This window comes from Marmota flaviventris, chromosome X, assembly GCF_047511675.1.
Source record: "Marmota flaviventris isolate mMarFla1 chromosome X, mMarFla1.hap1, whole genome shotgun sequence".
NCBI classification, from domain to species: domain Eukaryota; kingdom Metazoa; phylum Chordata; class Mammalia; order Rodentia; family Sciuridae; genus Marmota; species Marmota flaviventris.
This window is the reverse complement of record NC_092518.1, coordinates 132,461,185-132,605,363: the sequence shown is the minus strand read 5'-3', so window position 1 is coordinate 132,605,363 and position 144,179 is coordinate 132,461,185. Positions and strand designations below refer to the sequence as shown.

At 44.9% G+C, this 144,179-nt stretch overlaps 3 protein-coding genes, 1 non-coding gene and 2 pseudogenes across 5 annotated transcripts; 3 read left to right on the top strand and 3 right to left on the bottom strand.

The window, feature by feature from the left end:
• Nucleotides 1-1,512: 1,512 nt before the first annotated feature.
• On the top strand, nt 1,513-1,619 carry LOC114107181 (U6 spliceosomal RNA). Its single transcript, XR_003585299.2, has one exon. It is a non-coding gene; the product is annotated as a U6 spliceosomal RNA (small nuclear RNA).
• A 26,624-nt stretch (nt 1,620-28,243) lies between these two features.
• On the bottom strand, nt 28,244-30,498 carry LOC114107168 (paraneoplastic antigen Ma6E-like). Its single transcript, XM_027954514.2, has one exon. The coding sequence runs from the start codon at nt 30,296-30,298 to the stop codon at nt 28,244-28,246; it is 2,055 nt and encodes a 684-aa protein (XP_027810315.2). The 5' UTR covers nt 30,299-30,498.
• An 8,710-nt stretch (nt 30,499-39,208) lies between these two features.
• LOC114107177 (histone H2A.V-like) lies at nt 39,209-39,604 on the bottom strand (annotated as a pseudogene).
• Nucleotides 39,605-41,339: 1,735 nt separating this feature from the next.
• On the top strand, nt 41,340-42,282 carry LOC114107169 (oxidoreductase HTATIP2-like; annotated as a pseudogene).
• An 18,623-nt stretch (nt 42,283-60,905) lies between these two features.
• On the top strand, nt 60,906-62,233 carry Pnma5 (PNMA family member 5). Its single transcript, XM_027954484.2, is given in 2 exon segments — nt 60,906-61,278; nt 61,281-62,233. Coding segments are annotated over 2 exon segments (1,326 nt in total).
• A 10,555-nt stretch (nt 62,234-72,788) lies between these two features.
• Znf185 (zinc finger protein 185 with LIM domain) lies at nt 72,789-136,987 on the bottom strand. Of its 2 annotated transcripts, XM_071606400.1 has the most exons (23): nt 136,882-136,987; nt 123,595-123,673; nt 123,300-123,423; nt 122,848-122,913; nt 121,120-121,158; nt 120,964-121,041; nt 120,315-120,404; nt 119,514-119,600; nt 118,450-118,533; nt 118,065-118,106; nt 116,566-116,649; nt 111,166-111,252; nt 109,428-109,529; nt 105,857-105,952; nt 105,014-105,103; nt 99,994-100,191; nt 87,828-88,025; nt 83,799-83,909; nt 82,559-82,639; nt 80,480-80,551; nt 78,272-78,374; nt 75,756-75,854; nt 72,789-74,994 (listed from the first exon to the last, which is right to left on the bottom strand). In XM_071606400.1, exons 2-22 carry the CDS (start codon nt 123,626-123,628, stop codon nt 75,756-75,758), a joined length of 1,965 nt encoding a protein of 654 aa, XP_071462501.1. In that variant the 5' UTR covers nt 123,629-123,673; nt 136,882-136,987; the 3' UTR covers nt 72,789-74,994. The 2 variants fall into 2 exon arrangements, with proteins under 2 accessions (XP_071462501.1, XP_071462502.1); XM_071606401.1 differs by lacking the exon at nt 99,994-100,191.
• Nucleotides 136,988-144,179: the final 7,192 nt, after the last annotated feature.

The window sequence follows — 144,179 nt, the reverse complement described above, 5'->3', positions numbered from 1 at the left end:
TCTTCTATTCTTTCTTTCTTTTTGCTTATTCTTTTCTTTCTTTCTTCTTACTTTCTTTCTTCCCTTTTTCTTCCTTTGCACAATTATATAATGCAACAGTAAATTTACTGACTTTGATAATTAATTTCTCATCCTCTTCCAGAACATTTCTACAATTTTATACTTGGATTAGAGGAAATGTGGAGAACAATATCAACAAGTTTTCATATTTCCTAAGACTAATTAGTACAAGGCTTTGCTCTGAAATGATTATACTTAATACGGTTCAGTGTCTTCTTTCAAGGTGGTGCTGATATGGGGAAGAGCAGAAGACACACATCAAGTGAAAGTATCAATACCTGGATATTCACCCAGCCAAGAACTTTTTTTCTTTCTTTCTTTTTTTTTTTTTTTTTTTTTTTTTTTGGTACTAAGGATTGAACCCAGGGGTGCATTATACTGAGCCATATCCCCAGCGCATTTTTAATTTTTATTTTGAGACAGGGACATGTTGAGTTGCTTAGAGCCTTCATAAGTTGCTGAGACTGGCCTTAAACTTGTTATCCTCCTGGGTCAGCCTCCTGAGCTGCTAGGATTACAGGTGTCCACCGCCACATAACTAGCCCAGGACTCTTAAGAGAAAAGAACTCACTAAATAGTCCCTTGCATAAAAGTAGAAACAATAATCATCTCAGAATATGGGTAGACATACAAGCAATATGAAAAAGCAAGGGAACAAACCACCTCAAACAGCACCACAACATTTCAACAATTGATCCCATTGACAACACAATGGAGGAAATGTTGAAGAAAGAATTTGGAAAGTTCATAGTGAAGATATTCAATAAGATAAAATAAAATGTAAGAAATTAACTTAGAAAGAAAATACAAGAGGTAAAATATCATTTAAATAAAGAGATAGAGATTCCAAAAAAGAACCAAACAGAAATCCTAGAAATGAAAGACTCAATAAATCAAATTTACAATTCAATGGAAAGCCTCGCCAATAGATTAGACCACATTGATGACAGATTCTCTGTCATTAAAGACAAAGTACATAATCTTCAATATAAGGTCAACTGATACTAGGATTGCTGCATGTATACACATGGATGTATAACCAATGTGATCCTGCAATCTGTACATGTGGAAAAATGAGAATTCATACCCTATTTGAATCAAATGTATGATATGTCAAGATCATTGTATTGTCTTGAGAAACTAATAAAAAATTAAAAAATAAATTTAAAAAAATAAGGTCAACAATAAAGAAAGGATGTTAAAAGACCATGACAAGAATATTCAAGAAATCTGGGATAACATTTAGAGACCAAATCTAAGAATCATTACCACATGGTCAAAGATTCCAAAATACAAACTAAAGGAATGCACGGTTTTTCAATGAAATAATATCAGAAAAATCTCCAAAATCCTAAGAAATAGATGGAAATCCAAATACAATAGGCCTATAGAACACCAAATAGTCAAGATCAAAAAAAGATTCTCTCAAAGACATAACTAAAATGCCTAACAGTGCTCCCTTTGGCAGCACATATATTAGACTTTGGAAAATACAGAGAAGATTGTCATGGCTACTCCATAAGGATAGCACACAAATTTGTGAAGTGTTCTATATTTTTCTGCCCCTACCACCAATGTCACAGAAATAACTAATACGGTGGAAGCTACAGACAATACATATTGTTTCATTTTTTTGCCAGACACAATTCATAATTATTTACTGTTTTTACTGAAGGAAATTGCTAGTCCTACTATTTCTGAATATTGGACCAATTAACACTGTAGATATCAAAATAGGAATTAAGTACCTAGTATACTGCTAAATATTATTTGCATAGATTGTTATTATTATTGGGCTCTCCCCAATCTGTGAGGTACTAATAACATACAGGAACACTATCAACTCATTAAGTCGAAACTCTGTAGCTTCATATCCATCCAGATAGATGGGTGGACACACAAACAATATGAAAAATCAAAGGAACAAACTGTCACAAACAACACATAATACCTCAACAACAGACTCCATTGATACCATAGTGGAAGAAATGTCAGAGATGGAATTCAAAAAGTTCATGGTTAAACTAATCTATGAGGTAAACAGTAACATAAGAAATTAAATCAGACAGAAAATGCAAGAAGTGAAAGATCACTTCAATAAGGAGATAGAGATCCTGAAGAAGAATCAGTCAGAAATCCTCAAAATGCATAAATCAATAAACAAATTAAAAATTCATTGGAAAGCATCACCAGCAGACTAGACTACTTGGAAGACAGAATTTCACAACAATGAAGACAAAATATATAATCTTAAAAATAAAGTTGACCAGGGAGAAAAAATGCTAAAAGACCATGAAAAGAACTTTGAAGAAATATGGGATAATATAGAATGACCAGACATAAGATTTATCAGGATAGATGAAGGCTCAGAGATAGAAACCAAAGCAATGAAAAATCTTTTCAATGAAATAATATCTGAAAATTCCCAAAACCATAATTATGAAATTGAAAATCAAGTACAGGAGGCATCTAGGACCCCAAGTATACAAAATTACAACAGACCCACACCAAGGTACATTATTGGGAAAATGCCTAATATACAGGATAAGGATAGAATTTTAAAGGTTGTTAAAGAAAAAAATGACAGGTCACATCTAGAGTAAAACAAATCTGGATCTCAGCTAATTTCTCAACTCAGACCCCCAAAGCTAGGAGGTCTTGGAATAATATATACCAAGGTCTGAAAGAAAAGTGGTACCGAACAAGAATACTATACCCAGCAAAATTATGCTTCAGAATTGAAGATGAAATAAAAATCTTCAATGTTAAAGAAAGGTTAAAAGAATTAACATCTAGAAAGCCTGCACTACAAAACAAACTCCATAAGGTATTTCATGAAGAAAAAATGAAAAATAAAAGTGAAAACCAGCAAAGAGAGGAACTACACTGGAAAAATAGTCAATCAAAGGAGAAATTATTCAATTAAAAAGCGGAAATAATTCAAAATTATATGGAATAAAATAATATCTTAATAATAACATTAAATGTAAATGCCCTAAACTCATCAATCAAAAGACATAGACAGGCAGATTGGATTAAAAACCAAGACCCAACAATATGCTGTCTCCAAGAGACTTACCTCATAGGCAAAGACATCCACAGACTGAAGGTAAAAGGATGGGGGAAAACCATATCATTCAAGATACACAGATCTTGTAAATAAGCAGGGGTTTCTATCCTCATGTCACATAAAGTTAATGAGAAGGGACAAAGAAGGCCATTTCATGTTGTTTAAGGGAATTATACATTAACACAAATTATATCCTCAAAAATAACCTTGAACATTAATGGCCTAAACTCACCAATCAAAAGACATAGACTGGCAGGTTGGATTTAAAAATCCTGGAAACTAAATAATATCCTATTGAATGACCAATGGATAACTGAAGAAATCAGGGATGAAATTTAAAAAATACTTAGAGGTAAATAAGAATAGTGACACTACATATCAAACCTCTGGAACACTATGAAGGCAGTGCTAATATGAAAGTTTGTTGCATTGAACTCATTCATTAAAAGAATAGAAAGTCACCAAAAATAACCTAACATTACATCTCAAAGCTCTAGCAAAGAAGAACAAAGAAACACCAAAATCAATAGAATACAGGAAATCAGTAAAATGAGAGCCAAAATCAATGAAATTGAAAGAAAAAAATTCAAAAAGTCAACTAAAAGGTGGTTCTTTGAAAAAATAAATCAAATTGATAAACCCTTAGCTAAGCTAATGAAAAAGAGAGAAAACTCAAATTACTAAAACTCATGATGAAAAAGGAAATATTACCACAGACACTACTGAAATACAGGCGAATATCAGAAACTATTTTTAAAATGTATACTTCAATAAAATAGAAAATCATGACCACATGGACAAATTTCTAGAGACATATGACCTACCCAAATTGAATCAGGAGTACATATAAAATATAAACACATCAAATTCAAGCAATGAAATTGAAGACACTATCAAAAGCCTACAAAGAAAGAAAAGCCCAGGACCACAAGGATTCTCAGTCAAGTTCTATCAGACCTTGAAAGAAGAACTCACACCAGCACTCCTCAAATTATTCCATAAAATAGACAAGTAAGGAACCCTTCCAAACTCATTCTATGAAGCTAGTATCACCCTGATGCCAAAACCAGACAAAGACACACCAAGGAAAGAAAGACCAATATTCCTGATGAACATAGATACAAAATTTCTTAATAAAACACTAGAAGATAACATACACAAACATATTCATCCCAGAGATGCAAGGTTGGTTTGACATACAGAAGTCAATAAATATAATTTATCATATCAATAAACTTAAAAGAAAAGAATCCCGTGATTATCTCAATAGATGTAGAGAACACATTTGATAAAATTTAGCATCCATTCATGCTCACAAAACTAGAAAAACTAGGGATAATAGGAACATATTTCAACATTGTAAAAGCTATCTATGCTAACCCCAAAGTCTACATCATTCTACATGGAGAAAAATTGAAAGCATTCCCTCTAAAAACTGAAACAAAACAGGGATACCCTCTTTCACCATTCCTATTCAACATAGTCCTTAAAAAACCTAATCAGAGAAAATGGAAAACATAAAAAAAAATTAAATAAATATGAATAGTAAATAAAAGGAGAGCTCATACTATGTTGAGTGCCACAGACAAGTCAAGATGGCGCCTGGCACTTTGCCAGAGGGAGTGGTTTGTGAAGTAACGCCAGCAAGCCATTAGGATGAGAGGATTCCTTAATGACTGACTGCTGTGTCTAGATGGTATTGATTGAGTTAAGCTGTGTGTAATTATTAAGATAATGAGGATTCCTTGATGACTGATTGATGTATCTAGATGATGTTAATTGAAACAAGCTGTGTATTCAATTATGTATATATACCCCTGCTGTCCTGCAATAAAGTGGCTCCCGCTGTATCAACCTTCACAAGTTGCTTGTCACCCCCCCCCCCCCCGGGTTACTTTGCCCAGCCAGACTGCGGCAATACTATGCCTATTTTCTGACAACATGATTCTATATGTAGAAGACCCAAAAAACTCCACCAGAAAGCTTCTAAGAACTCATAAATGAATTCAGCAAAGTAGTAGGATATAAAATTAATGCCCATAAATCATGATGTTCCTATAAATCAATAATGAATCAGATGAAAAGAAATTAGGATAACTATCCCATTCACAATAGACACACACACACACACACACACACACACACACACACAGAAATCAATCTAACAAAAGAGGTGAAAGACCTCTACAATAAAAACTAGTACAGAACACCAAAGAAAGAAATTGAAGAAGCCCTTAGAAGATAGGGATAGGCAGAATTAATATTGTCAAAATGGCCACATTACCAAAAGTGCTATACAGATTTAATGCAATTCCTATTAAAATTCTAATGACATTCTTCATAGAAATAGGAAAATCAGTCATGAAATTTACTTAGCAAATCTAGGTACATAAAGAGGTCCAGAATAGTTAAAGCAATCCTTAATGAAAAAAGTTAAGTAGGAAACATCACAATACCAGACCTTAAACTATATGACAGAGTTATAGTAACAAAAACTGTATGGTATTAGCACAAAAATAGACATGAAGACCAGTGGAAGAGAATATAAGACACAGAGACAAACCCTCATAAATACAGTTATCTCATACTAGACAAAGGTGCCAAAAACATACAATGGAGAAAAGATAGGCTCTTCAACAAATTGTGCGGGAAAACTGGAAATCCATATGCAGTAGAATGAAAATTAGCCATTATTTCTCACCCTACACAAAACTCAACTCAAAGTGGATGAAGGACTTAGGCATTAGACCCAGAGACCCTGTGCCTACTAGAAGAAAAAGTAGGTCCAACTCTCTATCATGTCAGGTTAGGAATGACTTCCTCAACCAGACTCCTGAAGCATAAGAAGTAAAATCAAAAATCAATAAATAGGATGGAATCAAACTAAAAAGCTTCTTCACAGAAAAGGAAACAATCAAGAATGTGAACCAAGAGCCTACAGAATGGGAGAAAATCTTTGCCACCTGCCCCTCAGATAGAGTATTAATCTCCAGGATATACAAAGAACTCAAAAAAAAAAAAAAAAATAGCACCTAAAAAATCAAATAACCCAATCAACAAGTGGGCAAAGGAACTGAACAGGCACCTTGGAGAAGAAATATGAATAGTCAACAGATATATGAAAAAATGTTCAAATCTCTAGCAATTAGAGAAATACAAATTAAAAGCACACTGAGGGGGCTGGGGTTATAGCTCAGTGGAAGAGTGCTTGCCTCGCACAAACGAGGCATTGGATTGAATCCTCAGCACCACATAAAAAAATTAATACATAAAGTATTGTGTCCATCTTAATTTTTTTTAATTACACTGAGATTCCATCTCACTCTAGTCAGAATGGCAATTATCAAGAACACAAGTATTGGGGTTGGGGTTGTGGCTTTGTGGTACAGCACTTGCCTAGCATATGTGAAGCACTGGATGTGATTCTCAGCACCACATATAAATAAATGGATAAAATAAAGGTCCATCAACAACTAAAAAAAATTTTAAAAGAATACAAGTATTAATAAATTTTGGTGAGGATGTGGAGAAAAGGTATACTCATACATTGCTTTTGGAAATGCCAATTGGTTCAACCACTCTGGAAAGCCATATGGAGATTCCTAGGAAAATTTGGAATGGAACCACAATTTGACCCAGCTATCCCATTCCTCAGTACATATCCAAATGTTTTAAAATCAGGATACTACAGAGATGCAGTCACATCAATGATTACAGCAGCTCAATTCACAATATTTAAGCTATAGAACCAACCTAGGTACCCTTCAAAAAAAATTAACACCCCAAACCCCAAATAACCCAATCAATAAATGGGCAAAGGAACTGAACAGGCACTTCACAGAAGAAGAAATAAAATGGTCAACAACAATATGAAAAAATGCTCAACATCTCTAGCAATTGGAGAAATGACAATTAAAACTACACTGAGGGGTCTGGGATTGTGGCTCAATGGTAGAGTGCTTGCATCACATGTGTGAGACACTGGGTTTGATTCTCATCACCGTATAAATATAAATGAATAAAATAAAAGTTCATCAACAACTAAAAAAATTCAAAGAAAAACTATACTGAGATTCCATTTCACTCTAGTCAGAATGGCAATTGTTAAGAATATAAGTAACAATAAATGTTGGCAAGGATTTGAGGAGAAAGGTACACTGGTACACTCATACATTGGTGGAGGAACTGCAAGTTGGTACAACCACTATGGAAAGCAGTATGGAGATCCTCATAAAACTTGGGATGGAACCACCATTTTACCCAGTTATCCCACTCCTTGGTATATACCCAAAGGATTTAAAATCAGCATATTACAGGGATGCAGCCACATCAATATTTATAGTAGCTCAACTCATAATAGCTAAACTATGACCAACCTAGATGCCTTTCAACAGATGAATGGATAAAGAAAAATGGTATATATATACACAATGGAATATTATTACTCAGCCATAAAAATAATGAAGTTATGGAATTTGCTGGTAAGTGGATGGAACTGGAGACTCATGGTATAGGCAATGACATCCACAGACTGTAGGTGAAAGGATGTGAAAAAAAAAAATAACAAGTGAAATAAGCTAGTCCCCAAAACCAAAGGCCAAATGTTCTCTCTGATATGTGGATGCTAACACACAACAAGGGGAGGGGGAGAAGAACAGAAGTTCACTGGATTAGATAAGGGAGAATGAAGACAAGGAAGGGGGAATGGAAATAGGAAAGACAGAAGAATGAATTGGACATACCTTTCTTATGTTCATATATGAATACACAACCAGTGAAATGCCACATCATGCACAACCACAAGAACGGCATCCTAAATAGAATAATACTGTCATGTATATCTAAAAAGAACAAATAAAAAAACTTTTTTAAATGCCAAAGATATAATTTTAAAAGTCACCAGAAAAAAATGGCAGGTCACACTTAGAGGTAAACCAATTCAGATTTCAACTGTTTTTCAACGCAGCCCCTAAAATCCAGGATGGCTTGTAATAATATATACCAAGACCTGAATTGAAAATGCCGCAGTCTGGCTGGGCACAAAATAACTGAGCCGCCACGAGGCACTTGTAGGTTCAAACAGGAACTACTTTATTGCCCAAACTTCACCAGCACTCCACGCACACTCCCCGAGAACTCTCCCCGCCCTCTACCGGGCTTCGCGAGAACTCAACGGGAACTCCGCAGGAACTCAAGGGGAACTCCACGAGAACTCAACAGGAACTCAACGAGAACTCAAAAGTAGCGGGCGCCCGAGGCAGCAGGAGCCACCCTATTGCCAGACAGCAGGGGTCTATATACAACTGAATCCACAGCCTGTTTCAATCCAGCATCATCCAGTCACAGCAATTATACACAGCTTAACTTAATTATCATTATCTTAATGGCTCGCTGGCATCACCTCTGAACCACTCCTTCTGGCAAAATGCCAGGCGCCATCCCAACTCTGCTGTGGCTCTCAACATCTCCCCCCTTTTGTTTAATTAAACAACAAGCATGTGGTTTAGGGACCGTGCCTGTCTTAGGTTGTCCAGTACTACACATGGTCCTTACCCATCATCGATGAGCTGACCTCAAGGCGTCAGCCTCCTGTCTTAGGTTGGTACCATTGCAATTGGATCTTACCTGTCTTTGACTACCGGCCCAGCATACAGCCATACTTGTGGATAGGCCTTTGCACCAGTGGGGGGGGGGGGGGTGAGGTTCTTTGCCTCACCTCTGTTGGCCACCAAATTTGAGCTGAACGACCATCACAAGCAGAAGGGAGGAGGATACAAAATGCCATGACACCAAGCCAATTGACGGCTCCTTTTGGAAAAATTGTACCACCGATGACACCATCACCAAAAATACCCCGACACTACCACAAGTCGCTGCACCAACAGATAGTTCACAATGCATACAAGTGATACATAGTCCAGGTAAGTTCTTCAAGCAGTTCAAAGCAGAGGAATCCATCAATATGTCCAATTCCTCCCAAAGCAAATCAACTTCTTGATTGAGCATCACTTTTGAGTTACATTATTCATTGATCCATCAGTTTATACAGTTTGTTGTGATAGCTATCGCAGAAGCTGTAGTTTGGTTTTATCTTAGTCTTCACCGGCACTGGGATGAAGATAGGAATTCTGGCAATGATGGCTAAAAAATATTATGTAGCATTCCAGCAGGCACTAAGAAAACAATTTTCTGAACAATTTACATTATCCTGAACAGAATTATTAAATATAATGAAAAGGAAAGGTGAAAGTAAACAAACAGATCTGTTAACCTCCTTTTTTGTACACTTTTTTAAACAATATCCAATTTAAATAAAACTGTTTAAATCACATGAATAAAAAAAAAAATATTTGGATCCATTATTTCATGAGTGCTCCTCATATATGATACATAGACATACGCACATACAGACATACAACACATAACACAAGTGTGCACACATAATACAATACATACAACACATAACATAATAGTAAAGGCCTCGTAGCTTTTCACAGGTGAAATCCCCATTGCAATGCTCAAAAACTCCACAGTCAAAAAATAGAACTGATCAGAAAAACATTAACCTAGGTCTGTATGAGCTCAAAAAAAAAAAAAAAATAGAACTTCATGATGTGGGAAAGGGCAATAATAAAATAGATATTGAAAAAAACATCATGGTTTCCACCTGGGTTTGACTCTTCTTTTGATATCCCATCCGTTTTCCTGTAACTTGCATATGGGTCTGAAGGTATTCCCACAAGCAAGCCCCAAGGTTTCTTACATTTGAAAAAGGCCTTAATGGTGTTCATTATTCATTGGCCTCCAGGTGTGGGAGAACCACTGTCACAGATGTAAGGATAGCCAAACTGGAGTTCTGGATATCAGCTATTATGGATTTGAGCCAAATCATCTTCTTTTTGGTCTGTAGAAATCGCTTTAGTTAATCTCTCCGGAATCCAAATCGGGTGCTCTTCTCCCTGTGGAAACACACAAACAGACCCCCAATTCCAGACAATCACTGGGTCAGGACCTTTCCATTGTCCTGTTAGAATATCCTTCCAAAGTACCTTGGGCTTATGTACATTTTTTGGACACATGTGCCTTTCCGCAGCACTAAGCCCTGATGAATCCAAATTTTAAAAGTTTACAGTAAAAAGGGTTATTTTAAGTTTATCTTTGGGGGATATATACCCCTTCCCAATTCCCTCTTTTTGCTTTAATAAGTACATTTTAATAGTTTGATGAGCTCTTTCAACTATGCCTTGTCCCTGTGGATTGGATGGGATTCCTGTTACATGAGTAATGCCAAATGATGAGCAAAATTGTTTAAAAGAGGTAGAAGTATAGCCATTATCTGTTTTTAACTGTTTTGGAATGCCCACAGTGGCAAAATTTTGTAAGCAATGAGCTATAATATCTTTAGTTTTTTCTCTGGCATGAAGGGAGCCCATCAAAAATCCGGAAGAAGTATCAACTGTAACATGCAAATATTTTAATTTTCCAAATTCTGGCAAGTGTGTGACGTCCATCTGCCAAATATGGTTAGGTATCAGTCCTCTAGGATTGACTCCAAGACTAACTTGTGGTAAAAAGGTCACACAATTTTGACATTGTTTTATTATTTGTCTACCTTGTTCCTTAGTTATTTTAAAATGCTTTTTAAAAGTATTTGCATTGACATGGAAGGATTTATGAAAATTTATAGCTTCTTCTAGTGTAGGAAAAATATGTATGTCATGTGTAGTTTTATCTGCTAAATCATTGCCCAAACTAAGGGCTCCAGGCAATCCTGTATATGTCTTATAAAGAATGGATCTTTTCTGTCCCAGATTAGACTTTGTATAGTGGAAAACAAAGAGAAAACAGTAGAGGAAGGGGAAATCCTACCAGCATCTTCAAGGGATACTATAGCATTAACTACATACTGACTATCAGAGAATAAATTAAATACAGAATCTTTAAACATCACAAAAGCTTGTAATACTGCATTAAGCTCTACATTTTGAGCTGATTGTTTGGGTACTAAAAATGTAAGTTTGATCAGGGGTAACTACTGCTGCTGTACCATTATTTGACCCATCAGTGAATATATTTGGAGCATTCATGATAGGTGTTTTTCTTGTCATTTTTCAAAAAACTACAGGATGCAAAGACCAAAAAGACAACAAAGGATTAGATGGTAAGTCGTTATCAAATGAAACATTAGATTTGCCCATGATTATTGCCCAAGTATTTAACTCATTAGCTAACTCATCAATTTGATTCATAGTATATGGAGTAATAGTTTTATTGGGAGAAATTCCAAACACTCCCTTTGCTGCTTTTATTCCTTTGAGTATTAATTGTCCTACAGCCTCAGGATACCTAGTAAGAATAGTGTTAGGAGAATAAGATAAATGTATCCATAATAATGGACTTTCTTGCCAAAATACTCCTGTAGGAATATTTTTTGTTGGTAGTACAATAAATAATAAAGGCAAACTTATATCAATTCTATCCAAATGCATATTTTCCATATATGTTTCAATGATTTTTAATGCCTTTCTTGCTTCAGGCGTTAACATTCGGGGTGAATTTGGATATGATGGACCTTTTAGGATATCAAATAAAGGTCCCAACTCTCCTGTTGGTATACCTAGATAAGGCCTTATCCAATTTATGTCTCCTAATAACTTTTGAAAGTCGTTAAGTGATTTGAGTTGATCTACTCGTATATGGATTTTTGGTGGATGGACCATGGTTGAGGATAATAGAACTCCTAAATAATTAATTGGAAACTTTAATTGTACTTTATCTATTGCTATCTCTAGATTATAATTTTTAATAAGTTTGTAAGTGTGGCATAACATTCTAGCAATGTGTTTTTATCTTTGTGTGCTAATAATACATCATCCATATAGTGAAATATCTGTACTTCAGGATTTTGATTTCTAAGTGGCTGGATTGCTTTGTTAACATAAATTTGACACATAGTTGGGCTGTTAGCCATCCCTTGAGGGAGTACTTTCCATTCATATCTCTGATCAGGACCTTCATGATTCAGTGCAGGGATAGTAAATGCAAAACGTGGACTATCCTCAGGATGAATTGGAATTGAAAAAAGGCAATCTTTAATATCTATAACTAAAACATATCAGATTTTTGGTAAAGCAGACAATTGAGGAATCCCTGATTGAGCAGGTCCCATAATAACCATCTCGTTATTAATACCTCTTAAATCTTGCAATAATCTCCATTTACCAGATTTCTTTTTGATGACAAAAATGGGAGTATTATGGGGAGATATGGAAGGTTGTATATGTCCCTCCACTAATTGTTGTTTGACCAGGTCATGGGCTGCTTGTATCTTTTCTTTAGTCAGGGGCCACTGAGGAACTGGCCTTTCTGATTTCCATGTAATTTTTATTGTCTCAGTGACACCTCCTGAAACCCCAATCCATATCTGTCTGTTCCTTGATATATTTGTATTGGTGCTGTGATACCTTGTTCTTGTTCTCCTAATCTTTTTTCTTTCCTAAAACCTTGTCTAGCCATAATAGTGGGTGCATTTGGATTGATGTTATTTGTTAATGTCAAACCTAATTGATCTAGGACATCTCGTCCCCATAAATTTATAGGAAGATGATCCAATACATATGGCTGTATAGTTCCTTCACATCCTTCAGGATCCTTCCAATCTAATACCATTGCACTTCTATGGGGATTAGTCACCATTCCTAAGCCTTGAAGCATTTGAGTGGCTTGTTGTAACGGCCAATATTTTGGCCATGCTTGACGAGATATGATGCTAAGGTCTGCACCTGTATCCAGTAGCCCATTAAATTCATGTCCTTGAATATTTAGTTTTAGCATGGGGCAAGAATCTAAATTTAAAGAAAGCATAACCCAATCTACACCTATGGAGCCTAATCCCCTGGAACCTCTTTCTATAGTACGGCTGGGAAATTTATCACGTAGGCTGGGTATTATTAATAACTGTGCTATTCTATCTCTTGGTGAAATTACTGATATACCCCTTGAAGAACTGGCTATAATTTTTATTTCATCTTCATAATCGGGATCAATTACCCCAGGACTTATCATAAGTCCTTTTAGAGTAGAAGAACTGCGTCCCAATAATAAGCCTACTGTTCCTTGGGGAAGAGGCCCTTTTACCCCTGTGGGAATGATTTGAACTCCCATCTCTGGAGTTAGTACTGCTCTGGTGGAGGCGCAAATGTCTAATCCTGCACTCCCTCTGGTTTGTCTAGTGAGGAATCTAATGGATAATGTGTTCTGGGCACTACCCTGATGGTGTTGCTGGGTTCCTCCAGTGCCCCCTATATTTGTGGTCGTGGGCCCCAGAGCATTGGGCTCCCCCTGTCCGTTTTTTGGCAATGGAGCCTGATGCTTTTCTCCAGGATATTGTGGGTAAACATCTGGTCCTTTTCCATTTTTTGATAACAGAGTACCCTCTATGGTGGTTTTAGAATGGCATTCATTAGCCCAATGTCTCCCTCTATGGCATTGTGGGCAAATGCCCAGTATTCTACCCCTTTGATCATATCCAGTTTTGTTAAACCCTCCTCCTATGGAGCAACTCCTTCTAAAATGTCCTGTTTGTCCACAATTGTAGCATGTTTTTGGCCTGGCACCTAAAGCCTGTTGTACTGCAGCTGCCAAGACTTGCCCTTGTTCATTAATGTCTCTACATAATTTAATATATGTGTTTAAATCTTCATGTTTCCATGGTCTAATGGCCTCCTTGCACCATCTATTTGCTTATTCATAGGCTAGCTGTTTAATTAATGGCATTGCTTGTTCTGTATCCCAAAAAACTCTGGTAGCTGTTTGAATAAGCCTATCTACAAATTCAGCATAAGGTTCATTAGCTCCTTGTATTACCTTAGATAATTGACCTTGTAAATCTCCATGTCCTTGTAAAGTCTTCCATGCCCTAACCGCCTCTGTAGCAATTTGTGAGTATATGGCAGGATCATATCCAATTTGTTGCTGCTGACCCTCATAAGGTCCCTTTCCCAACAACATATCTAGATTTCTCTGAGGATAACCGCCTGCTGCATTTCGCCTAGCCGTCTCCGTGCAAAATTCCTGATTGGCAACCTTCCATAACAGATATTGTCCTCCATTTAGCACAGCTTTGCACATACTAACCCAATCTGCTGGCGTCATGTCCAAGTTGGTAATGGATTCGACCATACTTACAGTGAAGTGTGCTTGAGGACCATAGGTTGTTACAGCCTCTTTCAGCTGCTTCACTGTTTTGAAATCTAGAGCATGGTGAATTCGCTGCCCTCCTGCCTCCTCAAATACAGGGCATGCTAATCTTTGAGGTCCTGTCTCAGGATCCCATCTATCAACTACGGGGGTTGGGGGCCACCCAGCATATGTTGTCTCCATAGGTGGAGCTGTTGGTTGGACACTTACGCCCTCTGGTGATAGAAAGGTGTTAGTAGCAGCCTCCTGTTGTAACTTCTCCCCTGATAGCCCTTCCTCCTTTAATCTTTCTTCCTCTGACTAGCTCAAGAGACCTTCTCTTTTACTTGATCTAACATGTCTTCTACCATAGTCTGAACTGAAGGCTTTGGACTAGGCAAACAAAATCATATCATCATCCACAATGGCAATGTGCCAACTGGCAGAGTTCCTGGGCTTTTCTTTTCCATCTCCCTTAAATCTTCACCATGATGGTCCCATTGTGATATATTCAACAACTCCTCCTTAAAAAGCCATGGGCTACATTTTTGTATTGTATCAACGTATGCCCTAACTGTTCTTGGTTTTACTGGGGTGCCTTCTTCCTCTAGCAATTTACTTAACACTCTTTCAGTTTGTTTTTTACTAATTTCTGATCCCATATTTGTACTATAAAGATAACGCAACCCAACAAGATAACACAAAACAAAACCGAAACAGAATGGAACAAAAATGCATTGTATCAATTTTCCTATTTTTTTGAAATGTATATTCGTGGTCTATCTTTATCTCTTCCTCAGGGCCGAACAACTTTTCTAGCATCCTATTTATTTCTAGGGGCAGGCAGCTTGAAACAGAAACGTAACAAATCAAAACAAGAACACATTGTTTTTTGAAATGGTCACCCATTCTCTCGCCCTGCCCTCAGGGGCGAGCAATTTCATTTACCCCCAAGCTTCAGGCGTCCCCCTCACGGGCCACCAAATGCCGCAGTCTGGCTGGGCACAAAATAACCGAGCCGCCACGAGGCACTTGTAGGAACTACAAACAGGAACTATTTATTGCCTGAACTCCACCAGCACTCCACGCGCACTCCCTGGGAACTCTCCCCGCCCTCTACCGGCTCCGGGAGAACTCAATGGGAACTCCTCGAGAACTCAAAAGTAGGGGCATCCGAGGCAGCAGGAGCCGCCCTATTGCCAGACAGCAGGGGTCTATATACAACTGAATCCACAGCCTGTTTCAATCCAGCATCATCCAGTCACAGCAATTATACACAGCTTAACTTAATTATCATCATCTTAATGGCTCGCTGGCCTCACCTCTCAACCACTCCTTCTGGCAAAATGCCAGGCACCATCCCGACTCGGCTGTGGCTCTCAACAGAATATAGACACCAACTAAAATTACTATATCCATCAAAACTATCCTTCAGAACTAAGCATATAATAAAAACATTCCACAATAATAAGAAACAATTCATAACCATGAAACCTACACTATAAAATATTTCAACAAATATTTCATGAAAAATAAATGAAAAACAGCATAGGGATGAGCTGCAGTAAAATATTCAATGAAAGGAAACTCAAGTCTGAAATAAGAATTAGAAGTAAAATGACATGAAATAAAAATCACCTCTCTAAATAATAGCATTGAATGTAAATTGTCTAAACTCTTCAATCTAAAGACATAGATTTGTAGATTGGATTTAAAAAACAGATCCAACCATATGTTTTTTTACAAGAGACTCATGGTATAGGCAATGACATCCACAGACTGTAGGTGAAAGGATGTAAAAAAAAATAACATGCCAATGGAAACAAAAATTAAAGATGGTAACTACTCTTATATCAAATAAAGTAGACTTCAAACCAAAATTAATCAGAAGAGACAAAGAAGTTCACTTCATACTGGTTGAGGGAATCATACAACAACAAGATAAAATGATAGTAAATATTTATGCCCCAAACAATGTTGCATCTTTGTACATAAATCAAATGATTCTCAATATTAAGAATTAAATAGACCACAATAAAATAATACTGGGTGATTATAACATACCCTTCTCACCATTAGACTATTCAGAACAAAAAAAAAATACTATTAGTCAAATCGACCTAACAAACATCTATAGAGTATTTCATCCATTGACAACTAAATTCACTTTCTTCTAGCAACACATTGAACATTATCTAAAATAGATAATATTTTAGGGCACAAAGCAAATTTTTATCAAATACAAAAAGATAGAGATAATTCCTTACATCTTGTCCTATCATAATGGAATGAAATCAGAAATCAACAGCAAGATAAAAAACAGAAACCATTTTGATACCTGCAGATGAAATAATGCACTTTTGAATGAGAAATGGAACATAGAATAAATCAGGGGAGAAAAAATTTCTTAGAAACAAATGAGAATAGAGATACAACATACCAAAATCTCTGGGACAGTATGAAGGCAGTTCTAAGAGGAAAGTTTATAGCACTGATGAACATGGATGCAAAAATCCTTAATAAAATACTAACAAACCACATTCATAAAAACATCAAGAAGATAATACCCATGATCAAGTGGGTTTCATTCCAGGGATGCAAGATTGGTTAAACATATGTGAATCAATAAATGTAATTCATCAAACAGAATTAAGGACAAGAATCATATCCTTTAAATAGATGCAGAAAGGGCTTTAATAAAATCCAGTACTCATTCATGTTTAAAAAACATTTGAGAAATTAGGGATAGAAGAATTTATATCATCATTATAAAGACCATATATGAAAAACTCAAAGTCAACATCTCATTGAGGTGGAGAAAAACTAAAAGCATTCTCTCTAAAATTGGTAATAAGACATGGATGTACACTTTCACCACCCTACTCAATATAGTCGTGAAACTCTAACCAGTGCAATCAGGCAAGGGAAGGAAGGTAAAGTAATACAAATCGGAAAAGAAGAAGTCACAAATCTCTGATGACATGATTCTATAGCTAGAATACCCAAAAACTCTAAAATAAAAAGTCTAGAGCTGTCAAATAAGTTCAGCAAAGTAGTATAATAAAAGATCAACATTCACACAAATCAATAGCTTTTCTATACTCCAACAGTGATTTTGCTGAAGAAGAAAACAGAAAAAATGCCCTATTCACAATAAAATAAAATAAATATAAAATAAAATACTTGGGAATAAATCTAACTAAGGAGGCAAAGACCTCTACCATGACACTAGAGAAAGGCATTGAAAAATACCTCAGAAGTTAGGAAGACCTCCCATGTTCTTGGATAGGCAGACTTGATACTGTCAAAATGGCTATACTACCAAAAGCATTATACAGATTCAATGTAGTCCCCATAAAAAATATCAATGTTATTCTTCACAGAACTAGATAAAGATCAGTTCTAGGGCTGGAGTTGTAGTTCAGTGGTAAAGCCCTTGCCTAGCATGTGTGAGGCACTGGGTTTGATTCTCAGTACTGCATTTTAAAATATTTTAAAAACAAACTAAAAGTGTTATTTTAAAAACAGTCCTAAAATTCATTTGGAAGAAAAAGACACCCACCCAGAATAGCCAAAGCAATACTGAACAAGAAGAGTAATACTGGAGGCAACACAATACCAGATTTCAAATTATACCACAGAGCTATAGTAACAAATACAGTATGGAATTGGCATCAAAACAGACATGAAGACCAAAGGAATAGAATTGAAAACATAGAGACAAATCCACAAAGATAGAGTCATCTGCTACTTGACAAAGTATCTGATACTTCCAAAACCATACGTTGGAGAAAAGATAACCTTTTAAACACCACATTTTGTGGTGTATAACCATTTGGTGCTGGAAAAACTTTGTATATATATACATGAGTGTATGTGTGTATGTGTGTGTGTGTGTGTGTGTGTGTGTGTGTGTGAAAGAAACTAAATCTTGCTTTGTCACCATGCAAAAAAGTTAACTCAAGTGAACCAAAGACCTAGAAATTAGACCAGACACTCTGCAACTGCTAGAGGAAAATGTAAGCTAAACACTCCAACATATTGGCACATATATTGACTTCCTTAACAATACTCCTAAAGTTCAAGAAATAAAACCAAGAATCAATAGTTGGAGAGCATCGAATTAAAAACTTCTGCACAGAAAAGATAACAAGAACATGAAGAAAGAGCTTACAGAATGGGAGAAGATCTTTATCAGCCACTACTCAGACAGGGTATTAATATTCAGAATATATAAATAACTCATAAAACTTAACACAAAAAAACTCAATTAATAAATGGGCAAAAGAACTGAACAGACACTTCTTAAAGGAAATACAAATGGCCAGTAAATGTGAAAAAAATGGTCAACATCTCTAGCAATCAGGGAAATGCAAATCAAATTTACATTGAGACTTCATTCACTACAATCAGAATGGCAATTATCAAGAATACAAGAATACAAATAATAATAAATGCTGATGAGAATGTGGGGGGAAAGGCTCGCTCATATATTGTCAGTGGGACTGAAAATTAATACAGCTGCTTTGGAAAGCAGTGTGGAGGGTGCCCAAAAACTATCCCACTCCCTGGTATTTATCCTGGTATTTATCCCTGGTATTTATCCAAAAGAACTAAACTCAGCATACTATAGTGATACAGCCACATCAATGTTTATAGCAGCACAATTCATAATAGCCAAGTTTTGGAATCAGCCCAGGTGCCTGTCAAGTCATGAATGGATAAAGAAAATGTAGTGTATATATACTCAATGGAGATTTACTTGGCCTTAAACAAGAATAAAATTATGACATTTGCTCATAAATACATGAAAATGGAGCACATCATGCTAAATGAATTAAGTCAGATGCAGAAAGTCAAGATTCAAATGTTTTCTCTCATAAGTGGAATCTAGAGCAAAATAAGGAGAAAGGGGGTAGGGTTCGGAGAATCCCATAAAAATAGAAGATTCAATGCGATTCCAATTAAAGTCCCAATGTTATTCCTTAGAGAAATGGAAAAAGCAATCATGAAATTCATTTGGAAAAATAAGAGACCAAGAATAACCAAAGCAATCCCTAGCAAGAAAAGTGATGCAGGAGGCATCATAGTACCAGAACTCAAAATATACTACAAAGTATAGTAACAAAAATGGCATGATATTGGCACCAAAATAGATATGTAGACTAATGGTACAGAGAAAAACCCACGTAAATACAGTTATCTCATACTAGACAAAGGAGCCAAAAACATACATTGGAGAAAAGATAACCTCTTCAACAAATGGTGCTAGGAGAACTGGAAATCCATATGCAGCAAAATGAAACTAAACCCCTGTCTCACACCATGGACAAAACTCAACTGAAGGCCTGGGGTTGCAGCTCAGTGGCAGAGCACGTGCCTTGTACATGTGAGGCACTGGGTTCGATCCTCAAAACCACATAAAAATAAATAAACAAAATAAAGATATTGCATACATCTATAACTAAAAAATATAAAAAAAAAAAAACTCAAAGTGGATCAAGGACCTAGGACTTAGACCAGAGACCCTGCATCTAATAGAGGAAAAAGTAGGCCGAAATCTTCATCACGTCAGATTAGGCCCTGACTTCCTTAACAAGACTCCTAAAGCATAAGAAATAAAATCAAGAATTAATAAGTGGGATGGATTCAAACTAAAAAGTGTCTTCTCAGCAAAAGAAACAATCCATGAGGTCAAGAGAGAGCCTACATTTGGGGAGTGAATTTTTGCCACACACATGTCAGATAGAGCACTAATCTCCAGGATATATAAAGAACTAAAAAAACTAAAAAAAAAAAAAAAAAAAAAAGAACCTTAACACCAGAAAAACAAACAACCCAATCAATAAATGGGCTAACAAACTGAACAGACACTTCTCAGAAGATGATATACAATTGATCAATAAATATATGAAAAAAAAATGTTCGACATCTCTAGTAATTAGAGAAATGCAAATCAAAACTACTCTAAGATTTTATCTCACTTCAGTCAGCATGGCAGTTATCAAGAATACAAACAACAGTAAGTGTTGGTGAGGATGTGGGGAAAAAGGCACATGCATACACTGCTGGTGGGACTGCAAATTGGTGTAACCAATATGGAAAGCAGTATGGAGAGTCCTTGGAAAACTTGGAATGGAACCACCATTTGACCTAGTTATCCTGCTCCTTGGTCTATACCCAAAGGACTTAAAATCAGCATACCACAGGGACACAGCCACATCAATGTTTATAGCAGCACAAGTCACAATAGGTAAACTGTGGAACCAACCTAGATGTCTTTCAATAGATGAATGGATAAAGAAACTGTGGTGTATATACACAATGGAATATTACTCAGAAATAAAAGAGAATAAATTATGGCATTTCAGGTAAATGGTTGAAGTTGGAGAATATCATGCTAAGTGAAGTTAGCCAATCCTAAAAAACCGAAGGCTGAATTTTCTCTGGTAAGTGGATGCTAATCTATAATGGGAGGGGTGCATGGGATGAGTGGAGAAACTTTTGATTGGGCAAAGGGGAGGGAGGGAAGGGGGGAGGGCATGGAGATATGAAATATAGTGGAATGAGATGGACATAATTACCCTAGGTACATGTATGATTGCACAAATGGTGTGAACCTACTTTGTGTACAACCAGAGAAGTGAAAAATTGTGCTCTATTTGTGTACAATGAATCAAAGAGTACTCTGCTGTCATGTATAACTGATTAGAACAAATTAATAATTTTTTTAAAAGTAAAATAAAAAATAGAAGAGAAATTATTGGAGTACAGGAAGTAGATTGAGTCGGGGAGAGGACGAACAGGAAAGAAGAATGGTGAAATGAATCTGATGAAACTCTCTCTGTGTATATATAAATATTCTACAATGAATTTTACCTTTATGTATCTCTAGAAAGCACTAATTAAAAGCTGCAAATAAATAGAAGATCAGTAGAATAAGGGAAAGGGAACAAGGCAAGAGAGGTGGAAGGAAAATGGGAAGTACTTGGAACTGAATCATATCCAATTATATCTAAAGCTTGTAGAATTATGTCAAAATGAACCACAATATCATGTATAAGTATAATGCACTAATAAAAATGTTTGGAAGTGTTTGGCTACTGTTAAGGTCATGTAAAGGTTTGGGGAAAGTTACTTTGCTAAATCCATAAGTAGGAAGGGAATCTTGAGCATCATCATTATCATTATTATTATTACTACTACTACTACTAATAATAATAATAATAATAAGTAATTAGCTTCTTTCAAATTCATAAAATGGATAAAGATGGTATTAAACAATCTATAAATAACATTGAATAAAATTTGTTCCCACGTTAAGGATGGTTCAACTTGTGATTTTTCAAATTTACCATGGTGGAATAGTTATAGGCATTTAGTAGAACCCATAGTTTGAACTTTGGATTTGGCTCTTTTCTTGGGCTAGCAATGTGTAGTACATACCTCCCTCCTAAAGTTGCACAGCAGCAGCAGCAAGGTACAGCTACCAGTCAGCCCTACAATATGTGCAGGGGGAGGGAATACTTTATAGTGTATTATGTTGCTAAGCTAGGATTCTATAAGTTAAGTGTTACTTTGGATATTTTCTATTCATTGTAAGTTTATTAGGACATAACCACATTAAGGAGCGCCTGTAATTTATGCCTACCTTGCTCCCTTTTGCTGGGTTATGCACATAGATACAGATAGCCTTCAAAGCCATTTAGAGCATCTTGATCTTCAGCCAGTCTCTGCCCCTGTGTAGCCAACATCCTTCCATGCATAACCATCCCATCATCCTGGATTTCCTATGTACCACTATGCTAACCAATACATTTCAACAACTAGAATGTCATTAAATGAGTGATTGTTCATATGGTTCCCAGAACCATTGACCTGTGATTGAGCATTCTCTCTAGAGTACTCCCTAAAATGTCAAGGATCCCATCACCTCTACCCACCATTACCCTCCTTTTGTCTAGCTCACAATCCACTCACAGTGGAAATAAAAAGCTTCCCCTTCATGTTCTCTTTCGATTCCTCTGTTATAGGAAGAGTCCCAAGGTCTGAATCTCTATGTGTAGTTCTACAGTCCCCTAGTAAAGAAATTTCCCTTCTGATATACATTGAGAAACCTATGGCCATAAATCCTCACTTTACAATTATCCCAGTAGATCCTAAAAAGTTATCCCCATTGATGTTTCCTTTTTGAGGTATTTCTTAATTGGATCCCTTTGTTTCTACCTGTTTATTCTCAGGGTTAGCATACCTGTTGGTTTCCTGTAAATTACTCAATTATTCATTACAAGCAATTTAAAGAAACCCTGTGATGTGACCCTGCTCTGTTACTGGTTTGTATTCCACAACTCCTTACTAACTACTACATAACACATGCATAGCCACAGTCAGGCAAGAGAATATCAAGAGTCACCCAAGGAGATCATCTGGGCCTCCCACATATTCTTTCCCATTTGTACTGCAACAGTAGTTCTTTCTTTTCCTTGATAAGAGTCTATTACTCCTACCAAAATAGTGATACTTTCTGCTTACTGATCTCTATACGCAAGGAACTTCAGAAATGCCTATTCAGCAGTCACAGATATAGGTACAATGGAACCCTGGCTGTATCTCCTGGTGAAAGGGAATTCTCTTTAGAGACCAGAACCTCTGCAAAGCCCAAAGCTGATGAATTGGGAAGCATAAAGTTGCCCCCTGAGTAAGTCACTGGGAATAATGGAAAGTGAGGCCACTGTGACCTCAATCCTTTGGTTTCCAGACATATTCTTCCCACTGGGAACCCAGTGCCACCTGGAGGTCTCTGATTCAGTGCATATGTTGCATTCTGGATGATGACACCCCATCCTTCAGAATACTGCCTCTAAGGTTATGCTTCCGCTGAACCTTCAGCAGTCCATTCACATACTCTACTAAACTAGCAGCTTCTGGACGATGTGGTGTGTGACACCAGATAATGTAATGCTCATGGACCCACTTACATACCTCCTTCACTACAAAGTGTGTCCCCTAATAGGATACTATCTTTTGTGAGATTTCATGTTTACAGACTATACACTCTAGCAGCCCCTGAATAGTGAAGCTAACTGAAGCTCTGCCAGAAGGAAAGGAAAATTCATACTCAGAATATATTTCCATTCTTGTAAGAAAGAAGAATGGCCCTCCTGAAAGAGAAAAGAGACTCAAGCTGGAGAAATGATGTCATATCGGGGGGTCTCAGCATTGATCTGTGTTGCACATTGGACATTCAGAGCCAGTGGCAGCATCAAAGGCCTCTCTGAGGAGGATTCCATGTTGTTGAGCCCACCATCAGTCTCCATTTCTCATATTATAGCCACCCTGTTCATGTGCGCATTTCCACTGGATGATGAATGAAAAGTAGCTAATGTCAACTTTGTTGAGTCATTATTTTCTGCTTTACTGTTCAGTTCATCTTTATGCTTTTGCTGGTCATTAATATACTCTCATATGTTCATCCATATTGCCTCTACATCACACCTCCTTATCTCCAATTATCCTATCCTTTTCTTTCTAGGCCTTTCACTGGGCCATTGGACAATATGCAGGAATCTGTGTATATGCCTATCTTGTACCACTTCTCTTTTCACGTGAAGTAATAACAAGGCATACCACTCAAAGCTCCACTGGAAAGATCTTCTTTTTCTGTCTTTTGGGGGCATCCTAGGGTGGGTATGAATGAAATGCAGCTGCTATCCATTTTAAATTATACTCAGATACCAAGACAATTCCACCATAAGCCAAACTAAGGCCTTTTCCTCTTCCTTCAAGTAGCTATATAAGATCACATGGCCAAAGCTGTGACCTCAGGAAGGGGCACTGAAGTGACTGTGATGGGTAACATGGGGGTCTGAGCTAGTGCCCACACAGCTTACTCATATCTTTTCCCCACCCAGTTTGTATTTCAGATGCACCAGCTCATTCCTGTAATAGATTGCTAATGGTTCCTGACTGTGATTTGATAGGGCTGAGAGGACTTAGCTCATAATGAGAAGTTCTATACACACAGTCACTTGGTATTCCATGGTCATGGTTATTTCTACCAGGACCCAGAAGCATACCATAAGCTATATCTAGAAAGTCATATACTTTTTTTGATGCAGATGGTGGCATGCGTCTGACTACTGATCCCTTAAGAACCTCACTGAAGTGGCAGGTCCCTGGATATTCTTAAGGTTTTTCTCACACCTTCTGGAGCCAGTATACCTTACGAGGATCTCCAGTGAGCTGGCTGCCTCTTATCTATCCTGGCAATCACAGCATCAGTGTATTGGATCTGGGTGATGATCTATGAGTTATCAATATAATCAATATCTTTTTGAACTATGACAGAAAACAGCAGAGTTAACATGTACCTGGGACAAAGTGCAAATAAAAATTTTTCTCCACATGATTTTGAAATGTCTATCTTCTTTGCTTGATTGGTTGAAATGGAAAGGAACATTTTCTTCAATACAATGGCCGTATGCAATGTACATAAGACCTTATTAATGTGCTAGAAAAATCATACCATGTCTAACAGCATCTCCACCTGGGATTAGTACCTAGTGAAGTGTGGGTAGTGTACATTCTTCCAAATAAATCCGATTACTGCAACTCAGAGAGTAGTAAATTGAATGAAGATGATGACCACCATACCTATATCTTCCATATCTTTAGGAGTGGTTCTAATCTCTGCTATGCCTCCTGTTATAAGGTTCAACTTATTCTCCTGGACATATGTGTGTGGGATGGTGCAGGTTCACAGGCTCCTCCATGGTTTTCCTAAATGTTGGAGTCACCTGCAAGGACAAATAGACCCCAATGCAAAAGCTGATTTGGATGGTGACACTGACGACAACACACATACACACACCAATAAGGCAAGATATATTTCATTGTTTACGTAATTGAGGTCTTTAGAGGAGTAAAACAAACCTCTCAAGCAGTTACAAAATTGCTTTGTGGAACTTACTAGGTTCATAGAAAGACTAGGGTGAGAGCTCTCAGCGGGGCACGGGCTTGCTTGGTTTGAATCTCCCGCAGGCAACGCTAACCACTGAGCGGCACAGCGTACCCAAGCCGGTGACCCCGCCCCAGGGCTCTGGTGGCTGGACGGACGCCCCGCCCCGCCGCCCCCTGCCCTCCGCAGCCCACTGTCCAATGTCCGGAGGCGACGGTCCCCTGCGCCCCCCAGCCGTGCACACGCGGCCACCCCAAGACCAGCCTGCTGAGGCCACCTCTACCCGCGGTGCCTTGGGGTGGGGGAAGGGCGGACACAGCCCCAGCCGGACGACCAGGCCCATCCGCGATCCTCGCACGCCACCTCGCGGCCAGCAAGGGAGCGGCCTCGGGACCAGTCCCGCCGAGGCCCGCCTCGCCCTGGCGGCCATTTCGCTCGGCCCAGGGGCGCGCTTCCCGGCGGCCACCTCGGCTCCAGGCCGGCGGCTGCAGGAAATGGCGGCGTGCGCAGGCGCACTCGCCATGGTCCTATGCTGCCCAACCGCGAGCGCCGAGGTGCCCCGGCGCGCGCATGCGCTGGCACACTCTTATTGCGGCTTCACGCTCCACGCGGCGCAGGCGCCAGAGGCCCGTTCGCCCACGCGCAGGCGCCCGGCTTCAGCGTCCGCTGATCTGGTCTGGGAGTCGGTAGCCTGAGCGGGCCTCTGTACTCCTCCTAAGGTTCTGTTCCCAAAGACGCCACGACGCACCAGAGCAGGGTCGTCAAGCTCAGCGGTATTAACGTTTGGGCCGGATAATTCTGCTCTGTGCGTTGCGGGCTTGGGCGCTGTACTGTGCCCTGTAGGGTGTTTAGCAACGCTACCTGGTCTGTGCCCTTTAGAACCCAGTACCTAGTACCACCCAGCCTCAATCGTGGCAGCCAAACAGGAGTCGGAAGGTCTGGGGATGCCCCTCCTTCTGAACCACTAAGCCCGCAGGCCCTGCCAGAAGAATGCTTCTTCACCAAGTCACACACACACATACATATATATATGTATATTCAATCTGTAATATATACCTGCAGTCCTGCCATGTGTCCCCTATGCTAGATTCACTGTCTTACCGACTTATTTGATAAAGGCATGAGGGGGCTCGGGTTGTGGATGTGTGGTAAACAAATTGCCAAGCATGTGTGAGGCACTGGATCCAATTCTCAGCACCATATATAAGAAAATAAATAATAAAGTTCCATCAACAACGAAAAATAGTTCTTAAAAAACTATTAAAACTGTTATAAAGCCATGGGATAAGGGACGGTGATCCCGGCAACCACTACAGTCACCCACCAACATGCTGAATACTGACAATCTAGCCAGATCATCTAGGGATCTTTGCGTGGACTTAATAAGCCACTCACCCTTGGTCACAACATTTTGATAGTTAGGGTACCCCACAGCCCTAGCAGATCATATCAGAACCATACCCCCAAACCACTCCCCGGTTAGAGCACCAGTCCAGTGTCTTTACACTACCACCATAATGAAGAGGGACACTCCCTGACCCCAGTCGCCCTTAGCATGAGAGTCCTCTGGAACATCCATGAGATTTATTGAAGAGAAACATTTACAGAAACCATTGAAGAGAAGGGATGACAACACCTAAAGGGACTCTTCACGACCACTGGAGGCCACAGGCCGGCCCGCCCCCCCTCCTGGGGCTGCAGAGGAGGAGCCTCCTCTGTCTCCACGCTGGGGCCCTCCCACCACAGCCTCCCTTTCTGAGGACCCAGATGTGCCTCTTGCCAGGACAATGGCCTCTGGCAATGAACACTCACTTCCATTCCGGGAGCCCCCTGAGGGGCTGACTTGCTGTGGGGTGGCCCTTGCCCTGTGGCTGGCACAGAAGGGTCACAGGACACTGGAAAGCATAACAGGGAACACCCCCCCCCCAAGCCAAGGAAACTGAGTCACAAGGAACAACGGGGGTGGAACGTCAAAGCACAGTCCCTGGCCCTCCCCCTCCATCTAAGGTCCAGTGCTTCCTGCCCGAGGGGAGGCCGCGGTCTTGATCACCGAGGGGGTGAGCGTCCACCACGCCCTCGCCGTCCATCCTTCCCGCCGGCTCCCGTCTCCGACTCCTGGGGACTGGGCTCAGGGCCTCCTGGGAGGAGCTGCTCAGAGAAGAACACACACACATCTCCACGAGAACAAGCGGCAGGCAGCTGGCCTAGATCTACACCGAGAAAGCAGAGGTTGAGCTCACGACACTGGACAGGAGCGAGCAGAGCCTTGGCTCGCCCGGAAGCTCACGGCACGTGCCCGGGCCTGGAGGTGGCCGGCCGCGAGGGCGCGGTCCTCTGCCCGGGGCTGACACACACCTCACGGCTTTGCACAGGAACGATGGCTAGCGTGGGGGTGGGCGTTTGCCTGAGGTGGGTCACTATGGGGCTTACAGATAAGGCGGGCTTCCAGGGACAGGGACAGGAGCACCCTGTCCCGGGGACGGTGAATCGGGTTGGGGTTTTGCCTGCTGGGAGAGCCAGGCAGCTGGCACCCTTGAGATGGACTCTCTTCCCCGACGTCTCCCAGTCCAGTGCAGGTGGCAGGTGACCTCAGCCCATCCCCCCACTTCTAGGCCTGCAGCCCTAGACTGGCAGGCTTTGGGGTTGGGGCTTCCATGAGGAGGGGCACCCCTCCTGGCTCCATCTGGTGGCAAATATGGTCATTGAGGTCACTGGAAAAGTCTGGTGGTGGTGGTGGCCAGGGCCCCTTTGGGGAGCTGGGGGGATCCAGGGGCTTGGTTTGGGCTGGGTGAGCCCTTCCCTGGGCCCTGTTCCTGATCTGGGGTGAGGGTAGGCCCTGGCCTGGCCTGCCCCTCCCTCCAAGGCTCTGCTGCCTGAGAGGAGAGGTCTTCTGAACCTATTTGCCTGAGGAGAACTCAGGGTGGCCAATCTGTCTGTCCAGCCCCATCCTCGTTTCCTGACACCTCCAGCAAGGGCTCCTAGGCCTCCCGCTCTTCCTCCTGGGCCAGACTCTCTGGCATCCAGCCAGGCCCTCCTGGACTGGCATCAGAAACCCTGCCCATCCGACCTGGGGTGGGGGCCCCTGGTGCCTCATTGGGTTCTGCCTGGTCTAGGCCTGCAGGGACCTGAGCATTTTCTCTTCTCTGAATGGCAGGGGATGCTATGGCATCATCAGAATCCGAATTATCTTCTGCAGGGTGCTCAGGCTCAGGAGCAACTGCACTGGCATCTTCATTACCTGCGTAGGGGTGGGAGCGGTCATGGGTGGCAGGGCCAGACTCAGTAGCCTCTCCATGGGCCTGCACATCCTGGGCAGCAGCCAGATCTCCTTGGTAAACTTCAGCTCCCTCTTCACCTTCCACCTGCTCATTCCTAGCTAGGGCAGCCTCCCATGCCTCAGTCTCCCTAATGAGCCGGAGAAGCCCCAGGAAGCCGGGTGGCCTCCTCTCCAGACGCATCCTCCTCAGGTTGTTCTGGAGCATCTGGTTTGGTCGGGCCCTCATCAGCACCTGCTGGGCTCGCAGCTGGTCAGCAATAGCCGGATGGATGGCCCCCTTCTCCAAGGCTACCTGCAGCAGGCCTTCCAAGCGCATCACGTAGGCAAAGAGAGTCTCCTGAGGCCGCTGAGAGCAAGCCAGGAACTTCTGGCGTGCAGTCATCCGGGTGTCCTTGTTCCCAAACACCTGCACCAGCGCGGCCAGGCAGTCCCGTGCAGGAGTGTCTGGGTGTTCTTCCAGGAGCCCACACATGAGATCCAGGGCGGGCCCACCCAAGCTCTCCACCAGCCTCCTCCTCCTCTCCCTCTCAGATATGTGGCGCCACAGGTACAGCATGTCGTTGGCATGATCCAGCCAGCTCTCGAAGGAGTCTTCCCCACAGGCTGGCTCTTCGATCCCAGAAAAGCTTCTCAGCTCCTCATAGGCCATGTTTTCCAGGACAGGCTGCAGGGCCTGGCTCCACTGCTGGGTCCGGGCTCCCGCGTCGTCTGTCCCTCCTGCCATATCCAAGACTCGTTCCTCGCCTGCAGCTCCTGCCTCGCCTGCAGCTCCTGCTATACCTACAGCTCCTATCACACCTGCAACTCCCATATCACCTGCAGCTCCCTCCTCATCTGACTCTCTTGCTTCATCTGCAGCTCCTATTTCACCTGCTTCCTCTGCTTCACCTGCAGCTCTTCTCTCACCTGCAGCTCCTCCCTCACCTGCAGCTCCTGCCTCACCTGCAGCTCCTCCATCACCTGCAGCTCCTCCATCACCTGCAGCTCCTCCCTCACCTACAGCTCCTGCCATACCCACAGCTCCTATAATTCCTGCAACTCCCATGTCCCCTGCAGCTCCCTCCTCATCTGACACTCTTGCCTCATGCACAGCTCTTACTTCACCTGCTGCCTCACGTGCAGCTGCTGCCTCATCTGCATCTCCTGCCTCACCTGCAACTCCTCCGTCACCTGCAGCTCCTGCCTCACCTGCAGCTCCTACCAGACCCAAAGCTCCTAGAACACCTGCAACTCCCATGTCACCAGCAGCTCCCTCCTCATCTGATGCTCTTGCCTCATCTGCAACTCCTATTTCACGTACTTCTGCCTCAACTACAGCTCCTCCCTCACTTGCAGCAACTCTGTCACCTGAAGCTCCTACCTCACCTGCAGCTGCTGCCACTTCTTGCCCCTGAGACTGTGCAGTGAAATTGGGTCTCTCTTGTAATTCAGCATCAGAATCTGGGGGCAGGAAGACCACAGTCCAGGGTCCTCCCTTGCCTGGCATTTGTCGGGGGATCAAACTTCTGTTTAAAGTGTCACGGAATTCAATCAAGGCTACCCTGGACCCAAGCTCCTTCCTCAAGACCTTGCCCAGCACTCGGTACCTGCCCAGGGGCCAGAGGGCAGCCTGCACAGCCTCCTGGAATTCATCTTCCTCGCAGTCATCAGGGATGCCCAGGATGAGCAGTGAGCATTGTGCATTCACGCCCATCCACTGACACCAGTCCTGCAGCATCGCCAGCGCCATAGCAGGGGACCTGGTGGGAGGGAGCATGATCCGACAGGGTGTGAGCTGAGGGTGGCAGTCTCTGCTGCAGCCTGTGAGGAGAAAGGGGAGAAAAGGATGTGGGTGCCAGACAGCCCTACCCCAGGGACAACTGGAGACCTGCCACCACCCTCCCCAGCAATAGCCTAAAGCATCTTTCCTTCCCTGTGTCGCAGCCAGAATTCCCCATTCTGGTCCTGCAATGCAGCGACTGAGTCCCTGACTATACGTCTCATGACTGTAGTGAGAACCCCTTCCACCTGGGCTGACATCCGCTGATCCGACCTTAACAGCAGAAGCCCCTCCCATTACCATCTGCAACCCTGCAGCTAGGAGCTCTCCGCTCCTCTTTCCCAGCGCGGGATCTAGAGTTTCCGATCCTGGATCCTTGATCCCTGCTACCTGGCAACACCCTCTCGCGACTCCCTTATCCCGAGCCAAGAGACCCCTCCCCACACACAGCCGGAGCCTCTTCCTCTCCCACTGTCACCTCCATCTCTGCAGCCAGAGCTGGCCCCAAAGCTTCAGCCAGGAGCTCTCCCTTATCAGACTCCTGCAGCCGGGAGGCTGCACCACCTCCGGTCTCTGCATTCGTCCTATTATGTCCCCTTCCTGCATCTCCCTACCGGGGCAATCTAGCCTCTTCCCAGGGTATTCGCGGTCACTGTGGGGTCCCTTCCGAGCAAAGCCCCTGGCTGCCTGCTCACTTCAATTCTGCTGATGTTGTGGATGCCCCCAGGGAAATGCCGCCTTCAGGTTGCAGAGCTGTTTCTGGAGGTCGCCTCAAAGTCCTGCAGCAGGAGGTCCAAGAACACCTCAGTCGACCTCCTGGGGCTGCGCAGTCGGCTGGCAGGAGGAGAGAGGGATGAGGTGGTCTCCCAGACCCTAGTGAGATTCTCACTTCTCCCAGAAGCTCCAGGTAGATGAGGGAGAAAGATCTCAGTGCCCCTGTGTAGGACAAATGGCTGGACAGACTGAGATGTCAGTATTGCCAGTGGTGACAGGATCTGCAGTGGTAAGAGCTTGACGTGGCAAGGCCTGGAGCCTCCAGGATCAACAGGCACATCCATTGGCCCTCCACCAACAAGATGGCCTAGTGGAAGTGCAGGGAGAAGGGGGGAGGGGTAGCTGGAAAACAGAAAGCTCATGGTGGGGGGCTGGGGCTGGAAGCTTAGAGGTAGTGGACAGCTAAGTGTTGGGACTCCAGACTGGGTCCCCAGTGTCACTCTGTATTTACAAGTCCACCACATTATTCTAAGGCTCTCTACAACAGGCAGAGGCTAATTCTCCCTGACTCAAGAGCCTCGTCGCAGCTCCTTATGCTGCAAAGCCAGCCTTCATCACCTAGGAAGCCATTGCAATAAAAAATGATGAGTTTCATGTCATGGCTTCACTTTACTTTTTTCTTTTTCTTTTTGACAGTGCTAGGGATCAAACCTAGGGTCTAAGCACTCTATCACTGAACTGCACCCCCAGCCCTGAAAGCTGTGTTCACTTTGTAGCTAAGTAGTGGTTTTACACAAATCACTGAAGATCTCTGCCCCTCCTCTATAAATATGCAATAAGAACACCCTTCTTGCATGGTTGTCATGGAACTTTACCTTCCAGTGGGCATAGTAAATGACCATAAGGACCCAGAAAAAGAAAAGGGTGATGAGGCCAACAATGGTGAGGATATTGAAAGTTGGTTGTTGCAGCCACTTTTGAAGGCAGCTTTTCCCTGGGGCAACCACAACATCTGCAGAATCAAAGTGAGCAGGAAACCAGTGGTTCTAAGTCTGAGCTCTGAAGAAAAAAGTGATGTGACGAGAAACACTGGAACTGCTTTACCCCCCAAAAATGAAGGATTGGCTGAAGTGAGACATAGTAGGTCTTTTTCTGCAGATGTCGGTCAAGAATGGCCTTTGGGAAAATTCAGCCAATCTCTGTCATGTCTGGGACTGGCTGTCCATCTGGTAGCAGCCTTGAGAGTTCCCCAAGACTGAGCCCCAGTACAACCCTGAGTACCGACCTTCCATGACCACAAACATGAACAGTGGGGTAGCTGCGGCAGAGGCAAAATACATCTGATGTTCCAGGCACAGTGGAGGTGAAGAATTTGCACATGAATTCCTGTGTTAGATTGATTTTTTAATGTCCCTGATCTCCACTTTCCCCGTATCAACACCCTTTATATTATGACTTCAAAACTATTTCCATTACAAGATGGAGTCTGTTTCCCCAATTCAGGAGTCTAGACTGCTTTAGGGACTGCTTTGGAAAATATAATTTCAGGTGCAATGAATTCTTATTACTATCATCATGGGTAACATTGTCCCATTACATCACATGTTTTTGGATTTGTACTGTATGCCAGGCATTGTATTTAAAAGAACTACACTGGGAAAAAAAATACACACACACACACACACACACACACACCATGAGGGTACATCCTTTCCATGGTCAAGCACTCATTTACCTGAGATATATAAATTCAATCCAATCAGGATTTGAGCTGCAGCATGACTTGAATTTAGATCATTTAGCATCAGACTCCAAGAGCCTTGAAGTTGGAATCTGTCCTATGTATATTATAAGTTGCTGCCTTTAGATGCTAAATTCAGGCAGGACTTTGGGGTCTAAACAGCACAGTGAATCAATTTCTGTCTCACCTCCCTCCCTTTCCTCCTCTCACCTCCCTCAGTCTCAGCCATATTCTCTGTCCTTTTGCACTCATAAAATAAACCCATTAGGAGGATACATAGATGGGGAGAATTAACTATGCATTTGGAATTCCTACAGATTCTAATCTGTCTACTCAGGCCACACAATCATTAACAGTTCTTATCCCAGCAATTTTTCCACCAATGGCTGGGCCAATCTTCTGTTTTCCAAGCCCATGTTGCCAGGGAGGAAAATGGCCATTGGTATGTGCTTGTCTCTTTCTTTCTATCTCTCTGGAATGTAGTTACTTTAGAATTCATTAAATATACAACTCTCAGATGTCCTTCAAAAATATATGACATTGGGGCTGGAGTTGTCACTCAGTAGTAGAGTACTCACCTAGCATGCACGAGGTACCGGGTTCAATCCTCAGCATCACATAAAAATAAAATAAAGGTATTGTGTCCACTTACAACTAAAAAATGTATAAAAATGACATTTCTATCATCTGATATTTTTGCAGTTTGTTACAGTGCAATTAGTGGTTTTTCAGGACCTACCTTCTAACCAGAAGTCAAAAAAAAGCCTTCTCCAGATCCACAAAGGAACTTCTTGCTCTTGAGACATTTTAAATGATCACTCCCTTTTCTTCTTGGTTTTGGGGGTTGAACCCAAGGTGTCACACATATTAAGCACATGCTGTATCACTGAGACACTGAGATAAAAACTTCATCCCAATGGCATCTCTTTAAACACTAGAACAATATAACATAGCAGGAGCTAGATGCAGCGGTGCAGGCCTGTAATCTCAGGAGCTTGAGAGGCTGAGGCAGGAGAATCATGAGTTCAAAGTCAGCCTCAGCAAAAAGTGAGGTGCTAAGCAACTCAGTGAGACCCTATCTCTAAATAAAATACAAAATAGGGCTGGGGATGTGGCTCAGTGGTCTAGTGCCCATGAGTTAAATCCCTGGTACCAAAACAAACAAAACACACACACACACACACACACAAAGAGTATCCTGTGTATGTGATATTTTGGCACTAGAGGGAAAGTTATCCAATGGATTTATAATTTCCTTAATGTATATTTCTAAAGAACTAGGGAAATTGATAATGATAGCTTGCTTTTGCTCCCTGGGTAGGAAAATTGTAAGTAGACACAATTATGCACCAGATTTGTCAATGGGAACATGTATAGACCTGGTTCACTGAATATTTTTCTGAGATTCATGTCGGATTATCATCTGATTGTTAGAAATTCCCCTTCCTTCACCCTATCCCATCTACTTTATTAACAATCTTCTCGAGTTTTTATGTAGAGTGCTGAAATAATGGAACATTGCACAGCCAGATTTGGGAACTGATGTTGGCTCCCTGGTTGAGGTGCAATTAAGTGCTGAATAACAAATAACTCTTTCTTCCTAAGATATGAACAAACTTTATATTCATTTTTACTGTCCAAATTGTTACACACACACACATACACACACATCTGTATATATAAATTTAGTGTTTCCTAAATATACTATATGATAATGATACAGACTGGCAGCACTGAACATATTTATGGTTACAATTTTCTCCTATTCTAGGATCATTTAGGGAAGCATATATCACAGCTTGTGTGGTGGCATGTAGGGAAAAGTAGCAGAAGCATCTGACAGAAATGGGAGACTCAGTGAATAGTGATATGATGACAGAAGTGAGTAGATGGTTGGAACTCAGTACAATGATATGTATGCTCACTACACAGGGTGCATAAAACATAAACCCCTGAGAACTAGACTTTTAGCACACCAGCCTCTAGTAAGAAATGCACCATAGTTTTCTTGGGGTAGAGAAAGATGTTAAGTTCTAGGGCAAGCCAGTCAAGATTTCTAGTTGTTGGATCTGAAGCATCTTCAGATGGTGGAGTGAGAATGACACTGGCAACTGACAAGTTTCCCCATCTGCAGTCTGAATATTTTGGTGACAGTATAGACATAGAGGTTTTGGATAACCCATAGACAGTAGTCAGTTTTGATGACTGCACATGTGTCTCTGTCATAGTCCATTTTTTATTGCTATAACAGAGCACCGGAAATTTCTGTAATTTATAAATTTATAAAGAGGCTTATTTTGGCTCATGGTCCTGGAAGTCCCAAAGCATGGTGCTAGCACCTGCTCAGCTTCTGGTGAGGACCACATGCTGCTTCATATATTGTGGAAAATTGGAAGGGGAAGCATTCAAGAGCAGAAGAGGGGGACAAAGAGCTAATCCAGTTTATAACAACCTACTCTCACACAAATTAATTTATTCCCATGAATACAAATCCAGTTTCATGAGAAAGATACTAATCCCTCTTAAAATATCCACTTCCCAACACTGCCACCTTTGCAACCAAATTTCCACATGAATTTTGGCAGGGACAAACTACATCCAAATCACAGCAGCTCCTTGGAGAAGCAAGAATTGTGTCCAATGCCAGATGATTTTACATGACTATGTCCTGGACTTCTTACTGAAGTGGGTTCAGTAAGAAGGTTCAGACTCACAGATATTTCCAAAAGCAAAGTCTGTAAAATATGGTTGTGGTGAACTTCCTGAGTGGCCTGTAGCAGGAGCTCCATGCATGATTTACCACAGTAGTCAAGTCTTTAAGATTTATTCCCAATCTCTTAGACTTTTGTTCAATGATATCTTGAAAATCGGGTGAGAAAAGGAGATCACGGACTTCTAGGGATGGGATGTACACCAAACCTTGTAACTGTGACATATTTCTTTTGAATATTCTACTGCTTGAAGAAATTAAATCAAAGATAATAGAGTAGCAAGGGTGAGAAAAGTAGGCAGTCTAAGGATTCAACAGGGAGGACTGGGGCTGTAGCTCAGTGGCAAAGTGCTTGCCTAGCATATGTGAGGCACTGTGTTGGATCCTCGGCACTACATAAAAAATTAACAAATAAAATAAAGGCATTCTGTCCATCTACAACTTACAAAAATTTTTAAAAATATTCAATAGCGGCTAGTAAGGAAAGATAACAGGATCCCATCTGATTAGCAGACATATACCATTAGGTACAGTTATCACAAATAGAATAGGAGTCATTAGGTGCTATCCAGGACTCATGGACATCATTGTCTTGGGAATGTTCATCTTGGAGTTCATATGATCCCTTTTGATGAAGATGTTGTCTTATCTAGTTAGGAAAAGGAAATATTAGGCTATTGTTTATATTTCCTGGTGTATCGGGTAAAATCATACCTATGACCATCTAGGTCTAGTATATGCAAATAACAAGGCAAGTAATATGTACTCTTGCCTCCCATGGTATGTATTTGCATGGTGGAAAGTATATATGATTGTAAATACTTTGGCCATGAAAGAACCTTTGTAATGTTACAGTGGAAACATAGATTGACCTTGTGAAATATTAATATTAATAACACTTCCTTCATAAAAACTCATCTAAAGAAAGCTAAGCATTATTTAAAATCTAGCACTTCCACACAACTCATATAATGCAAACCCTAATTATTCTATCATTCCTTTTTCCAAGACAAAAGAACAAACTCTTTGTGATTTTCCAGGGACTCTCTGAAAAGTCTCAAAGATGATTTTTTATCAAAGAAGACATCATTTAAAATTTATTTTTAGAGGAGAAATGTCAAAAGTTGTCAGAGGTTTGAATACTTGGTTATATAGTATCATGCACCATTGAAAAACACCCCTTGACCACCTATTCAACTGAGGTGACAATAAAAAGATATTCTAAAAGAATATAGGAGATAACATGATCATAGAAAAAAACAGTTCTTTTTAATTTTTTTTTTAGTTGTAGATGAACACACAGTATCTTAATTTATTTTTATGTGGTGCTGAGGATTGAATGCAGTGTCTCACACGTAAGAGGCAAGCATTTTACCACTGAGCTACACCCCCAGCCCCCACTTAGGTCTTTAATAGCAAGAAACTTGATTTCCTTAAGTAATTAAGGACATGATTGTTCTGTACTGCATATTTATGTTCCCATAAAATTCATTTTTTGAAACTCTGACCCTCAATGGGCTAGTATTAAGAGGTAGGGTTTGGGGGAAGCAATTAGATTTAGATGAAATCATAAGAATGTGGCCAGCGTGATGGAATTAGTATTGTTATAAAAAGAGAGACACTAATAGTTGCTCTCCCAGCAATGTGAGGATACAAGAAAGTTGCCATCTTCAGATCATGAAGACAGCCCTCAGAAAACACTACGTAGGTGGGCCAGTTCCTTGATCTTAAATCTACCAGATTTTAGAACTGTTACAAATAAATTTTTGTTTAGGATACCCAGTGCATGGTATTTTTTCTACAAGCTTGAACTGACTGAAACAATAATAAAGTCACCATAAACAGAAAGTTATCCCAATAAAAATCTGTGTTTTCTAAAGTAGATTACTCAATTAAAAAAAAAAAAAAAAGCTTTTACAACCTACTTTTAAGGGCATACCAATAATCCATGATTATTTTAACAGAGAAAACCCCCAAGTTCTAGTTTTTCATTTGATACTAAACTGTTTTTCTTTAAAAAAAAATAAAATAAATACAAACTGTTAAGATTTTACCCAGCTTTGAACATGAATAACAAAATTTATTTTTTATGAAATTTCTATGACTTTCTGGGTCCAGTCAGGTTTTTTCACTTCATTTTCATCATCTCATTTTTTAATCATACTACTCTGTTTATTTTTGTGTATTTGTGAGAATTTCCATAATAAAATATGTTTTAAATTGAGTTTTATTTTGATAGTGTTATATTATAAAACATCAGAAAATTTCCTTCTTTTTAAAAGAATTTTTAGTTGTTGATGGACCTTTATTTTAATCATTTATTTATATATGATGTTGAGAATTGAACCTAGTGCCTCACACATGTGAGGCAAGCACTCTCCTATTGAGCCACAACCCCAGATGGTCAAAATTTCCTCCTTTAATGAAGATTTTCAGGCAGAAAAATAGAATTTTCTGATGGACCATTAATCAGTACATTAACTTAAATCTTCTAACAGTTACATAGACACTGACAATGAAAAAAAATTTTTTTAAAGATTGTACAAATTACTATCTGTTACTATATTAACAAAAAACCACCACAAGTTGGAATTTTAAGCCGAAATCAGAAAGGTTTAATAAATCTAACATTAATTCTAGATAAGGGTGTGGGCTCTGTAGTCAGTAAGATGTAAGTGTGTATCCTAGCTGTGCTCTTTTCTGTTTGTTCCCAATGTTTTTTGGAAGATCATTTAATTTCTGTGGACCTCGGGCTCAATGTTTATAAAGTAAGGATAATAAGATTTCTTTTTAAAAATATATATATTTTTAGTTGTAGATGGGCACAATATCTTTGTTTTATTTATTTATGTGGAGCTCAGCCTCAAGCCCAGGGCCTTACATATGCTAGGCAAGTGTTCTACCACTGAGCCACATCCCCATCCCCACGATTTCTTGATTAGAAAACAAGGCCTGGCACATGGTAAGTGCTCAGTAAAGGATTGCAGTAAATATACTACCCCATTTTAGTCTTAAATGCACATTTTTCCATATTCAATCATCTGTGAAATTGAGATGTATCCTGTAATTGATGCCATTAATTCAAGGAGTTTTCCTTCCTTAGTGGTATACAATAAAATAATGGAGTAGTACTACAAATTCATAGCATCTATATTCAATATAACATAGCATAACAATCATGATAAAGTTATATTCCCAATTTCTATTTTAAGATTATTTTTAGGGCTGGGGCTATGGCTCAGAAGTAGAGCACTCCTGTAGCACGTGCAAGGGCCTGGGTTCAATCCTCAGCACCACATAAAAATAAATAAATAAATAAATAAATTCAAGTTATTGTGTCCAATTAGTACTAAAAAATAAATATTAAAGAAAGATCATTTTGAATAATTACTTTTATTTAAATCAATTTCTAAATCTGAGCAAAGTATTTCGAATACACCATGAATAGAACAGTTTGAGACAATTAATTTTGTAAAAAATCATTTATCAATTCCATTTTTTGTGTAAAACATATTGGAGAAACCTAGCCAATCAATATAGAACTATCACCACATGAAAAGGTACTTTATCAAACTTGGAGTCTAAGAATGTGCTAACAAATGTTTCTGTTAGCACATTCAAAGTTAACTGTCTATGCCTTTCCTTTTAACTGTTTTTAAAATTTTCACATATCCTCATTGTTATCTTCTGTCCCAGGTACAGTACAATGCTGGGGAGGAAGAGGGTTGGTTCAAGCAACCCTCTAAGCAGTTTTCTGCTGTCCCTTCTTTCCAATCAGAGATTTGTGGATTTGAGGGTTCACACTGCCCCCAGCTACAGTAAGAGAATCACTGCCCCCTAGCCTTGGTAAGAGAACCCGATCCTTCATCACCATGGATTGCAGGCTGCAAGTGACATGGAGCGATACACTTTACTTTGAGATCCTTGGAAGCATTACCTGCCAGCTGCAGCACCTCGACAGTGCCACAATCATAGCACATACACCGCAGTAGTGGCACCACCTGTCCGTGGCTTGTGGTGCGAGTCTTCAAGCGTCTGTGGATGCGGCCTACAGGAAACTGTAGTTCAACTCTTCGTGAATGACAGACTGCCTTGGCCTTGGCTTCCCACTATCCTTTCCAGCTTTACCTCCAGCCATGGTCTCACCGCCTCTGTTTCCATTTGACCCGGGAGCACCCGCTGCTGTTGGCGCCGCCACAGCCGCTGTCACAGCTCCCAATGCCCCTCATCTCATTTTGAACAATCATTACTCAATTCCTTAACAAAGTTCTTTCTTTTTGCCCTTATTGCTTATAGCAGTTTCATTTACATACACTGATTATGATTTTTGATCATTAGTAACTTTTGTTTTACAGAGAAAATTGGGGAATAAATAATTTCAAAGTATTAGTTATATTTTATGGCAGACTAGCAAGGCTTATGGAATACACCTCACAATTGTTTATAGACAAAGATTTATTGACAATATAATTTCTAAGTGTACCCAAAAAAGAACAACTTTATTAACGAACTTTTTTGTTTTAGTCAGCTTCTTTGCTACTGTGACCAAAACTCCTGATAAGAACAATTAGAGGAGGAAAAGTTTATTGGGGGCTCATAGTTTCAGAGATGTCAGTCTATAGAAGCTGGCTCAATTGCTGGGGACTCAAGGTGAAACAGAATATCACAGTGGAAGAGTGTGCTAAAGGAAGGAGGCTCAGAACATGGCCACCAGAAAACCTAGAGGGGGTGGGATAGGGAGAGGGACAGAGAAATAGCACCACAGACTGACTCCAATAGCCAAATACAAATATATACCCCATAGCTATGCCTCAGTTCCCACCTCCTCCAGCTTCACCCTACCACTTCAGTTACCACTCAGTTAATCCCGATCAGGGGATGAATTCACAGGTTGGGTTAAGGTTCTCACAACCCAACCATTTCTCCTCTGAACCTTCTTGCACTGTCTCACACCTGAGCTTTTGGGAGATACCTCACTTCCAAACCATAATACCTGTGTTAGTCAATTTTCATCACTGTCACCTAAATACATAACATAAACAACTTAAAGGATGAGAGATTTATTTTGGCTCACATTTTCATAAATTTCAGTCTAAAGTCCACTAATGCCAACATAGAAACATCATGGTGGCAGAGCAAAGCTGTTTACCACATGATAGCCTGAAAGAAAAAAAGAGGGACAAAGAGGCTAGGGACAAGATACATCCTTACAGGAAATGTCCCCTGTGACTAACTTCCCCCAACTAGTCCTCACCTACTACCACTCCAACCACCTCCCAATAATACCATGAAACTGTCAACTCATGAGTACATTGATTTACTCATGAGGTCACAGCCCTCATGATCCAACCAAGTCCCAAGGGCCCCTCCTCTGAACATTGGTGCATTGGGAACAGGCCCTTTAAAGCATGAGCATTTGGGGGGATGTTCTAGACCCAAACTATAACAAGACTCAAATCTGTAAGAGACCTTCCCTGTATTATACAAAAAGAAGAAGAAGAAAGTACCTAAATTTTTGCTTGGTGTTTTTCACTTAGAAATTTAAATTCACTTACAAATAACTGATATATTTAATTAATATTCATTATTTAACCTAGTATAGCCTACAGTTTAGTTAACCATAAAAATTGGAAAAATGTTGTAAGCATATTATGAAACATAATTATTATGGAAATGAAGATTGTCAGAATAAGTCAATTTGATTAAACTCAAGTTTATTATTTTTTGTAAACATAAATATCTAATAGATATAATGTTAGGTTATTTGAATAGTGAGTCTGGATGAACATGAGAGAAAAAATTAATATGTGTCATAATTAATAATGATGACCTGGGCTGGGGATGTGGCTCAAGCGGTAGTGCGCTCGCCTGGCATGCGTGAGGTGCTGGATTCGATCCTCAGCACCACATACAAATAAAATAAAGATGTTGTGTCCACCAAAAACTAAAAAATAAATATTAAAAAATTTTCTCTCTCTCTCTTTAAAAAAATGTTGACTCAGAAAAATAGCTGCTTTTATTAAATGAAAAAAAATTTTAACTATATTATTCTTTACTAAAGATTTACCTTAGAAAGTCACCCAGAAGACCAAGCTGACAAGGCAGACATAGAGGCACAGCCAAAGCTTCCAGAAGACTTAAAGATGCAGAATAAATCCGTCTTTATACTAGGCACCAGCAGGGAAACCAGCAAAAAGCTCTTAAAAGAAATCCTGGAACAGAACCTGTTTTCCAGAGTCACTCTGATTGGCTGGAGGAAGCTCCCCTTTGAGAAAGAAGCTTATAAAAATGTGAATCAAGAACTGGTGGACTTTAAAAAATTGGAAGACTATGCTTCTGCCTTTCAAGGTCATGATGTTGAATTCAGTTGCCAGGGTACCACCAGAAACAAAACTGGGCCAGAGGAATTTGTTCATGTTGATTGAGATTATGTGCCAAAGTCTGCAGAGCTGGCAAAAGCTGGAGGGTGCAAATATTTCAACTTGTTGTCCTCTAAAGGAGCTGATAGGTCAAGTAAATTTTTATAATTAGAAGGGAAAAGTAGAAGCCGGGGTTGGAGAATTAAAATTTGATTGCTATTCAGTACTTAGGCCTGGAGTTCTGTTATAGGCAAGAATCTCACACAGGTGAATGGTTGGTTAGGAAATTCTTTGACTCCTTACTAGACTCTTGGGCCAGTGCGCACTCTGTGCCTGTGGTGACTGTGGCAGGGCAAAGATGAACAACATGGTGAGATCAAGTGACAAGCAGATGGAATTTCTGGACAACAAGGCCACCCACAACCTGGGAAAAGCTCATGGTGTTCTCAAGCCATAACCACACTGCAGAAGTGCTTTTGACCACAGACTTCAACATCTATCACTAAATCTGTAATTTCAGGGCTTCAAAAGAATTGGTGTGCTTTACCTTGGTTGTTTGATTATTCTCAGCCACATAGATCCAATTGGCACATGACTGTCCTTTGCACTGGTGGCTCAGGGCCTGGTTGTACATATACATAACGCAGGGAACTTTTGAGAAATAGAGATTTATAGAGCCTATTTCAAACCTTCTGTATCAGAACTTGGGGGAGTGGGCATAGGAATCTGCAGTTTGGTTTTGCTTAAAATTCCTCTGATGGTTATGATGCCACTGATTGGGAGACAGCTTTGAAACATTTCTCTGCAGTCACAACAGTAGTATAAACCCTATGTGCCATGCAGACAAGTGCTGTGCTAAAATTGTTGACATCCTTGTTCTAATTAACAGAATATAACTATGTAAATGAATATTGTGCCCTTACTATTTTATTTATATATATATATATATATATATATATATATATATATATATATACACACACACACACACACACACACACACACACACACACACAAATGTGATTTGTTAATCTTGTCATTCTATTTTTACTTTTTTAGGAATCTCCATAGTATTTTTCATGATGGTTGCAATAATTGACATTTCCACAAATGTTGTGCAAGTGTTCCCTTTTTCTACATCCTCTCTATTATGTTTTACATGTTAAATTTTCCCTGAAGGCCATGTGCTAAAGGCTTGGACCCCAGCTATTCGAGCTGTTAGGAAATGGTGGAAACATTAGAAAGTAGGCCTAGTTGGACAAAATAGGTCCCAAAGGTGTGCCCTTGAGAAGTTTCCTTTGTCCTTGGCTCCCATCCTCACTTCTAGTTACCATGAGGTAAACTATATGTGTTCCACCATATCCTACCCACTATAATGTACTGCTGCCTTGCCAAAGGCCCAAAGCAATAGGACCAAGTGACCATGGACTAAAACCTCTGAAACTCTGAACCAAAGTAGATTTTTCCTCCTTTAAATTAATTTTCTTAGGTATTTTGTCACAGTGCTAAAAATCAAACAGAAAATTGGTACAGAGAGGTGGCATCATTGCTGTAACGATTCTGACCATAGCTTCAGAAGCCTTTGGAACTGGTTTGTGGGAGAAGTTTAAAAAGGTTTTGAGATGCAGGCTAGAGGAGCCCTAGAATGTTGGGAGTCTTAATGTATGAATCTGGTGTGAGCTCAGAAAACCAGAATACTAATAGGATTGCAAAAAGTAAAGACTGTGCTCATGAGATTCCAGATGGAAATACTCTATTGGGAATTTGAGTAGAGGTTATTCATATTACATTCTGGGAAAGAACTTGTTTACAATTTATCCGTGACTGGAGACCTTGTGTGAGGCTAAGTTTGAAGATGATTGTAAGGTCCTTGCTTAGCATCTGGATGGCCATCTTAAGTGACAGCCAACATTTTAAGAGAAATTTCTCTTTCCCGCCTACGGGCATTTCTGAGAAAGGCTCACCACTCACTCCCTTATACCAACCCCAATCTTAACCAACCACATTAGGACCGCCTGGCTCTAATACCTGAGCCTGCCCCATAAAAGTTCCAGCACCCAAGCCTCTGTCACTTCTCTCTGTCTATGAAGAGATGGCCTTTATGTGTCAGCTCTAACAAATAAACTCTCATATGTATCTCTGCCTGGTCTCTTTCATTTCTCACCTGTCTCCCGCTTCCTCATTTTCCTTTTATTGGTGCCAAGACCCAGGATCAGGTTCCCCAGTGTGCCTGCTCCCCTCTTCAAGGGTCACTGAGCATCGCTAGCCCCAGATCTGGATTCCATCATGGGACCAGGCCCTCCATTCTGCCAATGCCCTCTCTGTACCCACCATTGGATCCCTGTCTCCAGTCAATCTAAATGACCTATAGGTCCCAGGAAGTGACCAACGATTGCTGGAACTCCCAGGGTTACCATGTGGTCAGGGGCATCCCCAGGCACAGCTTTCACAGCTACAGCTGATCCGTACTGTCAACTGGATCTATAATTTGTCTGTTATTTGGGTCCTGGGTTTTGAGAAAAACTACTGAGGGTGATTGGGAGTTGTTCCTGGTGAGACCTCTCGGCCGTGGGTTAATCTCTACAGCTTCTGCCCCTACATAGTCCCAGTCAGGTGCCCAAGTGCCTCTATGGGCCCTTCCCCCGATGCTTACCCAGTGGTGGTGACGACCCCCTGAGCATAACCATCCTCTCGTCTAGGTGATACTAGAGACTGGGGGACACCTCACCTCTAAACTCATCTCCTACACACCATGGGCGGCTCGTCATCCATTCCCTCCCTTAGTCCCCTAGGCTGCCTCCTGGCTAACCTGGGGTCTCTCTCTCTGTTTCACCCCAGACCTAAACCCCCCAAAACTTATCCATTTGTGCAATCAGATCTGGCCTCAATATTCTTTGGACTCTAGATGGCCACTTGATGGCACTCTAGATCCCAATATTATCAGGGATCTTTTCAACTATTGTGAGTGTTTGGGAAAATGGAAAGAGATATCATACGTTCAGGCCTTCTCCTCTCTATGTTCTGAGCCCTCTCTCTGCAACTGTGGCTCTCCCGCACAAGTCCTCTTAGCTCTCACCTCCCCTACGCTTGCTTCCAAAGGGACAGAAGATCCTGGGTAGGATCTCCTTTGACCCAGTGGATGAGCCCCTGCTACATCACAATTCTCTTTCTAATGGAGCCTCCATAGCAATTGTCCCCATGGTCCCTCCACCCTTTTCTCCTCCTGCCACACGCTCACAGGCTGCCACTGCCCAACCCACATCTCTGTGTCCTCTATGCGAGGTGGCTGGGGTAGATGGTGTAATCCTGGTTCATGAGCCTTTGTCTTTGTCAGGTTTTTCACAGATAGTAAAGCAGCTTGGGTCCTATACTTCAAGTCCCACCACATGTATCAAAGAGTTTCAGTACATGACTCAATCATATAATTGGACCTCCCATGATGTCTATACGATCTTGTCTAACACCCTCCTGCCTGAGGAGTGCAGGTGAGTTTGGGAGCAAGCTAGAAATTATGCTGATGAGGTACATCAGACCTCCCCTGCCATTCGATTGGCACTGAAGCAGCCCCTGATTGGGACCCCAACTGGGATTATAGTTCGCCTGGAGGAGTAACTAGTAGAAACCAATTCATTACTTGCCTCATGGCAGGACTTAGAAAGGCAGCCCATAAAGCTATCAATTATGAAAGTCTCCAGGAAATCTTCCAAGGTAAGAATGAAAACCTTTTTAGACCGCCTGACCAAGGCTTTATTACAATATACTAACCTGGACCCTGAGACTCCAGATGGGAGACCACTGCTAATGATCTACTTTTCCTCCCAGAGTTTCCCCAATATTAAGGCCAAACTAAGGTGCCTCGAGAGGGGGCCACTAAGTCCCAAAGCTGAGGTTCTGGAAGTGACCTTTAAAGGTGTATAACAAGAGAGACGAGAAGGCCCAGAAGCAGAAATATCAGATGCTTGCTCAAGCCGTCTGTCTGGCCTTAGCATCTGTCCCTGGTTCCACTGGCCCACAGAAGGGTCCCTCGCCAAACCCTGTTTTATGTGTAGTCAGATGGGTCACTGGACTCGTACGTGTCCCAAGCCTCACAAGCCTCCAGACCCTTGTCCTAAATGCCATCAGAAGAGACACTGGGCTATTGACTGTCCCTGAGCCCACAGCGGCCCCCAGCCATCTGGCCCTTCTGGTTCCCCTTTCCAACTCTTAGGACTGGCTGCAGAGGACCGACGAGGCCCAGGTCCCCATCACTGACACTACCAACCCTCCATGGGAACCCAGGGTAACTCTGTATTTCAGGTGGGCCTGCCTCCTTCCTCCTAGACACCAGGCGACATATTCAGTCCTCAAGGAGTTCTGAGGGCTACTACTCGTTCTGTGACCTCTATTTTTGAGGTAGAGTGTACACCTTCCCAACCCTAGAGACACCTAGCCTTGTTTATGCCTTTGCCTCTCTAAGTTTTACTGACTCCTTTTTGGTCACTCCACAGTGCCCTGTTCCCCTTATGGGAAGGGACATCCTCACAAAGTTGGGGCTATGCTTTCCTTCTACCCTCATATTTGCTTCCATCCAGACTCGCCTGCTGCTCCCCTGATCCTCACCCTACCTTAGGACCATACCCTATTCTGTCTGCCAGTGCCTTCTCATTACCCCCGTCCAAGGTGGACCCTACTGTCTGGGACATTTCAAGTCCTGCTATCACTTCACACCACGAGCCCATTCACATCCGTCTCAAAAACCTCTCCGTTTTCTGGCCCAATCACAATATCTGCTCTTCTGACAAAAACTCTTAGGCCTATCATTCAAGACCTCTTGTGAAAAGGATCCCTTAGACCTACTCATTCCCCTTATAACACCCCATCTTGGCAGTAAAAAAGCCTAATGGTTCCTACCACTTGGTCCAAGAGCTCCGTTCCATCAACTCTCCAGTCGTCCCTATCCATCCCGTGGTAACCAATGCTTGTACCCTTCTCTCCACCACCCCTTCCAGGACCTCTTACTGCTCAGTACTAGACCTGAAAGGTGCCTTCTTCTCTATTCCCCTCCATTCTGACTCTCAAGACTTTTTCGCCTTTACATGGATAGACCCTGAGTCTTATAACTCAGCTGATGTGGACAGTTCTCCCCCAAGGGTTCTGAGACAGCCCTCATGTCTTCAGACAAGCCTTGGCTAAGGACCTAGTGTCCCTATATCTCACTCAGTCTGTGGTGCTACAGTATGTTGATGACCTCCTTCTTTGCAGTCCCTGCCTTGAGGTCAGCCATCAGGACACCTGTAAACTTCTTCACTTCCTTTCTGCCTGTGGTTATAGGGTTTCTCCATCCAAGATACAGCTCTCCTTGGCAATGGTGACAGACCTAGGCCTCCTCCTGATCCCTACACACACAGCCATTATGGTTGATAGAAAGAGCCTTATCACTAATATACCAACGCCCTCTACTAAGGAAGAAATTCTCTCCTTTCTGGGTGTGGCAGGATTCCTTAGAGCTTGGATTCCTAACTCCTCCATATTGGCTAAGCCTGTATATGATGCGGCCCGGGACCCACTCTCTGAACCCCTATTGCACTCTGTTACAAAGCCCCTCACCAGGCTCCAGCAGGCCCTCTCTCCATCTCCCTGAGCTCACACGCCCATTTCACCTTTAGGTGGCTGAAAAACAGGGATTTGCTCTAGGGGTCCTCGGACACATGCTGGGGCCAACCTTTGCCCCATGTGGCTTATCTATTGAAGGGTCTTGACCCTACTGTTTGGTGATGGACCCCTTGTCCGTGAATGTTGGCCTCAGCCTCTCTACTCATTAACAAGTCAAAGAAAGTCACCCTTGGGGCCCCACTCACCATCCCGGCTCCCCGTCACCTAAAGGATCTCCTCACTTACACGGGCTTACATCCCCCCCCCACCTTTGATCTCTACAGGTTTCCCTGGTGGAAGATCCAGTCTTACTCTCCACACGTGCTCATCTTTAAACCCTGCTACTCTCCTCCCTGCTCCTCAGGACTCTTCCGCCTCTCCTCCTCTCACCCATTCATGTTCTGAAACTCTGGAGGAGCTTCTTCCACATCCTTCCCCGACACAGGAAGGCCCCTGCTCCAGGCAACATGCACATGGTTACAGACGGTTCCACCTTCCTTCAGGAGGGAGTTCCTCAGGCAGAGTATGCTACAGTCTCTCTAACCTTGGCTGTGGAAGCCACTCCCCTCTCCAATAATACATGCAATCAGCAAGCTGAACTGGTTGTGCTCACCAGGGCCTTCACTCTGGCAAAGGGAGGCTCCCTCCATGTCTACACTGACTCTAAATACACTTTCCACATACTTCTCTCCCACTCTGCTATCTGGATGGAGCGTGGATTCCTTACTACCAAGGGAACCTCAATTACTAATGCCCCCTTTACCTCCGATCTCCTTCAAGCCTCAGAGCTTCCCACTGCCATTGGAACTGAAGGATGGCAGCTAAGTAACCCCCTTCTCCAGTGGCACTTCCTTTCCTGACCTCTCTCCTCATCATAGGCCTTTGGCAAATGCTTGCCCCCTGTGTCATTAGATTTATTTGAGACCAGATGCAAAGGATCTCTAACCAAACTGTGAACTAGCTTCTGTTACAGGACTTCCAACCCCTCACCAAAATTGGGCCATCTGGACTCAGCATCGCCTGGCACCCCCTGACCATTACCATTGACTCAATGACAACCCACACTCCTAACAATGGTCCAGATACTGCCCCTTCCCAGCAGGAAAAATCTACACAAGATTGATCTACACCTCTGTCCCTTAAGGGGCCCAATAACCAACAAAAATTGGGGGGAATGTAAGATCCTTGCTTAGCATCTGGATGACCATCTTAATTGACAGCCACCATTTTAAGAAAAATTTCTCTTTCCTGCCGAACAGTGTTTCTGAGAAAGGCTTGCCACTCCCTCATACCAACCCACCCTTAATCACACACATTAGACCCACCAGGCTCTAATCCCTGAGCCTGCCCCATAAAAGTCCCAAACCTCAAGCCTGTTTTGCCTCTCTCCATCTATGGAAAGATATGCCTTTATTTTTCAGCTCTGAGAAACTCTCAGGTGTATCTATATCTGGTCACTGTCTTCCATTTCTCCCCCACTTGTCTCCTAGTTCCTCACTTTCCTTTCAATGATTGATTAAATAATTTGGCAGCACAGCATTAATGGGTATCCCTGGCTCCTTTTAGCCAGATTTGCTGCGGTAATCTATAGCAGAAAGAAGAGGGAAATGATTTGGTGAACTTGTAATTTGGCCAGGAAAGTTGTATGTTTAAAAATACAATTATACAAGCAGCCATAGAAAGTATGGTGTCTAAAGAAATTAGTCATAAAAAAGAAATCATTTAGTTTGCCCTACAACAATATGAAATATACCTTGAGGGCATCTCAGGAGTTGGCCACAGTACACCATGGAAGGCTTAAGGGTATAAAATTATAAATCTGTTTGCAAAACTTTGCTTTGATAAAAAAAAAAAAAATCCCAGAGTGCCCTGCTCTCACAAGACTGCCTAGGAAATTGTTTCCCCAAAATTCTTTTCATTGTGCTCAGATATCCTGGCATGCAGAATCTCCAGCTCCTTCCACTGGCAGCATATATTCACATTGTCTGTGTGCTGCTAGTTTTACAGGCATGAAAAATTAAAGAATGATGAGATCACAGAAACTTTCTCTGTAATTTCAAAGGAAGGCCTGGGATGCCAGAAAGAACATGGCAAGATTTGAATCCCTATGGGCAGCTTCTGAAAGGGCAATGCACTAAGTTGTGAGAGAGTGAAGCTAAAGCTGCCATGGAGACCCCAGGAAGCTACAGATGGCAGGAATGTGGAACATTTGCTGAGGAAAAGTGTAGGCAACAAGCAAAACCAGCCCAAGAGACTGGCCATGTGGGCTGAAGCCAATAAGGCCAGAGTGGCAGGGCTGTCCAAACCCTTTGGAACTCACATCACACCACCACAAGCCCCAGATTCCAGACATGGTGCTACAGGATTTAATGTTTGTCCTTTGGATTTTGGTCTTGCTTTGGTCCAAGCTTCCTTTCTATCCCCCTATTCCTTCCTTTTGGAATGGGAGTGTGTGTATCCTGTGTTTTTATATCTTGGAAATATGTAACTTGATTTTTTTTATTTTTACTTTTACAAAAACTTTTCAGCTAAGAATTTGCCCTGCGTCTCTGAGGCAACTTTGTACTTCAGCTTTTGAGCAATGCTGAAACTATTAAGACTATGGGGATTCTTATTTTATTGGTTATTTTTAGATATATATGACAGTAGAATCCCTTATGATATAGTTATCCAAGCATGAAATATATCTTATTCTAAGTAGGACTCCATTCATGAGGGTGTACATGATGATGGGATTCACTTAGGTATTTTCATTTATGTACATAGGAAAATTATGTTATATTTGTTCTTTTTTTAAAAATACATTTTAGGGGCTGGGGTTGTGGCTTAGTGGTAGAACACTTGCCTAGCATGTGTGAGGCACTGGGTTTGAATCTCAGCACCACACATAAATAAGTAAATAAAAGAAAGCTCCATCAACAACTAATAAAATATTTTTAATGTATTTTATATACAAAGATATGAAAAACTGTGCTCTATATGTGTTATAAGAATTGTAATGCATTCTGCTATCATGTATTTAAAAAAAATCTCTAGTCTTAAAAAATACATTTTAGTTGTAGATGGACACAATACATTTATTTTATTTATTTATTTTTATGTGTGCTGAGAATCAAACCCAGAGCTTCACACATACTAGGCAAGTGCTGTATCTCTGAGCCACAACTCCAGCCCATGTTATATTTATTCTGTCTTTCTTATTCATATCTTCTCTCCCTTCCCTTCATTTCCTTTTGTCTAATCTACTGAACTTCTCTTCTTCCCTACCCCCCCCTTTTATTGTGGATTAGCTTTTTTGACCCATTTATCCCACTCCTTAGCATATACTCAAAGGGCCAAGGTCTTGCTGACCACATGTGGCTTCCTTTTGAAGCATCAGGGATATTTCTCTTTCCAATGGCCCCCCCTTGCAGAATGTGTCCTGGTTGGTTTCCTGTTCTCTAGGGTCATCTCAATCCCCCTGTTCGGGAGGTCAGATGACTCACTGGAGTTTCACAGCCCTGAGAAGGGTGCTGTCCTCCTCTGGATTCTGGCTGATCTTAGAGGTACAGGGGCAAAATATTGCCTGCTTTTTCCTTGGCTCTTTTACTTCCTTAACTTTGGTCTCCAAGTTTTGGTTTTAAATATATCCAGCAGGTCAGTATCACCAGTCTTGAAGTTAGGATACTGGATTTTAACTTCAATAGCTATAATTTTATAATTACCCCTTCCATTTAATTGGGGTCAGCATTAGTACTGTTCCTGTAATCTCATTTGTCCTGTAGGTGATGGCTAATTGTCTCAAATAAACACAGGTTGTCCTATTAGAAGTAGTACTTCTATAAAACACTACTAGGCAACAGTTATAAAGTTTATAAGAAAATTACAAAATGGAGTTGAGAGCAAAAGCATTCAGTTTGTATCATGGTTATGAATTTAAAAAAAAACATGATTTCTATAATCCCAAACCTTTAGTTATGTACTATATCCCCTGTTTATTTTGAGATGATAGTAATCTTTTCAACAACAAAATCTATCTTTTGAACACAATTTTAAATTTGCTTAATACTGGCCTATTTTAGAGCCCTTCTAACATGGAGTAGGGTGATCAGTAGAGCCTTATGTCTGGTAAGGTAGGGCTCTTGACAAACCTTAGGTAAAATGCTTTATTTCTGAAGTTGATCTTTGCCTGTTTCCTGAATATTATTATAATACATTCAGGAAATAATATGTGAATAAGTTCTCACATATTATTTCCTGAATGTATCTGAATATCAGTTAGCATAATACACCATTACATCTAAACCATGTTTCAAACAGAAAGGCTATGAGAGCTCCTCACTTAAACTCTCCTTATAACTCTCCAAAAATACATTTAAATTCCCATACCATTGTAAAGAGTAACACAAAATCAATATCTCTCTCTCTCTCTCTCTCTCTCTCTCTCTCTCTCTCTCTCTCTCTCTCACACACACACACACACACATCTTATTGATAAAAAAGTTACCTTTATCCAATTTCAGAACATTAGATGACATAAGTAAATTCCCAATTAAATTTGGTATTTTTATATGAGTCTGAAAAAAATTTACCACTACAGACAACTTCAGTTTGGAGAACCCCAGCTTGGCAAAGTGCTCTCCTAAACTTTCAGATCTATACATGTCTCTAGTCAGATATATTTATAGTGTCTGGCAAAGCTGACTCAATTCCTTAAACAAAATCTTGGTTAACATTGATCACCTTTCTCAGGGTCCCTTTGGCACAAATGATATTACTGCCTTTTAGTAGACTTCCAGCTGAGCAGGCTTTGTTTCCTTTTCCTGGGAGGAACTTACAACTGACATTGTTGCTCTTTGTCTTAGAATATTATCTGTACTTTTAATTTATACAACACATTTTATCCTAGGAGAGGGATTGAACAATCTGTTATATTTGGATGTGAGGTGTCCCCCCAAAATTCATGTGTTAGACAATGCAAGAAAGTTTTACACATGAAATTGTTGGATTATGAGAGCCTTAACCCACTCAGTGTATTTATCACCTGATGGGATTAACTGAGTGGTAACTGAAGGTGGGTACGGTGGGGCTGGAGGAGGTGGGTCACTGGGGGTGTGCTAGTCAGTCTCTCTCTCTGCTTCCTGATCATGTGAGCTGCCTCCCTCTACCACACTCTTCTGCCATGATGTCCTGCCTCACCTTGAGCCCTGAGGAATGGAGCCTACTGTCTGTGGACTGAGACCTCTGAAACTGTGAGCCCCCAAATAAACTTTTCCTCCCCTACAATTTTTTGTCAGGTCTTTTAGTCACAGCAGTGAAAAAGCTGACTAAAACAATGTGACATATACAAAAAAAAAAAAAAAAAAAAACTCTTTCTTAATCCTTCTGAAAGGTGAGTGACTCATCCGAGACAGAGATTCAACCAAGAGATTTGTTGGGGGGCTGTCTAAGGGGGAAGAAAAAGAGAGGCAGAGAACAGAGAGAGGAGAGGACGAGGGCAGAGAGCATAGAAAAAGAGCAGAGAGAGGAGAGAAAGAAGAGGAAGTGGGCAGAGAGGAAGAGAGGAGGAGGGCAGAGAGCATGATGTTCTCACAAGATGGAAACTTAACTTCAGCCTGAATATATAAAATCTCTGCCCATTTTTTCAATCACTTGCAGTATTTGAAGAGATCCCGCAAAATGGCCAGGTCTAAGGACCTATAGGGGGCCAACAGTTTTGGTTACCTAAGGGATAATTGGGCCAATCCTGAGTAGAGAATTTTATCAATTTCTTGGGATTGAACTCCGGGGTTAGGCTGACGGTGTCCAAATTGTCGAGGAGGCATTTGAGAGGGGAGTGGGCTGGCAGGGAGGAGGCTCCCGCTCCCTCATGGGGCTCTTGGCTTGGCACCCTTTACAGAGGAGTGGGAGGGGTAAGGGATTCCATGATGTTCTCACAAGATGGAAACTTAACTTCAGTGGGGAGTCTCCCACACACCCAACACCTTCCTTCCCAGGTTTCATTCAAGGGGTTGGAGCACAGGATATTACTGAGTCTGATCTGTCTCCCTTATCTTTATCACAGTGCCATCTACTTTAAGTGAGTTCCCCACTGTCAATTGATCCCAGAGGCTCCCTTTGGGCCTTTTTCTTACAATAGACATATTGATATGCACCGGAGGAGGCCCTTTCCATCTTTTTCTTTAGGCTTCCTTGAAGATCCCTTTGCTGAGGCGGCCAACAAAACACAGGTTTGTTTTAGTTTCTATTCCTCCCAGAATTATATAATCATAAAGGCACTACCAACTGGTTGTTTGGGGTTTATATCAGTTTGTCCCCTTTGTCAAGAGCCATCCATGAGCTATGTGTGTGAACTATGTGAATTTGAGCATATGAGGGGACAGGTCTAGTGTTGTGCACTGATTGGCCTGTGCAATGCAAGTGTGCCTTTCCTCTTGTTCTGCCTGTGATCCCACACAGCACCTGAGATGGGTGTGACTTGCCAATATGTCAATCAATCTGCTGACCACAGGACATCACCAAGCAAGACTCCACCCTTCAAAACCCTACCCCTTGCCTTATTTGGGTGGAATATTCTATCAAATATCTTCTCCCCAATAAATAGGGGGGATATTGGGTGTGCTCCCTCTCTTGCTCCTTCCAGTGCTATCCAGCATGGAGCTGAACCTTGGGGGTCACTGAGCAGTCTCGCCCTCAACTTTAGAAACTCATTTTCATGTGTTGTGTGGTTTCTTCACCATTTTCTTAGTTATTGCTGCATCCAGCTCCTTTAAACCCAGCTCATCTTGTCAGCCTGGCCAGTTGTGTCATTTGTCTAGATTTTTTTTTTCTTTATGTCCAGGCAGTCTGTCACATTGACCACACAGACTATTAGAGACTTCTCTATACAGAAATCAGCATGGCTAAAACACAGATGCCTGCATATAGGGGGACTCCAGGAGGCCCTTGTATTTTAGCTCTGTGGGCAGCAGACAAGACTCTACCCAGAATTGTCCCCTGGCCAAATGGGGCATCCTGCCAGATCTTAGAAGGGGAGACCATTTTTGTCCCCAGGTTATAATCTAACAGTGGTGGAACCCATTGATATGTCCTTTATGATTGGCAGTTTTTATTCCCTGAATAAGATAGGATAGTTAATTGTCAGGATCTCAGGTTTATGGACTCAAATTAAGGTATTTTTTCAAATATAAAGGCCATCCCATGGGGTTAAACATTCCAGTTCACTCCTTTGTCCCAGAACAGAGTAAAAATGAAAGTTGGGGGAGACCTAAGTGGAGGCTGCAGAAAAATTCAGACTCAAGGACTAACAGGGCATAATCAATTAGAAACTCATGGGCCAAGCCCATAGCCTTGGGCCCCTCCCAATGCCTGTGCAACACAGATTCCAACCATTAGCCCTAACACTTCTCTTAATATCTGTTCAACATGGACTCTGATTGATGCCTTTATCCAGAAGTCATAAGTCCCCAGAGTAGTACTCCCAAGTAGAAAAAACCCTCTGCTATGTTGTCCTTGCATTACAGGATTTCCATCTGATCTCATTCAAATAAATCTTAGTTCTTTATAATAAGAAGAAACATTTTACTCTTTTTACAGTGACTTAATCAAAACACAGCTAAAACTTTTTGTACACATAGAGAAGAACACCTGTTATAATTTTAACTCTTAATAACCTTGCTTTTAGTTTAAGACCCCAAAATGAGCAATCTTAAACCTTTTGTTTTTATTTACCAATTTATGAAAACACATTTAGTAGACCCCAATGTATGTTACCTTATGGAATTCAAGCCAAGAGTACTTGAATTTATACGTAGTTGAAGTTTTAGTATTTGTGTTTTTTTAATTATTATTTTTAGTTGTTGATAGACCTTTATTTTATTTATTTATACGCGTTGCTGACAATTGAACCCAGTGCTTCACACATGCCAGGCAAGTGCGCTACTGCTGAGCCACAGACCTGTCCCCAAGTTTTAGTATTTTGACTTTGCCAATTAATTAGACACCTTCTGTAACAAACACATTTATAAGTGTTTATCCCATTTATGTTAAGTCTAATTTACCCATTTTTGTTTATTTTGGGGGGTACCAGGGATTGAACCTAGGGGGTGTTGAACCACTAAGCCATATCTCTGGCCCTTTTAAAATTTTGAGACAGATCCTCACTAAGTTGCTGAGGCTGGCCTTGAACTTGTGATCCTCCTGCCTCAGCCTCTCGAGCTGCTGGGATTACAGGCATTGCCACTGTGCCTGGCTTAATTTACCCATTTTGAACTTTAGTTACTCATGAAAGCCAACTAAGACAAGTCTAATTAACACTTTAAATCAGTTATTCTCGCCAGAGAAAAATCTTTAGAAGCAATAGATATTGCAGTTTAAACATTTTTGTGCTGCTTAGAATAAACTAACTTTATTTTATTTTATTTCATTTATTCTAATTTGTTATATATGACAGCAGAATGCAATTCAATTCATATTACACAAATAGAGCACATTTGTTCACGTCTCTGGTTGTACATAGAATCACACCATTAGTAGGGGATTAGCTTCATAGAAACCAACACTCTGATTGGTTAGCCAACCAGAAAAAACGTGTGGGTTAGTAATTTCAAAGGCATATTTACTCTTACCAATTTAGATTGACCCTTTTTGTTAAAGTTTTATTTAAGTCATGTAAACTGAAAGGCATTTGGATCCATTAATTAAATTTATGAGTACTCATTTATCTATCTGTAAGCCAATTTTGGTACCACGTACATGATATAGACCCAGCACATACATAGACATCCATACAATACACAGATTAAAATAGAGGCTGTCACAGATTTTTACAGTGTAACCCAGACGTGAAAAGGGCCTGTGTGGTTTGGAACATTAGGAATAATCTGTCAGCCACGGTGGATGTTGAAATCAAAGGGCCAGACGGCCACGCGTCCTCCATGGGAGCAGATTGACTCCCACCATCACCAGTTTATTTTCCCTACTTAGACTCTTCAAAGGAAAACAAAGAAGACTTGTATATATGGGATCTTTCCACTATCCTTCCCTGACCCTGGGCCTAGAATTTTTATTCCCCATTTTTTGTAGGTTCCTGTAACTGAGATTCCCCCTATGTACTCATACCCTCTTATTATAGGTTTCTTGTACACCCCAGGGCCCCTCTGTGCTCAATCCCCCTTACTGGGGATTTTTTGCACATACCCCATCCCACTCCCCTGGGTGTGGTCTCAAGATTCTGAAAAGGGGCTTTCAGTCATACTCACACAATCTCTGGGAAGTCCTGACCACTGAGGAAGTCTTTGTCTGCCTTCTGATCATCATGTGAGCTACTTCCCTCTGTACACTTCTCTCTCTCTCTCTCTCTCTCTCTCTCTCTCTCTCTCTATATATATATATATATATATATATATATATACACACACCCACACACGCACACCCACACACATATTTATTTTAACTGTAAATGGACACAGTACCTTTGTCTTATTTATTTGTTTTTATGTGGTGCTGAGGATCAAACCCAGTGCCTCACACATACTAGACAAGTGCTCCACTATTGAGCTACAACCCCAGCCCTCTGCCACACTCTTTCACCATGATATTCTGCATCACCTCAAGCCCTGAAGAATGAAGCCTGCTGTCTATGGACTGAGACCTCTGAAACCATGAATACCCAAATAAAATTTTCCTCCTCTAATATTGTTCTTGTTGGGTCTTTTAGTAGCAGCAGCAAAAAAAGCTGAGTATTCCAGAGGTGAGTGTGATCTCTTCAAGTGGTGTTGTAAAGGATATTGATTTCATGAACTCCATGATCTCCTCAGACATAAAAAATAGCTGCAGTTAGAGGCTGGGGATGCAGCTCAGTAGTAGATCACATGCTTAATATATGCACAGCCTGGCTTCCATGCCCAGCACTATAAAAAATAAGAAGGTGGGAAAACAGACCATGCTCACAGACATCTTGTTCAGTGACCTTTAATTTAAATTTTTTTCTGCTTTCCACATTTTTATCAACAAATTCTAGAAAAGCCTGTTATTTTTCTTTTTATTCATGTGTTATAATTAAACTTAATAGTGGGATTCGTTGAAGCCCTTTCTTTTAAATCTCAAATATACGAGTACAAATCCATTCTTTCACCAAAATTCCACAACTTTTAATTCTCAAATGTAATCTCAGGCTTCAGAGCCTCTTACACAAAGTGTGGGCAGGGACCCACAACATGCAGTCCCTAAGTTTTAGAAAACTCTCTGCTCAGCCCCAGACCTCCTGATTCAGAGACTGTATTTTCATCACAATGTCTGGGGATTCATGTTCAACTTGCAGTTGGTTACTTGTGATCCATCCACAGAATTTTCCAGAACAGGCTTTGGGGCCACTGAGCAAATATCCGAGTCTTAAATCCATTTTGGGAAAGGTAAGGAAGCAGTTTGGGCACTGGCAGGAAATACTTGAACAATACTTGGTTGTGCAATCTTTTGATAGTTTTGTCTCCGTGCACCCTGAAAATTTTCATGCCCTTGTGAAATGCAGGAAGCTGCTGTATTTTTCCCTCTCTTCCCAAGAACAAATCCTAATAAAAAATAAACAGGGAATATTACTTTTAATTAGTAAGCACTCACTGGGCCAGTACTTTGTGCTCAGCCTGTACTTTGCACTCAGCCATGTATTTTGCGCTCGGTGGCGTTGTATTTTGCGCTCGGCCTTGTATTTTGCACACAGCTTTGTATTTTGCACTCGGCCTTATACTTTGCAAATAGCCATATACATTGCACCCGGCCCTGTACTTTGCACCCGGCCCTGTGCTGGCAATTTGAATATAGAAATTAGAGTGACTGGTGGCTATGACGCTACATCTTCCATCCAATGAGGGAGTGACATGTGCAATAGTAGACGCAATGGTTGCTGGGTCTGATGCGTCTCGTGGCAGGCCACGCATTTTCTTTTGAGCCAATACTACAACTGGACCTGGACCTATTGCACAATGTAAGTGGTCCTCTGTTCATTTTGAAGTTCCTATCCACCCCAGGTATTGAATGTAAAGGAATGGGGGAGTAAAAGTGAGGATCCTGCTTTGGGGGGATGGGGAGTGGTGAGGGTGACATTGTTAGGGCTCAGCTGCCAGAGGGCCGTGTGCAGCTGGGGGGGGGGAGGGGGGCTGTCATCCTATATATGTTCTTGCCGCCACACCCTCGTGCTCCATTCTGTTTGGACGCGGAAGCGGTGGCAGGCGCGTGGTGGTTACATCTAGAGGAACTCTTGGCCTGCAGGTATGGTGCTGGGACCAGGGCACAGACAGCAACCCAAATCACAGTGGACTGTCCCCAGTAACCCTTAGTGTTTTCCACAGCATCCCAGGTGTCAGTGGTCAGAAGGTTTTTCTGGAAGTGGAATCCCACTATACCAGACCCGGAACCCGAAGGGCCTTCTAAAATTTCTAGCAGTGCAACAAGCGTGGAAAATACAGGGGGACCTATTGCACTTAGCCCCAACCCCTCCTAGCCTCTGCCCAGTACCAGTGACTAGATGTGTTCCTAATCTGGAATGGGGGATATGTGAGGTAGTGGGGGATGTATTTGAAACAGTATGGGCCATATGGGTGTTTTTTTTGTTTTTTGAGATGGGATCTCGCTCTGTTGCCACCTGGGCTCCAGCACTCCTCCTGCCTCAGCCTCTGCAGTAGGTGGGATTACCAGTGTTCTCCACTGTGACTGGCTTTATACTGGGTTTCAGATAATGGGCAGGAGAGGAGCTCAGAAAAGTGGAGGTGGAGATAGAACTTGAGCATATGTAGAGATGAGGCTTCAAAATCGGTCGAACTTCGGAAGGGGTGGGACTTCGAAGGGGATGGGGGTTCAAAGTGGTAGCGCTTTAGAAGGGTGGGGTGGGGCTTCGTAAGGGGCGGGACTTCAAATGGGTGGGGCTTTAGAAGGGCGGGACATTGGAGGGGGCGGGGCTTCAGTACCAGTGAGGTTTCAGAATGGGCGGGATTTACAAAGGGATGGGGATTTGGGCGGGGCTCATGAATGGGTGGGGTTTCTGGAGGGGCGGGTTTTTTAAGGGGCGGGGCTTGATGGGTGGCTTTTGCAGTGAGGATAGGGAAGCAGACCTGCACAAGGATCCCTTCAGCCATGTGATAAGGATCCTTTTGGCCCTAAGGGAAGCCTCGAGTTGAGCAGCTTCTCATATATCACTGCACAAGGGTCCTTGTGGACATTTGTACAGCTCACACTGTGCAGGGGCGTGCGGGACAGAAACACAGTAAAAATACCTATACCTTGCCTTGACAGATCCAGTGGAGCAGGATGTACTACCCATGGGCTAGGAACTGTCTGGACAGAGAAGGCTGATTGTCTAGTGCCAACCAAATCACAACACCTGCACTCCAGTGGGGCCCTGGGCAGCAGGGTGAGCAGCTGTGAGGTGGGGTATGTTGGGAAGGGCCTCTGTAACCTCTGTAACCCTGGCAAACAGTAGAAGGGGAGGGTCTGCCTGCCAGGGTACACAGACTCTGAAGCATAGGGCCTCACCTAAGGTGAGAGTTGTCTTTCCTGTAGTGTGGCAGTGGAGACACTTTCTGTGTTTCTTTTCTGCCTCTGATTCCAGCTTCCACACAAATTGAAACTATAAGCTCTTGTTTTTTTCAGTGCTGACTCCTCACTCACTGCTCACCTCATACCCCACCTGCCTGTCCCTCTTTCACTCTCTGTTGCTAAGAGGCTTCATTGGCTAGAGGCAAATGACATCACCTGTTGCTCCTCAAGGGCCTTAACCTTACCACATGACACTCTGCTATGATAGAAACCCATGGTCCACGCTGTTCTGGGTATCTATGGTAACACTGCAGCTTGTTACACATTCTCCACACCCACCACTCTCATTACACTGCACAGAGCTCCGGCCATCTTTCTCATATGTCAGGCATTTCCTGAGAAACAGGGAGCTCTGCATCTCCTGCTTCCACTCTTCCCCTTACTGAGGAAGGTGCTCTTGGTGACTGGGACCAGCACAATTCCAAGTAGGCAGCAGGGCATTTCCTATCCTCTGCTGCCAGGAGGGCTGCTGCAGTGCCTCCAGGCACCAGGCCCTAACTCCTGACATTGGCCTTTTCACCACAGGCACCTGAGTCACACGCAGCAGAGTCTTCAGACTTCCAAAGAGGAACTCACAGCAGGAAGAGGTCAGCAGGAAAGGGTGAGGTAGGTAGCTTTGTGTGGGAGACCCTGTACAAAATGATTGCAGGAGTCCTGGGAAGCACAGAGTAAATATCTGAGGAGAAATGGGGACAGAGAAGGGACTCTTGGTGGGGGTGGGAGGCAAGCATTAACAATGTTCTTACCTCATTTGCATTACAGGCTGTGGAAACTTGAGACACTTCTGCCATCCAACTTAGTATTGGCTCAGATTCTTTGAGCACTGATAAAATTCTGAGATTACTGCCCTTGTGTTAGATCAGTGTATAGAGAGAGGGAACAATGGCTGTGACACTGTTAGAAGATTGGTGCAAGGGTATGGACCTGGATCCCAGGAAAGCCCTGCTAATTGTGGGCATCCCTATGGAGTGTACTGAGGCTGAAATTAAGGAGACCTTGAAGGCAGGCTTACATCCCCTGTGTACATACAGGATGCTAGGCAGAATATTCAGGAGGGAAGATAACGCTAAGGCAGTCTTCATTGAATTGGCTGACACTGTCAACTATGCTGCTATACCCAGTCAGATACCAGGAAAAGGGGGTGCCTGGGAAGTAGTGGTAAAACCTCGGAACCCAGATGATGAATTTATCAATAGGCTGACTTACTTCCTGAAAGATGAAGGCCGGAGAATGGTAGATGTGGCCAAAACTCTGGGGTTCCCATTGAGGGCATAGAGCCAGAGGACTTGGACCAAGTCAAACCACCAGTTTTGCAGCCTCTGAGGGAAAGCGTGTGGTACCGAAAGCTGAAAGTGTTTTCAGGAGATGCTCTCCCAGGCTCAGGGGAAGAGAGTTTTGAAGCCTGGCTAGAGCAGGTCACTGAGATGATGCAGATGTGGCAGGTGTCAGAGATAGAGAAGAGGCGTCGCCTGCTAGAGAGCTTGCGTGGTCCCGCACTGTCAATCATGCGGGTGCTCCTGGCCAATAATGACTCCATGACTGTGGAGCAGTGCCTGGATGCCCTAAAGCAGATCTTTGGGAATAAAGAGGACTGTAGAACCTCACAGTTCAGGTTTCTTCAGACTTCCCAGAAGTCTGCAGAGAAGATCTCTGCTTTTTTGCTGCGCTTAGAGCCCCTGCTGCAAAAAGCTGTGCAGCAAAGCCCATTTTCAGTGCAAAGCACAGACATGATTCGCCTCAAACATATTCTAGCTCGGGCCTCCATGACCGCTGCCCTCCGGGGCAAACTTGAGCTCTTAGATCAGCGAGGGTGCCCACCCACTTTTCTGGAATTAATGAAGCTCATTCGAGATGAAGAGGAGTGGGAGACCACCATGGCAGTGATGAAAGAGAAACAGAGGCAAGTAGGAAGGGGCCACAGGGCCTCTGGCAGACAGGTAGTAGCAGAAGTAGGATATTCTGCAGTTCAGGTCACCATGCAGGCAGGGTGTTTCAGTGAAAACAGCACCCAGACTGCACAGGAAGGTGTGTCCCCATCACTGAAGCGCAGGCGACTGTCATGTGAACTCTGTACTATGGGAAAAGGCCATGGCCAGGCAGCATGTCCCAAAGCTGAGGACCAATCTCCACCCATGCTGAGGCCTAAAGTTGCCGAAGAAGGGTTGGGAAACGAGGAAGGGGCTAGGGGCATGAGCCACCCCAAGCCCTAGGAAGCACAGGCTCAGGAGATCCAGGCACTCCTTTCCCTGGCAAGCAGCAGACAGATCTTAAAAAGGGGAAGGAACAGCCCAGACAAAGATCAGGAGACCCAAGTGAGGTAGGACATAGCCAGCAGGCCCAGGTCAAGCCTCCTCTCCCTCTCCCAGTGGGAAGGGACTCTATCGAACAGGACAAAAGCACATGCATCTCAGGGAAAGCTCAGTGCAGAGCCCGCAGGAAGTGTCACAGACCAAAGCAGGGAGCTGCCACACCCTGCACATGGGAATCTCAAGCCTCACACAGAGACCCCAGTGATACAGAGTATGAAGACGGTGAGACGGTGGGCTCTGACATGCGTGTCTGCAATGTCATCTGGCCACCTCCAAGTTCCCACACTACAGACTCAGAGCTAACGATGCCAACCAGACACCAGGATACATGGAGCATGGGGGAGCCTGCCCTGGGGCCATCCTTGTCAGAAGGAGCCAATACCTCTGAGGAAGAGCTCGAAGAGAGAGAAGTAATGCTCCGCAGGGGAGGTCACAGGGTCCAACCTGTCTTCAGGATCATCTACACTGCTCTAGGGGAGCCCCAGGAAGGCAGTATCCTTGAGCCCTTCCGCCCATAAAGGCCGGGTCTCCAGACCCCAAAGCCCTGGGAGCCCAGCACCATCCCAGAGGCAGTTTCCTTTCCTGCAGCCTGACAGGGCTGTATGGGCAAGGACACCAAAGACTAAGAAGACCCCCAGGTGGGGGCACTGGCACCCACTAGGTCAGTGCACCCAGAGCTGGCTTAGGAGTGAGTGGATATAGAAGGCAGCTTTTGCTCCAAACAGGAGGAGGTAGAAAAGGAGTGGGAGGAGGATGAGGGAGGACTCGGAGGGGGGCAGTTTGTTCTGTTTTGTCTGTGCAGGACCACTGGAGAAGTGGAGAGAGCAAGCAGGGAGAACTGGGGCCTGGCTTGGCAACTCACAATTCAAGAGCTGCCAACCCAGGGTCAGCCCCAAACCCGGCCAGCCTAGGGCGGCCAGCCTTGAAGCACTACTGATCGGCCATCCATAGCCTGGATGAGGGCACCTGAATACACCTGCCACCTGCACTGGACTGGGAGACGTCGGGGAAGAGAGTCCATCTCAAGGGTGCCAGCTGCCTGGCTCTCCCAGCAGGCAAAACCCCAACCCGATTCACCGTCCCCGGGACAGGGTGCTCCTGTCCCTGTCCCTGGAAGCCCGCCTTATCTGTAAGCCCCATAGTGACCCACCTCAGGCAAACGCCCACCCCCACGCTAGCCATCGTTCCTGTGCAAAGTTCCTGTGCAAAGCCGTGAGGTGTGTGTCAGCCCCGGGCAGAGGACCGCGCCCTCGCGGCCGGCCACCTCCAGGCCCGGGCACGTGCCGTGAGCTTCCGGGCGAGCCAAGGCTCTGCTCGCTCCTGTCCAGTGTCGTGAGCTCAACCTCTGCTTTCTCGGTGTAGATCTAGGCCAGCTGCCTGCCGCTTGTTCTCGTGGAGATGTGTGTGTGTTCTTCTCTGAGCAGCTCCTCCCAGGAGGCCCTGAGCCCAGTCCCCAGGAGTCGGAGACGGGAGCCGGCGGGAAGGATGGACGGCGAGGGCGTGGTGGACGCTCACCCCCTCGGTGATCAAGACCGCGGCCTCCCCTCGGGCAGGAAGCACTGGACCTTAGCTGGAGGGGGAGGGCCAGGGACTGTGCTTTGACGTTCCACCCCCGTTGTTCCTTGTGACTCAATTTCCTTGGCTTGGGGGGGGTGTTCCCTGTTATGCTTTCCAGTGTCCTGTGACCCTTCTGTGCCAGCCACAGGGCAAGGGCCACCCCACAGCAAGTCAGCCCCTCAGGGGGCTCCCGGAATGGAAGTGAGTGTTCATTGCCAGAGGCCATTGTCCTGGCAAGAGGCACATCTGGGTCCTCAGAAAGGGAGGCTGTGGTGGGAGGGCCCCAGCTTGGAGACAGAGGAGCCCCAGGAAGGGGGGCGGGCCGACCTGTGGTTGTGAAGAGTCCCTTAGGTGTTGTCATCCCTTCTCTTCAATGGTTCATTGTTTCTGTTTAATAAATTTTGTGAAATGTTCCAGCTTATTCTATCATGGTGAGGGAAATTGGGAGAGGAATGTTGGTTGGAGATGGGACAGGGTAGAGTAGGGGGGGACAATGGTGGCTGGGTTAAAATGCTGGGTGCATTCAGGCAAGGTCCATGATGAGCTGTTGTGATTTCAGCTGGCCAGTGGGCAACAGGATACTGTTAGTTGTGGGTGGGCACTGTCTTTCTGGCTCCCCAGAGCACTTGGGAATAAGTGGGTTAGGCATTGAAGGGAGGGCACAGGACCACAGGATTCCCAGCAGTGCACGGGGGTGGAGGGGTGGGAATCGGGGCATCCAGCTAGGTCAGACAGGCCACGTGTGTGCTCCCGGGCTAGCAGACAAGGTCAGGGAAGGGCCATAGAAGGGCCCTGGCATGAGGTCAGATGTCCCCAGCAGGAGCTGTGTACAAGACAGGAGGGCAGGGGTGACATTTTCTAACCCACCCCACCTGCTTTTCCCTGCCTCAGGCAGCCAACAGATGGCCACTGCTAGTGTAGCCACTGAGGGACCTTTAGGGATAGTGGTGTTGGGAGGTTGGTCATTGGGAAGAGGGTGGACAGAGCAGGGCTTCCACATTCTCATGCCATGGGGTGGGAAGACAGAGTCACATTACACACTGAGTACTAGCTGGGAGGGGGGCCATCCCTGGGTCCTGGGAGCAGTACTAAGCAATGAATATGAGAATTTGGATGGGCCTGGGGAGGGGTCCCTTCCTTTGCTGTGTCCTTTCAGTCTATTGAGCCCTTGGTACCGTTTATATACAAATGGAAGTGTCTGAGGCTTCCTCAGTCTGTGTCTGCAGGTGTCTTCCAGCCATTTTTCAGGGATAGAACCTTTGACCACCTCCACTGTACAGATGAAGGACACAGTCTTCTAGTAGTCAAGAGCCAGGGCCAGATACTGGAGTCTGCATCTGGTGACCCAGCCACGTCAGGGCTGCAGATAGTGGAGCTGCACCAATGGAAGAGCCCTCAGAGACCTGGGCACACACAGAACATGGGGGTGTCCTGGGGGTGCACATGGGATGAGTGATAGGTGGCATGTCAGTGGGTCATAATTGCAGAGTGTTTGGCACTCAGGACTTGGCCTGCATCTCAAGAGTCTCTTGGGGGTGAGTCCCATCAGGACAACCTGCGGGATTGGGATGGTGCCTCCAGTTGAACTCTGCTCTCCCTGCCTCCTTCAGGCAATGCAGTGTGTCTCAGCAGGGCCAAGGCAACTGGTCACTTTCTAGGAGTTCCTCCAAACTTGATGGGGACAGGAGAAAATGAGTAGAATAAGGGGTTGATCCCAGCCAGAACACTAGGCTTCCTTGTTCTGATCTGTCCTGAATTCAGAGTTGGCCCATGTATACTTTTGATCACTGAGCAGGTATAACTGTGTGTATGTGTGTGGGCATGTGTTAACATGTATTTCTCAGAGTATGAATGAATGCATAAGAAATCATGTGTGTCACTAAATGGGTGTATGTCACTGATGTGTGAATGAGGACATGAGTGTCATGGAGTATGTGTTAGAGTAAGAGTTCTGATATCAAGAATCCCTGTGTGTGAGTGTGTCATTGAATGTGAACATGTGTATCATTTTGTGTGAATGTGTTTCAGTGCATGCCATTGAACATGTGTGAGAACTTGTAAGTATACTGTGATGTGAGTGCATCACTGACTGTTAGTGAATGGGTATGAGCAGGTATATTGGATAGTTGGTGGGCTTCACTTCCTTAAAGGATCAAATGAGGGAGTTGAGAGGTAAAGCTGCTTCCCCACCAACACTAAGCAGTGAGACCTTTGAGGGATTCCAGCCCACTAGCCCTACACTGAGGCCTCTGTCCCTTTCATCCTTATCTGCCCTTGGCACATTCCCATAGGCAGAATGTGTTCAGATGCACATTGCTCACAAGGTGCTCTGGGTGGGCTGTGTATGATCTGCAGATACAGAGGTCCACCCAGGTGCTTACTTACATGTGTGGATCCACCACCTTGTAATTGTATGTTTATCATGTCACAGATGAATATGAAGGACAAAGACAATCTAGAGGCCAAGCTGGGAACTCTGGTGTATTCTCCCATCAGCCCTTTCCCCTGCAGTGGCCTTTCTATGCTTCTGATCTCCACCTGTTCTTGAATTTTGGATTGCCTGCTCTTGGAGCATGTGTAAATATTCATTCTCCACCAAAAGGAAGATGCTGTGGGGCAGTCACTTTCCCAGCATCCATAGCAGGGGTAACAGGATAAAGGTCACACCCTGGGCAGTCTGGCCTCCCATGGGTCCTGGGAATCAGCAGGTACAGGGCCATCTCATTCTCAGCCCACAGTGTTCTACCACAGAGAGGATAAATTAGAATGAGATGAGTGAACTTGTCTTTCTTCTCTTGTCCTTGGCCCATTCATGGGACACTCCACCCAGATCCCTGGCTCCTTTACTTCAGAAGGGTTATACAAGGGCCAAAGTCCAGGTACCTGGATCATTGCTTCTCTGGGCTCGGAGGTCCCCTGGGGCTAGGGAGCCCTGAGCCATGTGTCCCCAGGTTCTCCCTGGCAAGGCTGGATCTACACCTGGGTATAAACTCTTGTCATCTGAGCTTTTTCCACTTGAATCCTCCATCGTTTGGTATACAGCTTCTCCAAAGGGCACAATCTTTCTTCAGACCCTATTCTCTCCTCTTGGAGCCTTGAATGTGTCTGCCTCCTTGGCCTGCTCTTCCTGCACACAACAGCCCTGCAAGTGCTCTGGCTGCCAGCACCTCCAGCTCCCCTGCACCATGCCCCAGCTGCCTGCCTGACTCAAATTCATGGATCAAATTCTTACAGCAGAAAGCCACAGGTCCTTATATCCTTAGGTCCTCACTACAAGCCATGGTCTCCACAGCAAAGAGGGGAGAACAGGCTCCAGGCAGATCCCTTTCATGACCTGGTGATGGGGGTGGGTGGGTGGATTTCTCTAGCAGCAGCTAGACTGAGTGAGCCCTAGGACCATCCCATTTCTGGATCAATGGTACAGAGGGCTCAACAGGCTGCAGGAACTTGAGGCAGGAAGGAACCCCTCCTCAGTTCCATCCAAAGTCTCACAGCTATCACTGTAACTGAGTCTTCCAAAAAAGATCCACTGTTCTATCAAGTCAGCTGCTTCGGGATTGTGGGGAACATAATACCAGTGAATTCCATGAGCATGAAAACCTGTCTCACAATTTTCACTATGAAAGGGTTCCTTGACCAGAAGCAATGTTGTGTAGAATAACATGATGATGGCTAAAGCATTATTTAAGCCCACAAATGGTAGTTTTAGCAGAAACATGGCATATGGGGAGGTAAATCTCATGGTCAAGAGTTCACTTTCTGGGGTTGGGTTTGTGGCTCAGTGGTATAGCGTTCACCTAGCACATGTGAGGCACTGGGTTTGATCCTCAGCACCATGTAAAACTAAGTAAACAAAATAAAGGTATTGTGTCCATCTAGAACTAAAAATATTTAAAAAAAAAAAAGAGTTCAGTTTCTACTAAGGCCCACTAGTAGGCCAAAGCTTGTCTCTGAAAAGAAGGGTAGATAATGATGATAGCAAAGCAATGCTCTAAAACCCTTAAAGGCCGGTGCCATTTCACCTATGGGGCCTGCCAAAGGCTTCAAAGTGCAGCTCTATCTGCCACCGACATTTGAAGCACCACTAGGTATGCAGGATCCTATGGACTAAGGGTAAAAGCAGCCTAAACAGCAGCTTGGATCTGTTGCAGAGTCTCCTCTTTCTTGGTTGTAGAAGGAGCCAGAAGCAACAATTCAGTCTTTGCCTTAGAAGAGCTATCTCAACATGCCACATACTATTTTGGGCCTCTGCAACTTTAACTGAGGTAGAAGGCCCCTGAATCTGTCAGATTTATTTCCCACTCCATGACCTGCAAATGTCTTAACAGTAAGTTCAGAGTAGTTGCTACTTCACACTTGAGTCATCCAATTAGCATAATGTCATCAATGCAATGGCCAGTATGATACCTCATGGAAGGGAAAGGTGATTAGGATTCCTGGAACTAAATTATGACATGGGCCTGGAGAATTCATATACCTCTAGAATATGACAGTGAGGGTATATTCCTGGCTTTGACAGATGAAAGAAAACTGCTTTGGGTGGGGCTTATTGACAGATATAGAGAAAAAAGCATTTGCCAGATCAATAGATGCATACCAGGTACCAGGACATATGTTAATTTGCTCAAACACTGAAGCCACATCTGATACAGCAGCTGCAACTGGAGTCACCACCTAGTTAAGCTTACAATTATCCACTGTCATTCTCTTAAGATCCATCTGTCTTCGGCACATGCCAAGTTTGAGAGTTACACAGGGGTGAGGTGGGGATCCCCACCTGTGCATCTTTCAAGTCCTGATGGTGGCACAGATCTTTGCAATCCCTATAGAAATGCTGTATTACTTTTGATTTGCTATTTTTCTAGGTGTAGGTACCTCTAACATTTGGCCTTCCATTTGGCCTTTTCCACCACAATAGCTCCCACTCCACATAAGGGTATTATTGATTGGGAATTCTTCCAGCTGCTAAGCATTTCTACTCCACTTATACATTCTGGAATTGAGGAAATAACCACAAGGTAGGTTCAGGACTCCCTATGAGTCAGGTCTGAGTTAAAACTCCATTAATCACCTGATTTCTGTAAACCCCTACTCTGACTGGTGGGCCACAGTGACATTTTGTTTCTCTTAGAATCAGCAACAATTCATAGTCACTCTGTGAAATGTCTGATTTTTCCTTTTCCCCAAAGCACAGTTTCTCTGGTAAAAGGCTGTAGGTCACTTTGCAGAAGGCCAGGAGAAAGATTAACAATAAAAATTGTTAGCAAACTGAGGGCATTCCTCAACCAGATGTGGGATGTGGGATTTTGAGTCTATAAATTGTCTCAAATCTGAGAATCGGTTGATTGCTACAACTGTTTTTGTCATTTAAGTCAGATTTTGTTTCCTTGGTCTAGAACTTTGCTGCTTATATAGATCAAGTTAAGAATTTAATAGGTTTCCTATCTATTGCATGCCCATGAAAACCATGATCAGCCCATAAAATATGTAGGTCAGAGTAAGTTAGACCATTCTGTTTGCTACTTTGCTTCTGCTGTTGCATTCAGGATTGCCAGAGCTGAATAGCTGTGATTCCCAGGGCAAGGTCGGGCCTACAGAGAAGAATGATCACAGAACTCTTCAATGATTCCAGGGCTCCCCTGGCAAATTGATTTCTAAAAGTACTGGTGTCCCACCTGGCCACTCTCTTGAGGTGGTTTTGCATGCTGCTTATAGCTTCCCTGGCAAGTGTTCCATGTTTCTTGCATCTCTAACTTTCTGGGGTCTCCACTCAGCTTTGGCTCCACTCTCACCATGCCACACATCATTCTGTAAGGGTGTAGTTTAGTGTGTGGCCCACAGTGAGTGCTCAGAAAATATTTAAATTATTACATGGATAAATAAGAAACTTCAACTCAGATGTCCCCTCCCCAAGGACACTATCCTTAACTACAAAATCCAGGTTACCCAGCTTTTCCTTATGCTCCTTTAGCAGTTACTACTGAAATAGGATTTTTTGCCTTGTCTTTCTCCCCATGAAATCACCATTCTGTAAGTTAATAGTTTGTGCCTCTTTTGATCCCTCATATCCCTGTGCCCCATGCAAGACCTGACATGATGCAGAAAGAATTAAATGCCTTGGGGATGGAGATGACTGTAGAACACCATACAAAAAGAGAGGCTGGAAGATAGCCTTCTTGTGTATAGCAAACTCCTACTTAAGTTTTATATCATCTCCTTAGGAAAAGCTGGCCATTTGGCCCAGAAGAGTTTACTACATTATAGCATTTTACCCACCCTGTATGCTTTCCTCAGAGCACTTATCACCATGGTATGTTATAACCATCACAAGGGTTTAAATTGGATCTGCAATATTGGGAGGGAATATCCATCTAGCACACTGGTAGAAAACAGATGGTCAATAAATGCTTGTTTAGAGATTAAGTGACCAAGTGATACATCAAGGTGTTAGTCCAAAAGAAAGCACTAATGGACAGACAAGGAGTTGACTTGGCAGCAGCATGTCATACCAAACCAACACAAACTGGATGGCTTGTAAAGCAGAAGTTGGTCTGAGAAGATTCATTGAAAGAGAGCATTTATGCAGAGCACAGTGTACAGTGGGCTTTGGAGGTGATGAACCAGGTGGAGCAGGTAGAGAGAGAGGCAGTTGTCAAGGAGAATGCAACATACAAATAGCCTGCAAGGGCAGAGGGCAGGGTGGACAGTGATCAGGGCAGGGACCTAAGGCAGCCGCTCAAGAAGAACCCCATGAAACACGCATTCAAAGCTAAGCACAGTGCCAGAAAACAAGTCTCCAAAAATTAAAAGGGAATGAAGTCATGCAAAATATGTACCCCAACCAGCATGTAATAAAGTTAAAAATCAGTAACAGAAAGTAAGTTTGAGAATTACTTTCTTTAATTTCTGTAACAAGTGTGTTGTTTACACACTCCTAAATAAACAAAGAAGTCACAAGGGAAATTAGAAAATCTTTTCAGATCAATGAAAACATAACATGTAGCTAATGCAGTGATGAGGAAAAAGTTCATAGTTATGAATGCATATATTAAAAATGATCTGAAGTCAAAAACCTAATTTTACCCCTTAAGGAACTAGAAAAAGAACAAACTATCACCTTCAAGACACTGAGGAGAGCAGAAGGAAAAAAAAGAAAAAAAGACAAGCAAACTAAATCCAAAGTAAGCAGAAGGGACAAAGTAATAAATATTTGAGCAGATATTAATGAAATAGTATAAAATGATAGAAAAACCAATGAAACAATACAAAAGAGTAAATGTTTTCATTTGAAAGGAATAAAATCAATACCCATTTAGCAAGATCAATTAAGCAAAGCATGCCTTGGTAAAGGCACTCATGGGATGAGCCTCATTAGCAGTGTGGTAAGGACAGAACTCACTACGAAAGTTCAGAGGAATTTGAAAGTAAAGGGCCCTGGAAAGGCCCCTGGAGCAGAAGGCATTCAGAAGAAATAGAACAATGGGCAGAATGTACTTGGAGGTAGGTTTGGGATATTCCCAGTGAGAGGACACCATGCAGAGAAGCTTCACCAGAGGAATGTGTTCTGTGGAGGAAATTTATAGTTCAAAGACATTCATAAGCAAAGAGCAGTCCTCAGAGGATTACACATGGGGATGCATGGGTAGGGGACCTTATGGGTATTGACTCAGGATGGGGGACAGGAAATGGGAGTAGGAATACAGGAGGTCAAATACTGGGACCAACTTGCTTGGTAGGAACCTGGTCTGTTAGGTGATTTCACAATGACACTACCATGTTTTCCTTTGTGTCACACACTATCATCAACTGAAATACCTAGTTATGAGCTACCACTACAATCCTTTTCTCTTGCATTAGTAGGTCTCTTTGCCTAATTGCATCCACTGCAGCCAAAATTGGGTTAAGGGTGGGCTGAGGGATACTAATACAATAGCCCCCAGGACCTTGCTCAGTGGTGGGAAGAGTTCACTAGTACCATGTGTTCCATCTTTGGACTTCCTGTCCCTGAGTTGGATCAAGACTTAGATGATATGTAAACTGCATTTTCTAATGATGTGAAACTTGGAAGCATGGCTGGTTTCATAGGCAGAATGACAATTCAATAGGATCCTTACAGTTTAGAACATTGGCCTTAAGGAGCAAGATGAAGCAGTCTTGCCTTTTGGTACACAGCTGGAGTAATGAGATCCAGTGTGTGTTGAGGGGCAGCTTTGAAGAGTGCCTTTGAGAAATGTATATTCAGAATCAATGTCAAGAAGAGTTGAAGGAACCAGGAGTGTTTAAATGGAAGGAGTTGACTGACAGACCCTGATAAGTATCTTCATCTATTTTAGGGGCTGGCATTTAGGAAAGGAATTATAGACCACCACTGGGTGACCAATTAAAGGGAAATACAATTTAACTCAATTGAAGTGCATTTTCTAAAACTGAGGCTGTCCATAGACAGTATGGGCTTGGAGAGGAAGGAGTTCTTGGTCATTGAAAATGTGTAAAAATAAAAGGGGGGATCACCTGTCTGTGAAGGATATAAAGGGAAGGATGTATCCAAAAGAATATGATCTTCTATATTAAGATTTGCTGATGGGCTGGGGCTGTAGCTCAGTGGCAAAGTATCTGCCTAGCATGTGTTAGGCACTGGGTTTGATCTTTACCATCATATATAAATAAATAGATAAATAAATAAATAAATAAAGGCATGCTGTCCATCTGCAATTATAAAAGAAAAATTTAAAAAGGTTTGCTGAACGTAGAACTCTATATTTCCTCTGCCTACATAGTTTCTGGATCTTGCTGTAAATACTTACTTAGTTGCTTTTGTAGAGGAAGTCTTCAGGTAAATCACACAGCCAGGTACACCAAGTTACTAAACTCAAAAAAAGGAAATCTTAACACTGACATGTACATTTTAACATTTATTATAATTGTGTACACTATTGTGGATTAAGCATGCACAACTAGAAATACTAAGAAATTTTATAAAAGCAACAATGTAATACAACCATTTCTCTTCCTTAAGTCTGTAGAATTCTGTGTCTTTTAAAACATTTCTGAAAGAGGCTGCTTTGGATCAAGGTCAATACTGACATTACAAGCTGTCTTTCAATATCTTGCAGGTTGGTTCTAAAACTACCTTAAAGGAAGAGTATATCTTGAGGGTGGGGAAACCAGCCTATCCTGGGCTTCTTTACCTTGTATTATGTCTGGGAGGCCTGTACTGAGACTCTGTAATGGCACCTCTCACCAAAGGAGTGACTTCTTTTTCAATCATGGTGTTAGTGCTCACCATGTACTAAGTCCCATGTTGGAGCTAGACTTCAAGAAGACTTGTTAATATTTAGTTTTGGTACATGGCATATGGAACTATTCTTCTCCTTCAGAGTAAATCCAACTCACATCTATCAAATAAATGGAATGTTCATCTCTGATCATCTGACAGAAATAACAAATCTACAAGCCAACATGTACAGGGCTCACAAACTAAAGAAAGATGGAGGCTCATTTTATAATTCAATCAAGAGGCCTTCATTTTTTATCCAAAAATTCTAAGGTGGTTTTACCTCTTGAGGAGTTTACAAATTAGTGCTGGGCCCAAAGTTTGCAGGTGACAAGTAACCTAGGCTAACCTAAGATTGTCAGCTAACTGCATGGACAGGCCTGTATCTTTCTCTATTTTCCCAGACAATGAGTTCCCATGATCTGAGAACCTGGGCCCCAGTAGTTGCTGCTGGCTTGAGTCTGGACTGGAAAACAGGAAGGCATTAAAGAGTGTGTACTCAGAGTAGCTGGCTGATTGGAGCTTTCCCTGGGTTGATGAGGTTCTTTATGGGAACTCTGTGAGTCAAATTTACCCCTGGTTAAAAGCACCCTGCTTTGGGGGAGAGGGAAGAAGGGCAATTTGGCCCTTATGGTGCTTCAATGGGGGTCCAGGATGCCCACAGGACTGAGATTTCACATCCTGCCCCTTTGTAAGAGTATGCCTTGGTGGAGGCCAAAGGGGTAGTGTTACATGGCAGGATTCAGATATCTTCTTCACAGTGGTGAGCACATTCTAAGCACTAAATCAATGTTCACTATTGTTACTACTCCTGGAGAGAGCATGGGCTCTGGAGAGGGACAGTAGTAGTGCTGCATAGCGTTCTTCAGAAGGCAATGACCACCTATCTGAGTCTCACTATCCTCATTTGTAAAATGGAGACAAGAATATTCTCTTCTCAAGATTATTACAGCAATTAATGCCATCGCTTTGTAAAGATGCATGGTATGTAGGGAGGCTTCAAAGATGTTAGCTACTTTTCTCTCCTCTTAATCTTACTTTGATCTATGTACCTTGAAAGCCAATTGAGAGGATTTCTGTGTAAGGCCCAGGGAGCAGGAATTAAGGGCAAATACACTAATCAGTTATCAAAATTCAAACATACACAGATATCCCTTTGGTTAGTAGCCTCCTAAAATCATATCCTATTGAATTTGATCCTAACAGCATAAACTTACCAATATGCACCCACACACCTTTAGGGAAAAAGTCCAATATAGCAAAAGGTGGATGGGAAGAGGGAATTAAAATCTCCTATATAAGTCAATCAAAAACAACTAACTACTTAAAAGAATGTATGGAAACTTTAAAACATATATATATATGGCAAATAGACAAGATAAACATTAGCCTATGCCAACCCCTAGCATTCAATGCCTGCAATTTACCCACAAGGGATCGTCAACAGTCTTTAACTTGGCCCCTCAGAAGCCTCAAGGGAGTCAGTACAAACTGAACTCCATGCTTCTTCCCATGCCTAACACACTAGGCTACCTATACTCATCAGAAAGCCAGTCTGTCTTAGGAATGCTAAGATGGAATTCGTGTTCAAGTCTTTGATGGAGCCTGAAATGAGATTATGTATGTAAAGTGCCTCCTAAACTATAAAAAGCTACACACACAAGTAATTATCATAGCATCAGTAAGATACAATACTGGATGTAAGCATGTTCAACCTAAGAAGGGAAGAAGTATGAGGAAATCAGAGGGAGGAAGTGAAGGGAGAGGATCCAAGAACTGGGGACAGCCAAACTTGTCCGGGAGTCATCAGCTTCTGAGCATCTCGGGGAAGCTAAAAGAAAATATGAGTAGCCATAAAACTGGAAATATATGTTCAATCCAACAATCAGTCAGAGGCCCTTAATGTGTGTCACTGTTCTAGTGATCAGGAACTAGAGTCCAATTAAAATATGTCACCTGTTGAGAAGATAACCTGCATGTAGCTAGGGGAGAGTCTGGTTTGCATCCATTCTGATTGCCTTCAAGGGAAATATTATGTTCCATGCTCAGACACTGGGGGCAATTCCACTGTCTGTTAACTTAGAAGCTTGTTTTACTGACTACCTTGGCTACTGAGTCCTGATCTGAAGCTAATCAATGGTAGAAGGGGTCCAAAGCAACTGGCAGAGCTCAGGCCCAGAATCTGAAGACCTGGGGTTAGGTCCTGATACTACCATAAGCCAACTAGGTGTTTCCTCTATACCCCTTCCCTTTCAAAGTTTTTATTTCCTGGCTACAAATTGATGCTAATAGAGTCCCAGTAGCATTCCAGGACAGCTAGAGGGCTCAGCTGGGGTGTTTTATGTAAGGTGCTTCTAGAGAGGAAGAGACTGTGACTCTGACAACTTGGAAGAGTCCTCAGGGAGGGACTTTGTTCATGTCAATTAAGACTTCAAAGTATCATAAGACATAGGAACACAAAGACTCGGCCTCATGAACAAAAAGGCTGGAGGGATAGCAGGGTCCTGGGATAAGACCCAGGGAGAGATCAGGGAAGATTTCTTCCCCCAGTGAATCTCTTGGCTGCTCGTCCCTTGAAATGCCAACACCCACCTAGAAGAGCTTCTCATAGCATTTCCCACAGTGGATGGTGTCTCGGTGAATGAAGATCTGATCCAGGAGATCACCCATTGGTTTACTGCAAATTCCACACTGAAAGAGAAAGCAAGGTGGAGATCAACACACAAAGTGAAGCAACATGAATGAGTGGAAGGGGAGGGGGTGCCTGAGCAAGGCAGGAGGCAGATGCTGTGAGCCAATGCTGCATCCTCAACTTCCAAGCAGACAACCAAAAAAAAAATGGCAAAAAACAGAAGCAAAACTCAGACTCAAATAAAAAAACACACAAAAACTGGCTGGCAGGATGATGACAAAGTGGTTAGGAGCCCAGGTTTCAGAATTCAGTCTGCATTTAAAACCTTGACTGTACAAATTATTAGCTGGGTGAACTTGGGCAAGTTACTGAAATTCTCCCAGCTTCCATTATTCCATTTCCTCATCTATAAATGAGCAAGATATACTCTTCAAGCTCATGAAGAACATTCAGAGGCATAGGCTACATAGAGCACACAGCCTGGGGTCAGGAATAAGCAAAGTATTCAGTAAGTGCCAACAGTCACTGCTTTTGTAAGAGAGGCTGGAAACATTAAGGGTGAAATTGAAGGTCCAGAGGAAGGTGATATGAGAGTCCTACAAAATGAAAGAATCTTTTAGCAGTCCAGCCCCTCCAACTTCGTGACTCACAAACCTGCCTCCCCAGGCATGCCAGTGGTGAACCTTCCTGGCACTGGTTGTTGAGGCAGTGTGGCCTGTAGACAGTCTCAAATAAGAAGAGCCAAAGAATCCACACATGTCTTGGTCTCCAGCCCTTTCCAGGTCCCCAGATTGAGCTTTCTGGTTTCAACCTTTCAGAAGGTGCTGGGAAGGGCAAAGAACAATTTCGCGGCTACTCCAACTCCCTTTGTTCATTCTTGTCAAGCACCCTTCTGATGATAATCTAGCTACTTCTACTTTTCAATTAATTTGAAAATCCTTCTGGTAATTTTAATTCTCACTGTAAATCAATTAGCCCTCTACTGCATATATTATGTTTCTATAATTTTAGTTTTTGTGAACAAGGACTTGAACCTGAACTTAACTGATAGTACCTATCTATTTAGTTGATCACCTCTGGATACACAGAAAACTTATTATAAATGCTTCATGCTGTGGAAAATGGGGGATCCTGAAGAACTGCTATGATGCTGCAGGCCATGAGTGTCCTATCTTTTTGAAATAGTGCCCCTTTAAAATTAAAACAACTTTTGACAAGTGCTTTTCTGCATCCCAAATTTCCTCATGCTGACAATGAAAACTGAAAATCTACTCCCTAGCCTGGTGGCACCAAGGAAGTTGAGAGTGATGTGTTCTCTCGCTAGCAGGGCCGTGCTAAATCTATATATGTATATGATCTGCCTTTTGTTTCTATAAAGTATAACCACTCCTACAGAACCAGCAGAGAAGCAATTCTAGCTGCTTCTTCCCAATTTAATCAAATTGCACAAAAATTCACTGAAGAAACAATTTATATGAATGACCCTGAGCAATGTGGTGGTTTTGGGGAGGGGGGGGCAGAAGAATGCAGCTGGGATGCCACTGGCTCTGATATCACAATCTGAGATTGGGATCCTTGGGTTCTAAATAGCTCTGTGACCTCTCTAACCCTGTGTTCATTGCCCATGTGGTGACTCAAGCATTCGGCTTGCCCTCCAGGCATCCCCAACCATCTCAGGCCCCACTGTTCTGCCACAGCTCCAACTTCCACACACCTATGTGAACCCAACTAGGCCACTTTAAAATCCCTGCTCAGCACTCAGTCTCATTCTTGATTCATCAGCCTCACATGGTGAAATCTCTACCCTGTCCATGCAAGCCCCTTGCTGGGGAACCCACATACCCTGCTGACTGTTCCAGGTAGGAGTTCATGGCATTCACTGCAAGTGGGCACCGCCTGGCCTCCATTTCTCTCTGGTCCATCTACCTTCCCACTCTCTGAGGTGATATTTCTTCCCTTCTCTTCTTTCCTTAACCTCCAGCACTACTCACCTTCTCTCACTCAGAGATATGAACATGCTTTGCATCAACTGAGAAAATAGGAAACAACTGCTAAATAAAATTTGTTCTTCCACCACTCAATCAGGGAACGTCTCTGCACATGACCCACACAGTCAGCCTTTGCTAACCATGCTATGTCAAACAGGTACCCATCCTTCTCTCCTACATGAGGATGTCCTACTCCTGCACCATCAGTGTTTGCTTTACACTGGATCATGCCTATCAGCATCAACACATGCTATGGTCTTCCTCCACTGCCTGACTGCTCTCTCAAGCAAGTCCTCTAGATCTCTTCATTTCCACATGTTCCATTATCTCTTGAGCCCACTACAGTCAGGCTTTTCTCCCCAGCCCTGCAAAGTCTCTGAGATTGTGCACAAATGTACACAGGAATCAAGACTTCTTCACATTCTCTGAACCCATGAGACTCCAGTGCTCTGTAGGATGTTCTCAGCAGTACCACCTGTTTTTCTTACCTTAAAGCAATATTCATGGCAGCAGATGCCAAGATGTTCTAGGGTGATCTTTGGACAGTCTTGGATCTCTCGGCTGCAGTAAGTACAGATACCTCCAGTTGTTCTGTGAGAAGAAAAACAAAAACCCAGTTTCCACACTGGCATACAGACTTTTGATGTGATACAGCTAGGCCTCAGTTTGCTGTCAGGATTCCCAGCCTGACATCTTTTTCTGGGAGCAGAGATATAGGCTAGACCAGTTCTCGGTTGTTGTAGGCTCTTGCACTACTCCCCCAAAGGAGTCCTGATGTCCCTTCTCTTTATGCCTGGGACCACTGAGCCTTGGTCCCCAGCCCCAATACTCTTAGACCCACACTTACCTTGCCTGTAGTGACTACTTGGAGCTTATGCTAAAGTTCTAGGTACTGACTTCTGGGTCAATTATCTCCCACATTCCAGGATCTTTGCTTTGTTCCCAAGAGTCACCTCTGCCTCTTCTCCTTAGACAGGACCTATGAGGTGCCTGTTTGCTCTCCTCCTATATGCTGAAATTAGGAGTACCTACTTCCAGAGATTTAGGCCTGCTTCTGACAGTGGCTGGGGTAGTGCTAGCAATCTGGGGCCATTTTAGTTCCTTTCCAAGGCCTAGTATTACCATAAGCTGGCTCAGAGTCTACTCTCTGGATGGAAGCATTTCTATAGACTCTTGCCCTCATTGCATCCTGTTCCTTTGTATATTATCACCACTTTCAGCTTGTTTTTTTTAATCTGTGCATGTGTGCATGTATGAAGTGTACAAATGACTAGGGTGATCTCCTTGGAGAATTCCCTTTCTCCCTCTAAGCCCAGCAATTAAACAGTAATGTTTGACTCTAGATTTAGGAGACGTGTAGTGGAAAGGGGGACCCCCAGGGTATCTGGTCTGCCATACTGCTAAAGTGGATGCCTCATTTCATTTGTTCCTGTGGAACTGGCTAATTCTCAGGTTTCTAACCAACCTGCTTCATGTGGTCTACTTATGATTTGAGTGTGTTCCTCAAGAGTTCATATGATGGAAGCTTAGTCCTCAGTGTGGCAATGTGGCATTGATGGTACATTTCAGGATTTGGGGAATAGTGGGAGGATTGTGGCAGGATACTACCCTCAAAAGAGATTAATGTAGTTCTTGCAGGATCAGATTAGTTCCCATGAGAATGGGTTATTATAAGGAAACGTGGCACTTCCCCTGGATCCCTTTTCTGAGCATGCCACTTGCCACTCTTACACATGTTCCTGCCTTTATGATGTCTCACCTCCCATGAGAACCCTTACCACAGCCAAACAGATGTTAGTGCCATACCCCTGAACCTCCTAAACTGTAAGCTAAGTGAACCTCTTTTATTTATAAAATAACAATAACCTCTGGTATTTTGTTATAGTAACATATAATGGACTAGGACACTGGCCTTCTCTGATAAGACTTTATCTGGTGATGTGATTTATGTGGTTATCTGGGATTCAGATAATAAATGAGAATAATAAATAACAAATGCTTAATAAATGAGAAGGGATGTGTCAGAGTACAAACATCTCTAGCCAGGGCTTTAGTCCTGGCTCTGTCCCTAACTCCCTGTGTGAATTAAGGGTATGTTACATATCCTACCAGACCAATTTCCTTCACTGTAACCTGAACAGATTCAATCTCAAAGACTCTTTAACACTCTATTCCAATAATTTTAAAATAGAACTTGTCATTAACATTATCTTGTGACTCTGCTGACATCTAATGATGACTTTTGAAACTGCTGGATGAAGTGCCCTTCATTCAATTCAATGATTCCACACCACTTTGCATTTTTAGTTCTGTCTGTTTTCTGCCTTGTTAATAATAGCAGCCCATTTTTTAAAAATCCCCCTCATCTTTCTTTTGTAGTTATTTTTTTTGTTTTGACTTCTGGTTAGAGGTACTAGTTAATTAGGTTCTACTCTGAGGAATCACTACTGCTGACATGAGCACCTTGTGCTCTCAGACACCACTTCCTTTTCCAGTAACCTTTTTTGTCTACCCTTTGCTCTTACTTGGGTTCAAAGGCTTTAGTTGTCCCTAGTGTGGCATCCTGATAAGGGAGGTACCACCCTCCAGTGTCCTGCACTATTGTGACAATCCTGTAAATAGGTTGGAAGCTGCAAATCACCATATAAAACCAAACACATATGGTATGGAGCTCCCTAGTATGAAAGCAGACATACCTCTCAGAGTGTGATGTATTGTCATATAGAAGTTTCTTCTCCATGTCAAATGACTTCTCAATGTTGCTGACACTGCAGAGTATGATGGAGAAAAGGAGGAAAGAAGATGGAAGCCAGATCACTATCATCATGATGCATAATGGACAGTTTTCCAATTAACCCTCTGGCCACAAGCCAGATGTGACTACATTGACAACCATCACCTCTGATCCTAAATGGTACTTGATACTATAGTGGCTGTACCAAGGAGGCATAATTCTCTTTGATAAGAGTTCTTTCATGGGGCACAGAGAACCCCCCTTGTGGCAAGGGAGATGACATGGGTGCGGTGGTTGTAATTCTGGAGGCTGTGTATACCACGAGGAATTTCAGGTCCACTGACCAACAGAAACAGAACTTTTGTCCCCATATATATGTCTGCATTACAATGTGATAGTCACCAGAAGCCTACTCACAGCAGAAATGAGACACTGGGGATGGAAAAAAATGAAGGAAACATTTAATATAATACTTGTCCTTGGGTTATCAGGTGGGAGTAGGGGTAAAATAGGTTTTTTAAAATTCTGTATTCTCATTTTCAATAATATTGCAATTTATATAAAAACCGATGGTTAAAAAGTATTGCCAGGGAAGGACGACTAAATAGGTACAAGCCTTGAGATAATCCTTAATGAAGCTGCCATTCCCTTAAGAGTCAACTGGTGACCCTATGAGGTAGTTAGGAAAAAGCTGCTCAGAGGCTAGGCAGAGTGCCTAAGGTCATATTCAGAATAAAGGGTTAGCTAGATTTTCAGTCCAAGTTCTCATTTCTCACTGCCCACTAAAGAAAAGTCTATAGGTTTGTTCATAAGACAATATTTTGACTAATGGTTAAAGTCAATTTTAAAATATACTTGTCAGAGTCTGAGAATTAAATTTAACAGACTGGCGGGACACGTAGAACAAAAAGCAGAAGCTGGACATAGTTCAGTCAAGTGACTCTCAGAGAAGCAAATACCAGATGGCAAAGACAGCTTTCCCATGGCTGTTCTGGAGGCTTCATGAACATTATTCCTAATCTCAAAACCTCCCTGTTATAAACAAGGTTATAGAGACAGAAAATAGATGTGTGGGTGGTAGGGATGGAGGGGGGCTGCTAATATGCCTCTGGTTTCTTTCTGGGGTGATGAAAATGTTCTAACATTGGTTAATGGTAATGGCTACATGTTTCTATGAGTATACCAAAGCTCACTGGATTTATAAACTTTAAAAGGAGTAAATTATTACTAAATAAAGCTATCAAAAACTAAGTAATTACAAATTCTAAGGAATTATAAATGAGTGAAATGAGGCTCAGAGATTGAGCATCTTGCTGAAAATGAGCCAACCAATGCAGACTGAGCTAGAGCTGTGCTCATCAATTCACAGCCCTGGTGAAAGCCAGTCTGCAAGCCCAGAGGCCCAATCCTATCCTCACCCCTGCAGTGAGATGATATGTCATTTAAAAAAAAAATAAAAACACTATTTCCTAAAGGTACCCCTTGTCAGTGTGGGCAGATAGGTCATACCTAGATGACACAGAATTACCCTTTCCTTCCATATGGCATCAGAGGGCAAGCACATAAAAATATATCAGTGAAAAGTTATAGATATATCAGGAATGCTAGTTATTGTGTGTTCAAATGAGGCATCCTGGCATGAAAGGGCATGGAAGCCAAAGAAAGAAGCCCTGTGATCTGGAACAGAATGGAATGAACTAGGTGGTCCCCAGGGGCACCATCAGCTCTGTAAAAAGGGATATACTTGGGGTTTCACAAAAGAAAGCAACAAGGACAGGTAGAAAGGGATGGCACTGGAAATGAGGTACAGGATAAATTAAGTGTAACAGGAAAACTCAAAAATCACCTAGTCAGGTAGAACACCTGAAAATGTACAAATCACATCTGAAGATAATTGCACTAGTCACCCATTCAACATGTGATTATACAGAAGCTACTCTGGCCCAAGCCCTTGATGAGATACTGGGGAAGGGGGAAATACAGGAGAGGAGGAAATATAGGAAAAGGCCATGACAAGGAAGGATCTGAGGCTTGCTCTTACCTGCCATAAGATGAAGATGCTGGCTTCCCAGAAGACACTTCACTAGCATTCATGTACTCCTTCACGAAAAGAATCCCTCTGCTGCACAAGGAGCAGAGTAGAACAGAAAGAGGTATACCAAAAGATTCCAGAGGACTGAGCCTGGCCCACGATGGAGGTCAGTCCAGCCAGGCTGGGTTGAAGGAACTGCAGAAGCTCATGGAAAGGTCTAGCATAGAGGTGCTGGTAGGCTCCCCGCCCAATACACCAGACTCCCAAGGCAGCAGCAGATGGACCTGCTAGGCTGCTGACACTATTGTGGACTGGAGCTAAAAAGTCTCATCTCACCTTGTGTTTGGACCAAGAGCTCTAGAATGAGGCTCCCTACAAGCAACAGTGACATGACCTTCTTTGTTCAGATCTCAAGACCCCACCCTTTCCCCAGACTTCTGCACTTTAGTCCAACAGGTTTTCAATCCCTTTTCTGGGGCTGTGCTTTCTATCCTCTCTGCCCATATCCAGGACATCCTCCAAGACTTAAATGCAGAGTGCCAGTCCTTTTCAGCCAGTGCCCTTCCTGGAAGCACTCAGCTAGTACAAAATCTCCATGTCAAATCTCACCTTTCCCTTCTCACTTGTGGAGTTTCAGATGCCAAAGAAGTCACCTTATTCGGGAAGGTTTCTGGCAGCATTGGAAACAAGTTATGCTTCATGCTGGGCTCAGCATTGCCCCAAATTTGGCCCTCATTTCCATCCTGCACATTTCAGCTTGCTGACCTGATATCAGCAGAGAACCCTTTGGTCCCCACTCAACACATATGTAACTCTCTCAATAGGCTCCCTGCAATGTCATCTATTCCTGCAGGCTAAGAGGCAGCCAGAAATGCAGGTAAGGTAGAGGGCACATGAGAGAAACAGACATAGGCCTGGCATTCACAGGCCTTCATTGACCACCCCACGCCAATTGCACAGGCATGTTATCAAGGTCCTCTGGAAAGAGCCTTTCTGCTGGCTATATCCACTAATCCCTGGGAAGTACCATCTCAGTTTCTTACTGGGTTAGGGAGAAGAAGGTGTGGGTGTGCTATAACTGTGTCCAGGCTACCAGTAAGTTTATATAGTGGCGAGTGCTGGGAGTTGGGGGAGTCATTTCAGGAGAAGCAACACTGAAAAAAAGCTGGGTGTTTTACCTCTAAAGAAGAAATAGGGAACCCCCTGTGTTCAGAAAGCATCTCCTAGGTTGCTAGGTATCCCTTCTTACGTGGTTGAGCTGGAGTCCAATTCAACTGGGGGAGCTGGAATATAAACATGAGGTTGCTCAGAAGCACCAGTGACAGTAACAGTGACCATGCAGTTTGAAGGACTTCTCACCCTGAAATAGATGGAGGAAGGGGAGAGCATATCAACACAGAGACATGACATTTTCCTGAGCTAAATGTGGTCTAATCTCAAAGGCCCACTTCAGTAAGTTTTAATGAATGCTGGTGGGTTTGAAACAATACCTGCAAATCACTCATAATCTGCATTTTTTGTTTTGTTTTGTTTTTGTTTTTTGGGGGATTGATCCCAGGGGCACTTTACCACTGAGTTAATCTCCACCCCTTTTTTGGTTTTTATTTTAAGCCAGGGCCTCATAAAACTGGTCAGGGCTGCTGAGAGCCATAGCCAAGCAGGAATGACACATGGCATTTTTGGTTGAAAGGTGACCCTGCCCGGGGATTAGGGTGGCTCCAGGTTTAGGGTGGATCCTGCTGGATTAGGGTGGCTCCAGGTTTAGGGTAGATCCTGCTGGATTAGGGTGGCTCCAGGTTTAGGGTGGATCCTGCTGGGAATAGGGCATATCCTGCTGCCTCAGGCGCCCTCTCCTTGAGTTCCCGTTGAGTTCTGAGAGAATTGGTACGCAGAGCCCGGTGGAGGGAGTGTATTTTTCCCAGAACGTGCGTGAAGAGTGCCGGTGAGAGTTCGGGAATATTTGAATCTACAAGGCTTGTGTGGTGGCTTGGTTATTTTGTGCCCAGCCAGACTGCGGCACAGGGCCTTGCTAAATTGCTGAAGCTGGCTTTGAACTTGTGATCCTCCTGTCTCAGCCTCCCGAATGACTGGGATTACAGGTGTGCACCAGCATGCCTGACTCATCATTTGCTTCTGAAGGCTTCTGAGAGATCAATGAATAGAACTTCTCATTTTGCATATGACAAACCGCAGGCAAAGTGAGTGGAGACATGGCCCAGGTCACACTGTGAGTCAGTGGCAAGACCCTAATTTTCCAATATCCACTTTGAATTCCTAACTACTACCAAGGGCTTTGACCTATGTGATTTACTCATGCAGTTGCCAGGGATGCAACAATCAGGAGGAAGCATAAGAGGAAGACAAAACCCAGCCCAAAGGCTAAGCCCAGCTCACCTCCTTACTGGAGGAGACACTCCATTTTCTAGCATCAGCTTCTCTTCCCCTATCCTGCAGAGGACTCTCAGGAGAACATGAAATCAAGGGGCAGAAGGCCAAATGAATAGATGTTGATGAGTAAGAAAGTTAGGTGCACCTCATTTTACCATTAGCAGAGACAGGAAACTGACAGATCTTATGGCTTTTTGAACTTTCACACCTTGGCTGCAACACCAGCCTTGTTCGGGAATCTCACCCCCAAGGCAGCTCACAAGGCCCTTCTTTGGAAAGGCCCCTATTGGCTCTCACTCTGTTTACCCCCATGGCACAAGTCCCATACCCAAAGTCAGCACAAATGCCCACTGCAATTCAAGACATTCTGTTAGGCACCACCAGTGACTACCTATTTTTTTCTTCCAGCTCATCCTGTAGCAGCCTCTGGCCACGGTGTGTACACAATACTCACTGTCCTGGCCTGATTTGAGCTTCTCTGCAACATACTGCCTATCACACTGTGCTATGGATATGGCTGCAACCACCTGGCCCACAATCTGGGGTACAACCCCCTTGCCAGAGAATCCAGGGCCTGAGATCTCAACTAGTATAACAGGGGGTGGGAATTAGAACAATCATGACGTATCACCTACCTAGCTTTTTGTCTTACACTATCAAAATGTCATGTGCAACTGAAGCTCCAGATGTAGTTTCCTAGGTGTACCAAACTTATCATGGCTTTATAGATAATAAGTGAAGGCCTACTCTCCCACCATGGATAGTGTGAGACACCCCATCTCAATACACCCAACCACACTGCACCTATTCCTACATCACCCTGTGATGCAGGAATGCACCACAGAGATTAGATAAAGTGCACTGGATGGAAAAAGGAGTTCTGATGGGAACCTGGAAAGACAGATGAGGAATAAAATGCAGAGCTAAAGAAAAACGAATTGCTTACAAGGGTAAATAAGATCCTCCATTGACTAAACAATTAGCAAGTTTCTAGTATGCTGTGATCCATGTCTGGGGAATAGCTGAGGGGACAGCAGAACTGAAAGGGCAAGGCAAAAAAAAAAGAAAAAGAAAAAAAAAACACCTCCATTTGGAGTCCTCTAGGACTACACTGTTAGCAGCATGGGCCCTCCAGTGCTCCTAGAAAACATCCCACCTCCCCCCACCAACAGCCTCTTCTTCCTAGCCTACAAGATCCCACAAAGCCCAGCTCCTGCCCCTGCTAACCTAACTTCCTACCAACTTTGAGGCCTTCTTCCCTGTCTTCTCTGCCCATGTTGCTTTCTCCCAAGATCTTTGAAAAGTAAACTCCTTCAGGTCTTAGTTGAATTATTCCCACAACAGAAAATCCTTGTCTGACCATCCTGGATATGATGTATTTTGCTTGCACCCCTCCCTGTGACTCTACTGGATTTTTTTCTTTTCTGGGATTATCATGAATAGATAGGTGGTATGAATATCATGGTAATTAAGAGTGCAGTCTCTGGTCTCTGACTGTTGGGTTCTAATTCCTGTTGGACCACTTCCTAGAACTGAGACAGGTCAGAGAAAGAAGTAATTCAAAATCAAGTAAGGGGACAGGAAATGCATAAGACATGCTTAAGATACAATGCATAAGAAATGAATAATCTTGAAAATAAGGTAAGTCTTGCCTTGGATCAGAAACCTCTACTGCATATAATGATGGATCTGGAGTCAATGGTGGGTTCCTAGGAATGATGAATGTGAGGGACAGAAAATTCTATCACAGAGATGGAGATAAAGATTACCTGGCAGGAATGGGAAGAACGTCATCAAATCATGACATTCTCTCTTGCTCTCTGTGTTAGTAATGTTGATCTGACAGCTATGAAGCCCTTTCTGAGACCACACTTGTCTGATCCAATAACTTCTAATTTCCTTGTATTTTTATAAATGAAAATAGACAGAATAGGTGCTTAAACACTGATCCATATCATGTGTCCTTTATATATTTCATTTAGAGACAGGGTCTTGCTAGGTGGCTTAGGGCCTTGCAAAGTTAGTAAGGCTGGCTTTGAACTTGTAATGCTTCTTCCTCAGCCTCCTAAGCTGCTGGAATTACAGGTGTGTGCTATTGTGCCCAGCTAGTGGGCAATTAATTAGCAGATTTCTTACAAAAACATAGTTAAAAAACTGAGAGCTAATTTTCCAATGTGAAAAAAATATTGTTTAAGCTATCTAGGTTTCGAAGCTGGAAATATTGTGATTTGGTGTCAACAGGCACTGCTCTACTGAGGCCAGGAGCCAGAAAAGTACCACTTTGGGAAATTTGAGCTACTTACAGGAAAGCATAGCAATGGTGCTGAGTGATCCCTGGTGTCCTGCTCCTTACTGGCCCATCTTGTGTCTCAGAAAATTCAGACTCTATTTCTTTGGTCTACTATTACTAGTGTTTTGCAATTAGCGCACAACCCTAGGTCATCACCATGGAAGTGAGTTATTGTCCTATGTATGGTTATTCTGGTGATGATGGCAGTGAAAGCTGTCATCAAACTTGTAGCCTTTACTTCTGGCAGTGAGTCCCATACACAGCAGGGCATATGTTCCTGAGATCTTTTAAGTCCTTGAAGGGCAAAAGTACCCTGAATACTGACCCCCGAACAGGTTTTTAGGCTCTAACTGGATATGAGATAACATGGTTCTCTGTGCTGGGCTTCGTCCAATGAATTTGCTATTATTGTTCCAAGTTGAAACCTTTGGAGACCTACCCCTGGGATGGTTATTTGTGGTCTGCTTCACTGTGGTTCCTAACCACTCACACCTGCATTGGGTTAACAGACCTGTTTAGTTTGTGTGTTTGTCTTGTCTTGCTGCCCCCTATAAAGCCCTGGCTGCAGCCAGCATGAGCCCAGTGGAGTTTAGACCTTACCTGCTGGCAGAGTTCTCCAGTTCAACAAGCTGCTCAGGTGCAGCAGGGGTGTTCTGCCACTCTGGGATGCTGAGATCTACAGGTTGTGGAGTGGGTGCAGCTGGGTCTCCTTGGCCAACCCCCAGGACTTCAGGCGTCTCCTGCAAGACCTCACAGACTTTGGTGGCCACATTCTTCTCTTCATAAGCCGCTGAGATGCTGAGGAAGAATGAACACACTATGAAGGGAGTGCTCACCCTCTGCACGCTGGCTGTCACGTCTGCTGGGCATGGAGGGGCTCATGTCCTTGAGAGTAGAACACAGAGGAGCCAGAAAAAAAACCCATCTTGAGGGAGTGAGTGGCATCCTCCTCCACAGGACCTCAGCACCCCTGCTTCCTTGTCAGTTAAAAGGCAAAGTTCATCTTGGTTCAGTGAAATGTTGACAGTCTTCTCCTGGCTGGAAACACTCTGGCATCCCTGTCTTGTTTCCTGTCACTGTCATATTTCATTTCTGCAGTCCTTCTCCACCCTAACTCATGTGCTCCTCTTAAAAAGATGTAAACTATCCAGGCTTTTGCCCAGGCCCCAGTCCTTATGAAGACCTGTGCACATGGCTAGGACCCACAAAGACCTGGCAACTTGAGCAGGAGTTTCCTCCCCAGGATATCTTGGCAGGCTCGGTTGGGGCGAGAGCAGGAGCAGACCCAACAAGCTCACTACATTCTCAAGTCTGTTGAATTCACGGAGTGGGAAGGGCTCAGAGAACCTGAAGTTTGTAGGGCGGGACCTGCCTGAGGACGGGCCCATCCGCGGTCCTTGCACACCACCTCGTGGCAGGCACAGGCACGGCTTCTGGACTAGCTCCAAAGAGGCTCGCCTCACCCGCGCGCGGCCATTTCGCCTGGCCAAGGAACGTACTTTCATGGGGCTCCGGGAAATGGCGGCGCGCAGGCTTACTTGCAACAGTTACCCCTACGGCCCAGGCTACACGCACAAGCAAGTGCACACGTATTTAGGCAGGTTTATTGTCACAGCTGTGGACCCCCATCGAGTTGCTGTTAAGTAGTCACAGCTATTACTACAAATCGATAGTATCTTCATCCTGTTTTTACAGATGAAAATCTAGAGGGGGTGTTTACAGCTAGTAAATGTCAATTGGGATGGGGACTTCCTTTCTCCCTTGTCCACCGCGTTCTATGGATGATGGTGGGTTGGAAGTTGAAATTAGAGCAATCACTTAAATGTTTCATTTAAAACAACAGTATTCCCCCAACTTACCCCCTTGTCTTCCCTTTCCACACGCCAAACACCATAGAAAGAGTTGTCTACATTCACTCTTGTCCCTTGCCATCAATATTCCACAGAAACTGTTACATCTTTCACAAAACTGTTCGTGCTGAATTAACTTCCCATCCCTCAACTGCCTGGCTCCTACATGTGGTATCATAGCCACAGCTCCCACACCATGGGACTCACTACAACACAGAACTGGTCTCTACCCTTCTCAACCATATAACTCTACTCATGACACGCTTAAATGTCCTGCAGATGTCAAAACTGCTGTAAAAGTTTACACTGGCAATTTTGTATTTGTCTTAGTCATCACAAACTGTTGGCAGGTGCAGGTGGCTGTTTTTGCATAAGGATCATCCCTGGAACACACTCCTGTAAAGTTTCTAACAAGTCCAGTTCATTGGAACATTTAGCCACTTTCTGTCCTCTTTTCATTTAATTTTTTCCTCAGGATGACACACTGCTTAGCCACCTTGCCCTCTAGCTATTCATCCCTCATCACTATGACAGGCTTCTCTTCTTCAGCCTTAACTTTTAATACACGAGTTCCTCTAAGGTTCCAAACTCTGTGTTCTATTCTCACTTTATGTGTACTCCCAAAACAATATTACTCATTCCTAAGGCTTTCGTTGCCACTGACATACAGAGGACTCCCAAATATCTATCTTCAGTCCTAAACCACACCTCCACATTCCAATCCCATTTGTTTATGCATCTGTCTCCTGACCTCACCTCTTACAAATCCCATAGTCATCACACTTAACATGCATTAAATATACCATCTACCTCCTTGATTAAGACCCTACTCAATGGTGATGCCATTTTTTGAGATGAAGAACAAAGATGCAGAATTACTGTATTAACATCTTTTTTTTTTTACTTGTTTTGTAACACACAACACTGTATTGGAACAATGAATTAGCATACGTTCACTTTATGCTATGCCCCTATGGACAAAAATGTCCAGAATCTCTGGAAATGGCAAAATTCTCCAAAGGATCACTTGGAGCTTCTATGGCCTCTTTGGGAAATTTGGGGTCTCCCCAAACTGACTCATCCAATATTTTCCCCTTCTCATCACCCTCTCCCCATATCCCCCCTCCCTCCATTCCATCACCTTGGACCTTTCTGTCACCTACTTGAATCCCTTCATCTCTCTTTCTTCAACACCAGTTCCTGTCACTCCTGCAAGACCTTCCTCTTCTAGTTCCAGCCTCTCAACTGAACACAGTCACTGGAGCTTTAGACACCTTTCCAGCCTTTCCAGGGGCTGGGCTACCCCCAAAAGGGGGTAAACATCACTGAGGCTGAAAAACATCATTGGAATCACTTTGGGTATTGCATCCACTAGGACGGGCTTAGAGACACCCCAGTATCTGCTTGGTGCCTCTTCTGGTCCCTCACCCCAAATTTACTCAACAGCCTCTGAAATACAGATGACACATAAGGGCAAAAGAAAATCTCAAGAATCTACCTGGGGGGATACTTCAGCCCTCATATTGAAAAGGAAACCTCAATTTGCCCCCTCTCCCAGAAATATAATCCTGGGGGAAATTCACCAGCATGGGACGCAGGATCACAGCCAGCTGGCTTATGTAAACCACTGAGTTTCATATTTCTGGGTTTGTGGCCAACTCATCCTTGAAAATTTAGAATTAAAGTCATAAGGTCTGTACAGGTATGTGTGTATGTGTGTATGTGTGTGTGTGTGTGTATGTGTGTGTGTCTGTGTGTTTAAAATATTTGAATACTTCCAAATGATATTACAAAATTAATTTTAAAATCCCTTATCCTCAGGGCTGAGTTTGTGGCTCAAGGGGTAGACCACTCACCAAGAATGTGTGGAGCACTGGTTTCTATGCTCAGCACTACGTAAAAATAAAGAATAAAGGTATTGTGTCCATCTACAACTAAAAATATATATTTAAAAAGAATACCTTATCTTCTTTTCTAATTTATTTACAAATAGGCATTTATATGAATCAAATAATCGTGACTCCCATAAATTAAGGAAATAATATTTCCAATGTAAACAAAAATAGTGTTCATATAAAAATTAACCCAAAGCATTTAAAAATTGAAATTTACAAATTTAGTTAGAACTTTGCCAAGACCAGTATAATAAAAGGAGCTGTTGTCTGAGTTATCAGATTACATATAATTCAAGAAATTATATATAAAAATATATATATATATATATATATATATAATATACACACATGCATATATATATATATATTTGGGTGTATATATGTGTATGTGTATATGTGTGTGCACACATATGTGTGTGTATCTGTATATATGTATTTTTTTGTGCCAAAGATTAAACTCAAGGATCATTACCACTAAACCACATCCCCAGCCCTTTTTATTTTTCATTTTCAGACAAAGTCTTACTAGCATGCTGAGGAACTTCTAAGTTGTAAGACTGGCCTTGAACTTGCCATCCTCCTGCCTCAGCCTCCCAAGCCACTGGGTTTACAGGAGTGCACCAACATGTTGGTCTTTTATTAGTTTTTATTTTGAGGCAAGATTTTGCTAAGTTGCTGAGGCTGGCCTCAAACCTGCAATCTTCCTGCCTCAGCCCCCTGAGTCACTGGAATTTTAGGTATGTGCCACCATACCTGGATAGAATATATTTTTACTGAACTGTATATATACTTCCCAGACTTAAACACGGTTAATATTCAGGTAAGCTAGTATTATATCCATTAAATGTTTAAATTTTTAAAATGCAAAATTGATTTTAACCAGGTAAAAATCATTATTCTGACAAACTTTATTTCAACCATAACTATGTTTTATAATATGTTAGCTTTAAGACAGTTTCTAACATCTTTATGGTAACCTAAAACCTTAGACTTAATAAATATTTGTTACATACCTAGATCATTTATAAGTAGTTAGTAAATCTAATCTTTAAGTTTATGTCTTTTTGTTTCATATTTTCTATGTTCCAGAAAGGCTATTTTGGATTTCTTAATAAACATATTAATTTGTCCACATTGAAAATTATACTATAATAAGTATATAACTATAAAAGTTTAGCGATGTATACTTATATGTTTTACTAGTGTGCTGAAAATCCTGATGCATAACTATCCAAAATTACCTACCTTTTGGTTTTCTCTATAAAAATAGAAGTTTTTAATGGCTAAAATTACATTCAGTAAATGAGAATACTAAAAGTAGTAATGACAAAAGGAAATAACTTTGTGCAACATAAGCAAAGTATATTTTTGTTAAGGAAAACAGAACAATTGTATCCTTAACTAAAGTGACTAATGGTTCCAAAATTTATGAAAGACAAAATGTAAATGGATATTTTTTAAATCATATAAAGCACGAACATCATTAATCTAAGTACATGTATGAAGACACGAATGGTGTGACTCTAGTTTGTGTAAAACCAGAGACATGAAAAATTGTGCTCTATTTGTGTAATATGAATTGAATTGAATTCTGCAGTCATATATAACAAATTATAAAAAATAAAATTTTAAAAATAAATAGATCCTACAAAGTATACAGATAAGGAATTTTATTTGTCATGGTAAAACTTATTAAAATTTAATGTATTTAAAATAAAAAAGTAAATGTAGTATAAAATATTACACTAATGCAAAAATAAAGTTTGGCTATGTTAAAACAAAATTTTCTTGGATCACTCGTTTGTTCTTAATAAAAAGTTATAAATGGTCTTTCTTCTGAGTAATATGTCTAAAAAGCAAAAATTTTGTCTTACCAAAATAATTCCCCTATCGCACTCCTTGGTCTATACTAAAGGACTTAAAAACAGCATACTACAAGGACACAGCCACATCAATGTTTATAGCACCACAATTCACAATAGCTAAACTGTGGAAGCAACCTAGATGCCCTTCAATAGATGAATGGATTAAAAAAAGTGGCATATATACACAATGCGATATTACTCAGCAATAAAAGAGAATAAAATTATGGCATTTGCAGGTAAATGGATAGAGTTGGAAAATATCATTCTAAGCGAAGTAAGCCAATCCCAAAAAACCAAAGGCTGAATGTTTTCTCTGATAAGTGGATGCTAATCTATAAAAGGGGTGTAGGCATGGGGTGAGTGGAGGAACTTTGGATTGGGCAAAGAGGAGGGAGGGGAAGGGAGGGGGCATGGGGATAGGAAAGATGGTGGAATGAGGTGGACATCATTACCTTAGGAACATGTATGATTGCATGAATGGTGTGACCATACTTCGTGTACAACCAGAGAAGTAAAAAATTGTGCTCTATTTATGTACAATGAATCAAAGAGTATTCTGCTGTCATATATAACTGATTAGAATAAATAAAAATAATTCTCTATCCTATCATGTTCCTTATTATTTTAAAAACTCTTTCCAATTCTAAAAGGTAGTAAGATTCTTTATAATCATGTTACCTTCTATGGTTACTTTAAGATTTTTTGCTACTTTGTACCAGATATAACCAAGTATTATTTCTCACTAATTCATAATCCTGTTTAATCAAACGTTAAATACCTCCTGATAACTTCTGACATTTTGCCATCTCCCCAAATTCCTAAATTACAATAAAGTCCCAAAGGAAATGTTCTTTCATCTTGTAATAAGAAAGAAGACAAAAAGAACTGAGTTTTGTTTAATATTATATAAACTGCATGGTCAAAGCCAAAATGATGCTGAGTCTTCCTTAAAAATAATTTTAATGAATAAAATGTTATTAATATAAACATTTCATAAATTCTATAAAATTCCTAAAGATATATCAGTGTCCTCAGTGTCCATGAGATATTTCTACTTATTAGAGTCCTGGTTCTGCTTTGCCTGATATTAGACAACAATAATGCAATTTTATTAGTCATAGCTTTGATTATTTTTTATGGTGCTATTCTTTTTTTTAAATATTTTTAGCAGTACCTCACACATGCTAGACAAGTGCTCTACCACTGAGCCACAACCTCAAGCCCCAGATTGTTTTTTATTGTTTATTTTAACATCAGATTTTTTATTTTTATTTTTTCCAGTGTATGCTACAAATCTAAAACCTCACACAGACTAAGCAAGTGCTAAACCACTGAGTTATATCCCCAACTAGGGCTCTTTAATTTTAATTTTTCAAATTCAGTGTCCTGAATGGAAATAATGGACATAACCCAGATTATTTTTTAAAGACTAATTTTTTAAAATATATTTTTACTTGTAGATGGACACAATACCTTCATTTTATTTATTTATTTTTATGTGGTGCTGAGGATTGAACCCAGTGCCTCATATATGTGAGGCAAGCACTCCACCACTGAGCTATAATCCAAGCCCCTTAAAAACCTAATTTGTTCACCATTTATTTCAGTTGGAAATTTGCATTACTTGCTTATAGAATTGTTAATATACAGATGTTTATGACTTTTCCTTATCATCAATTTTATTTTATTCCATTCCCCCATCTCATGCGTATAAATATGTTCATATTCTTATATGTATGTTCTCTTACTCGCTTGAAGCTTTCCCTCATTGCCAGTACTGTTGCTGAAATTTTGTTAGAATAAGTATTTCCCACATGGTGATTCTACTGGTTCTTTCAAGTGGCTGAGGAACTAATTTCACTGGTAAAGTCATTCAGGAAATTCAATGCTATGCTTTGTACATAAATGAATATACCACACTGAATTTCACCTTTATGTAGATCTATAAAGAACTATTTTTTTTGAGAGAGAGAGAGAGAGAGAGAGAGAGAGAGAGAGAGAAAATTTTTTTTAGTTTTCGGTGGACATAACATCTTTATTTTATTTTTATGAGGTGCCGAGGATCGAACCCAGCGCCCCGCACATACCAGGCGAGCGCGCTACTGCTTGAGCCACATCCCCAGCCCAAGAACTATTTTTTTAAAAGAGCTATAAACAGAAGGAAGACCAACAGAGTAGAGGAAGGGGAACAGGGGAGAGAGAAGGGGAGGGAAAGGGGAAATACTGGGCAATGAAATGAAGTAAGTTGTATTCTATGCTTATATGATTGTGTCAAAATAAACCCCAATATTATGTATAACTAAATGAAGTAATAAAAATATTAAAAAGTAAATCCAAGTAAGTACTTCCTTTATACCCCAAATTACATAGTCCCGATCATCCCTGGTCATCTGAAATAATCACCTAATGGACTATTAAAAATTACTAAACTGATGAAGACTCAGTGTTCCATTAGCCTAAGGTTTAGCACTGATTGTCTTGTGGTTCTTTCCTGCTGGTGCATACCAAATGTCCCCATATGAAATAATAACTGGTCCATCCATGAGAAATCCCTATTCTGCCTGGTCTCTCAAAGATTTTTTTCCTTAGGGTACCAGGGATTGAACCCAGGGGCACTTGATCACTGAGCCACATCCCCAGCCCTATTTTGTATTTTAGAGACAGAGTCTCACTGCGTTGCTTAGTGCCTTGCTTTTGCTGGGATGGCTTTGAACTTGCGATTCTCCTGCCTCAGCCTCCTAAACTGCTGGGATTACAGGCATGCACCACTGAGCCCAGCCTCAAAAGATTTTAACTTCATAAATTCAGACATCCTTGTTATGTTTTGGATGTGAGGTGTCCCCCAAAAGTTCATGTGTGAGACAATGCAAAGTTTAGAGGAGAAATGATTGGGTTATGACCTTAACCTAATCATTGAATTAATCCCTGATGGATTAACTGAGTGGTAATTAACTGAGGCAGGTGGGGTGTAGTGAGAGGAGGTCATTATTGGGGGCATGCCTTTGGGGTATATATTCTGTATCTGGTAAGTGGAGTCTCTCTGCTTCCTGATCATGTCAGCTGCCTCCCTCTGCCACACTCTTCTGCCATGATGTTTTGCCTCACTTTGAGCCCTGAGGAATGGAGCCTACTGTCTGTGGACTGAGACCTCTGAAACTGTGAAACTTTTCCTCCCCTACAATTGTTCTGGTTAGTCATTTAGTCACAGCAGCAAAAAAGCTGACTAAAACAATCCTAAAATACTGACAAGGATTTTTCCTGTCCTCCAAGCACTTTCCCTCACAATTCTGTACGTTCTCACTCTGTCTCTCTGTCCTTTGTGGAATCCCAGGTGAATTAAGCCTCATCCACTAGGAAAGTAACCCAGTGACTTTCCTGCTGGTGCTAGACAGACTGGGTATGAGGGACTGCTTGTTATTTATGACTATTAGCTGTAAGTGGTCCTTGCTCCCCTAGCCCAGACTCTAAATGCTGCCCATCAGGTGGCATATCATCATTTACACTTCCTGATGAACCCAGTATGCTGAGATCCAAGGCCATTGACCAGATCCAAATACTAGAAATACGAAACCCTTTGCGTCTGGAAAGGGGACTTTTCCACAATCACACCCGTGTGCTTCAGAATTTGGACCACTAAGTGGGAAAGAGGGCAGAGTGCTGGTGCCTACCTGAGAAACACAGCACAGTGTGCTGGGGTAATCCTTGGCTCAGTATCTCCATGGACTAGGTACTTGTTCAGTATGCTCTAGGCAGCACAGTGGCAGGTTGTCCATCACCTGAGCCAAGATTAATCACATACTCCACTAAGTCAAATGAGTCCAAACGTGGCTCTGTGAATAAACACTCCTTTCTCCCTCACTGCTCCCCCAAGTCTTATTCATTGCTCAATTCTGGGTCCATTGTATTTATTTTACAGTTCTGTCTGTGTCTTCACAACCATTTCCCTAGTCCTTTAACCATCTTCACTTCCATGGAGGAGTGACTTTTCCCTTCCTCCACTCTGCCCATCTTCAGTCTACACTTTTCACTACTGCCACAGAGACCACTCCAAAGCACAAATCTGACCATATCACTACCCTGCTTCAACCCTTCCTGGATATTCCTTTTCCTTCAGAGAAACTCTAAAGTCCTCATTATGGCATACAGATGACTGTGCCCATCTGTGTTGGGGGGTCTTCTCCACAACTACCCCTGGGTTTGATGATTCTCAAAATTTCAGGTCCCCAGAGGTAATCAGGAGTTTAGCATCAACCATATTCTTTGTACAATATAGGTGCAGTCTGCCTTAATTCTTCTCATTTAGGGAAATGTTTATATTAATATAGATAACTGTTTATCTTGCAAGTTCCCAGAGGCCAGTTAAGGGCCAATCTGTCCTTCCAAGTCTAGCATTCTCAGGCCTTCCATGGTAACATAGTTCCTGTGCATTGTTTGTCCAACATCAACTCCTCCACTCCTTATCACCATAAAATGTAGCCCTATCAAATCTCAGGGTACTCCCAAAGCATACCACAATTTTACCTATCATCATTTTAGCACAAGATAATCTCTATATCTCCTGGAGCTCTCCTTCATCATCTAGCAAAGTACATCTTCAAAATGATCTTCTGTCACTTTGGTATAATCTTCCCTGATTCCACATGGTTGGATAACTCAAGTGCTCCTTCTGTATGTTCCCATGGTATCTCACCATACCCTCAGGGCAGCCAAATTGGGTGGGCTTATTTCAGGGTACATAGTACACCAGTAAGTTAGACCAACCTGGCTTGCTTTCTATGACTGCACTTTTCCTAATTATTCCATTTATCCAAAATTTTCCTTCAAGTACTACTCCACAGCTCCTCTTCCTCCCCCAGACTCTTCAATATTATTTTCTAGAATTCTGGCCTTTCTGCCTTTGCTTCTCTCTTCTTTTTACCTGTTTTCATTTTTATACTTGGTTAGGGTTTTAGGAGACCAATAATTAATAGCCCCTGCTTTCTTTTCTTTTTAAGACAGAAAAGCAGAAAATAGATACAAATATCCACTGACAAAGCAGGTGGTTTGGATGTACATCCTATAAGGAAGGCTCCCTCTGCATTCAAACCACATGAGCTTACCTACCCAGTCAAGGGCTTGTGGGACAACTGGCCATGGGAACTTGTGGACAGGAGCAGAGAATGCTGTGTACACACTGGCTTCCAAAGACATTCTCCAAGTGACCTTACTCACTCCCTTCAGTTATTTCCTGTAAGCTGACAACTCTCAACTCTGTAGCCCCTTGTCAGATGTTCACTCAACTCCAAACCTGTTTAATCAATAGTCTACTTGTCATGGACCCCTGGATCCTCTACAGGCACTTCAAATTGAACATGGTTCGATGACCATATCATATCTGCATAGCTATCCCTCCAATCTCCTCAACCTTAGCTCATTCCTGTCATCATTTACTTAGTCACCTGGCCATACAATATGGGCACCAGCCTTAGCTTCCATTTCTCCCTCACCATTACCTTTAATAATTCAACGACACTGAGGCCTTGTCACCTCTCCCTTGCCCTAAAAAGCCTCCTAATGGGCCTCTTGCCTTGTCCTGCTATGCCCTCCCACATAGCCTGATCCTCCCATAAGTCATCTGGCCATGGCATTCTCCTGCATGGAAACCATCAGTGGCTTCTGGGAACCTCAGGATGTGGCTTGCACTCCTCAACCCTCACAGCAGTTGCCTGCCCAGTCCACTGTTGATACTTCATGCCAGGCTACCAATTTACTCTTCTTCCCTGCAGCCACCCTGATTCCACATTCATTTCCTATAAACGTACCTTTCTCCAAGTATCTAGTTTCCTCTACCTGGAACGCCTTCTCTAGCACATGCATGAGGCAAAATCTTTGTTAGCCTTCAAAATTGAGCTCCAACCTCACCCCACCTGCAAAAAAAAATCTTTCCTGACATCACAACCACTTCCCCACAAAAAAAGACGAAAACTAGAACCAGTCACCTCATCCTTCATCTATGGGCTGCACTTTTTATATTACTTCCTAACTGCATAGAACACTAATCCATGGATGAAGCAATATAAGGTGATAGAAGTTCAAAAATGGTCAGTCTTTGAACTGGGTCCTTTCAGAACTTAGGGCCATGAAGTCAAAGATGCATTAGATAATTTTAAATGAGAAAACCTATTATCTAACAGGTGAGCGTGGACCTAAAATTATCCTCCTCCTGTCTAACTAATTATGGAACCACCATGATATAAAAAGGCCCAAAACCATGAGGGTGGAGAATATTTTTATTTTTTCCCTGCAAAAGGAGGCACAGACACCAGCTGTACCCCACAGCAGATTCCTTGCTTGAATCCACCATCTTCTGTCTCAGGGGACAGTGGGAGTGTTGGCTCATTTCTAGCATTTCAATCTTGTGTAAGAAACCATTTGCTAAGATCTGCAGAAGTGGCTAGTGCTTCTGTTTGCATTCCCATAAATCACTGAGCAACACATACTATATTCAATGATCTGTGAAGGTGTTCATAGATGTACAGGACAATGCGGCATTGGCAAAGGCAGGCTCTATGCCTTCTGCAGGGTTTTGACTTGAAAACTCCCCACCTAAACCACATGGTCACCTCCAGTGTTGATCACACTTGCCCTCTTACTCATACACAATGACATACAACAACTTACTGCCTGTTATATCTCCTGCCACTCACTCTCCCCCGCCTGTTCACATTTGCTCCTTTCCTCACTTTGACCTTCTCTCTGCTTCACCCTATTACTCTCCTATTTTTACTTTCTTTTGCTCTCCCTCTTTCACAGTCTGTGTCATTCATGCTTTATCATTCTCTGACAGCACAACTTTATGCATAAAAATGGCCTCTGCCCTACTGGAACCCCAACCTGGAGTGCACATGCACTGGGAAATTAGCCTTCTTATACTTGAGGACAGACATCTCCACCTATCACAGCACTATCACATTTCCTCAAATCACAGAAAGTCCACTAATACTGCCCAGGGAATCACTACCATGATTCCACTTACAGAGCAGGAGTGCAAGTACCTGACTGTGTAATATGCCAGGCATCCGCATGGAGTGGAGGAAGTGGTTCCCACAGGTGTCTTGCTGCCCCCTATAAAGCCCTGGCTGCAGCCAGCAGGAGCCCAGTGGAGTTTAGACCTTACCTGCTGGCAGAGTTCTCCAGTTCAACAAGCTGCTCAGGTGCAGCAGGGGTGTTCTGCCACTCTGGGATGCTGAGATCTACAGGTTGTGGAGTGGGTGCAGCTGGGTCTCCTTGGCCAACCCCCAGGACTTCAGGCGTCTCCTGCGAGACCTCACAGACTTTAGTGGCTACATTCTTCTCTTCATAAGCCGCTGAGATGCTGAGGAAGAATGAACACACTATGAAGGGAGTGCTCACCCTCTGCACGCTGGCTGTCACGTCTGCTGGGCATGGAGGGGCTCATGTCCTTGAGAGTAGAACACAGAGGAGCCAGAAAAAAACCCATCTTGAGGGAGTGGGTGGCATCCTCCTCCACAGGACCTCAGCACCCCTGCTTCCTTGTCACTAAAAGTCAGCCTCCAATGTATAATAAATAAAGCCAATCCTGCAACAGGGGGTTGTCTCGCCAGATGTCCCAGGCAGCAGATTTTGAGGGGCAGGTAAAAAAATGGAAAAAGTGAGCCGAGGCTCCACTTGCACACTCCTTCCATCACCATTCCTGCCCCAAGGTGCAAGGTACTGCTTCCAGGAACTATTCGGCCAGGGGCAAAAACAGCATTGGGTAACTCACAGCATGAGCCCAGCATTCAAATATTCAGCATCACCTGAATTTTGGGTCACCCTAAATACAACTTTTACGTATCAGCAGTCTGCTTCCAATACCTGCTAGGGGAAACCCCAAGATAGGGACACACTACCAATTTACACCATCCCTGGGACTCTTTATTTATGGACATTAATTCTATAAAATCAGGCTCTGCAAATTCAAGCTGGAATACCAATGGGAGTGATGGATATGGTTTTCAGGGAACATACCTTGAAAATAATGCAATTCTTAAAACTTATGTGGAAAGTTACAAAAATTTCCCAATAGGGACATAAAATCAATTTCCACCTCCAGCTGCACTAAGCAGTGTAGATCCTTTGTAGAACTAGTATGGTGATAGAGGCTGTCCTCACCAAGTTGGTAAATGGAGCCAAGATTCTCCACAAAGAGTAATTTTGGTTCCAATGCAACAAAGGAACAAATGGAAGAATAAGCCTTCATCCTAGGCCTTGGTAGCAGGGTCTCTATGATTTTAACAGATGTACCTCATATAGGTTGTGAAATGGAAATCTTGGTTGAATACTCCCAGGAAGACTTGTTGAGAAATGTAACATCATAGATCCAGTTGCATAATACATAAACGACCAATTCCTAAAACAACCAAAGTCTTTATAGAAAAGACAATGTCCTTTTCCACTCTTGTAAGACCTCCACTAGAATCCTCCACTGGTTGACAGCAGTAAGTGAATGTTCCTAAAATTACCCTGCTCTTCATGTAGGAAAAACATAAATTTGAAAAGCCCACACTTAAGCAATAACAAAGAGGAAAACAGCATCTGTTTTAGTTGTAAAGTCTGATATCAAAATTTCAGAAGGAAGGAGATGAGATACAATGTCTTGTGAAATGAAATCAGGCCAATAAAGCTGGTCAAGTGAAAAAGAGAACAGCTTTCCCAGGACCCTTGAATAGTTTTGGCTGAAGGAGCTATCCCCTGAAGGTACTTCATTTGGCTTGAAGGTTTTATCAGATAACCAGCATCTGACATTTATCCAGTAGTTTATGCCAAGAAATGTAACATCTATAAAATATTTTGTGCCAAGAAATCTTACGTGTTTTACATATACACTCATTTAACCTTCACAACAACCCTATATAGTAAAAGTTATTACTATTACTATTCTACACTTAAGGAAACTGAGGCCCAGAGATGAGTGATACACCCAAGGTCACAGAGCTAGTGACAGCTGTGATTTAAACTCAAGCACCAGAGTCCATGCTGTCAACCTATTGTACTATACTGATTCTCCCTATATGTGTGATGGAGCAGAACCAAGTTGGGATAGGGTAAAGTTCCTAAAGTTTGGGATAACTTTGTTGAAATAACTTTGTGCTTCATCATCAAATTCAAAGGGAACTATGTCCATAACCACTGAGAGGCACAGGCATTGTTTTGTGGAACTTACTAGGTTCATAGAAAGACTAGGGTGAGAGCTCTCAGCGGGGCACGGGCTTGCTTGGTTTGAATCTCCCGCAGGCAACGCTAACCACTGAGGGGCACAGCGTACCCAAGCCGGTGACCCCGCCCCAGGGCTCTGGTGGCTGGACGGACGCCCCGCCCCGCCGCCCCCTGCCCTCCGCAGCCCACTGTCCAGTGTCCGGAGGCGACGGTCCCCTGCGCCCCCCAGCCGTGCACACGCGGCCACCCCAAGACCAGCCTGCTGAGGCCACCTCTACCCGCGGTGCCTTGGGGTGGGGGAAGGGCGGACACAGCCCCAGCCGGACGACCAGGCCCATCCGCGATCCTCGCACGCCACCTCGCGGCCAGCAAGGGAGCGGCCTCGGGACCAGTCCCGCCGAGGCCCGCCTCGCCCTGGCGGCCATTTCGCTCGGCCCAGGGGCGCGCTTCCCGGCGGCCACCTCGGCTCCAGGCCGGAGGCTGCAGGAAATGGCGGCGTGCGCAGGCGCACTCGCCATGGTCCTATGCTGCCCGACCGCGAGCGCCGAGGTGCCCCGGCGCGCGCATGCGCTGGCACACTCTTATTGCGGCTTCACGCTCCACGCGGCGCAGGCGCCAGAGGCCCGTTCGCCCACGCGCAGGCGCCCGGCTTCAGCGTCCGCTGATCTGGTCTGGGAGTCGGTAGCCTGAGCGGGCCTCTGTACTCCTCCTAAGGTTCTGTTCCCAAAGACGCCATGACGCACCAGAACAGGGTCGTCAAGCTCAGCGGTATTAACGTTTGGGCCGGATAATTCTGCTCTGTGCGTTGCGGGCTTGGGCGCTGTACTGTGCCCTGTAGGGTGTTTAGCAACGCTACCTGGTCTGTGCCCTTTAGAACCCAGTACCTAGTACCACCCAGCCTCAATCGTGGCAGCCAAACAGGAGTCGGAAGGTCTGGGGATGCCCCTCCTTCTGAACCACTAAGCCCGCAGGCCCTGCCGGAAGAATGCTTCTTCACCAAGACTGAAGAAGACAATAAACACAGGAAGGGCTGAGGCTTTTAAAAAGAGAACAGTTGGTGCTGGGGAGGACCTCACTGGTGGAGGCTTTCCTAGCATGCATGGGATCTTGGGTTCCATACTCTGTGTGAGAGAGAGAGAGAGAGAGAGAGAGAGAGAGAGAGAGAGAGAGAGAGACACACACGCACGCAATGGCAGAGGCTCACCCCAGAAAAACCACATCCAAACATACACCTGGAGCTCAGGAAGACCTTTGTTTTTAAACTCTTCCCAGGTAATGCTCAAATGCAACCAAAGTTGTGAAACATTCATCAACAAACTGTTGTGTTGACTTTGCAAATTTAAACATCAGAGGAAAGTACTTCTGACCCTAGGCTCTAGAGTTGGCCAGCTCTTGACTTTTATTTCCAGCTCTGCTCCTTACAGGAGTTTATCTCTTGGTTTCCTCCTCTGTCAACATAATCAGAAATCTGATGTTTTGCAGGGTTTGGAGAACATTAGATGAAACCACACAATGTGCTTTACACGTAAACAGCTGCAAGTTACTATTCTGGGTCGTGAGTATATGCTCCAAACATAATTCATAAATTTGTAGTTTTCTCCTGAAGTTTTTCTTTGAGCCTCCTCTTTGGGACTCAGTTCTGCCACTTGTAAGGCCTTGGATAAGACATTTAACCTTTCTATGCTTGTTTCCCCATCTTATCCATCTCATGTAAGTGTGAGCATACCACACTGTAACTGTCAGTACTGTTCTCACCCTCATTGTTAATTGTCAGTGGAATTTTAAACAGAAAAAAGGCACACAAAGCTTCATACTTTAGAGATCTGCTGCACACCCCCCCTTCTTGTTTAAGTTTAAAAGCAACTGCAATGCAATACGAAAATGTAAATGTGCATTCATTGTTAAACACCTAGATCACACAAGGCTCCTCTTTGACTTAAAACTTGAAAGAAGAGTATATCTCCTTATTATAGTTAATCAAGGCCCTATCCATCTGTAGTCCCCACCACTGCTTTGGCTCCACTCTAGACTTTGGAACATGGTAAGCACATTCCCACCACTATGTTATCAGGTTTGCAGTTCTTCATCTGCAGCTCCTGTCTCCCCTCTATAGGGTTGGTTCCCTTGTCTTTGTGTGCCTGAATTTCCACCCTCCACCCACCTATGTACTAGCTCTCCTCAATGCCACCTCTTTCTATCTCAGCACCTTGGGTGTTTTCTTCAGAGCACTGACCTTCCCATGGGGCATGGAGACCTAGGTTCTGAGTCCTTGCTGTTCACTAAAACCTTGTGAGACTAGGGAGTACTGTATGAAACACCATGAATACATGGCTGTGCACACAGTTGGTGTCCCAAATTTAAGTTGCTGTTGCATGGAACAAAAGGCCAATCAGCCCTCCTACTTAAGCAAGCTTCCTCTTCCACCACTCCCCCATACAGTCTCATCATTGGCCACATTTAGCTCTGTGCAGTGCCAGGTTCTTTTGAGCACTTTGTATATCCTATTCCCTCGGCTTGAGGACTCCTACACCTTTCAAGATACAACTCAGAAACCACATCCCCATGAAGCTGTACCAAGGCCCACTTTTCCCTGCTCTAGCATGATGTGTTCTTCTAATGTGGGCCAGGCTTTGTTCTCACCCACACACAGCCTAAGAGTCCTTGAAAGCAGAGACATTCTGATTTGTGTGGGTGCTCCAACCTGCATCAAAGGGTAGGTACCATCCCAGTGGTTGATGACTGGAAGAGTGATCCTTCCTGATTATAGAGTACCTCTACTACCAGGCTAGAAGAGACAGGGCTTAGCAAAAAGCTCTGACCCCAGAGGCAGAAACCAGATGGTCCAAGCTGGGACTTTTGTCCTTGCCATGTGCCTTGGGCCAGCTCACAAGCCTAGATGGCTTTGGCTTCCTAACCAAAGGATACTCGAGCTACCTCTCTCTACCCCAGAAACTTACCACTGTCTACTAATACCTTACCCCTTAGGGTCTGTCTTTGTTTCTTCCAGGACTGCTGTGCTGTCACTCTTCCTATCATCCAGGACAGCAGAGGCCAAAGTGGTACTGGAGCTGAGGGAAGGAAGCACATGGTCCTGCTGAAGCTCAGATCAAAGGAAGCTGGGGGCCCAGATCTTCCCATTTCCCAGATACCTTCTAACAGGAAAAGGAAACTGTCTGCCAGTAAAGGCTGGCCTCTCAGTTATGTCCCTGGAAACATTTGTCCTTCCCAACCACACGCTATGTGCTCCTGGGACTGAAGCCTCTAGTGCTAGCTGATTGTCCCTGAGATTCTTCTTCCTGATTCCTGCTTGCTGGATCAGTTAGCAGACCCTAGAGGAGAGGTGCACTGAGACCTCTTATCAGGATCTGTTTCTAAGCTGGGCTTTCTGATGCCCTCCATTCTGTCTCTGGTCCCCTGCCACCTCAGGGCCCATAAAGTTTGGTGCTGAAATGTCTGGGCCAACAGACTTACCTCTGTTTCTCTTCTCCCACTGTCCCCAGTGAGTGTGTACAGCTCCAAGTTGGGCCCTTATTTTATTTTAGTTTTTAGTTTTAGGTGGACACAATATCTTTATTTTTATTTTTATGTGGTGCTGAAAATTGAACCCAGTGCCTCACGCATGCCAGGCAAGCGCACTACCACTTGAGCCACATCCCCAGCCCCTGGCCCCTTCTTTTGACACCTTGTCCTGTGACACTTGATGTAAGGTGACATGGATCTGAGAAGTTTGAGGGGATCTTAGGGCACTGGAACTTAGGTTAGGCTCTGAGTACTGTGTCTGGCAATAGGACTGGTCACTGAGGAATTCACCACACCCTTACCTGATAGCCACTGGTCCAGGCTTGCAGGAATGAGAGTTGGCATCATGCACATCTTGATCGTCCAGAAAAGGGGTGAAGGTAGCAGCAGAGCCCTCCCTGTGGAAGGAGGTCATGCCTGGTCCAGGTTCAGGACCCCAACAGATGATGGGGAGTGTGGAATTGCTCAAATGGATGCTTAGGTGTCAATATTAGCTTATATCCCAAGGCAGCTGGACAGGCATGACAATTACCTGACCTCTTTGGGCCTTAGTTTTATCATTGGTGAAATAGGGATGATAATCCTATCTGCCTCATAGATGTTCTTAGAAGAGTAAGTGAATTCACATTCACATAATAATACCTGGGCCATAACACACGCTAACACATTTCTGTTCTTACTGGGTCTTGGGGCTGCTTATAAAAAGCAGCCCATCTGTATCCACCCAGTTGATGGAGATTTAGTGGCTCTCCTTTACCCAGGCTTCCCAGTGTTAAGCCACATTCTCTGTCTCCATAAAATGGGAGAAAAGATATTCATAGGTCACCCCATTACCCACACAAGCTCGAAACCTCCATTTGGGTAATATAATGAGTCCTTCATGTTTGTTCCCAAGCCTGTTTATGCCAATTGCACTTGCAACCACAATCACCAAATTCAGTTGTTGAGTAAACTCATGAAAATGAATGGAAACGAAGGGTAGTTCCAAGAGAAACAACCTGTACTTTGGAAAGATAGTAAAGGAGTTTTCTAAAAATCAATGTCAAACCAAGTACAAATAAGCAGCTATAAAAGACTGGGCTAAATATCCTAAAAAATCTAGGAGATTCTTCAGAATACTTTGCAAATTACCTTGAAGTTTAGCTTTATTTATTTTTATTTTTATTTTTTCATACTGGGGATTGAACCCAGGGGTGCTTTATCAGTGAGCCACATCCTCAGCCCTTTTTATTTTTTATTGTGAGATAGGTCCTGGCTGTTTCCCAGGATGGCCCCCAATTTGTGATCCCCCTGCCCCAGCCTCCTGAGTTGCTAGGATTACAGGCTTGTACCACCATACCCTGCTGAGGTTTTTCTTACTTTAAAGAAACTAGAAAGCAAAGACTTCCTTTTATGAAGATACATAAGCAGGAAGGATGATACAGATGGATATTCAAAGACAAAGCAACCCAGAACCAGACTCAATCACACTGGAGCAGAAATCTTCTATGGTTGCCAACAGAGCAAATTAGTGTGTGCCACTGTGGGAGAGGGCAGGAGGCAATGCTGATGGGGGCCAAAGTTCCTGCTGCCATGCAGGTCCCTCTGGACCAGGAAAAGGGGTTTGGACTTTATTCCAAGGGAAGTGGGGAGCCACTGGGAGGTTGAAGCAGGGGGAAAATGTGATCTGATTTAGTTTTTCAGAAGATCTTTCTGCTGCCTTTGCAGATAGCAAAAAGATGCAAGCTGCTTAGGCAGGGCTGTAGCAGTTTTTCCCATTAGTGGTAGTTCAAATAACTGAGTCCCCAGCACAGTGGCCTTTCCTGAACCTCCTCAGAGACAGTGGTTTCAGAGGTTGGGCTTACTGTGTTATTCCTACATTGGCTTGTGCTCCTGGACCTGGCTAGTAACCCATTGAAACTAGTAAAGTTAGAGGAAGGGGCCTTTGGTGGGCTTATGGAAGTAGGGGCAACTGGGAGGGGTTTGGGGAAGGCAATCAGCAGGGCATCCTTCCCAAGACCCCTCCTGGCCAGATTTGCAGGAGAACACAGGCATCTTACAGTTGCAACTGTCTAGCATCAGTTCTGACCCATAAGGACTCTAGTACAGTTTGGAACTGAACTACTTGTGTCAACATCTACATTCCTAACCTTTGCCCCAAGGATGATTCATGCTTGGTTTGGAACCACCTGGGGACAGGTGGAACCTTGCCACTCCCCAAATCATCTGAGAAAGTGACTTCTGACTCCACCCAGGTCCAGCAACCCAAAACCAACCTGGACAACTTTGTCTCCTAGCTTGTCTCACCTGGGCTGCTGCTTTTCCTCTCATTGACCCCTCAGAGCAGAGTTGGCAAAGAAGGGGGGACTTTGGGGCTTCTTCCTCTTTGGGAAAGGGAGATGGTAGGATCAAAAGGCCTCCTAGTTGGTCCTCACAGCTCAGCCAAGAAGTAATAAGGCATGGATTCATCCATCATTTGGTCACTCATTAATTAGTTTGTCCCTTCTGTATTCCCCACATGTTCATTCCACCTGCCCAGGGCCAGTCCTGGTGAGGGCTGGACCTCCAACTGTGAGTGAGGCCTTGTGCTTGCTCTGGAGGAACTTGCAAGCCAGTGGAGGGAGTGGGCAGGAGAAGGAACAAGGCAGGAGCATAGGTAAATGAAAGGAAATATGTAAAATATGACGGCAAGGGATGTGATGAAGGGAGGGAGTATGGGTAAAGCAGCAGACAAGAGCTCCAGGAAGTGACCAGTGCCTCACCCCAGCAACCCAAGTAGTCTGGCAGCTTGAGTGTGGCCTGTCACCAGGGACACATGTCTCCTACAAGCACCTCACCCTCCTATTTCTGAGCTGATGTCTGCTCCAGCCAAGCCTTATGGTGGGGACCCCATGGCTCCTGATCCCACATTTCCATCATTCAATTGTGCACTTGATCTGTGATGGAAAGAGAAGTGTTTGCTAACTCTAACTGGGCTTTAATCTTATCGAACTCCAGTATCCTGAGAGTGGGTCTCAAGGACCAGAAACAGAACCTTGGTTGCCTCCCTGATCACAACAAAGAGAAGCCCACGCAGACTCTAACAGCAAAACTTCTCCAAAACTTGATGAGTATCAGTGGGGCCAAGAAACAGTAGAGACTCAGGAGGGCAACAGAGAGACTCAGCAGGCAGGCATGTTGGGGACTGATAGCCAGCAGACAAAGGACAAGGCATTCTGGGCTGCTAATAAGCCAAAAATGGCAGAAATAAGGCTACCCCAGCCATCCAGGACACCCTTCCCTTATTCCCATGGCTTAAAGTCTTAAGTAGGGGCTCCAGAGCTCCATAATGGGAAGGCAGATCTGTGGGTTCAAATCTGTTCCTGGCTACCAGACTCTGGCTAGCAAATGCCCAATCTACAGCCATTGCTCACCAGATCCATTCTCTCCTGGTCTGACTTGGAGGCTAGGTCTGCGGGATGTAGGATAAATAGGCACAACCATCTCCTCTAGATAACCACCCCCCACCCTCCCTTTGTACAACTTGGTGGCCTTGGTTTGAATGGATCATTCACAAGGCTGCTTTTTCCTGGAATAAAAGCATAGTGAGTATGGTGGCTTTAGATGAATTGAAGGAAATCAGTGAAGGTCAAGTGCTGGGATAGGGGTGGCCTAACCTAGAATTTGGTCCTGCTTTGCAACCAGTGACCTCAGGGATCTTGGCAGGGGTCTGCCCCTCTCCAGGCCTCATTCATTCATCCTTTCAACAGATAATCATTGAAGACCTGTACTATCCCAGGGGGACAGCAAGGATAGGCCAATCCTACTGCCAGCAACATCCACCAACCTTTACCTGGATGAAGATGTGGATTCCATATTCTGGGGATAAAGACTCTGCTCCCTGCCATGAGTTACCTTTCAGAATCTGTGCTGGGATCCTTGAAGGTCTCACCAGCCAAGTCTCTCTTGAGCTCTCTGAAGCAGGGGGACTCCTTGTCTTTGTGGTCTTGGAAAGACCTATGGGGGAACAGTTATAAATTAGCCACTTGTTATCTACCCACACTCTGGCGGGGACAGTTATCTCAACCCTTGGGCAATGCTGTCATCTATGCCCACTTTCTAGATGAGCAACCTGAGCCACAGAAATCCGAGTAACTTGCTCCAAATTCCACAGTAGAGGAACAGCTGGGAATTTGAGCCCAGGCAGTCTGATTTGAGAGTTCTGGATTATATTTCTTCACACTGTAAGCCTGATCCTAGCTTACTTACTCTCACTTTGTTCTCTTTTGAGTTCATTGAGGAGCCCCATGTTGTCAAATCCAATAGTCAGTCCCATCATTATCTCAGGCCACCACCAGTACTACTGACCCAGTGGGCCACTCCTACTTGCTTCCTCTACTCCCTTGGTCCTGTGACACCTTCTACCTCCCTTTATCTACTTCACCTTTATCTTCTATGTTTCACTTAAATGTTGGTGTCCCCAGTGTTCCTCCCCGCTTTGCATATTCTACCACCTACTGGGTTTCCTGCTCTCCTCACATGGCATAAACTGTCACCTTGATATAATGACCTCCAAAAGTCACCCAGGTAGATACATGGAGGACAGTCTGGGGATGGGACAGTAGGACATGGTGGCAGACAACTGGGCCAAAAATGGTGGAGGCCTGAGTCTAGGGGAGGGTAGTAGAAATGAAAATATCTCTAAAATAAAATGGACAGGGGAGTATATGGGGTTAGAGAGAGAGGAACCAAGAAGGAAAATAAAGGGATGTATAATTCCCTTTAGATTTATCTTGGTCATCACTTCTTCCAGGAAGATTTCCCTCAGCCCCTGCTGCTCTACAGATTAAGGGATTACCTCCTGTGTACACACCCACCTCTCTCCTCAGACCTTTGGCTTCACAAAAGACAGGGGCCCAGTCTTTCTGCTTAGATCTCTCTGAGCCTCCGCTTCAGCTTCCCTCTGGCCCAACTCCCAGTGTCCCCTGCTTCCTCCAGGGCAGGAGACTGCTGCTTCCCCATCTGTGTCCATACCTGTGATCCAGCCTGCCTGTCATCTGGGTGTCTGGCCCCTGCTTCCCCCAGGGTAGGAGCTGAATCCATTGAGTTCCCAGCTGGTTGTGGTCCCCTTGTCCCTCCTCCTCCCCAGCACAGGACACTGTGGCATCATGAGCTATGGAGGCTGACCCAGGATCCTAACCTATTCCCAGTACCCCCTTCACACAGGCAAGTGAACTACCTCAGTGGCTTCAAGGTATGGCACAGACCCAGTGTCCCCACTCAGCACAGTTGGCCAGTCTTGGGGGCTCATAACATACAGTGCAGTCAGTACCACAGAGTGACCTTGCTCATGTCTGCATCTTCCTCCCTCATCAGGCAGAAATTCAGCAACTCTGGCCCAGGGGGTCCCAGTCACAGCTGGATCCCAGAGCCAGGCCTATTGCCTCACAAGGACCAAGTGCTCATTCCAGAAAAATTATTGATCGAAAGAATGAGATAGGAGCAGAGAACCCAAGTTGATCATATCTTCCACCAACCTGTCACTCCCACAGTGACAGAATCAGTCCCTAGGCCTCATCCTTTGCATCCTGGCCCTCTGCCCCATCACTAGAATGGTGTAGAGGGACACAGTACAGCAGCAGGGCCTCTGTACCTGATGCCTTCCAGGTCTGGAGCCACCAGGCGGAGTCCTGCCCTGGGTGTCATGATCTGCAGACGGACAATCTCCTCACCTCTTGAGCTGTGGGCCAAAGGAGAGATCTGAGAGGTGCTACTAGGGAAAGCCTCTCCTTTCCCACCTGAGTCAATGTCCAAAGATGTTGTCCCTCTGGTGCTAGTGCAACAACCAGACCCATCACTCTCCCCCTTTTGTTTTTGCTCTCATCTGCTCTTTGGCCTTGAACCTTCTTGGTTCTACAACTGAGCTCAGGCCACTGACCTGCAGGCCCCAGAGAAAGGGGAGCAAAGTAGTCTTTCCCCAGTCTCCCACCCCCATCTGAGCTCAGCCCTCCCTAAGGCACAGCAAAAGACCTTCTGAGTAGAAATGAGATCACATCTGGTCTGGCAAAGGGAAGCTGTGGGATGACAGCTTGAAGTACAGGGTGGGAGTTTATATGATCAGACTGACATTTTATAAAAAGCTATTCAGGGGTCCCAGGAGAAAGAGGAATCAGAGTGGCCAGGATGAAGTCAGGGAGACAGATAGGTCCTCACTTGATGCAAGCCTGGATCTCAGCCAATCTTGGAGTTGGTCCTAGTTTCTGGCACCAACCTAAACCAGAAGCCCACGGTGGGCTTGGTCAATGACTACTTATCTCTGTCCCTCTGCCTCTACCCTGAGCAGGGCCTGGAGCACTGGAGATGACCAAAGGGAAATAGAAAATCAAGGACTTCAAGTGACAGGGGCTTTCCCCACCATAAAAACCAGAAGGGGGCCTAATATATGTAGACAGCTCTGATTTCTGCCCATCTCTTCCCATGATAACAATGTAACATCATTATCAACAATGATGTCATTTATGATTACAGCATACAGGGCCTGACAGCTTCATTTAAATCAGAAGGTTTAAGTGCCAAGCAACAGGAACACGACTAACTTGAGAATATCACAGGCAAGTGAAACATATTTTCTCATTGGCATTTCTGGTTGTGTGAGAGAAGAAATAGGAATGAAGGGTCACTCCAGACTGTACCAACTTTTCCATATCCCTTTGTCTCTTGCCCAGGCTGGCATCACTGCCTCAACACTTTCTTCCTCCTGTGTCACTTCCATGAGCAATGTCTTCTTAAAGTCCAGCTCAAATGGCACCTCTTCTAGATGGGCTGTTATGGGGTTGAACTGTGTCTCCCCAAAAGCTATATTTAAGTCATAAGCCCTAATATCCATGAAGGTATCCTTATTTGGAAATAGGGTCTTTGCAGATGTAATCAAGGTAAAGTGAGTTCATACTGGAGTAGTGCGGGCCTTAAGCCAATGACTATGTCCTTATAAGAGGAAGGACATTTGGAGCCAGACAGACACACAGTGGAAAGGCAGCCAGGTGAAGATGCAGGCAGAGATTGGAGGGATACAGCTGCCAGCCAAGGGTTGCTGGCGACTACCAGAAGCTAGGAGAGGTGAGAGGAGCTTCAGGTCTGGGAGAAAATATATGGGTACAGTTTTTACACCCCACCCCCCGAATGTGGTACTTTGTTCTGACAGCACCAGGAAACCATCTAGGAGGTGGGATGGTCAGGGACCTCGGGGAAGGTCCAAGAGTGAGAATGAGAAAGCCCATTGGCTCTCCCCACCAGGAGCCTGTGGGCAGCAGCCACACTCAGTGGGACACCTGAGTCCTGGGCCTCTCAGGGAGAGACCACTCGCTTGTTCCTGCTCCACCTCACCACCACACTCACCAAAGCCCGACCTTGCTCGGCTCCACTGGACAAGAAAAACCACCCAGGGTTTGAAACAAGTTTTGGTTGGCTTCTGAGCAGCCGGTTGGTGCTCTAGGCCAGCCTGGTCTCACCAGGGCTCTGCACTTCCCTCAGCTTCTCCAGGTGCCTGGTGATGGCATCCCTCCCACCACCCACACACCAGAGCCTGCAGAGGGAGCATAACCCTGCTGACACATTGATCTTAGAGCTCTGGCCTCCAGAATTGGGAGAAGCTAAATATCTGGCATGGTGTTCTGGTGGCGGCAGCGAACAAACACAGTGATCTTCCAGCTTCTCTCCCCGGCATCACCCTACCAGCCCCATCACCTCCACAGCCGCTTGGCCACAAATTGTTTCAGTTTGAAGTTTTCAGCAGGGCTGAAGATCAAAACCCTAAACCCATCAGTGCACATCCACTGTGGCCCTAGCCATCTGTGGGAATGTGAAGGAAAGCGATCTGTCAGAAGAGAGGCGACTCCTGTGCTCCTGTGTGTATTAGGTGAGGGTAGGGAAAGGGTCTTCCTTTACATTGCCCTTAGTTGCATGTCCTCCAGATGCCAGCAGGTGGCAATATTGGTCTCTTCCTGTATTGAAGAAGGGTCCCATAAATTAGCAAACTATAATCAGGAGCACACAATGATACTGGCACCCAGGCATCTGTATTTCATAGGCATTATTCCACTTAGTATTTGGGATAGCTGTGGGAAGTGGTATTACTGTCCTCTCTGTTTTACACATGAGGAAACTGAGACCCAGAGAAGTTAAGGAAATTGCTCAAGGACATACTGCCAATCTGGGGCAAAACCAGGGTTATATCTTGTGCCAGAAGCTATGCTCCTACAAATGGTACCCCAGCTATTCTGCCAGAAAGCACAATGATGGCACAGCCAAGGACCAGGACCCAGGAGGCCCTGCCCTAGTCTGATGAGGCAAAGAGTCAAGGAAGCATGACAAGTGCAGTGATGGGGAAAATAGCTAGGCCTGGGAGGATCAAAAAGTGGTGCTCATGCAGGGCCAGTGTGTGCCAGAGAGGGTAGCTAAGTAAGCTCAGTTCACAGAGAGGCAGGAGGAATGAGGCATGAGGCACTGACCTATAGATTGTAGCCAAGGCACACAGGACAAGGCCAGGTCTGGGGAGGCTGTGGCTAGGGACAAGGCTATAATCACCCCCTCACCAACTCTGCCAAAATCCAGCCTTTTCTGGGGATGTTTCAGGACCTAAAGTTTGGTTAAGTCACTGCTCCTGATGGGCTTCTTAGATAAGGGCTTCTTAGATAAGCATGGGGAAACTGACGGTGGTTGCCTGGCCCAGTGCAGTGCCTGATGGAGTGGGGTCATGGAATAAGGTTCTTTAGGTTCAGGACAAGCCAGAAGCTCACATGGAAGCAACTGGAAGGTGTCTCAAATATTTTGTGACTGCAGAATCTGAGTGTAGAACTAACTGAAGCATCACACTAAGCCTTCTACTAGGAGTGTGGACTGTCTTGAACCTTACTGCACACTTCTGATGAGGGGTTCCCTTCCTTCCTGATGGAACCTGTCCCCTTGTGAGATACCTCAAGTGTCTAGGATGTTCCATGATCTGCTTCGTTTCAGAGGGCCACTCCAGCAAAATGACTTTGCTCTCTGTACCCATAACAATTCTTCAGAGTTGTAAAGATGGGTGGCCAGCTGCCTGAGTTTGTTCATTTCCAGACTGAGCTCAGCAGGCCTTTCATCTATCTCTCCAACCCTAAACTTCAGAGTGCTTTTCTAATTCAATTGTGATACTATTTTTTAGCAGTCATAGCAAATAAGACAGCCATCTTTCTGTGTCAGCCAGATGATGGGTATTAAACACCCAAAGGAATCTCATGGAATAAATGTAAAAATGATTCTCAGATCCACAATACAGTGCAATCTAATTCTCTACCTACATTATCTCTTAAAAAGCATCTGAAACCACTCATTACCTTTGTCCCTGAAAATTCATGTTTAATTCCTGAATCCCCACTGCCTCAGAAGGTGACTGTATTCAGAGACAGGGATTTTTTAATATTTATTTTTTAGTTGTAGTTGGACACAATACCTTTATTTTGTTTATTTATTTTTATATGGTGCTGAGGATTGAACCCAGGGCCTTGCATGTGCTAGGTGAATTCTCTACCACTGAGCCACAACCTCAGCCCCCAGAGACAGGGTTTTTAAAGAGGTGATTAAACTGAAGTCACTGCAGTGGGCCCTAAAGCAGTGTAACTGGTGCCCTCATAAGAACAGGAGATTAAAACACAGCACACAGGAAGAAAATGACCATCTACAAACCAAGGAGAGAGGCTTCAGGAGAAATAAAATACCTTACCCACACATTTATCTTAGACTTCCTGCCTCCAGAACAACTCTGTTGTTTAAAGTGCCCGGTTTGTGGTACTTTGCTGTGGTATCCCTACCCCACTCCTACATCCATCTAATCACCAAATCCTCTAGACCCCTAGATACTGCTTCATAAAGAGCTCTGAAATCTTCCTTTCCAAATCCTCAAAGGTTCTGATGGATAAAAATTCTTATGGGGACAGTTAAACAACAGAGAGGGTCAAGGTGATGGTGGTCACATGTCTACAAATCATTATGGAGCTCAAGTTGGGGGATTACAATGGAATTAGGAGAGCTGGAATAGACCCTAGGGGCCCAGGAAGTGACCTGTGGGGACAGATGCTCTCCCCTTCTGGCTTCAGGGGTCTTTCAAGGTGGCATAGAGGTGCATCTCTTAGCAGACCTGAGTTTGGGCAAAGCTGTCCATCCAGGCAGGTGCTTTTAACAACAGCAACAACAGGGCAGTGGCGGTCTCTGTGGGACTCAGCACCATTCAGTGAGAAGTACAAGGAGGTATTGATTGCTCCTCATCCACAGACAAGAGAGCACCATTATCTCCCTGGACACTTGGGACTCAGAAATCAGGGCAATCACAGCCCCACCTGGAGTGAGATCAACAGGACTCAGACTGCACCTGCCCTGTCACACCATTTGCTGGACCCTCCCTGGTTGGCAGGCCCAGCTGGCCAGGCTAGTGAGAAACCGTCTGACCAGCTCACAGCTCTTGGCACCCACCTGGGCTCCTGGCTCCCGGAGGGGCTAGGTACACTCGGCATGCGCTTGATCCAAATCACCCGAGACACTTGGGTTCTGCCTCCATCCGCACTGGCAAAGAAGGCAGCTGTGAGCAGCACTGGGGACTGCGGAGCCTCCTTCCTGGGCAGTTTGAACTTGGCCAACTTATAGGCATGCCATGAGCATGCTTAATAATGGCAAACTATGGCCACAGTAGCTGGCCTTTTCAAACCCTAAAGATGATACTTTTTCTCAGGACATTTTGCCACTACCAGGCTCAGCAATGCAAGGGTTAAGGTGACACAGATAAATACTAAACAGACAAGAGCCAAGCTCACTCTCCCTGGAGGCCACACTGTTTTGCTCTTTTAAATCCTGGGACATTCAACCAGATGAGCCCTTACTGATTTCTGCACCCCATCCTGCCACTGGGCACCTGGGGACAGTGACCCTGGGAGCCAGAGGGAAGTGGCCTGACAGAGATTCTCCAGTTACTGAGAGACAGGCAGGCCCAGCAGTGATCATCCCCAGAGAGAGACTAGTGATTGATTACCTGCTCGATCCAGGAGTAGGTCTTGATAGAGCAGGTGGCTCCTGGCTCCTCTCAGAAGGCCCATCCTCATCTACCACCTCAACCCTGTGGACAAGAGGAAAAGTTGTGCTTATGGTTTTCTTGACTGTCCTGGAGTTTGCTGGCCTTTGAAGGACATGCTTTCAGTGATGTCCAATTGAGATGATGATGAGGTGGTTCAGGCTTGAGGTCTCAACCATTCCAGCTCAAGATAAAGACAGCATACGAGGTTGAATAGTATTCTCCCCAAATTCATGTGCCCTGGAATTTGTGACTATCATTGGGAAAAGGGTTTTTGGAGATGTAATCAAGGTAAGATGAGGTCACATTGAGTGAGGGTGGGTTGTAAATCCAATGACGAATGTTCTTCTAAGACAAGTAAAATCTGGACCCAGACACAAAATAGAAGGCCATGTGAATATAGCCACAGACCTGAGTGAAGCAGGTACAATCTAAGTCATGCAGGGACTGCCAGCAACCACCAGAAACTTCTCCTTCAGCAGCTCCAGAAAAAAAATCAACCCTGTCAACACTTTGATATCAGAGACTAGTCTCTGGAACTATGAGAGAAGCTATTTTGGCATTTCAAGACACCCAGTTTGTGGTACTTTGTAACAGCAGCCACAGGAAACTAATACAGCCAGCAAGAACATGCCATTATGTCATGTCCTTTGTGTTGCTACCACTCCCTGCTCATTGCATTCCAGTAAGCCTTTCTGGTCATTCAACACAGTGAGCAGAGGGTGGGAACAGCTTTGCACTTGGCATGCTGGCTCTTCCTTGTTTGTCAGTTCTCAGCTTGTCATACCACCTTATCTTAAATGCCTTCTCTGTCCACTCAACCAAAGATCCCTAAAATTCAACTTTCCATAAGTTTCTTCCCTACCCTCCCTCCAATATTTTTTCTCCCCACTCAGCTGGACTGTCCAGATAATCTGACATCCTGACCATTCTATTTCTCCTTTAGGACCCATCTCCAATGTCATAATCACCTCCCAGGGAATTTTTCCTGATGACCCTGATCCTGGGTGAGAGCAAAGAACTCTTCCTGGGGTCAGCTGAAGGAGGGAGCCAGGGTCCCTCCAAGGGCTGGCAAACCAGGAATTCTGAGTCACAAAACTCTGGAAAGGAGGTGAATGGAACAGCTCCTTTGTAATCTTTAGGTAGTTTGACTTCAAATCCCCAGAGGACCTCACAAATACTATAGCTCCATCTTAGGTGTCATTAGCTATTGGCAAATGGAAGAACTCACCCATAAGCCAGGTTGCTGCCTTCACAGAACTGGCTACTAGGACCACATGTGCCTCCACAGTCAATAAGGTGTTTGCCTGGCCTCTGGACAGAAGCCTGATGCCTCTCACATCTCTGCTTGGGAACAGCAGTCCCCCACCCTTACCTCCCCTCTCCCTATATTCCTGCTGAAAGGAGGACTTCTCTGTGGCCAGCAACAGGCTTCCAAGGCTTCCTTGGATGAAACTTACCTTTTTGCAATAAAAGGGGCCTGAGTCTCCTGGGTAGGACTTCTGGAAAGGAATCAGAAAGGTGACATATTGGTCAGAGCCCATGAACAGATGACAACTCAATCACTCTACTCTAGAGAGTCTTGAGACTCTCTCCTATTCCCAGCACCTCGCCTGCCCTTATGGCAGCAGCCAAACCCCCCAGTTTCTTTAGAAAATACATATGAGAATCTGAGAAAGTCTAGCTAGGAGGGCCCTTGGGAGTATTCTTTCAATTCACCCTTTCACCAGGCCAAGGAACCCTGAGAAGAGGGGAACTATTCCACAACATGGAGCCAGTTGGTGGCCATGCCAGGCTCAGAGACCAGGCCTCCTGCCCTGCTGGGTTCCCTGCTGTGCAACTCACCCAGTGCTCTTCTTGACTGCTGACAGGACGTAGGAATGCTCCCTGGGAGCTGTCTTCCTCACCACACTGCTTGCAGCCTCTGATCTGGGGCAACATGGGGTGGGGGACAACTGATGGGTGTCAAGCTGTACACACTCTGCCAGCCTAACCAGGGATGTCCTCAAGATGACTAGGAACCACCCCAGAGAGGTGAGGAGAAGCCAATGTAGCATATGCTACAAAGACTATTCAAAGGAAACATGGAAACTGAGGGAAGGGCAGCCATGTTTACTGAGCACACGCTGTGTGCCCAGCCGTGCCCTGGATACTGACATCACCATATTTGCTCATTAATCTTCCTAACTCAGAGAAGAAGGTGCTAATATCCTACCATGATTTCCAGATGAGGAAACTGAGGCTAGACAGCTCTAGTTAGCTGCCCAAGAGTACACACCTAGCAGGTGGAAGAGCAGGCATTTAATACTAGGCAGCTTCAGAACTCCTGGTTCTTTGAGCTGCACTGCCCAGGCCTGAGGACACATGCCTTTATGGCTGCCCATCTTTCAGAACCTTCAGCAAGGGGACTTTTCTGTGCTTCCTGAGCTGCAAATGGGTTGGCAGAAGATGGCCCACAGCCAGGCCTGTTTGTGGGCAAGGGACATTTGAAATTATGGAGCCCATCCCCTGCCTTCTAAGTGTACATGGCTTACTGGGACTTTGTATACACAGCTCACACATAGAGAGAACTGTGCAGGTGGCCACTTGGCCTCTTCCAGGGATCCTACCCTGCAAATTTTTATCCAATTTTCTCAGGACCTGTTCTAACAAAATGGTTTAAAGTCCAGAAGAGCCCAGAAATAACTTTTGCCTGGGCCTGCATTACCTAGGTTCTACCCATAAGCAAGTGCTTTAGAGGGCCTGCTGAGCTGGTAGTTAGTTCTCAGCTGGTCTAGCACTGAGTGAATAGTTCTCAGACTCATGGAATGACAGCTATACCCATACCCCACAAACCTCCAAAGATGGCCTAAGTTTGGTATGTTGAGTGAAGACTGAGGACCCTGCCATGCCTTGAGGGGCACCATTACCTCCGTTTCTGCTCATCTGAAGAAATGGGCACTTCTTCCTCTTCCACCTCCCCTGATGTGGAGCTGCTCCTGATGTTGTATGGTGCCCTGGAGGAAGAGAAGAAGTGGTTATAGGTCTTCTACCTCCATACCACACCCCCACACTCCCTGTCATATACCTCTCCAGTTCAAGCCTCATCACTTCCCCAGAAAGATTTTCCAGGTGCTCCATGACACTGGCTGATGGGGACAAAGGACAAACAATATAAAGATGTGGGGCCTCTGGGGAACCTATGTCCAGAGCCCCGCTCCCTGGCATGCAGGGTAAGAGCCTTGAAAGGGACCTCAAGGAGACCTCCAGTGTGGATGCCAAAGAATTACACCCAAGAAATAACTCAGCTTTAGACACAAAATGCCCACACTGATAGGCTGCTAGAGCCAGCAGCATCCCAAGGAGCATTGGGCTCCCAGCCCAGCACAGTCCAGACTGAGTCCATGGCCCAGACTGGTATAAGGGGCATGCCCAAAAAATACAACCAGCCATTAGCAGCCTCATAGCCACAATTCATGATCCTTTCTCCAGACCTATGTACTCTTCCTAGAAGCTTCCTGCAGACTGTGCTTTGCCTCAGATCAGAAACATATTATGCATGGTCATGCAATTTTCTGGGCCTTTGTCACCCCCTGGTGGGCTCCAGGCCACAGCCACAACTGTCAGGGGTGTTGGGACAGTTAGACTAGCTCTCCCTAGGCTGTGCTTAGAGGAGAGTAGCCAGTTATCCTCAGCAGGTCCTATGTTTGGGTTGGAAATTGCATACTCACAGCTTCTTGTAATCCTCAGTGGTCATCTTGTAGCCAGAGGAGGTGGGGCGGGGAGGGTCAGTGGTAGCTGTTTTCCCCAGAGCGGCAACGCTGCAAAGGCCAGGAGTTTCCATGTGCCCACCCAAAACCCCATTCCTATCCCCAGATTTGCCTACACAGCCCAACATGCATGAGATGGGTGGCCCAGGGGGTCACTGGGAGCTTTATTTTTTAATTCAGCACTGCCAGACACCCTGAGTAGGCAGCCCTTCCTGCCATAGGCAGACCCCACTGAGCCTCAAAGAAAAACCCAGTGGGTTCTTGCCTGTGTTTTCTTCCTGCTCCAAGTCCCCTTGGCCTTTCCTTTCCAATGGAGCCCCAGTTCTGCCTGATGCCTGGTTGTTTAGTTAATATGCCCCCTCAGCCTGCTAGGAAGACTAAAGCACACAGCCCAGTGTGGTCAGCAAGTACGAGGTACCAACTACCATACCAGGGGACTCTGGGCCCAGCTTTCCCAGTATGTTCCCTGTGCCTTTCTGCCCCAGTAAACAGAGCGAGCCAGGTTAGGCACTGTCCCTTGCTTACAGGCAAAGCCCTATCCCTGCCATGGATCTGGAGCAGGCCCTCACACCTTCCCAGTGGCCAACTAGCCAGTGCCCTATGGACATACCTTTTTGGAGCTCCATTGGCTTTGGGGAAGTGCTGCTGGGCATGAGATGAGCTGTCGATGGGTTTGGTGAACACACCCCTACAAGAGAACCCAGGAGATGATGAGAAGTCAAGGAGCAGCACAGATGGTATGGGGATGCAGGTGCATGTCACTTACCGGATGATATAGCCAGTGGGAGCTCTTGTGCTTGGAGCCCTGCCAAGGGAAAAGGAGGTACAAAGTGAAGCAGGGCCTTGCTGGAGGCTTCAGGTTCCCTGCTTCATTCTGTCTCCACCTATACGAAAGTAGGCTGGCTGGTAGGTATCCCAGTGTAGCACACATGAGCAGAGGTAGCCACTCCCATTTTCCTGGCCAAGGTGCTTACTCTGTTCCACCCATTTCCAGGGATGGTGGGAACTATAAGTTCTAGGCTCAGGGACAGGAGATAAACGCACCTACCTCCTAAGAGTCTTCCTTATAATTGGGCAAGGAAACAAGGACTCAAGGCAGATCATACCACTGTCCAGGAATAGAGGGGCTTTGCGGTAGAGCAGTGGGGTCAGGTTTAAGGGTAATAAAGAGTCCCAGAATCCTCCATCCCTACAGACTCTCTTTGAAGGGACAGGTTCCTGGAGGTGGCCAAGTTGCAGGAACACAGGGTGACACCTATTCCAGCCACACAAGCATTTCTGACTGGGGCCTTTTGGCAGGCTTTATGTAGACTTCAAGATAGCACCATTATTTTTTTTTAACAATTTTTTAGTTGTCAGTGGACTTTATTTATTTATATGCAGTGCTGAGAATTGAACCCAGTGCCTCACACATGCTAGGCAAGTGCTCTGCCACTGAGCCACAACCCCAGCCCCAAGGTAGCACCATTCTGATCCCTGATGCACAATACCCTAGAATGTGCTTTCCTAACACACCCCAAACCACAGGCTGGGGTGAGAACTGCATCTTCCAAAGTCAAAAAGCTCCATAAGAAGTTGACTATCTTTGATGACTCTCAAGCTCATCAATGTCATCCACCATAATTGTCTCAACTTACAATTCTCTCTTTTGCATTCATCTGTTAGGTATCTATGTCCCTTGCAGGAATGTGAGTTCCCCTCAGGAAAAGGCCTAGGTCTTGATAACTACTATAGCCTCTGGGCCCAGCACAGGACCTGGCAGTTTTTGGGCACTGAGCAAGACTATAACCAGAGATCACCCCATTCATCAGCTGCTGCCATTGCCTGTCACCACCTGAGAAGCCCCTGCTCTGCACATGCTGTCAACTGCCAGCAGTTTAGGGCAAGGACCACCCAGTTTATTTCTTGGTTCCCATTTCTCTCATGATCAGTTCCTCCAGATGCTAGCAGGATGAGCTCACACTTCAAAGCCCCCTGGACATTGTTATTGAAAAGTCCTCAAAATAGAAAGAGGCCAGCTCCACTGACCAGCTGGAATTATGACCTTGGGGGCAGTTGAGGTCAAACATATAAGCCTCCCCTGCAGGAGTGAGTGACATGTGACTCAAAGCTGCCTGAGCACCTCAGAGATGTTATCTCATTCCCTGAAGGAGGAGACAGAATAATAGTCTTCTTTTGAATGACAATTTCTATCCCAGTTGACAGCTGGAGCCATTGGAGCCATGGAAGCCCTCAGGGGTGTCAGCTAGCCCTATGACCCCATAGCAAGGCCAGGAGCCTGGACCATTGACTTCTACCCTCCCTTTCCCAAGAGGAAAGCACAGCAGAAGAGCTCATCCTTCCTGTGGATTTTAAATGATACACTACAGGTCTTTCATGCTCCTTTTAGCTTGGGCTCCCTATCTATCCCCTATATTCCTACTACAGGGCCAGCCACATGCTGCAGGTAAGTTCCGAGTGCCCACCTATGAGCCACCTTGGCTCCACCTCTTACCTGGCCTTTGAGACCTCCCCAGCTGATGAAAAGGATGTGGCTCGATTCCGGCCTGCAGGCAGCTCTCTGGGGAAAGAGGGATCCTGAAAGAATGCCTCCCAACCTCCCTGCCCCCTGCCACTCTGCAGTCTCCATCCTAAAGGATGCCTGCAGTGCCTCACCATTCTCACCTCTCCTTCTCCTACCCCAGCCTTCCTCCACAGATGTGTGTATACACACATGCCCCAGTGCCTGAGACCTTTGCCATCTTTAGACTTTGCTCAGATCTTACCTTTAGCTGCTTTGACTTTCTCATGCTTCATCCTCCCTGTATATTCTATGGCCATGTGGCCTGACTGAGCTCTAAATGCTAGAAGCCTCTCAGCATCCCCAGGTCTGGTCAGGCCCCATGAATTGCAACCCACCCCCACCTGCCCCAGTTGCTGCCATCCCTTCTGGCTTCCTAGACTTACATGGTTCGGCCCTCGGATTCATCCTGCTTGGTGATCCAGCTCTTGTCCCCCTTCAGTGTGGTTCGTACTTTCATCTGCTTGAGGACATTATTGCGCTCCTCCTCACCTGGTGGCAAAGACTTCCCTGGCAGGGCCAAGGCCAAGCAGCCTCAAAAGGGAATCCCATGTCCAGGACCCTGAGGCTTCCTTTCCAGCCCTCCCAATATGCTTCTCTCCCTTTGTTTTCCAGGCCGCACTCACAGCCTTCCTGGGGAACATGTGGAATAAGGTGGGACACATGGAGCCCAGGCCTTACCTTTGGTGCTGCCTCCCAGAGCGGAGATACTCATGGTGCTGGCTCTGCAGGTCCTCTCTCAGTTGAGTCAATAGGGCTCCTGAGAAAAAGGCAAGCACATGTTTGTCACTTCATGCATCTGTAATGGCTGTGGTTCACACTACAGTTTTGATGGGGTTTGTCCTCCAAGGGTTGAAAGGTTGGCCACCAGAGTGGCGATGTTAAGAGGTAATGGGACCTTTAAGAGGGGATGCTTAATGGAAGGCAATGAAGTTATTAGGGATATTGCCCTAGGAAGACATTGATGTAATTCTCATGGGACACTGTGTTTTTTTTTTTTTTTTTTTTTTCTGGTGAGAGGGTTGTTATCAAAGAGCAAGCTTGCCTCAGGCCTGATCTCACTCTGGCTTCCTGTCTTACCATGGGAGCTCTTCCTGTCATATGCTCTCCTGACACTGATGCCAACAGCCATGAGGTCTTCACCAGAGCCAAGCTGCTACCAGCACCATGTCCTTGAACCTCCAGAACTGTGAGCTGAATAAACATCTTTTCTTTATAAAGTACCCAGCCTCAGATATTTCATTATAGTAACAAAAATGGACTATTCTAGTAACCATATTGTCCCTAGAATACCAAGATCATTCAGACTTTTGGAGGTGGCAATTGTTGGTGGATTCCTGAATGAAGAACAGTGGCCAAGGAGCACGTACTCACTGGACCTGCCATTGCCAAGTGGCACACCCTCCTGTCTGCCTAGGGCTGCTCACCTGGATAACATGGAGCAGTGATCTGATAAGGGTAGGCCATGAAACCTTCTAGATTGCTAATGGGCAGAGTCTGGCCCCAGGGAGTTTGGGAAGGATCTCGCAGCAGGGGAGCCTCCAAAGCATCACAGAGACCAGTGTAGGGTCAGTCAACACTTTGGGGTTCAGAAGGTGGAACTAGAGCACATTTCAGGCAGAACTCCTTCAGGGCAAGCAGTTGGCCTGGGGGAGAGCAAGGGCTTGGGGGAACCAGTGGATTGGATTATCTTCCTCACCACTTAGTAGCTGTCTGAGAGACCCTGGAAAGGTCAGCTAATCTCTTTGAGTTGCCTCAGTTTCCTCATTTGTAAAATTGGAGTTAAAACATCTTCCTTTCGGGATTGCTATGAGAACAGGAAAGATCACTAACATCCCTGGGCATTTGGACAGAAGCCAAGTAGCATGAACTTTCAACCTGTCTCTGCTGAAAGAGGGATAGTTAGCAATCTCCAATCAGTACAAGGATGGTTTGGAGATGTGCAACCCTCTTTGTTCAGGTTTTGGCTCCACCTACAGTGAGGAAAACCTAGGGACCCATTGCTAACTCCTAGTGGCCCTTGGGACCAGATGAATGTGAAGATATGGCCAGGGCATCCACTGACCCCCTGGCCCACACCTGCCTTGTGATCTGTTCTCCCTCCTTGCTTCCTCTCTAGCATGCAGGTAGGGCCAGTGAAGGAGGGCTGTGGTGTCATAGAGGCCTTCACAGTGTCATGAGGCTTATTTACGTAGAGGACAGCCTAGAGTAAGGAGTTCTCTAGCCTGGGAGTGAGCCAGCGCTGTGGGGAGACAAACGGCCCAGGCTGTGGGTCTGGCTCTTGCTCTTGGCAGCCACTGGTGACCCTTTGGGCCTCAAGGGAGGGGCTGGGGTGCTCAGGTACATGGACAGGACATGAAGCAGGGGCTGGCTGTGCTGGCATAATCCTGAGGCAGGGCAGCCGTCCTCTCCAGGGTCTGCCACCTTCTGGGCTCCTCCAGGGCTAGGCTCTGACCAGCTCAGCAAAACTGCCAGCTGGCAGGACCCGGACATGTTTCCGTGGAAGTCAGGGGCACACTAAAAGGGGCAGGGCAGGGGGCCAAGAGCAAACCAAATTTACCACGTCAGCAAGGGCTGGCTCTCCCACAACGAAAGAGCACTCCAGGCAGCCTGAGCCTGCTGCATGCCAGGAACGGCACCTCATCATGGCAAATGGGAGTCCCACGTGCCCAGCCCTGCACCGAGGCTGCCACGTCAGAATTCTGTTGAGTGGAGCTTATTCCATAGGAGATCCTATTACTGCAGAGGTCCAGTTGTCCCCATCCCACAGCCTGTGGTAGAGTTGGTGCCTGCAGGCAGGCCCACACAGTCTGAACTCTTGGTTCTTCCATCTCCTGGTACCACTGACTATGAAACCTTTGGAGAATCCCTTACCTTCTGTGGGCCTCCTACAAGTGAGGTGAAGGTCATCCACAGCGTTTGAAGCCATCCCAGACACACTACTAGGCCCAGAAACTCATTAGTTTCCCTCATTACCTAGAAGTTTCCTGCCAAATCAGAACCAAATAAGCTACTTCTCCAATCAGGATGGAGTCACACATGTGCAGAATGACAGAAACAGAGGGGCCATTGGCAACTCCCCAGCCAAAGGGGCAGGGACATCTGCCAAAGATCAGGGCTGACGCTTCTGCATCGGCTCCTCTCCCTCAGACTTGGCTGCATCTCAGAAGTCAGATTTCTTTTATGATGGGTCACTAAATCTGAAGAGTCAGAAAGACCACTGCCAAAGTACACTAAAGAGTGGGGCAGCTCTTTGGGTTGAGAGCTTTTAAAGAGATGAGCCTCGCCAGGTGGACTAACAAATGGGGTTTATGTCTATGTCTCAGACAGAGAACTGGCAACTTCTTCTACAGTTTCTCCCCTCCCCAGCCTTGGTTCAGGCCAGGATCACTTCCGACCTCCTCCCAGTTTCTCTTGCCTTCATCTGCACCTCCTTCCAGCAACACTAATTTGCCTCTAATCCCACTTGGCCACATCAGTCCTTGTTTCTCACTCACTTTCTGATGGTTCCCCACTGCTTCTAAGACTGAAGGCAAACTCATCAATCCCTTGATCTGGCCTCTTCACTCACCAGCCCTCCTCAATGCCAATATCGTGCTTCAAGAAGACCAGGTACCTCAGAGTCCCTGGATGGTATCTCTCCTAAAATAATTCATCTATCCTTGCTTATGCTGGTTCCCCACCTGGAGGCCCTCCCAGTTCCTCCTGCGTCTCCCTAAGGGCTCAGCCCATCCAGTCAACCCTGCTCCTACTGGGTGCTCCCACCCTAAGTCCCAAAGCCATGCAGACTTGAGCACCTTAGAGCTGCTCAACTCTTTCCAGATAAGACCTGCCTTTCCAGCAGCATCATAAAGGACAGAATCCAGGCAGCCCTCACACCCAGCCTTCACAGACTAGCATCCAGCTGCTGGAGGGCGGTGCCCTAGTGGAAGTTGGGAGCTTCCTGCTGTAGCTGTGAGCAGTTTTGGTAAATAGGTGGCTTACCACTCAGACAGTGGGGGGGTCATGTACATGCTATTGGTGGAAAGGTGAACTAGTGTTTCCCCAGCAGCAATCTAACCTAAGGAAGAAACTGCACAAGTTAAACCAAGAGGTACACATGAAGGGGGCAATCCCAGTGTGGAGTGTGATGATGAAAACATGGCAATAATTTAAAAGCCCGATAGTTGATTCAATCAAGCAAACACTAGGAAGCTATTATAACTTATACACAGAGTATTTAACATGTCTTCATAAGCACTCAGTCTTCCATATCCACAGGTTCTACATTTGTGGATTGAACTTCCTTCAGACCAAAAACACTAAAAAAAAATGCATCTGTACTGCAAATGCACAAACTTTTTTCCTTGTCCTTTTCCTCCCCTAAATAGTATAACAACTGTTTACACAATGACATTATATAAGAAAAAAATCTAGAGATGATTTAAAGGATATGGGAGAATGTAGATAGGGTACACAAATACTATTCAATTTTATATAAGGGACTTGAGCATCTACAGATCTTGATAGGGGTTCATTTGACACCTGATCTGTGCAGTGGTTGCAGCAGTAGCAGTGGCAGCAGAGGCACCTCTCAGAGGAGAAAGGCAGCTTCTTCACTCAAACATGCAAGGGGGCACACTGAGACATATGGAGTTAGAGTGAACATGACGCCCACTGAAGGCTCCTCTCCCTGCTGACCAGGTTGGGAAGATCCCCTCCAGCATGCCCTGACCTCACACATACACTCAGGGAAGGCTCCACAGCCCATGGTCATCAGCACATTTATAGTCAACTCAGCCATTCTTTGGACCTTTTCAGTACCATACACCACATTTCTACCTTGATTGGGAAAAGATGCTGGTCTTTTGAGAGCTGCCATATCACTGCTCAGGGCCTTGCCTGGATGATCAAAGGAACAAGTAATTTACTCCTTCCACACCAGCTGTCCCCCATGACATACCCCTGAAGCCCCACTAGGTATGGGCCTACTACACAGTACCCCTTCTGTACCAACTCTCAGCAAAGCCCTACAATGCAGATATCTCTTGAGGCAGGTAGGCTCAGAGGTAGCCAAGGGATCAATCAGGGAAAGTGTCCTTGGCAGGGCTGGGTGAGGGAGATGGGAATTCAGATAGTCTCAATGCCAGTGAGCATGCTTTCTCTCCACCTTCCTCCTTGCTGTTGTGGCTTCTTTAGGGAAGGGGCCCTCGCCCTGATTGGATAGGTAGAGACAAGGAACCAATGAATGGGGCTGCAAGTCTGATGCCATCATATGCTGTCAGAGGGGAGTCAGAATGAGAGTGACACACACAGGAGGTAACATACGCAGATTAAAGCCCACTGAGGGTCGCCAGGGGCATCTGCAATGACACAAATGCTTGGCTGGTGCATGAGGACACAGAGATGGAGACAGAAGCAGAAGGGGGTATCTTGTCACCTCAAAAGGACATGCTCTGCCTCCAAAAGTAACTCAGAAAAAGTTTTGTAGAGTTCCCCCTGCCACTTGATTCCCCATGGGGCAGGGGCAACTCCCAGAGGACCTCTTATATCCTACAGCTCCCTGGCTCAGGAATACAGTTGAGCCCCACTCTTGATCATACTACACTAAACATGTAAGGAAGAGGAAACCACAGGAGAAAAGGGACATGTATCTAGGGAGAGAGATCAAGTAGTCTGATTGAGGGGCCAGTCTCCAGACCAAGCCCAGGCCTCTTCCTGCTGGACGCTGAGCAGGACCTCAGGGAGTATGTACATAGAGGAACATCTGCCCTAGTGGCCTTCTCAGGGTCACCCCATCCTGGGGCCCTCACTCAAGTTCTGCTGCCGCCTCCATGCCATCACACCCAAGATGAAGAGCCCCTTACTTCCTGGGCACCCCCTTCCACAGCTGGAATGGGCTGGCCTCTTGAAAAGAACTGAAGTAAACATAGAGGGAGGGACAAGGAAGCTAGGCCTGCCCAATTGATAGCTAGCCCTCAATCCCACCAGGCCCATGCCAGCCCCTAGGTCCGTAAGACCCTGGCATGGGCTCTCTGTGGCAAGGACTCAGGTAAAAGGACAGAGAAGACTGAATAACTGCCTTCTCCCAACCTGGGTGGCAGGGAAATGGATGGATCCCAGGTTGTAGAGAGGGGATGCTGGCAGCCAGGCAGGGAGGGGCCTTCTACGTAAAGTGGGAGGGAGGAGGAGCAAAACAGGTTTAGCACTGCCGTCCAGGAGAACCAAAGAGTACTGTCATAAGAAAAAGAGGCTGAATGGGGGCATAGGTGTTGGATGCTGGCAAGAAGTGTGCCAAGGGCAGAGGTGCAAGGCAAATAACTTCTTTCCTAAAAGCAGATTGTGTAGAAGCACCCCCAGGAGCAAGGGAGCCCAACTCTACCTCCCCATGTGTGCCAATCTTCTGCGAGGCCCTCAGAGGGGCCAGGAAGGCTCTTAAAGGACCACACACAGGTCTATGTCTTAGAACCACAGTACACAGCTCAACTATGGGTAGAGTCCTTAGGTGTGGACCAAGAATTGGCATGAGGAAGTGATGGGACAGGGTAAGAGCATGCAGTCCGGTAGCCAAATACAGATGTAGCAGGTGGCATCTGGATAAAGTCATCAAGACTTGAGCTGCCCAGTTACAGGCCAGGTTTTAGGGAAACTGTGTATGCAAGCATTTGTATGAGGTTCTGGGGCAAAAGCTTTATCTGCCCTGACAGAGGCAGAGGCTCAGAATATGGCTGGGGACAAGCTTGTAGGCTTTCTCCTTCCATGAAGCAGAAATATACACAGTCCCGTGTGGTCCTGAGGGCAGTGGAAAAATGACACTAAGCCCCTGTCTCCCAGGAATTTGTTCATAGAGATAGATGGACTCAGCTAGTGCCAATACCTCAGAGAAGATGGCTGGCCTGTAGGAAAGAAACTGTATTCCTATTTCAGCTTTGTCTCCTTGGGCAAATCCTTTCTCCCCAGGATTTGATTCCTCACCACTGGATAAGAGTTCAGGGATAAACAATGGAACAAAGAAAATCTACAAGGGAGATCCCGGTTGATATATATATCACCCTGGCCCTCTTACAAAGCCTGAGGCTCCAAGCTTCCTGAGCCCTATAGCCCAGCCAGCCCAGGTAGCTCCCTCACGGAAGTCCCGATGGCCCCCCACACCACTTCTTGCCAAACTCAACCTATGCCAGCAGGAGGAGGGGATGGCCTTAGAGAAGCCCTGTTTTCAAAATGCTCCCTGATGCCAGCACCTGGTCTTGTGGGGAAGGGGTAGGCTTCAAAGCAGCCCCTCTGCTTATCCTGCACTGTTGCTTTGGGCCTTTGCACCCAGTATAATAGGGAAATCCTGAGCTGTGGCACAGACTCCCCCAGAGGCTACAGTGGGAAGTGCAAGGACCAGCCCGCATGATCCATGTGCTAGGATGAGTGGGAAAGGCACTGGGGCTCAGGTGTAGGTCAAGGCCTGGAGTGCGAGGAGGCTGAGGAATGATAAAAGTCAGCACAATCCCCAACCTCCGCTTGGACACCCTCATCCAGTTCTTTCTTCAGGCACATATTTGGCCCACTCAGTTTGGACCCAGGCTGACCTAAGCCAGCCTAATTCTCTGGGCCAAAAGATCAGGAATGATGAAATGTCCCTTTTATGAAGCAGCCTCCTGAGGCCAGGTCTTGTGAATTGGGGCACCCTGATTCCCAGTCTCCTGCACTTGAGTCTCAGTAGCAGTTGGCAAACATGTTTCTTTGCTCCTAGAAGGGGACAAAAGAAGCACCCCCACTTCTGCTGCTGCTCGCTCCAGGGGACCCAGATATCCTGAGGGTCTTTACAGCAATGCAGGAGGAAAGGGCCCTTCAAAGGTAAGATTCAGAGCCCTCAGGCAGGGCTAGGTCCTCCAGAGCAACTGCTGAGCAGCTGGATCACGTCTGGAGTCTCCCAGGAGCCACAGGCTGGACCCCTCTTGCTGGAGCACATGAACTGCCTGTGATGCTCCAGTCCCTGGGGCTCCTGCCTGGAGGCCAAGGAGGCGGAGGCAGGAAGGAGAAGCACAAGTGGAAAAAAGAGCTGGAAGAGACTTGGGTTGCAGAGGGAAAAAATGTTATATGGAAAAAGAATGCATGGGGGGTGGTATTTGTAAATGTGCTTTACAGGTAAATGACTTCTGCATGAAAGTCTGGAATTTCACCTCCCCCTTGCCCACCCCCAACACCCCAGAATCTAGACTTCTTGGCGTCTGTGCTGGAAGGACCAAGAGAGGAAGATGTCTAAGGCAGGTCAGCTCCCTCCCAAGGTGGTGAAGGCAGCCACAGCCACTTGCCACTCCTGGGGCCTTGGAATTTATCCTGGTTCTCAGAGAGCTGGATAAAAGCAATTTCTCAGAAATGGCTGGGACTCAATGGCCAGTGAGGGCTGCTGGGTAGAGCCCTCTGAGGAGTCTTTGTGGAGGAGTACAGATGAGGCCAACATTCTGGGGACGGCAGAGTCCATGTGCCCTCATTCCAAACAGGACCCCTGGCCCAAGCTATTCCCATTGCTGCTAGAACCTACCTCCCCATCATGAACAGAGGCCCAGAGGACCTTGGAGGCCCTCCCACAAGGCCCTGATATCTCTGTCCTCCACACATTTCCAGTTGTCTCTGCCCCTTGGGAACCAAGGTCTCAAGCCAATCCTAGTCACACAGAGATACTATCCCCTCTACGGACAAGGCAGCCAATGAGGTCAAATGGGGATTTAGGAATCAAGAAGCCTGCCCCACCCAAAGTCATTCCCTCTCCCCCTAACCCCAGGAATGCCCCACATTCTCACTGCTATACCTGCTCAGCCTTTGCCAGAACAGGTCTGGTGACAGGAAGTCACCCTGACTAACACTGGCCAAAGCTAACTGCTTTTGTCCTAGTTGCAGGTGATCACCGGGTCAGTATCAAAAGGAAAGGAACTGCCCAGTGACCCCTATCCCACCCAAACAAAATGTCTCCCCCAGCCCCAAGGCAGGGCTGCAGCCTCCTCCCCTCCCAGGCTCCTTTGTGTCTCTTTTTCACCTTGCAGTCCAGCCCAGACCCAGAGTACCCTTGACTCCACCCTTCCCTCTATCACAGTGCCCCGTTTTTTGGATAAGAATATGGAAGCTCAGAGAGGAGAAAGCATTTTCCCAAGGTCACATTTTCCTTTCTGCAACAAGCATTTAAAGAAAGCTACAGGCCAGGCTGGGTGCTGGGGAGACATACAGGAGCCAGAGGAGGGGAGATCATCCCTGAGGGGCCCTGCCAGAGCACTGTATTTCCTGAGGATGTGCCTGCCCTTGGCTCTGGTCCTAAAGTACTAAAGAGTGAGTAGGAGCTCCTGCGGGCAGAAGTGGTGAAGCAAGTTCTGCTTTTCGGTTTTTGTTGTGGTTCTTTTTTTCCAGTCTAAACCAGGCAGTGCCTGATGTAAGCATTTTCAGCTGGGATCCCCGTTCCTCTGATTGGAATCCTTGTGCCTGCTCTCTCCATAGCAACCCTCTGCCACATCAAGCTCTCTGGGAAACTGACCTAGTCATCAGAAAGTGGTGTGCTGAGCCAAGGATCACAGGGACCAGACCACAGGGGCTGGATCTAGCCCCAAAAGTGTGCCCACAGATAGGGCCAAGGTTGGGGACCACCAGCAGCCAGTACCAGTAGCTTGGGGCCTGTCTACCACTGGCCCCAGAGACCAGTTCTTCTCTGGACCCCGGGTGTGGCTCCAGAGCTCCATTGTCATCTCAGGTCACTGTCAGTAACCCCAAGAACAGCTCTGTAGTAAGAGGGGCAACTCAGCTGACATTGATGTTGGGTGAGAGACTACCCAGTTCCTGCTCTAGGTTGGACCTTCCCTAGTTCCCAACTCCCTCTTGAGATGCAAAATGAGCACACTCCCCATAGGAAAAGCCCAGTGCTTCTGAAAGTGGCCTCTGGGTCCCTCCAGCAACCAAATACCCTGGGACATCTGCTTAAGTTGCAGATTCCTTCCGGCCTCCCCACCTCCTTGTATGAGTCTGCACATTAGCCCTGGAGAAGGACACCTGTAAGGCCTCTTGTCCTTTCATTTTTCCAGTCTCTTCTCTACCCATACCTACCCTTCCCACTTCCCTGTCCAAGCCCTCTCAATTCTCCATCATCCCTGCGCCCAGCGCCCAACAGGGAAAGTGAAAAGAACGTGCTTGCCAAATGCTTATGTATCCATGAGAAGTTAGCATCACTCTGTTCCTGATCCTCAAATGAAAACTTGAGCAAGTCCCTCTCTGTGCCTCAGTTTCCCTTTGGAAAAATAAACTGATGTCAACCCTGCCCACCTCCTGAGCCCTCAGCAGCCACAAGCAATGGGCAGCATGTTAGCAGCAGGAAGGTTTTGAGAATTCTGTGTACTATTCTTACATCTTTTCTTTTCTGTGAGTTTTACTTTTCTTTTTTCTTTTTTTTTTTTATTTTTGTTTTTTGGTTTTTGCAGGGGTGTAGTACTTAGGATTGAACCCAGGGACACTCAACCACTGAGCCACATCCCCAGCCCTATTTTGTATTTTATTTAGAGACAGGGTCTCAATGAGTTGCTTAGTACCTTGTTTCTGAGGCTGGCTTTGAACTCACGATCCTCCTGCCTCAGCCTCCCAAACTGCTGCTATTACAGATGTGCACCACCACGCCCTGCTGAGGCTGCCTTTGAACTTGCAATCCTCCTGTCTCAGCCTCTGTAGCTGCTGGGATTACAGGCAGGCACCACTGGGGCCTAACTGTGAGGGGTTTTTTTTAATATTTATTTTTTAGTTGTAGATGGACACAGTATCTTTCTTTCTTTCTTTCTTTTTTTTATGTGATGCTGAGGACCGAACCCAGTGCCTCACACATGCTAGGCGAGACCTCTACCACTGAGCTACAACTCCAGCCCCTGACTGTGAGTTTTAAATTAATCCAAGATAAGAAAGTTAAGGATAAAATGTAAAAAAAAAAAAATCAGTCTTTAGTAGGAAAATTCAGCATTTGGTAGCAGATCATGTAACTGGGCAGACACCACATGCATCTCCAGCCTAATTAACTAGCACAGATTTAGGAACTGTTCTCCTCAGGTAGGAACATACATCCCAAACAGCTTCTTTCTCCCAACCTAGCACCCCCCTCCTTGCCCCCACAACCCTGGAGGAAGGCACTGTAGTCCTGGCTCAGCAGGTCTCCCTAAGAGGGCACCACCTCTGTGCCGGGCACCTAGCTGCTTGTGACATCAGCTGCACTTTCATGTAAGTGAGAAAACCCAAGTCTAAAGAGGTCATGTGGCACTCTCAGCTTTGCACAGTTACATGGTGGCTAAGCTGGAGTCTGAACCCAGTCTGACCTCTAGGTCATTCTTTTATCCACTAGGCTGTAAAGATGCTGCCCTCACAAACCACACACCCTACTAGGTGCAAGATGCTGAACACTGCATCCCACTGCTTCACTGCCAGTTCCCCCAGGGCACTTCCCATGTCCTGGCATCAGCTGGTCCTCTGTGGGCACAGTGGGGATGAATTCAGAGCTACTGATCTGCTCCCAAGCAGGGGGGTTTATGGGGGGGCTGGCATTCTAGAAAGCCACGTTCCTCTTCCTCTGCTCTAGTCCTACCCCATGCCTCCAGGAGCCTGGCAATGAAGGTAGCCTCATATATCAGCAAGCAGAAGGCAAGAAGTGCTACATGTGACCTGGCATCTTATGGGGTGTGGCTTGAAGCAAGGTCCAGACTAAATGGATCAGTTACCTGTGGAGGTTTGAGCAGGAAAGGAAGAAGAAGGCCTTTGGCTTTCAGAATGCACTGCACTAGAGTTGGGGGTATTTTGACATGTGACTGAAGACAGTTCAGGTAACAGGTGCTGATATTTACCTCAGCCAGGTCAATATCAGCACAATGCTGTGGGCTCAGAGTCCCTGGGCCTCCTGGCTTCAGAAGGCTATGGGGGAACCACACAGAAAGGTGAGAGCACAAAGATCACTGAGGGAGTGTGAGGGAGGCTTTGGCTGCCCCTGAGACCACTCCCTCAAGTCAGGATGGCTTTGCATGGAATCTGAACTTGAGCTGAGCAGAAAGTGAGGCAATCACTGCTAGCACTTCAGTTCAAATGGCAGGTTCTCACTGAGTGTTCCATCTCCCGAATAGAGTGTCACTCCTCCAGGCAAGGCACAGGTCTAATCTCTCTTCTGGCCCCCACTGCCTGGCTCTGAGTGGAACATACTTTGGTCTTTCAGGAATACAGGGAAGGCTGGACTCAAGCAGTCTGAAAGGATACACAGGTCTTGACCTTGTAGTTGCTGAGTTCCTCCTTCTGTTTCCAAGTCCCCTTCCTCCAGGAAACCTTCACTGACCTTCCCAGCCATGGTTGCTTCCCTGTTCTAGGTATAGGAAGCCCCTAATGCTTTTATGCCACTCAGAGCTATAGCACACTATGTGGTCGTGGGCCACCTCTGTCGCTGACTCATGAATATGAAGAGATTTTGTGCACCTGCTGTGTGCCTGGACCTGTCAGCTCCACCCCATGAGTACAGAGCCCCAGCCAGGACCTGAGAATTGATGGAAGGAGGGGCAGGGCTGGTGAGATGGCTCTGCTCCTTTAGATCCTAAAGTGAGTTGCCTGGGGATGGTAGGGGAACAGCACAATCACCAAGCTGCCCCTGGTCTGAGCATCTGTCCTAGCCACGTGCTGGCCTCCAGGCAGGCCCTGTTTTTTCAGATGAGGCAGTGGAAACCCTGGAAAGGTGGGAAACTACGCCCCCCCCCCCCCGCCGTCTCTTCTGAAGCTCTTTGTGAGCTAGAGAAGAAGCAGTGGGTATATAGAGCTAGGCCACTCTAACCCTAGAGCCTCCCCACTGTTCAGGGCTATCAGCCTGTGACACCCTCTGCCTATGCCCATCCAGGTGCCAACACCAGAAGTCTGAAGGGACATGAGAGCAAGGCAAGACTAAAACCAGTGTTAGAAACCTAGCCCACTGCCAGATGGTATAGGAGAAACTGTCTCTCAAGGTTCCCAGAGTGTAGATAGAGCTGCCCACCCTGCTAGCTTCAGGTCCTGAAATGCTCCTGTACCACTTTTCACATTGACAAGGGTATGTGCAAATGGGTCACAGAGAGCACAGCTCCTACAGCACCTCAGAGGTTCCAAAGCCCAGGCACACACACACCACCTACCTTATCTGAGCCCCCAGCAACTCTGGGTAAGAGGTAGTCTACCTTGTTACCCCTTTGGACCAATGCAGCTGCCCAGGTGCCTGCAGCTTGGAAGCAGTTGAACAGACGGAGGACCTGAGCTTTTGGCTTTTCTCTGAGGCAAGGTATCACTCTGCCTTTCTAAAGAGGACAAGCCTCTTGGCTCCCCCTGCTCCCACCAAAACAATCCAGCCACAGAGCTGGTCCACTGCAGATCCGGCTGATAACACCTCAAAGACACTTGATTCGGTGCCTTCTGTCTGAGCATGAGCAGCTCCAGTCCCCACAGCCCTCCCTGAGATCGCCCTATGCCCAGCACATGTCCAGCACAAGCCACCAGAGAGCTTCCTGCCCTAGTCTCCAGGCCCGTGAGGGGATCCTCAGGGTGAGCCAGTCTTTGGGTTTCAGTTTTCTCACCTAGAAAATGGACAAGGGTACTGAGGGATCTGAGATTTCCTGACTCTAGCAGCGACCACCTCTTGGAATACCCTGCCCCCGCCCCCCCCCCCCCCCCCCGGCCTGCTATGCCCTAACAATCAAATCGTCTCACGCAGAACGGGTGAGGACAGAGGGACTAGGCCAGGGAGGGGCCACTTCCCTAGTCAGCACGCTGGCCTTCTCTGCCTGTTAGGCTCTTTACTCAACACTGGAAAACAGAAAACCAAGCGAACTGCCTCCCTGAGGGAACTCCAGGAGGGATGCTTGGAGAGGGTAAGGCTTATGGATGGGGAAACTGAGGCCCTGACTCATCTCCAGCTGGGAGGGGCCCCTTGCCCCTCGCTGCCTTCCTTCAGGGCCGCATCCGACGGCGACTCGACAGCCCTACCTGGCACAGGTGCCCGGCTCGTGGGGAAGGCGGAGCGTCGGGCTCGCGCGGGGCGCGGGCTCCCTGGGGTGGGCAGCGCCTGGCGGGGCAGTGCGGGGTGGCAGGCGTGGGGCGCGCGGGGCGCAGCGGGGAGCGCGCTGGGAGGCGAGGAGGCGCGGACTGGGCTCCGCCCGCAGGAGAACAAACAGGTTTTCTCCAGCCGCCCGGAGCCTCGCCCCTCGCCCCTCCCCTCGGCCGGCCCCCTTCCTCTGCCCTCTCCTGGGGTAGGTAGATGCGCCTGGCACATTCCGCACATTCTCCCGCCAGTGTCCTCTGTCCGCCCGCCCCTCTCCAGCCCCGCCCCGCGGGGCTGCTGGAGAAATCAAGGCTGGGGCTCCCCTCGCCCAGCGCAGAACAATCTCCAAAAGGCCTGGCTGCGGTGGAAAACTTCCAGGCAAATTCCTTTGGGCTCAGGGCCCCCGGGCCAGGAGGCCTCCGCCACGTGAAGGGCCCCCGCTGCCTAGCTGCGCCCCTGCCCGCGCCCGACGAGATCTGGCCCAGGCTCTGGGCCAACGACTTCTACAGATGCTGTCGGGTTAATTCTGTCGAGAACTACTGTTCCTAGATCCATTTTACAGATGGAGATCCCAGACAGGGGCGGGGAGAGGGGAGGGGGGCTGGCGGCTGAGATCATCCAGGAAGTCTCCGAGGCTGGGAAGGAGGAGAAGGCGAGGGAGCTGCTCCCGTCTGCATAAGGATAGCTCTCATCCTGGAAGGCCATCCCAGGGACACCTGGGGCTCCCAAAGCACAGCAAATGGGGCCACCTTGTAGAGTGGGCTAGGAGACACATCTAGGTCCCTAGAGCCAGTACAGTTTCACAAATGTCATTCATTCATGCTATTGACTCCTTACTATGTGCAAGACATTGAGCTAGAAGCTAGGATGGAGGGAGTATCAAAAAGAAGCTCCTGGGGCTGGGGTTTTGGCTCAAAGAGGTAGAACACTCGCCTGCCATGTGTGAGGCACTGGGTTCAATCCTCAGCACCACATAAGGGTAAAATAAAAATATTGTGTCCACCTATAACTAAAAAATAAATGTTTAGGGGGGGAAAAAAAACAAGCTCCTGACCCCACCTGTGAGGCCAGGTAAGGCTCCCAGGGGAGCCGGCAGTTAAGTCAGTCTAAGCAGGGTCATAGAGTTGGCCAGGATGGAAAGAACGGACCAACAGTTCCTCCTTCCTCTGCCAGTTCTGTAACTTAGTGACCCTCAAATTCACCCACTTCTCTCTGTGTCACAGGATGAGCCTGCTTGCTCTTTTCCTGTCTCCATCTCTCCTTCTCATTCAGACTCCACTCTCTACACGAAAGTCAGTTTAGTAACTTACATGTGTGAATAAGACCAAGTTGCTACTCTGCTTACAACCTTTCTGTGACTTTTCCTTGCTCTTGGAAACAAAGGCAAACTCCTTAAGATGACTTGAGGGTTTTCAACTGCTGTCACCCTCTCTCAATCTCGGTGCAGCTGCTGTTCACTACTAGCACTCACACCAGCTTCCCCCTGTCTTCTGAAGACATCATGTGTCCTGTCACCTCTGGGTGGGTTTTTGTTCCTGGTACTCACATTCCCTGCAGTGACTTCCCTGTAGCCTATATCTGGCTAATGAACTCAGTCATGTGTCTATACTTCACTCAAGTGTCCCTGAACTCTTCAGTGCATTCCCCTAGTTCCATCTGACAACAGTGGCCATCACCCTTTATTGTTCTAGATGGTGAACTCGGGGAGGGCAGGACCTGTCTGATTCATCACTGGGTCCTAAAGACCAACCCAGAAGATCTGATGCACTTGCAGAAGGAAGAGATGGAGGGGTAATTGAGATTTTGGAAGCTGTACTCCTTTTTCTCTTCATGGGGTTCATCAGCTAGGGAGGAGGTACCCTATGTGCTTGGTGGTGGAGGTTTATATAAAATCACTTTTGCTCTTCTCTATCTCTTGCCAACAAGTGTTTTTCTGCTTCTAATGTGGAATAACCCAGTCTAGTAGCCAGCATCTAAAGTCTACCCTTCTCTCACTGTGGCTATGGTGGCCATGGATTCAGCTTGGCATCCTAGCTCCTAAACATACTCACTATATGACCTAGGGCGTATCATACTCTGCTGGCCCCATCAAGAGCCTACAAAGGTAAAATGTAGAGCTCATCAATGGGCAAGACGTAGAGATGGGGAAGATGGTACCTCTTCTCTCCCAAGGCCACCAGGGGGGGGAGTCAGGGTGGGCCAGCTGAAGAACATGAGCAAGAGTGGTGTCCAAGAGTATCTGGTCAGTGAGGGCTGCCCCAGGCTGAGCTGCCCTGGGGCCTTGAGCTCTTCCCATGTCCCAAGTGACTCAACTCCTACCCTGACCAGATTGGTCACAACCACTCCAGCCAAAGAAACCAGCCTTTCCTCAGCTCCTCCCTCCCAGCCAGGCTGCCAGGCCCTGCAGCAGATCTTGCCTGCAAACGGGTTTGACTCGAAGGGTAACTGCCCTGCCCTGCCCTGCCCTGCCCACCTGTTTACTGCCCAAACAGAATCTTCCAATGATGTTTTCAACCCCCATCCCCTGCCTGGGGCCACCTCCAGCCACCTCAGCCAGGGTTCCAGACTCCTACCAGCTTCTTCAGCCTCCTTGGGCACCACACATGCTCAAGTGACATGTATGCAAATACACCAAGTGCTCTCATACCACTAGGCCCCTACACAAGATGTCCCCTTTGTTTGGAATAATATTTCTTCTTTTGAGACAGCAGGTGACTTCCCACTCACGCTCAGCTGCCATGGCGTCTTCTTCATGAACTTTTCCTTGGAGCCCCTTCAAGTCGTAGTCCAAGGTTCTGCTAACTGCCTCCAGACTGGGTTCTACTCCATACCTTGCTTGACCTTGGTCCTGTCCCTACCTACTTTCCTATTGTCTTGTGCCTTTGTCCCTAGCTCCAACTTCAGGACTGGTCAGCCTTCTCGTCCACTGCCTGACTCTTGTAGAGTTCTCCTGAAGCCCCCAGTTTGAGTGGCAATGCCACTTTCATGGGACTGGGCAGCCTTCTCACTAAGAAGACTCTCAGAAAGGCCCTACTCTTAGGGCACAGGTGCTGGCTGTAAGAGGCATAGGCTTGGAGGGGCAGACTGGGCTACCAGGGGAGGCAAGAGGCTTAGAAGGTAGAGGTAGGGAGTAGCAGGTGGTGACACTGTGCTGATGGGCTCATAGCTCAGAAGCAATCAACTGGGATGGATTCTAGAAGGCCAGATTGAAACCAACAACTGGAGAAAATGACAGGTGGCTATCTGAAAGAACAGGCTAGCAGCTCTCCTAAGCTCCAAGAGAGACCCTGTTCCCATCTGTGAAGCTGAGAGCAGGGCTCAGTCCAGCCAGTCTAGCTGAAGAGTTCCCAGGCTTGGGGTGGGAGGAGATGGGTGGGATCCTGAAAGTCATCAGGCCCCAAAGCTTCCCCAGGCAATGTCCCTATACCAGAGGGGATTAAAGACATACAACCTGAACACTGAAGTCATACAAATGGCGGAATGTAGGCCTGGAGTGGGACAGGATCTAACCAACATCCTGCAGCTAGTCTGAGGGGCCTAAAATCTGGGGCTCCTGTTGCTTTGGATGGAGCGTTTGTCCAGCTGAAAAGAAGTCGGGGTGCTCAGGTTCATGTGTAGAGAGGGTTGGGCTCCTCTCCTCTGCCTTCCAGGGCGTAAACCTACTCTGACTGCTTCATCCTCCTAAGCTCTTGGACCAGTTTCCACTTGCTGTGTGACTCTGCTGACAACCAACAGGGTGGGTTTCCTGGGGGCAGGGGTCCTCAGGCCAGGTGGGGCTCACCCAGAGTGGGCCCCTAGGGAGTCTCAGTATATGGGGTAAGCCTCTGCCCACCAGGTCTTGCCTTTGAGCTGCCTGCCACACCCTCAGCTTGCACTCCCAACTGTTAGGTCGTGGCTCCCCTGTTTGGCATGCACACACACTCTCACTTCCCAAATGCCTCCCCTCACACACACTGCTATCCACACCCTGCCTGGAGACAAGTCAGACCCAGTCTGGAACAAGAATAGTTCTCAGTTTGGGGAGGGGGCAGAGCATACCTGCTCCAAGGGGCAGTATCCATGCCTAGGGATCATTTGTTCTGTGGACTATGACCCCACTGGGACCAATGGCCTTATCTTATGGCAAGGGGACTAGGAGGTCGTTCTCCTCCTCACAGGGACCACATTCTAACATCTTCTGCTGCACCTGGACTCTGGCTGCCCTTCAAATCCACTGCTTCAAATAAGTCTAGGAAGCACTCCACCATCAGTCTTGGTCTGTGTGACCTGATGCCCCAGAATACAGACTCTGCCTTTTGTCTCTGGCTCTGAAGCATCCCCAGGCCAGGCCTCCAGAGCACGAGTGCACAAGCTGAGCCAAGGCCTCGCTGGCAGATAATCCCCACATGCCCTGAAGAATGGCTTTTTCCTGCTTTAAGAATCATCCACAGATCGGAAAAAGAATGTTCTAATTGGAAAACCTCCCCGCCATGGTTTTCCGGAGTTTTAGTACAGTTGGCCGGCAAGGAGGCTCCTGGGATGAGGAGGAAGGGAAGTCATGAGGAGGAGACAGTGGGCTCTTTGCCCAGCGCCCCCTCATTCCCCAAGCTGAGCTTAGCCACTGCCGGCCAGGGTGGGGGAGACATGCTGAGGGCCTGTCCTCAGCCTGGAGGCTGTCTGGCCTCAGTTGGGAGCTCCTCCCTGGAACCTGGTCCAAATGTGCACCCCCCCCCCAAGGGGCCTTGTTGCTGCCTCAGAAGCAGCCCAGGTTCCTAGGACCCTCTGGGTATTGTGAACCAGGGCTTTGAAGAGGAAAGGTGTGGCAGCTGCTGCCTGCTTAGAAATGGGAAAGCCATTGTTTGATTTGGGGTCTGTGAGGCCCCAGACCTGACTGGGACACTGGACTGGGAGGCCTAGCAGAGAGCTTTAGGCTGCACAGTAACACTAACTTCTGAAAAGCTATATGTGTCCTGTGAGGGAGGCAACTTTGAATCCAGGGGTCCTGCTAATCCACAGCCACCTGAGAGGCTGCACAGTGTCAAAATTTGCAGATTCACTCTTTTTCATTGAGCATTGCCCTTGTGCTTGGGAAATGCCACACAGGAGAGGGCAGGTTATTGTGACTCACCTCCTGCCGGCTTTATTAGTCTTTTCCAGAAGTGTCTGTGGGTGCTAAGCTGCCTTGATTTCCTCAAAGGAGCAGCCTTGAGAGACCAGCAGCAAAGTCAGATCTTCAGGTTTCCTCCTCTCCTTTCCAGCCAGTTGCTGCTAGCCAAAGCCCTTGTTGTTGGTAGAAACTCAAATCTTTTCAACACAAGGGAAGCCAGCCCCTGTTTTTCTTCACAGAGGAGAGGACCAGTCTGACTGGGGGTATGCACTTGGCCCCTGTTCATGGCACATGGCCCTAGTAACCTATACTTGGGGACCATAAATTTAACCACATGGCTCCAGACTTCCTGGCATCATGGCCTCTGCTACTCTTCCTCTTCCTTCCTCACCTGTCCCAACCCAGACCTTGGGGACTGCAGCTCTGTAATATGTAACCAGCTCTTCTGGTCATGGGCAGGTGCCACTGGCCACACGCAGCTATGTAAATTTAAAGGATTCACAGTGAAATATTATTGGAAATTCAGTTCCTCAATTACACTGGCCAAATTTCACATGCTTGATTACCCCATGTGGCCCGTGTCTGCTGTTGGACAGTACAGAGGACATGTCCAGATCACAGAAAGTTCTATAGCACAGTGCTACTCTATGTGCTCCATTTGGAGAGAGGGCTATCTACTGCCTCCTTAACTGAAGTTGGGCTCCCTCTGCCAATTGAGTTCTCCCTGCAGCTTTCTCCAGGGGAGACTGTTCCTTTCCCATGCCCATCTACTTCAGGAGAGGCTAATCTGTCCTTTGATGAAAATCTTGCCTATTTGAGACTCAGATCACCTGTCCTTTGTACTGGGTGTGTGAAAGCAACTGGAAGGAGGGGTGATGGCAGTGAAGCAGACTAGTGGGAACATGACTCTGGCACCCATGCCTGTGGACCAGCCATCTCCAACCTGCAGGCTTCCCAGTTTTCCCATCCTCATGTCTCCAAAGACCCTGTCAACTCCACTGCAGCCACCTCTCCCTCCAGTTGCAGCTTGCATGCTGTCATTATTTCCGGAATCTTTAATGCAGGCCTCCACTTTCTTACCCCAACCATCTCTCTTCCCAGCAGACTTGTTCAACTACTTCTGGGACAACCAGCTTACAGGTTCTCAAGGATCTTCAGGCTCTGTGCCTCTACTTTCTTTCCATTCATTAGCCCTTTCCTCTCTTCATCTCCTTCCCTATCCAACTGAACATCAATGACCCATCACTTCAATGCTGTCTTACCAATATCCTAATCTTCCTTGCCCCACTGTCCTTCTGTCACCTCTGCTTTATGTAGCATCAAATCTGGACAAATCTAAACATCTTCCTCTTCTAGACACCTGCCTCAAGTTGGTGAACCAGGCTGGCAAAGTCCAAAGGACTGCAGAATGGAGCCCATATGAATCATCTACCACATGGATGATTTTCTGGATCCTACTCCTTCCTAAGATGTTTGTAAGGAATTCTATCTCATAATCATTCCCTTTTCTTCTGGATCATAAAAATGTCTGTCTCCATGAGGGTATAGCTCAGTGGTAGAGCACTTGCCTAACATACGCAAATCCCTGGGTTTGTTTGGTCCCCAGAACCCTCCCACACACAAAATCCATCTGATTTGGAGAATTTTCATTAACACTTTAAAAAAAGTTGTTTGACCCCAGTGCCACCTCCAGTGACTTCTCCATTTCTTTACTTCTCTATTGGGAAAAACTCAAAAGAGTTGTCTAGACTCACCATCTCTATTACTCCCATTCTTTCGTAAACTCATCCCTATCAGGATTTCAACCCTACCACTTCCCTAAAGTTGCTCTTGTCACCAGTAACCTCAATGTTGCCAAACCCAGAGTTCACATCTCTGCACTCACTTACCTCTTAGTTACAGTTGATCATTCTTTCCTTCTGGAAAAACTTGCTTTTCTTGACATCCCACTTTTCTGAAGGTATGAAAGTTAGGTGCACAGACTCTGGGAATGGATTGTCTATGTATAAATCCCAGGAGTGCCAACTAACAACTCTGTGACCTTGGGCAAGTTACTTTCCCTCTATGGGTTTCAATTTCTCACCTGTACAATAAAGGTAAGAATATCAGCATCTACTTTTGTGGGTGATTGTGAGGGTAATAAGCTTAGAATAGAGT

Coding starts and splice junctions, on each gene's coding strand:
- LOC114107168 (XM_027954514.2), bottom strand. CDS start 30,298: ATGCTCCCTCCCACCAGGTCCCCTGCTATGGCGCTGGCGATGCTGCAG.
- Znf185 (XM_071606400.1), bottom strand. CDS start 123,628: ATGAGTATCTCCGCTCTGGGAGGCAGCACCAAAG. Junction 119,601..120,314: donor ACTGAGGATTACAAGAAGCT/GTGAGTATGCAA, acceptor CTCTTCCTCCAG/GGCACCATACAACATCAGGA. Junction 83,910..87,827: donor CTGGAGAACTCTGCCAGCAG/GTAAGGTCTAAA, acceptor CATCTATTTCAG/GGTGAGAAGTCCTTCAAACT.